Source organism: Rhamphochromis sp. 'chilingali' (assembly GCF_963969265.1).
Source record: "Rhamphochromis sp. 'chilingali' genome assembly, chromosome: 7".
Classification (NCBI taxonomy): domain Eukaryota; kingdom Metazoa; phylum Chordata; class Actinopteri; order Cichliformes; family Cichlidae; genus Rhamphochromis; species Rhamphochromis sp. 'chilingali'.
Genome location: NC_137934.1, coordinates 26,281,723 through 26,386,306, shown reverse-complemented (window position 1 = coordinate 26,386,306; position 104,584 = coordinate 26,281,723). Strand labels below are relative to the sequence as shown.

The following is a 104,584-nucleotide window of genomic DNA, read 5'->3' as shown; positions in this document are numbered from 1 at the left end:
GCTTCCATCCTGATAAACACGTCTACTACAAACCTATAATACTGCACAATTAATTAAATTAGCCTTGAAACAAACTTGATCTCTCACCTGAGCACTGGAAGATATTTTACTTATATTAATGTTATGCTGTTGTTAACTGCCTTTTATCGTTTTATTGTGAACAATCCGTTTTAAATATGAACATTTGAAAAATAGTATATTGATGTTTTCTTATTTTGCTTGTCCTTGATGCACCTGGAGTACTGCTGAAATATGACAATATATCAAATCAGAAAATAATATTACAGTCAAATTTTTTCTGTGGTTCATTAAAAATGCTGAGGATAATAAATGATTAAATCATTCTGCTGCATTTGATTTACTGGCTGATAAAAGTATTTATCAATTGTTTCCAAAACACAAAGTTTTCACACGAAAAGCTTTCAGGGAAAGTTTGTTTAATATATGTATTTACAGGCTTTTACTAATGAGACATATTCAGCCGGTGGACAGTTTACGGTCAATATGCTATAAACAGGCACTGTTAGGAATACATGCATGCATGGACACATGCATGCACGCACACACACATGCACACACGCACGCACGCACGCACACACACATACTCCTCTGCATGTCCCCTGATAAGAGGAAGTAAATGAATGAATGGATGGATTTACAGACCAGTCTCTATAGCAACTGCATCCAGTTGTATATCTGGTGAAATCTAAGGCAACGTGGATGTACTACAGAGGCACTTTAGGCTGATCCATAGTAGTATTTAGGTGGATATTTAAATTTTTAAAAAATCACAATAAGGAGAAATAATGTAAATATTGTATGTGTATGTTAAATTATCTGTTAAAGTGATTTCCAAACACCCTGAAACTTGAAAATACCAAATAAATACAGGGCCAGTATTTTAAGCTTATGTCGGGGAGATCAGTGTGATTTTTGCTTCCCATCTTGTTTTTTCTTTTTCTTGAGACCTGGAACGTACGTAAAGTACTTTGAGTCAACTTCTATTGTGTAAATGTGCTACAGGATATAAATAAAATATATGTGACAATCAACACAAAAAGATTCAGACATTTTTCATAGTGCATATTTTTCATTCCCCCCCCCAAAAAAAAAGAAAACAAATGAGTGGACTACATACTGAACACAATAGTATTTATCCTATCGTGCTAGTATTGACCTGATGCCAATACCAGCATTGGTTTAGATACTATCGACATTTGGAACGATCCACCCACCCCCAGTGCTCATACTTTGAGGAGCCGGTTACATCACTCTGATCTAAGGGGACCCTCACATACTTGCGGACACCTTAAATACAACTTTTCTAAGTGGAGCATCGTCCCTCAGAAACAACATCTGGCCAAGTCACACTTTCAGTAGACAGCAGGAAAATCTTCCCTGCAGTCACACTACTTCAGAAAAAACATGCTACATTTGGTGTTTATCTTTGGTATAAATGACAAGCTGCTAACTAAAGGTTTAACAAAAAAAGTAACACCATTAGCACTGAACCTGTATTCTGCAAAAGTATATTTGAATCAGTTGCACTCAAACACTTCATCCATTTTCTTCTTGGAAAGAAGAGCAGAAATGAGGAAATGTGTTCTTTATGGCCCTTATAATCAAACATAACACTCATATGAACCCCATCCCAAATGCATTGATCCTTCATATCAGATTAATTTACAGAAATTTCTTCACTTATAAAATTGTTCTAAATTCTTTTTTTTTAATAATTTAAGAGTTGTAGTGTTTAAAAAAAGCCCTGTCCAAGTCACTGAGTGGAGAAGACATTTTGGTTTAGCCACTTTTCAGCTGAAATCAAGACTAATTTATTCATATAAATAATCATGCTATCATGCATATTTATAGGAAGGAAGCTGAGGAGGCTTCCCATCTGTCACATGGTCGCGTTTAAATATAATGGATACAGACTGGTATCAGAAGTGGAAGCCGTTCTATATAGAAGTGACAACTACTGGAATATTTAATCTTCTTTGGAGATCCCGCTGGGGTAATGCTGCACAGGTTCCTCCACCTCAATCACCTCCACCACCAGGTCACGGATCTCCTTGACGCAGTCCAGAGGCCGTGCTTGGGCAGGACTGGAAGGTGTCTCCTCTTGAACGGGTTCACTAGACAGAGATGCTTTCATTTTCTCCACCTCCTCTGCTTCCACCTCTACAATGGCTCCAGTTCCAATGACAGTCCCACTCTTCACCTCTGTCTGGACTGGCACCTTGTCACTTGCTGTTATGTCCTCAGTAGCATCTCCTGAACCCACTGGTGACTTCCTGATGTTAGCTTCGCCCTCCAAAATGTCTGAGGATGTTGACACGTCATCTGTGGACTCAACATCTGAGGGATGAGACTCGCTTCCCACTGACACAGCCAGAGAGCTCGTCTCTGAGAAAGCAACTGGTTCTGCGTCCCCTATGTTCTCACTGAGGACTATTCCTCCTAGTGCTTCACCACTAGGTGGAGCCTCGACCATGATTTCTGGGTTCTCACACTGTGTCTTTGCTTCAGTATTGGCAGGCAAGGATTCAGTTCCTTCTGCTGAAAGGTTAGAAGCATTGAGAGATTCTGCCTGCTTTGGTGCTTCTGTTGTTGTTATACTTCCTACAGCAGTGGGAGGTTCTTGTGGAGCATCTGCGCTGTTCGTTTCAGGCTCAGCAGCTGTCTTAGTTTCTTCTGTTTTGACAGAAATCACATCTTCATGCATCACAATCGCTGGAACTGCTGCTGCTGTATCATTTGTGCAGCTCTCTGGCATGTTCTCTATTAAATCAGGGCTGTTGAGGTTACTATTGCTTCCTGCTTCTTCCGCAGCAGTTTGGATGACATCCTCTGCTTTAAGTGCTGGTAGGTCTGATTCCTGACTGCCAGAGGAACTAGTACCAACCCCTGTTTCAACCTTCCCCAGAGGTGTCTCACCCACTATCATGTCCTTTAAGGCCTCACTCTGAAGCTGGTCTTTCCCTTCCTCCTGCTGTTCTTGCTTCTGGGAGCTGGCGAAGACATCATTAGAAGCAAGTGGAGAAGGCTGCGGCTCTAAAGAAGGTTTATTGAGGGAAGCCAGTGTCATGGCTGGGCTGCCAGGAATAGATGCTGGCAAGGAAGAGAGGCTAGACTGACTGGTCAGGTCTCGCTTGTCTGTGAACAAGTTGTACTTCTTTAGGTTGGCTGCCTCCTTCACCACTGCAGAATGACAGAACAAACAGGAGGATCGATTAGACGTAACTCTACACCTGTGTCTGGGGAAAGGCTGTGTGTTGCTAAGTTGCCATTATTAGTCTTTTTGTACCTTTAGTGACTTCCTTGTCCAGAATTTGCAGAAGGATGTTTTCATAAACATTGTCAACATGAACGAAGCTTGAATGGTCACTATAGATGATCTGTTCAAGACCCTGAAGCTCCTGTATAGAGGGACAAAGACAAAAGTGTCAGGCTTTGTTGAGGGATATGTGTGTTACATAGTGTATACAAATATAAAATCCCATAGACCTGGCGTCCACATATGTGGACATCACATTTTGCTTTACAAGGGCCTGATATCCACTTTCCACTTACGAGGACATTATACTGCCTTTATTCTATCAAAATTTAAAGCGAATGTCATTTTTCTCAGAAACAAAAATCAGGTACAAAAAAAATAAAAAATATCACATAATTCTTTGTTTTTACATTCATCAGGTCCCAATCAGCCCAAATAGCAAACAGAAATTTAAAATGCATGCCATGGAAGAGTTCGGGTCTTTAAATTTTCATCAAATCAAAATACAAGAGAACGTGATAAATTTCCTTGAAAATTTTATTTGAAAGACACATAAACTATACAGGCTATTCCCTATAAATTGCTAATGCTGCTCAGTCATATGCTAACTGTTAAGCCAATGTATGTCCCACCTGCCAATGGGACACAAATGTCAATATAAGAGCAGTAAATTTAGGTCAGAGTTATGAGTAATATCACAAACTGACCACCTCCAAAATTGGCAGTTTGCTATACCTGTATGGACCAACAGCCATTATGGGGACAAATTCCCGTCCCCATGAGTTTGAAGGCATTTTTGAGACTCAAAATGTGGTTTTAGTGTCAGGGTTACAATTAAGTTATTGTTAGGTTTAGCCTAAGGATTAGAGTTAGGCATTAATTTTTGATGTTTAGGGTTAGGGTAAGCATTTTGTCAATTAGATGTCCCCGGGATTAGGGGTATGGTTAGGGTTCAAATAAGCTAGGGTTGATAAAGCAACTACTATTAATTGTAGAGTTATGGTAGGAACAGATGTGCTGGAATTTAATGTCCATAGAAAGACATTATGCTGTGTGTGTGTGAAAGACAGAGCCCTCACAGGTTTGCAGGTAGACACCAGGCTCTTCTTGATGAAGGGCAGAGTGATGGAAACCAGAGCTTCCTGGAAGATTCTCTTCCTCACCGTGCTGCTGTCATAGTCGTATTTCTGCAAGAAGATGGAATAAAACCAGTCAGTGCATCTGGAGGAGAGTTTATTAGTTTTAGATAAACAGGACCTATTCTGATTGTTATCTCTTACAAGCATTTGGCCTACAGTTCTGATGACATTTCTGTATACAAGTGAACATTTCATATTAGGGGGTAGATGTGAACCTCACCTGCACCTGGTTACAATTTTCTCATGTCTTAACTAGAAACTTGGGAAGTTTTGTTTTAGATGACAAACTGACCTTGAGCACTATGTGTTTGACCTTCTCAGTGGCAGAGCTGGCGTTGTCTGGGTTGTCCTGGATGGCTTTGTAGAGCAGCTGCTCGAAGGTAAAAGCTGCATTCTCAATCAGCTAAAATGAAGAAGCAGAGAATTAAATTGGACTTAACACTCCCAATATGTTATGATTTTTTTTTTTTGCTATCACTGTACACTATAAAAACTTAATCCAAATTTTCTGGAGCTAATCTAAGGAGCTTGGAAAGAAAAGTTGCTTGAAGACGTTTCACCTCTCATCCGAGGGGCCAGGTTTCACAATGAGCTCACCCGAAACTCCATTGTGACCCACACCCGTTTTCACACCTTGGCTCATGTGATTAGGTAGAGGATCATCAGGGGGTCCCTTTGTGTCCACCATTTGACCTTAGAACTGAAGAAGCTTCTCGGATGAGAGGTGAAACGTCTTCAAGCAACTTAAAGAAGTCCAGACGCTTTTCTTTCCAAGCTCCTTAGATTACGATGACCTGGATGACTGAGAACCTTCACAGACATATTTCTGGAGCTAGTTTTCTGGCATCTTCTGGTTTAATCAAGGGTAAGTAGCAAAGTTAAAGCAATTTAAGAAACAACCTTTCTGCTTTTTGTTTCTACTTTGTTTACTGCCACTCAACAGGAGTGAACTCACATTTAGCTAATTATCCAGTTGATTTGACAAAATTAACAGTTTTTTTTTTTAATAAGAAAAGTGAAGCTCATATTACGAATCACCAGCAATCATAAACTACACTAAGTAAATAAACTATCGCCAGTGTTTCATAAAATGCTGATTCACAAACGAGTTGTGAAATCCTTACACTCACTCCATCTCAGTAGAAATACCCTCTCAGAAGGAGGGAAAGGGAATTCAAATAAATTGCCATGTGAATGACAGCATGAAGCTGTACCTGCTGCAAATCGATCTGAGCACTGTGCATCACTCCTGTGGTGTCGGAGAATCCAAACCTCGCCTCCAAGTGCTGCAGTTTAACCTGCAGGGAGCCGATCTTCTCATAGCAGTTCAGCAGGTTCGGTTTTGCCATGGCGTCGAGAGACTGAGAGACAAAGAGAGAAGAAGACAGAGTAGAAATTAATGAGATTAATAGCCAAGGTTTGTCTGTTCACTTTCACAAGGTATGAAAGTGAATGCAAATGGACACTTTGTGTCAGCCGTGCAACAGACTGGTGACCTGTCCAGCATGTATCCAGCTTAATATCTAATAGGTCACCAACAACTTATGTAGAGGTAAATTTGGGCTTGAGGAAACATCTAGTTTCTGAAAAAATCCCCTGTATTAAAGAAAAACGCTACTCCTAACCTTAGTTAACTCTTTCCTGTGAATGTTATAAAGTTGAAGGTTTAAAATGAGATGAATCAGCCCAACCAAAAGTAATTCTCTGGAGGTTTGTTCCGTTATATCAGAAAAAAACCAAACAAGTGAAATTCCAACCAACCTGTTTCAGCTGTTCGTTACCACATCCCTGCTTGATGTCCTGATACACTTGGTCCATCGTGTTTTCACTTAGTCGCCGTCCTTCCTGGAACCCAGCGCTGATTGGCTCCATCAGCTCCTCCAGGACTGAGCCTAGGTACGGCTGGACAGAGTCGGAACACAGCTTCTCAGCTGGCTCTGACACTTTGGCTGGAGAAAAAAAAATTACATTTGAGAAAACAGCCCAATTCCGTCACCCTTATTCCCTATACGAAGCTGCACTTCATTAGATCATTACATGGAGAGGAATGCAACACATCATTCTGTTTCTGAATGTTCTAAGTAACAAGGCTATCAGATAGATGAGAATACCTCGGATTTTTTCCTCGAGTTGCCTTCTTGAGTTGAGGATCTGGTCCATGTCGGAGTGAATCAGCACCTCTTGCTGCCGAACAGACACCCGACATTCCTCCTTCAATGCTGATAGCCCCTCAAACATGTCCTCCTGGACCAGGATATATACTGCCTCCACCATCTGAAGGTAGCAAATTCATGAAAAAGATGGGGTTTTTTCTTGTTTTTCCTCTTTTTAAATGAATTTCAGCTCTTTTTTAAAAAATAAAAATGACTTCCAAGAGTGCAGAAAAGAGCCCGGAGACTTCATGAATAATGTATTAGTGCACGACTTTTTCAGATATAACCCTGAAAAACAGACTTCCATTCATTTTTCCTTTCAACAGCTGGGAAATGAAATCCTATATTTCTTAGAAACTGCATCAGTTGCAAACATAAATGACTCACAGCAAACCAAACTCTCTTCCTCTCAGTCTTTTTGGCTTTGAGGCCAGGCAGCATGTCTTTCTCCAGAGACGGCAGCAGCTGCTCCATCACCATGTTGGCCATCACCTAGAGTTAACAGACACAGAAAATATCTCAGGTTTGTCTCATCATCATCCAAACGAGGCCAGAATAAACTTTTATAAACTCTCAGGTTTTACTAGTAAGACAGGATTTCAATATTTTTTAAAAAACGAAAAAAACAAAACAAAAGCAAACAAAGCAACAAAAACACACCATTTATATAGCGATATATACACACATAAAAAGAGTGTTCTCTGGAATATTTCGCAAACCTATGTCAGGAAAAATGTCCAACAAACCCCGAGTTTAGAAATTAACTCTGAGCTGATTAACTCTGAGAATATTAGCTAGTTACTTCAATCAACTCTGAGTATATTCAAAGAGTTCAGCACGTACATGAGTAGAGAAAGGAAGCCATCGTGAATTGAGCTCCAGTAACACACGTTGCTCTGTGGCAACAGGTAAATAAAGAGCAAAGCCTCCATTATAATCTGAGGGATACTGATGCATGGGAGTGTGGACATTTTAATTAGCTTAAAATATTTATTTATTTTCCTTTGGTCATCATTTACCCCATTGGTACTTTAATTTCTTGAAGATAAACTGTATATAAACTGTATGAAGGCCTGATAGCCGATGTCTTTGTGTGCAGACCCACTCAGACTGATTTAGCTGATTTTCAGTGGAAAAAAATATAAATTTTCTGTGAATTTCAGACTCTGTGCCTTGTAAAATACTGTTTGACAACATTTAAATTTACACTGTTCTTGAATATACTCCAGTGGCTCCAGCAAGTGTTTGTGTTTTACGCATGTTTAGTTTGTTGTTATATCAGAGGACAAATTCCTTCTATAATGCTAAGAGGAAGGATTGGAGACTGTTACGAAAATGTCATGTGGGTAAAGGCATAGTTTATGTTCACTGCCCCAAATTATTATATCTCTTTCTAATAGTCTGTGCTAGTGGCTTATATAATGGGAAAAGTACGGGGACAAAGAATCAACATTGCCGGTAGCCTCTTTCAAGGTCCACATGGTGAGACAAATGATTTCACACCTCTGATTATACAGACATCAAAGCCAAAACAGTATCCCCAAAAAAACTGAATCAAAGCCCTTTTAAGTTTCAAGGCTTAAAACTATTAATTCTTCAGAGGAATTTTGCATCTGGTCAATGAGATTCCTAACATAAGCCAATGTGTGTGTTTTATAAGAAGCCTGTTTGATCTACATCTATAAGGTAGAATAGACAGAATGCCTTTTGTTGCCACTATACACATGTACATGTCCAGGGGTGCGTTACACAGCTAATAAGTCAACCTAGCTTTCCTGTACCATCCTTTATCCGTTTAATTTTCATTTTGTAAATGTATTTACATGTATTAATTATGTAGCCATTTCACTATTTATACTTAAGTAAATATTCATCCTCAGTATTACTATGTTGGGAGAAATAACTGTTGCTAAGAAAAATAAAGAAAAGAGACATACCCTTGCATCACTTCCTATCAGCATGTCCCAGGCTTCGTATTTGCCTTTGTCCTGTCTGTAGAGCTGAATAGCTTTAAGGAAGGCCTGAACTTCACAAGTCTTTTTCTTCAGGAAGTCTGACAGAGGGAAGAGAAAAAAGTCAGACATGCAGGGAGCTTTGAGAAAATGAATTCACTGTCAAAACATTGGGCCATTGCGCTCGCTTGTTTTATCTTTATCATTTATTCATCAGCTGATTTTAACAGTACTTCACTGATCGCACACAGCAGATATTTATCTTTCATCTTGATGCTCAGATGACAAAATCGTCACACGACAGTCTTTGTGGCACAACGGCCAGTCATAATCCTCTCAGTTTTTTGTAATCCGGCCACAGCTGGGTAGAAGACACGACTGTATGATCATGTTGGTTTTTACCACCATTTTAATGATCTTGCGTGGGTTCTCTCTGGGTACTTCGGCTTCCTTCCACAGTCCAAAGACATGCAGTTAGCTGGGATAGGTTAACTGGAAACTCTAAATTACCCATAGGTGTGAATGCAGCAGCTTCCTGCAGCTTAACTGCAGGTGTAAATACAAGCGACTGTGAGACGAGGTTGTGGGGCCGAGCGAAGCGACCATTGTGGCGGGTATACTGTGGCCACTCTGTCAGCACTCAATGCTCCATCCACAACCCATTCAGCCTGCCATTATTATTCATCTTTTCTCTGACTACAGTCCACAAACTGCTGGGTTAATGTTAACAGATGGCTCATGTGACTACCAGAGAACTGCTAGTTTAATGGATAATGTTAACATGTGTACTGGCCAAGTTAACATTTAAAATATGTAATTAACACTTCAGTCTTGTTGAAACAGGAACTTTATGAAGACTTTCAGAGAGATCAGTAAAGGGTTGTTCGGTGTTATGAACATTAATTACTCACACTATTAGTAAGAGGAGGAACTGTGTGCCTGAGGAGGTAAGAACATCCTTTTCTGTAGCATCTTACCTTGGTTCTGGTGTCTGATGCAGTCTGATAGGATGGAAATGAAGGTAGCCTGTGTGGCCTGTTGTTTGAAGCAGAAATAGGAGTCCCTTCTGTAGGGCAGACGCAGGTAGACTGGAAACTGTCCCGGCATCCCTGCCATAGGTGGAGCAAAGTCCTCTTTTGCACCTGAAACAGAAAAGAGTAGATGAAAGTCTACATGTGCTGCTAGTGAGCAGCTGTCAAATGGCCAGAACCATTTATTCTTTAACTTTGTAGTGCACTAAAAATTAGATGACAGTAGCAGGCTAGACAAGATTACTTTGATTATGATGTAGGAGAAGGTAATGGAAAATAGGTATTGACTTGGAGATGAATAACTTAGGCTTATTGCTGTAAACAGTATGATACTGCAGTATATTTCTAACTAAGCAGCTCTTTCCATTTCGCTTGACAATACTTTCCTTAACAAATACCATGCATTTTGGGATCAACTTGAAAGAAAGGCAGATATGAAATGTAAAAGTGAGATCAGAGGTCAAATGTGAACGATATTAGAAAGCAATCTTTAATGTGATTTTATCATATCTTAGATGTTGCCATTACAAAGGCAGTATCATTTTAAGCATAATTTTAAAGACAAACATTTTATGAGGGTTTGACCGTCTTAAACATTGAACCTTTGATCTCTTCTTAATATGATATTCATAATTTTCTTATCATTCCCTACATGCCTACAGACAATATTGCCAAAAGCATTTGCCTGTTTGCCTTCTCATACATATGAACTTGAGAATTGTTAATCCAGAGGGTTTAATGTGATGTCGACACACCCTTTGCAGCTATAACAGCTTCAACTCTTCTGGGAAGCGCCTTCCACAAAGTTTAGGAGTGCGTTTATTTAATTTTTGATGATTCTTCTAGAGGCACATTTGTGAGATCAGACACTGGTGTTGGACAAGAAGGTCTAGGTCTCCGTTTCTATTCATCCCACAAGTGTTAAAGTTCTTTATGAACCTTGTTTTGTACACTGGAAAATAGTTGTATTGGAACAGGAAAGGTCCGTCCCCCCTTCCACAAAGTTGGGCACCCTCCAAACCCAGATTCGTCCCATGGATTACCAGACAGAAATGCGTGACTCTAGAAATATGTTGTTGGTCATGAAGTAGTGTACAGGCAACATCCATTGAAAAATACAAATGAAACACATGCAAACAGAGAACATCACATTTACAGGGGGACAATGAAATGAACATAATATATAGGAAAATCAAAAATATTAGGATTTATAATGAATCCTTTTTGAAAAGCATATAGATTTTAATAATAACTGTGTGTGACACAATGTGTGTAGAAGGTTTAGTTCAGATTGGCCCACCCTCTGAGGAGCTACGGTACATACGAACATATATACGCTAAGATTATTGTTGATTATTATTATAAAATAATAATTGATAAAATAACCATTTCTTTTTGGACATTTAAATTCTCATGATTTCGTCTTTAGCTGTGCTTCTTAAGAGGCTTGATGCTTTATGTACCCTTTTCCCATCTCTAACTGTTACCAGTTTGAAAATTTGAGCTTTTCATACGTAATAGTACGGTGTTAGAGGCTGTTCTACTATTAAACCAAAAGCAACTGACTTTTTCCAGTTAAAGAAAGGTCTAAGATAAAGCCTATGATGTCATCACGAGCCAAAACTATGGTTTTATTACAGAAATGACGGCGAAAGGTAGATAAAAGCATTGGCTGTGAGTAGAGCAATGTGGAAAATGAACCCATCACACAGTTACACATTATTCTTACTAAAATATAAAGCGTAATATAAACTTTCATCATTCAGCTGGCTTTTTAAATATACTAACTAATTGCTATAACATTAATATTAGCAGTGGAAGAAAGGGTATTATCTAATATTCTACAATTGGTTTTTCCAAATTTGTCAAAGATTTTTAATAAAAATTCAGCTGACGTTACTAACACTGATATTACAGAATCTCCTAACAAGGTGGCTTTAAAGAGAGAGTAGCTAATACTAATGGAAGTTTAAGGTAAGCGTTATTTTGAACTGCCAGTTATCGGGAGTTAATTTAGAAGAAGAGATTTGAAGACAGGAGACAGACACGACCATAGTCCCCTTTATAGCACATATAAACGTATCGTGCAATGCCTACATATAGTTTAGACAATATTAAATTGAAAATGTTCTCTACTGGAATTCAATATCTTCTAAAATTACTGTCTGATGATTGCTTTGTTGTGTGATAGAGGAAATTTGCAAAGCTTTATTAAGAACCCAGTACCATAAGGCGATGTCATAAAAGTGTAAGTGAATCTAATGACTCTTAAACCATATGTTAATCCAGTGGTTCCCAATTTTTTTCTGCTAGGCCTCCCTTTGTTTTACAAACACATCCTCACACAACCATATTTTGTTTCCAAACTCTAACATTTCATAAACAATTAAACAAAAACAAGTAAACTGCAATAAATCACAGGCAGTAATAAAATACACTACTAATTCTTTTACGCTACATCCACACCTACACGGGTATTTTTGAAAACGCAGCTGTTTCTATGCATTTGGGCCTTTCGGTCACACGTAAACGGTGTTTCGAATCACCGACAATAGAGACCCCTTTTTTGCGCTTACGTGTGGACGAGGAATACAGAGTTCGTCACGCAACGTCAAAGGTATGTGCCCTTTTTCACGTCACGCTGTGCGCCACGTTATTGTGACAAAAAAAGAAAGAAAAATAGTTGTTTTAGGTGTTTTACTCACAGCTTTCATCAGGAAAACATTTATCCACTACAGCCATGTACGCCTCTTCTGCCGTCAGAACCTTGCCCCCTGTAGGCAGGAGCTTGTGGCATGGAGGAGCTCCTTTAACAAAGGTCTGAAGAAAGAAGACACAGAATGAATAAGAGGGGCCCCTTATGTAGATGCCTTTGATTTGCTGACATCACTTTCACAGACTCACCTCAACGCTTTCGTGACACTCCAGGCAGTAGTTGGCTCTCACCACCACATACCTCTCCCGCCACTTCCTGGTGTCATCAAAGTAAAAGACACTTTCCTCATATAGCACTTCACCCTCCTCTGGAGCCGCCTGGTGAACACGAACACGTGCATGAAAATTTGTGCCTGCTCGTCTTTGAGTTGACTATAAACTCAGTTTGCATATCAGAACATATCAGAGTTGAGCCTCCAAGCTATTGTGGACTGCATGATGAACTTTAACTGTTTCTGCTTTTAAAATAACTCATTAAAATGAGTTTCTTACTGCCAGCTGCCAGGTCAATTTTAAAATGCAGGACGTGATCAGGTCTTTCACAGTGAATGCTCTGTTTTTTATACCTTCCTTATTTTAGTATAGCTTTTCCAAAATGCAGCTATTCTACAATTATTAAATTGTTTAGAGGTTATCGTGTTGTATTCTCTATTTATTAGTAGATGGTCAAATATAGATTTACCTTGACAATCCTCTTGTCCAGTCTTATTGACAGAAGAGCTTAAAGCACTCACGTTTAGTGCTCTATATAAAGAGTGCTTTTACCTCTCACACATATTGCAGTGTTACTTCAGTCTCTATTGTGTGTTTAACATCTTCATTTTCCCCTCAGTATAGGGTTATCTTCTTTTGTAAAATCAGCTGCTCTGTTCCCAGCAGCCTACACTTCCCGGTATTTGTGTTTGTGATTGGCCAGATGCTGCAAGCACCACCCCTTTCATGGGGAAACCCCTGTGTGTTTATTATTGATTCAGCTCGGGTGAAAAGTTGCTAAGATAAGGTTTGTACGAAGCACATGCATCATGGATGTTACATTTCTCCAGTACATTTTAAAAGACATACCCTCTGTTTGAGCAGCTGTGTGATCTTCTGTTTGTGCTGTTCCACATCATCTTCTACCTGAGAGAACTGAGCCACAGAGAACTGTTTCCTGTAGTACGGGCTGAACTCTTCCAGCACAGCCTCGGCCTGGCCTGCAACAATACAGAAGAAAGGCCGCGTTTTTAATACATTGCTTTTGAAGCTTAGAAAAGCACATATTATTGTTGGGGATGGGTGGTGAAAACTGAACACTGAAGCTGTGAATGGATGGTGGTCAGATTACAGACAGACTAACAAAGAGACTGAAATGCAAACCAGCAAGTTTAGACCAAGGGGAAAGCTGTAGAGCTGCACTTAGTGTGAATTGAGTTATTTTGCAATACCAAAAATACAAAAATTAGTTTACAGCAGCGTGAAGACCAATTTTGAAGACCAAAGGAAATGAGATAAGAGAGCCACAATTTGTCAGTGTGAAACAAAATACTGTAAAACCCATATGGACCCATAACCCGGTGTTTTAAAGATCTTTAAAGTTAAAGATCACCTTTCCCTCTCCTGCATTTTATAAACTATAAAATATGTGTGTGTGTTCATAAACAGTTTTAAAGTTAATGTACATACAGAAAACAGGCTAATGTTATGACTTTATTTTATTAGACTAAAAAGATTTAAAATCATGACTTGGCCTTCTGGAGCAGGAAAAAATTAACAGCAACAGAAGTAGGTTAATATGTAAAACTACATTACTGGTAATAGATAACCTATAAATAATGAATACATCACTGCAATAGCTGTGAATATGAGGTTAGAATGTTTAGCTAAATTATCATGAATTTTCTATTATTCAAGGCCCACTTTAGTGTCTGCTGGTCTTGAAAAAACATTAAAACAAGTAAAGAGAATGATGACGGCTTACAAGAAGTCAAGGAAAAGGTTAAATTCTAACGCTAATGACACTTGATCGATAAACTGCAGACACATTTATCCCTGCTTCACTACTACAAGCCAAATTAAAAACATCTTAACTGGTGAAACAGTTCAACCACTTCAAAAAAAAAAAAAAAAAAAATTGTATAAAATGGGCCGTGCTTGACTAACAAAACAAACACATGAAGTCCGAGTTGAAATTGCCATATCTGATTCAAACTTTTCCAGATGCCTTTTAGGAAATATTGAAGAAAAATGGCTCTTCTTTCTGCTTATTTTCAGTGTCTTTCAGTGTCCTCTAACATAGTATTCCAGTCTTAATACATACCAGATGGTATCTCGCTGTACCTGATGTGACCCGTATAATTCTCCTATAATTAGGTGACTGAGGTTGTTGTTAGTAGCTCTCGAGACTATATGAGTCATCTCTATCCAGATTACAATTGGCACATCAGACTCCAAGACCTGTCACCAATAATCGTCAACCAGAACCCCTTTCTCTTTCTGCTTTTCTTAGTCCTTCCTGTTGTCAGCCGTACAGTTGCCAACACAGAGAGAAAAGAAAACCTCTCAGATTTCTCTCCATTCTTATTAAATCAGGTCAGACGCCTTGTGTGAAGGGATCCTGATTCCTGGGGGGGGGAATAAAATTGAGCTCACCAATTCTTTCCACTGTTGCTTGCCTTTGCAAACCAAATCACACCACCAGAGAGATGAGGAGGGGTAGGGATGCGTTAAATGTGTATTTATGCTCCCCCAAATGTTCAGTGTCCCCAATTCCCAGTGATACATCATTCACTTACTGGACGAGCAGCGACAAATATTTGGCTGCTGCTTGTTGTGTCTCCCAGTATAGGTATGCTAATGCTGGGGTTAATGCCTCTGCCATTATGCCTGCATTCTGCCTTCAGACTAGTATGGAACTGGAGCTCTGTTACACTGTATTAATGCACTGAAGAACAGAGCACTCACGGAGCAGAGTTGGGAAGTGAAGTATGTGTTTGTGTAGCATTGTCCAAGGCAAAAGCATTTACTAATGTAGCTATTAATTTATGCATTTTTCACAGACTCTTATTGGAATCATAATGGGAAATAATATAGTATAGCAGCCTTAATGGCCTTCATGTACTGGCTACAGCATATAAACTAATGGCTGTAATTTCATAATGGTTTATGGAACATTTCAATTCAACCCATGTCAAATTATCTACTTGATACTGACTCACAATCAGCTAAAACTGTGCTAGCATCCAAACTGAGGGTTAAAAACCTTTAAGGGGACAACAAGACCTAATTGTGGATTGAGGAAGGAAAAGAACAAAGAAAAAGTGGCGTAGTAGTAGTTTGTCATAGTCATAGTCAGAAGTACTCGGAAGCTAGGAGAAAGGGAAAGAGAAAGGTAGCAAAGGTGAAGGCTAGTGAGTTCTAAGGAAGCCTGAAGGAAGAGTGGGACAAAATTCCACCCAGTGTGCACTAGGAGTGACAGGTGGGTTGGGATAACATCAAGTATCAGGCTCTGAGCCCATTCTTGCTTGCAGTGGTGATGGACAGGTCTATATGGACGACTTGCAGTACACACTGTGATTTGTAGTGAGAGTATGGAGCACAATATATGTGTGCATGACAGGAAGGCAAGTGTAAGGTAAACGTGTGGTCAACCATTCAAAGCAACAGACAGTCCGCAAGAGACGTGCAGAAAAGAGTACAAGCAAGGTGAGGAGTGGGTGGAAATGAATGTCACGGTCATTTATGACAGAAGAATACATCGAGAATGAAGACTTCAGAGAAGTTCACGTATGTTGTGCATAAAATAAAGGATAATGGAGTGTGTTTTAATGGACTATTGTGTCACTAGGTACTGATAAGGAGGATGTAGTGGAGGAGGACATGGAAAACGGTTGGTGTGACAGAACAGGATGCTAGCAATATGGTGAGATTGAGGAAAATCATCCACTGTGGCAATGCCTAAAAGGAGCAGCCGAAAGATGAAGACAACAACTATGAAACATTTAAATACCCTTGATCTAAAGTTGAGTAAAATTCCTTTCTGTAAAACAGTTTACATGGCCAGACACTTTCCATCACGGCAAAGACAGACGATGATGTAATGATGTAAACTGCTGGCTGTTCTGCTTCAAGAGAACATAGAGGAAAAGGTGAGATGATTTGGACATGTGCATACAAGGGATAGTGGATATACTGGACAAAATGTTGAAGATGGAAAACAGGAAGACCTCAGAGAAGTTCATGTATGTAGTGAATAAAACAAAGGTGAATGGTGTTTTAATGGATTATTGTGTCACTAAGTACTAAAACATAAGCTGTGAATCATTTAGTAGCTGGTTTCACCTTATTGATGCAGATGTGTGTGGGCGGGGATCCTCTGCACTGCAGCTACAAACAAGGAAATACTAGGGGTGGTGGAAAAAATCAATACTGTGTAGTATCGCGATATTTTGTTTGCTAATGATGTATCGATACAGGGACAGCAGAAATCGATATTTTGTTACAAAAAGGTTTTTGTGCTCTGACTTCAGAGCATGTTGATCCTTTTTCTGAGCAAGAATCCTGACATTCCTTCACTGTCCAAATGGGTTTAACTTTTTTTATGGCAGCAATAAACATGACAGTTTACTTATTTTAATTTAAGACATGTTTTATTTTAATTAAGTTTAAAACTTTTTTATTTAACGCAAAATTATATTTTGTTTTAATTTACTTTCAAATTCTTCAGTTGCTGAAGGGGCTGCATAGTTTTCATAAATTGCATAGTTCAGAATAGCTATAATTGTACCAGATGGTTGCATTCAGTTAAGTTGGACTAGACTGTAATACAAACCGTTCAGTTTGTCAACAATAAAACTGACTGAAATGAGAGAAAGACTGAGTGCGAGACTTTGATATTAGATAAAATGAATATTGATAAAGTTTACCTTTATGTACAGAATCTGAATATCGCAAAATATTTTTTAAAATTGCAATAATATCGTATTGTGCATTAAGTATTGTGATAATATCGTATCGTGGGATGTATGGTGATTCCCACCTCCAGGAAATACCCCTACTAACTTATATATACACACTTACAGGCACACTTATTCTGGCTGCCAGCTCTCTAAGCTTTCTGTTAGAATACATTTAACAATAAAAAATAAAAAGTTATTTTCGTAGTCTCAGTGGAGCCTCTTCACAAGGTTATCTCAAATCGTCTCTGATGAGACTGAGCTAAGTGTCTGTGAACCTTCAGCTCAAATCTGCTGCTGTTTATGCAAAATGTCTGCAGCCACTATTTGGTTAATGTATCCTCTTTTTCAGGTTAAGTGATCATGCAAACACAGAAAGGTGCCTTTAGCACCTTTTCATAAATCACTGATTTAAATAAATAAATAAATACATGATAACAACTAAGGTCATGGCTTGCTGTATGATACATCCTTTCCAAGACAGGATGTATCTTTTTGTTTAGGAAAATTCTGATTCTGATTCAGACGTGTGTCCATGTGTTACGCCTGTACAATTTATGACTGCTGCTAGCAAGTTTGCTAGTGTTAGCATGTAGCTTAGCTGGGCTTCCTTTCAATCAACTTTCAACTTATTGCTCTAAAATACAAAACAAAAAAAAATATTGACACAGTGTGGTTAGCTGTCACAAAAATTCCCTTATGAAGTGAGACACACAGAGGAGCGAGTTCTAATGCATTTATTTTCACTCTCGGTGAACGTCTATGTGAGTGCTTGTCAGAGCAATCCTGTTGGGCCTTTTTATACATTTCTCCCAACGTTATCCTGGGAACAGATATGTGTGTGTCGCTCTTACAGAGAAACAATTCAGCCACATGGTGTGCTACATGATGCTAACGATGCTTTGGATAACAGATAGCAGAAGAGTCAGAGAGAGAGATACAAGGACTTTGAGAAAGACTGATTAGCGGGACAAGGAAACTGACTGACAGAGAGAGCGATTCCTTTAGCTTACTGAATGTCGTGTTTTAAGTTCATAGAGTCTGTTATTGTTAAGCTGTCCCTTACTGAAGGAAATGCACTTATCACATTGCCACGGTAATTAAGTGATTTAGAAAATGATTAGAAAATTGTTCTACTTTATTTCAGTCTACTGTTAAGCCTTTTACACTGCTGGAATTATAGCTACTAGAACAAAGAACACACACCAAGAATACTTGTTCAACCATTTAATTAATTTAACCACAATCTACCTACAGATCTGCTTTTTATTCACTATTTTATTATCATCTGATAATGTCTCTGTTTGGAGTACGTGGCACTCAGAGGAATCCATCTGCCTTAAAGAAGAGTCACGTGATCCACGAAATGCCCCTTTTAGATTGGCTAGATTCTGACGACACAATCCTTTTTATGTGAACATGTAAGGGAAAACCTGGGTTTACCTTAACAAGCTGATAACCATCTTTATGTGGACAATGTTAGGGTAAGTGAATCCTGACAACAACAACATACCATAGGCATGTATGCTGTACTTGCTTTGTAGCACAGAGCCAAAGATTTATAATAACTAATGATTCAATTACAGAATAAAGAAAGGGAGGAGCTAACAAGCCATGTGATAAATAGAAGAGACAATGATAGTGAGTGACAAACAGAGGTAACTGCATACCTGGAGATACTGGGGCTAAAAATGTTATAGCCATGGGCTGTCTACAGCTGACAGGGAAAATGTTGGACTTTTAATCCAGATGCAAGATAACATTACTAAAATGTACCCAGAGCTAAAATTAGCATTTTTGCATTGTATTATACGTGAGACCTATCGAGAGCTAACTTGAATAGGGGCTTCAAGAAGGCCAAACACTGGTATAAAGGGTATATGTTTTGATTAATATCATCTTATGTGTCGGATTAATTCTTGTTATGTTTCTGGAGAATTTCTAGTTCTTAGGCTTTGGTTCCCGTGCTTCCTCTGTTCTCCATGTCTGTGTCTGTCATGTGCTTGTTTTGTTTTGACATTCCCTGTTCTGCGTTCAGTCTCTGTCCTCATGTTTTCTCTGTGCCCGTCCTGGTTCCACGTTTCCTGTCTAGTCATCCCCGTCTTTATGTTCCCTCAGTATCGTGTCAGCTTGTGTCTCTGAGTCTGGGTCTGTAAGTTAAGTCGGTGTGTTTCCTGTTTTACTTTGAAGGTCCGTGTCTTAAGTCAATGCATTCAGTTTTGCTTCCCTTGTCTCGTCCTGCCTGATTAGTCCCAGCTGTGTTTCCCTTCCGTTTCCCGTTTCCTGATTACTCCGCCGTGTATTTTAGTCCTCTGTCATCCCATGCTTGTTGTCAGAATACATTCAGAATGCATTTCTTTTAATACCGGTCTTTTCTGTGTAGGGTTAACAGATCTAATTTATTAGTGTGAGCTCGTTTAACTTATGTTCACTACTAACTCCCATGACTAGTTTTTTTTTTTTTTCCTTTTACAGGCAATCAAATGTTAACAAAATTACTTTTGGGTATAGTGACCCTTTAGGATAGAGTACCTATATGTAGAGGAGGGGTCCAGGCCTCATCCAACACCCAGAAAACTCTCTGAAGTAGAAAAACAAACAAAAAAACTCCATCTACAGTATAAGAATTACTATAAAGAATCAAAATGAACAGTTTCTGCATCGGTGAGAAAAGGAAAATAGCAGCAGTTCCTCCTCTCAATGCCATCCTAATGCAATATAATACAAATGCATGTTCAAACAACATGTTCTCACTCCCACAGCGCAACATTTTACGCTAGGTGACAAATCGCCTGTATATTATGCTTCCGGGCACCCAACACGTCCCTATATACGAGATCGGAAGAATTAGGAAACATGAGAACCGTTTGGAATAAATCTACACATGTACGTTCGTTTTACTTAAATTGCTTTGGAAAACACTAACGTCATTAAAGTGCTGGTTAAGCTTAGGGATAAGCTTAGGGTTAAAGCTGAAATACATGTCCGGAAAGTGTATTACCCCAGGAGCGTCATTCTACTGGATTCCTTCCATAACATAAGATGGCGCATAGCATAAGAATGTGGAAGGTCACCTTTCGCGTTCCTCAGGATCCCCTCGGGACTTGACAAATCATCATTATATTACACCTCGGGAGTGAGAACAGGCTGTCGAATCACAATTAAAAACCAAATGCACCTACATTTGGTCACATAAGTCATAAGTCAAAACTCAAATCTACTGTATTATAGATTCAGCCTGTATCAGTATCTTTGTATTCAGTAGTAATCCATCCATCTCAGGAATTATTCCATGTCTGCAAGCCTATGCTGGTTTCAGGTACCCGTTACAGCTTTCTGTGAGATTTCTTGCAGACATTGAAATATACTTAAAAGGTTCATGACTCCAGCAAATCCAACCGTCTTCTTAATGAAGCCATTTCTTTTACTAATGACTCTTCTGTTTGCTGATGGAAAGACAAGCTCAGGCCATTTTTGATTTGTGTGTTTATTAAAGGTGACACACAAAAGCACAAATGTGTTTCTGTTGTCAGACTCGGTAGAAACTGATGACACTGCAATGAAATATGTGAACAGGTGCAGTGCAGTAGGTGTTGTGCGTTACACCACTTACACTTGTTGCATGTTAACAAGAATATGAAACCCAAAGGATCTCACCTAAGTCTATAATCTGGATTATCCTATAAGTAAAACAACCATTATGAACGGAATAATCTTTAATTGTGTGCAAAGGAATTCACTTACTAGCTCAAAAAAAACAACAACAAACAAACAAACATCAGGGAACACTACAACCCAAAAGGAATGTAGACAACAGTCACTGCAATGCAGTATAGGCAGGTGCCCAGTTTCTTACCTGAACAATATCTTGGTATGTGAACTATGAGTATGTGCAGGGGAGTGTTGCAGGATTTCAACTGCAAGTCCTAGTTTCACAGGAGAGACCTGCTCTTCCACTTCCACTTCATGTCACAGGATAATCATGGACTAGATTATTCATTCAGTTTCATGCAGATGCTTCCAAGTTAATGCAACTGTTCAGAAATGTCCTCTCTTGAAATTCTTTGAATATTTTCTGAGTCTGTTTCTGCAGCAACAAGTAAACTCAAAAGAAAAAGACTAAAAATGAGACATCCTGAGCCAGAGTAAAAACTTTTCCTGCAGTCTTTTATGGCAAAAGTCTGTTTTATAAGTGAGGCAACATGAAAATAGTTTTGTGGCTCGCCAAAATAAACTGAAGGGCCCCTGTATGGTACAAACTTCACATTACCAGACCAGAAAGCTGTCCATAGTCTGACTGCACAGAAGCAAGTGTTTGGTAGTGAGCAGTTTTATATAAATAAATAAAAAAGTATTTTACAAAATATATGTTTTAACAATCATGATGTATATATTTTTCAGTAATATTGCAAATACAGCATCAAAGAAAAAGTACTATTTTGATATACTTGTACACTTCCGTTCCTGTTGGGAATCCAAGTTTTCTCTATTTTCCTTCTTTAGGAATGCCTTTTTGAAAGCAACCCTTTGATTAAGATCATTTTTGATGACATTTCGGCAAACAGAAGATGTATCGACTGAAGGGCCAAATACATCTTTAAGGTCTTATGACTTTTCCTGTTACTTAAAGATGTGGGTTAAGATACTATTCAACTGCTATAGATATGTTTTAGGCCTTCCACTTGTTATTTTGTGAGGCATCGATAGGACGAGGCATAAAAACATTTATACAGTTTCTGTACCAGCGACTGAATACATGTAAATTCCAATGACAATGCAACACATGCTGTAACTTTACAGATGTGCTTTATTCTGTTTGGCACATAAAGCATTCCATCCTCAAAAGATTCAGTGAAAACTTGTCTTTTTTTTAAAAACATGGTATCTGATGAGCAATCAGGGAAATCTACTGGTCATCTCTAGATTTGTACTCAGTATACACTCACAGCCAGGATATCTGTATGGCGTCCTAAGTGGAAAAAAACTGAATGGTGCATCCCCTAGATGTATGATTTTTTACATGTTTTTAAAATGGTTTTTAGAACCTTGAACATGACCTCTGAGACGATTACTGGGATTGTTATTATGATGACATGACAGTGTATAAGAGGAGAATGCCAGAAAGAAGGTCTTTCAGAGGTAAAGTTGGAGAGAGGTTCATTTAGATACCAGGTTTACGGTTTACCGTCTAGTGGAAAAATCCCAAAGTTCTTCCAGGACAACAAATGTTGAAACATTAACATGTCGGCTCATGTCATGCATGCTTTTACATGCATTCATGTAAACATGTAAACCCACATGAGCAAATGGACAAGCATCAAGTTTGTAGTTACAGCACATGGCTTTTACCAAGTCAGACTTCAGTAAACAGGTTTAAGAAACAAGTATAGTTAATAGTAAATACTGGGAGCATTGTGCTAAGAGGAATAACACTAAATTGAAGTCCAGTGTCTGCACTGAAGGTTTGGCAAGTCAGGAAATACCTGAAACAGTAACTCGCTGAAAGGCAGAAAAAAAACAATGGCCCATAGAGACAAAGGCAGAGTGAGTGGAGAGGAAGACGGCACAAGCGCATGCGTGTGGGTGTCTTTGACAGAAATACAAGTATTGTGAGAACACACACAGAGAAATGAAAATACGCCACAGCAACACAGTGCAGTACGTCAACTTGTACTGTACATTTCACCGCTGCATGTAGAGCTGTCAGAAGTATCAGGCTATAATGGCTGAAATGTACAACTGTATGAATATAATTCATGAGCATAACTGGTTTGCTCATTGCCTGTTTTTGTAGAACAATGGAAAATATAAAAGTATTTGCATGTTTACAAAAGCTAATTAACTTAAATAAATTAATGACAGAAAATACTTCATTGGTCATTTGTAAGAAATAATAGTCTCCTTGGGAGCCACATTAATAATATTTTAATGTGCAGCAGAGAAGCTTTGGAATCCCTGTGGTTTAAGAATTATTTGAGAAACGTAGTCGTTCAGGTGCTGTCAAATAAAGTTACCAATAAAATTAAACATGGCAGCAACAGTTAGTGCCAACGTTACTCCATTCCACCCATAGCTGAAAGGTTTTGCTGCACTAAGAAATGCCACTCTCATTAGAGATGTTCTCTCTATCAGGCTTACATAACCTGAGAAATTGCTACAGATGGCTGACACTCATCATAAGCTCTTCTTGAACAACTGCATTTCAGCAAGTTTCATGGCTTGTAGAGCCAGTTTAACAGTTGCATGCCATCGTGACTTGATTACATAAGTAAAAAATAAAGGTCTTTTGTCCACAGTCCTTATGTTTACACTCACAACAGCCTTAAACAGACTTCCCTTGCAACTTCATCGACAAAATATTAACTTCTGTCTGTGCTTCAACTTCCCTGATTGAAAAGTAATATATAAATATACACTGTCGCTGTTTATTATTACTATTATTAAGTATCACACATAAACTTGTGGAAAGAATAAACAAGTAGTTTATGAATGAAGGTCATTTAACAAGCTTGTTGGTGTTATCAGATAACCATCAGCTAACAAGCTTGTGTTGACCTCCAGCTCCAAAACCACAGCATCTGCTAAAGTTGAGACGTCAGAATGTGGAGCTCAGAATCACCTGTGCCATCGCCATCTTTCATGTACAGGCCACAGTGCTCATTTGAGATTTAAATGAGCAGAAGCAGCACCAATGCAAACTCTATACACATCTTCATCAGTAGATGCAGGGTGGATTCATGTTGAGGATCCTCACTCATGACTAATGTTGAGTAAGTAACCAAGAGACAGTTTTTACAGTGAAAGACGTCCCACCCTCGAAATCTAAAGAGTACAACCCAAAGAAGGCTTCGACCTACACCCGTTTCCACGCCTTGGCTCGTGTGATTAAGTAGAGGATCAATAGGAGGACCATTGTCGCTCTTGGAGGGAAACTCCCACAGGGCTTAAATCTGGGACTCTCCACCATTTGACTCTAGAACTGAAGAAGCTTCTTGGATGAGACGTGAAACGTCTTCAAGGAACTTAAGGAAGCCCAGATGCTTTTTTCTTTCCAAGCTCCTTAGACTTTGTGCTTTTAGTTTTTATTCACTTGATGATCAGAGGCTGTGTATCAACCAGCATATAATGTCAAATCATATATAGTGTTCCAAGGTCATTTGGTGGAAACAATCCAAACTATGAAAACAGTAGTTAGTTGTTGGTCAGTTGTTCGGAGTAAACAACAGGTGGGTTTCCAGCTGAGAGCCTGAGCAGCAGCAGTTTCCTCTCTTTGTACAGAGCAGTGCATTCAGATCCAAAGGGTGGAAAAGTCCCACAGTTTCTCTCAGCTCTCTGAATATCTGAGGGATTGTGTAATGGCAGCTGGAGGCAGAGTGACACAGCATGAAGGATGGCAGGCTTACAGCAAAAACAGACTCTCCACAACACTACAGCAATGAAAGCCCCCTTAACTGCCACAATAAACTTTTATTACAGCTAATATAAAGTCCCGAATTATTTGTTACATATATGATTATTCGCCAACATTTGGCCAAATGACATATTTTGCTGATTAAGTAAATACCGACACTTCAGAAAACACAAATTAAAGCATATCTTAATAACCTCCTAAGTAAGTGTGGGGAACTGCTGAAAACTGCTTGACCATTACTTACAAGTGAATACAAAATGTTGCAGTTACCTTAGTCTGTAACCTTCACACCAGCAACACGTGTTCAAGCCAAAAGAAGTAGATTTAAGAGGATAAAGGGAAATCTTTGACATTTAGACCACATGCATATAATCACCAACTAAAAAGAGGGAGAGTGTGTAAATGAAATATCTAAAAACATCTTTTAAAGTTTACTTAGGAATTAAGAGGGGAGAGTTTGTTTTCTTTAACAATGGCTCATTTTCTCTCTCAGATTTATGAGTTCATTCAAACACACATACAGACATATCAGCTTTTGTGCTCTCAGACACAGCAACACAGCCTCTCCTCTGGTGTAGTTCATATACAGGCAGTTTGATCATCACTGAGGACTACGTTTTTCAAGTTTAGGTTTGTTGCTGAGGAAGGAACAACAACAACACACACACACATACACAGCTACAGTATATGGACAAAAATATTGGGCCACCTACACATTACACCTCCAGGAGCTGCTTGGCAATAAAAACCCACACCATGAACCTACCGGTGCATGTGCCTCAGCACTCGACAGTCCTGCTCTGTAACATTACGTGGTCAGCGACTTCGTGAAAGAGTTGCTGTGGTTCCTAATTGCTTCCATTAGGCAGTAATACCACTTACAGTGGCCCGTGAAATGTCTGGTTGGGTATTACAGTACCGTGCTCTAATTTAGTGAGCTCTTCAGAATGATCCACTCTTTCAGAAACGCTAGGCAGGCTGCATGTCTACGTGCTCGATTGTATACATTTGTGGCAATGGGTCTGAAAACACCTGAATTCAAAGATTAACAGGTGCAACCCACTACTTTTGTCCATATAGTTTATGTGTCAGAATGTGCAGAGAGCCTTGAAAATTAGCAGCTATTTCACTGAAATATATCTCATCTGTTAAAGTGCAAAGATTGATAAATTCAACTATATTTATAATCAGCATGAAAAACTGAAAAAGCTGATAACTGTCATAATGAAAAGACACAAAAGCAGCCTGATATCAGACAGAACTGTCAAGTAAATATCCCTGCATGTAGGGCTGGGCGATATGGCCTAAAATCCATATCGCGATATAATTTGAAGAACGTGCGGTAACGATATATATCACGATATATAAGCTCAGTTTTTGGCTTTCCCCATATTTCAAAAGTGCTTCATCTCTCTTGCTGTGACTGACGCCCGGCATAATTTGCAGATGATAATGGTTGTAGCCGCTGCAATGCTTTCGACCAAAACAGGCACAGCTTGATGACATCATCAACATGCGCTATCGCGATAGAGCGGTATAGTCAAAATCTCTATCGTTGGCCAAATTTATATCGTTTATATCGTTTATATCGCCCACCCCTACCTGCATGTCTCCTGACACAGCAGCAGTAATGTTAGATGTGAAAAGTTGAACATTTTTTGAAAGCAATGCCAGCAATCAGAATGCAGGAAGCAAAGTTTCTGATGCTCCAAGTTTCTTGCAGACCCTCTGCCCTAAGCTCAAGTGAAGCATATGGTAGCCTATGACAATGTTAACCCTGAAATCTTTTACTATAGAGAGAATTACAGGTAAATTTACATCTAAGCACTGTAATGCTTGGAAATATTAACACTTGCAGTGTATTATGAAGTCCACAAAACTACCCCTCAGACTCCTAGTAGATGCAGTTTTCAGTTTTTAGTAGGTCCCTAATTAAATAAAGGCTTAAGTTCAATGACTTTTCCCCAAAATGAGGTCTGGAGAGATTTTCTTCCATGCTGGTTACAATTACTATGCACAAATTTACGCACCAATGTGATTGCATCAGAGAGCTGCAGACTATGCTTGTACATGAACGTAAGTAGGCGAGCTATTTGATGTAATGGAATTTTCCTATACATTTGTATTCAGGATTTTTCAAGAGATTTGTCTCTGCCTTATAGTATAATGGCTCAAAGTATTGGATGAAGCCTAGCAGACTCCTGGGACAACTGTGAATCAATGCAGGGCCTAGATGACCTATAATTTTTGCCTCTGCATTTGCTTGTTTTTTCAGCTTTAGAGGTTGTATCTTGGTCAACTGTCAGAAAACACAAATTCAAAGAGAATCAATTTTGTAAACACAAGACTAGGAAAAGCAGCATATCGTTAAAAATAACAGGTTGCAAGAGTGTGGAACGTGGCACAACTTTTCTTCAAAACAGATTCATCTGCAGCTGATCAACTCATATTTTCAAGTCTGATTAACACTACAAAAAAAATAAATAACGAAAGATTGCTTCGCCCCCCCCCCAAAAATAAACATAAAACTGAATTCATTTCAATGCTAAACATTTGATATTTCTAAGGCCACTGTAATAATTTAAGCTTAATAACCTGGAGAATAATGACACCAAACCAAACTGGAACTGAATGACAACACACCATGAATCAAATATTCAAGCCCCCTTTATCCTGTGTGAATCTGGGGTATGTGGGATGTAAGGTCTGGGGTTTTTCTGAGGGGCGGGTGGGGGGTGGTATCCCATATTCCTTCTCTACTCCCCTTTTTATAACTCCAATGTGTTAACATGCAGCACCAAGCAACACAGCCCTCTGCTAACAGTTTAACAACAAGAAGACATTGCTTTGGAGAATGATATAGTCAGAGTTAGAAATATGTTCAGACACAGTCAGAAAAAGGTCAAATTACATCAGTCAGAAAAACTGCTAGTGAGTGTCAAGGGACGGAGCTCCATCAAAACTGGACCTTTGTCAGCTTATGAATCATACACTATGTACTGCAGTAGGATCACTTCATCTAACCCAACCTTGGAAACTACTCACCAAATTGCCACGCTCCACCCTGTACACACATTTCACAGCTACATAACGATAGACAAGAATGCTCTGGCCATGAGAAATAGATCTAGAGTGTCACTGATCTTGACTGTTTTAAGCCTCCCCTCAGTAGCAGCCAGGAAAATCTGACAAGGCAAACGTGAAAGCACACGCTTCACCCCGAGACTGAGTGTACAAACAGCTTGTACAGACCATAAGCATAAACTCCAGAAGATAGAAAGTTCCCAGGGGATGTCATTAAATGAAGGTCTGAACACTGGCTTCCTAACATACAGAGCATTTCCACTCTGATATTATTAAGAACGGCAACAAAAATAAACACAGACTGCCCCAGTTGAACCCATTTTACAGCTGAGTACTGCAAACTGGTATCAGGTCCAAAATCAGTCCAAATTTTGTCACAGCATGGTGTCTTCTGGTATGCCTGTTAATCAGGAAATAGAGTGGGGCTGATTTAATAGCCGACTCCCCACATTGCATGTTGAAGTGGGAAAGAAAAGTCCAACTTGCCCTGAGTGTATTCATTTAAGTGTGTGTGAGACAAGGCACTTACTCATGGAATAAAGGGCTGTATGAATGTGTGTGTGACTAAGCGAACAAAGCTATTCTAAAAAGCACTCTGAAACTGCTCAGTTGGCTTTGAAAAGCACTATAAGTACCAGTCCCTCTGAAATAAACCATATTTGTGGTTAAAAAAACTTGAATTATGAAGCTCAGATTCGCTTTAATAAAAAAATAAAAATAAAAATAAAAAACTCCCTACAGCAGCCTGTATGATGAAGAAAGCATGAGGGAAGATGCTGCATGAAGGATTGCCTTCAAATCAGATTTCACTATTTACGCAACACACATCACCACATGTGCACCTGTCTGCTGTGCACGCATACACACAATAAAAGACAGGTAACATTAGTCCACACCCCTGGACACGCCCAAAAGAAAGAGAGAAAAAAGAAAGAAAGTTCGATCTCTCTGATTTTCCTTTTTCCTAGCAGTACTGGAAATACTGGAGTGACCTCCATGAGCCCCCCAGACTAACCAGGCGGAAGTGATAAATGCATGAACTAATGTTTTTGCCATGAAAAATACATGTAAAGTGTCCCCCGCCCCCCCTCCAGAGAGCTTATTGGGAGAGGGACAAAATGCCTGGTTAAAGATAACCAGGCATAACCAGACGGACAGCTTTGCGAGTAGCCTGATACTCGGCTCTCTGGAAAATCGACGGGAACTGTTTCCCACTCTAACTCACATTTTCACGTAAAAAAAGCTCAAACTGGCATTACAATTCAAATTAAAATCGCGCTTCTTATATTTATGCGCAAACTAACAGCTTCAAGCGCCTCGACTCCAAAACACAGTGATGTGAAACGTCGCTCTAAACCCGACAGAAACAGCCCACTCTCTTCATCGGTGCTCAATGAAACGCGCTGAGGAGTGCGCTGCGCCCTCGTTGCGTCGCTCACCCAACGCATACCAAAATTTCAACCTCAAACTTTCTCGGTTATTTAATTTTTTTTTTTACCTTTAATGTACTTGGATTTGTTTTCATCCAACAGGCTGGACGCGGAACCCCCCATGATGCTTCTGACAGGAGACGATCCGCAGGTAGTGTTCTGCACTCAGGTACTTACACCGTCACATCAGCTAGCAGGGCGTGCTCTCCTCCTCCTCCTGCCAGTGTGTCATTCAGTGACGCTCCGCCACTTAGGCCAGCCCCAATAGCGCCTGTGGTCTCCCTAATCATCCACCGTGACTTGTTGAATCACAGCTGTAAAAAGCTCTATTCAGTTCGGTTCATCAAACGACTAATAATGAATAAACAAATAATATTAATGTAACTGACCCTTTGGATTCAGGAGTGCTCTATCTAGACAAGGAGACAAGAGGGTAGAATGTAAAATATTTACTTCAAACATCAAACTTAGAAAGGGACAATCTTGTGATAGATTTATAAAAATACTAGAATTTTACCAACCCAAACTGTGCTGTCCCGGAGCTTGCGCAAACAGAATTGTGATGTGAATGCAATGTGGTGCCGAACACGTATTGCTTTTGCAAGAACAGCTATATAACATCTTTTTGTTTTTTATTTATTTATGGATTTTCTATTTCAGTTATTACATGTGCTATTAATCTCAGGCTCTCTTCCACAGCGTGTCTTTTATCCTGTATTCCTTCTCTCATCCTAACCGATCGCAGCAGATGGCCGCCTTTCCCTGAGCCTGGTTCTGCTGGAGGTTTCTTCCTGTTAAAAGGGAGTTTTTCCCTCCCACTGTCGCCAAAGTGCTTGCTCATAGGGGGTCATATGATTGTTGGGTTTTTCCTCTGTATGTATTATTGTAGGGTCTACCTTATAATATAAAGTGCCTTGAGGCGACTGTTGTTGTGATTTGGCGCTGTACAAATAAAATTGAATTGAATAAGCTTCGGTGGAAGCACAACCATCTTGGTTGATCAAAGAAACAAATAAATCACTCACATAAGCAATGCTAGTCTCGAGTGATTGAAAAGCAGGCAATTGAACTTGACATTTGACTTCTCATCCAAGATGCTTTTCACACACAGTAGCTAGGAAGAAACTACCCACAGAGACCGAAACCCTTTTCTGTATGACACTGTAAACCGGATTTTAAATGTTGAAAAGGTTGACATTTTAACGCTGAAATCTGCAGCGACTTACGGTAGTTACTTTTGGAGCCATGCATGGGAGGAATTGCAGTTTCTTAGTACTTCCATGGCTCTCGAGTTTGCGGTTACCGTTTTGCTGGTGACTAACAGACAAGCCCAATATTAGCATGTCCAGTGGAAAGAGCCAACGCAAACAAACTTATCCACAGAGCAACAGATTTGGAAAACGAAGTCTTTTAATGTGTTTTTCTTTTCCCTGAATGCACTAAGGTTGTTTTCATCACTTTTTAGGCTGATAATATTTTCAGTGTCACTGTTCTATGGCTAAACGGGCTGGTTCTTATTCAGCGACTTTTTACTCTGAGCACTCAAAGCACTTTATACAACGTGCCTCATTCACACAAGCACTTTTTTCCTATGCTCTTTCTATGGAAGTGTTTTCTGTCTAACATTCACACACTACCTGGGTTAGTATATTGCCCAAGAATATTTGTCATGCAGACTTGAGCAGACGGGCATCAAACCACCAACCTTCTGATTAGTATGTGACCTGGTCTACCTTCTGAGCTACAGACCACACAAATATCTAATGTATATCTCATGCCTATTACAGGTTACATTTTAAATATAGTAGTTCTTAGGTGTCTCTCTGCATATGTCACTGCTTAGTATTGACTCTGACCCTTCATTGTACATTTTGGGTAACATGTGCGCCTGTTCCACACTGGACAAAAAAAACCCAGAACAGTTTAAAGAATGAAATTAGAGCCCAGTAAAGAATTACTAAGACAGCAAGAGACGAGATTTTTATGATGCTTTTATAAAACAAGGGAAACAAAAAGGTAATAAAGAGATTTTCAGCAGAAATAAATAGAGATAAAATGAGCCATCTGTAACACTTGAATTTGTGTACAAATAGAAAAATATCTTTCCTTGGTTTATGTTTGATTAAGGTTTATTCAGAAAAACCACATGTTTTGACTGAAACTGACTGAGAATTTAGTTCAGGCGTAAAGAAGCAAAGAAATAAAGTTTCACTTCAGGTGTGGAGTAGTGAAGCCTTTTATTTGCTCACACTGTTTTCTCCATGCTCACGCTGGTCTGAGTGGCGCTAGCGTTGGTGCATGTAGGAACGCTGTACTTGGCGAGGACAGATTTAAACTGCAGCAGCGTGGCGTCGGTTCGAACCCCCGTTGGATCAAAGTGAGTCCGACTCACTCTGAAGCCAGCTTCTGTCAGGTACTGAAGGAACTTGTTCAACCTGTGCACAGAACAAAGTATTTACAGCGAGGTGCACTCTGATCCTGACTAGTGTTTGGCCTGTTTTTGTACTTTGGTCATTAGTTTCCTATTTGTTGCAAAGTCACCAAAATGTGAAAATACCTGAATTCTTGAGAGAGTTTGGTAAAGGTCACTCACTTGGGCATATTCATGCCACGAATGCTGTGGCGATGGATGCTGTAGTAGAATGGTGGGTGATCCAGAGCGGCATCAGACTTGAGCTTTTTCACAAAGTTCCCAGATTCATCTGCAATCTTCCTCTTTCCTACGGGAAAATTCAAAATTATACCTCAACAGAAAACTGGAAATGAAGAAGTCAAAAATCATTTTTATGTAACGTCATATATGTTATACTGAATACTGAATATGTCTGAAATAATGCAGTAAAGGAAATTTTTAGGACAAAACTACAATAGTTTTTTTAATAGACGATGCCTGTAAAAAGTGTTAAAATTAAGACCAAGTAGTTAATTTATTCATCATGAATCTCTTTAATGCAGGAAAGGCTTGCACTGCCCTCTAGAGGACACATGCATGCTTAGAGTATGGCCGTCTGTGTACACAGTCTTTACTCCTTTCCCTTGTCTGCTGCAGGTTTTCACTCAGTTGTCCATGTGTGTGAAAATATTTCACACCAAGTAGGAGGCCTGAGTGAATAATGGAGGCTTAGAAAACTTTGACTCACCAGACTGATCAGCAGCACCCGACTCCTCTCCAGTGTTTAAGGTCTTAATGACAACGCCGCACTCCACTGCAGAAGAACAGAAGATCCTTTTAAGATTCAACCATGTCAACATCAGACCCATGTTACAGATGATAGATTGGTACCTTGGTTGGTGAGAGCAGACGGTCCGTGGACTAAAGACTTGAGGGTGTTGCACTCAGACTCATAGATCAGGGTTTTGACAAGCGGCTGGATATCATCCATGCTGTGCTTCACAGCTGCAGAAAGCATCCTTCTCAGAAAGCCTGTGTTAAATAGAGGACCAGACCTGCACATGCACACATACACAAACAGCTTGGTAAGTATTTGGACAATGACACTTTAACTCTTTGCTTGTGTACACAACTTCATAGGATTTTAAATGAAAGTCTTTAACAAAAGTATTAACTTTGTAGCACCATTTACATTTTGTATTACCATCTGTGTGTATTATTGTAGGATCTACCTTACAAATAAACACTTTGAGGGAGCTGTTGTTGTGATATCAGCGATTTTTCATAAACAGCCCCCCACTTTCAGAGGCTCAAACGTAATTGGACTGACTAACAGTCAGTTGCCCCCTCTGAAGAGGGCTTTCAGAGGGGGCAACAAAGAGGAGGTGAGGAAGGTCCAGGTGTTACTAAAGGACAAGATCAGAGAGGCTAAGGACAATTACAGGAGGAAGCTGGAGTGGAAACTCCAGCAGAACAGCATGAGAGAGGTGTGGAGGGGCATGAAGACCATCACTGGATTCAGGCCAACCAACAGCAGGGGAGCTGAGGGAGGTGAGAATAGAGCAGACGAGTTGAATCTGTTTTTCAATAGATTCGACACCACAGTGTCTGCTCCCACCCCCACAACCTCACCTGCAGTCAGCCTGGAATCCAGAGCCACACCACTGTGCCAGCCTCTCTCTTCACATGTTGCCTCCTGTGAGATTCCTGACACCCCTCCCCCACCCATCACCTTCACTCAATACCAGGTTGAGATGCAAATGAGGAGACTTCACTCAGGCAAGTCTGCTGGACCAGACGGAGTGAGTCCCCTTGTCCTCAAGACCTGTGCCCCCCAGCTGTGTGGAGTCTTTCATAAACTGTTTATGCTGAGTCTGAGTCTGCAGAGGGTCCCGGTGATGTGGAAGACATCATGCCTCGTCCCTGTACCAAAGACGCCTCGTCCCAGTGGCCCCCAGGATTACAGGCCCGTGGCACTGACCTCCCACATCATGAAGACCCTGGAAAGGCTCATCCTGGACCAGCTGCGACCCATAGTAAGACCACATCTGGATCCCCTTCAGTTCGCTTATCAGCCTCGTCTCGGAACAGAGGACGCCATCATCTACCTGCTCAATCGTGTCTACACCCATCTGGACCAGCCGGCGAGCACTGTGAGGGTCATGTTTTTTGACTTTTCCAGTGCTTTCAACACCATCAGGCCGACCCTCCTGGGTGATAAGTTAGCAGCGATGCAGGTGGATGCTTCTCTGGTGTCCTGGATTGTTGATTACCTGACAGGAAGACCACAATATGTACGTCTCCCACAGTGTGTGTCTGACAAGGTGATTAGCAACACAGGGGCACCACAGGGGACTGTCCTCTCCCCCTTCCTCTTCACCCTCTACACCACAGACTTCAGCCACTGCACAGAGACCTGCCATCTTCAGAAGTTTTCTGATGACTCTGCGGTGGTTGGATGCATCAGCAGGGATGATGAGACAGAGTACCGGGCTGTGGTCGACTCCTTTGTCACGTGGTGTGAGCAGAATCATCTGCAGCTCAACATGGCAAAGACCAAGGAACTGATCGTGGACTTCAGGAAGACCAGGAAACACTTGACCCCTGTTTCAATCCAGGGGGTCAGTGTTGACATTGTGGAGGACTATAAATACCTTGGAGTACACATTGACAATAAACTGGACTGGGCTAAAAACACCACAGCACTTTACAGGAAGGGCCAGAGTCGTCTCTATTTTTTGAGGCGACTGAGGTCCTTCAACATCTGCCAGAAAATGCTGAGGATTTTCTATGAGTCTGTTGTGGCCAGTGCGATCCTCTATGCTGTTGCATGCTGGGGGAGCAGGCTGAGGGTCGCAGATGCCAACAGACTTAATAAACTGATCCGTAAGGCCAGCAATGTTGTGGGGATGGAGCTGGACTCCCTCAAGGTGGTGTCGGAGAGGCGGATGCTGTCCAAGATAAAGACAATGTTGGATAACACCTCCCACCCACTCCATGACATGTTGGTCAGTCACAGGAGCTCGTTCAGTGAGAGACTGAGATTACCGAAAAGCACCACTGAACGACACAGGAAATCATTCCTGCCTGTGGCCATGTCCCTGTACAACGCATCCACTTAACACACTGTTTGCTGCTACAACTACACATGTTTCTTTTCCAAATATTTATTTATAAGTGACTTATGTATGTATGTATGTATATATATGTATATATTGTACTATTCTTAGTTAGCGTATTGTCTGTCTTGTCTTAATGTTGGTTTAAAATGGAGCACTGTAACAAAAAATAATTTCCCCCAGGGATCAATAAAGTATTCTGATTCTGATTCTGATTCTGATAACAAAGTTTTAAATATAAGGAATGTAAAATGTAAACAAAGCATCCTTCAAACTAAAGAAGAGAGGAAGACGGAATTGGCAGCTCGCACATCTGAAAAGACGTGCAAGCGCAGTTTGGAAAAACATACAGGTTTTCGAGCAGCACATTCTCCCATCCAGATGATATCTTTTTCAGGGAATACCTTGCATATTTAGACTTTAGATGGGTTATTTAGTCTAATTAAGGAAGGCATTAGAGGAATAGAGAACTAGGGCCAGGATGAGCCACACAGTTTTAAAATAGTTCTTGATTGTTGGTTCTTGTGGTGATATCATGCTTTTATCTCTTTCTGGACTCTTTACAAGCTTGTTTTTATCATTAAATTATGCACCCAGTTTTTGTGGGTGTTAGATGCATCCTTCAATAACAAAAATGGTTTAAAGTATCAGGATTTTGGTAAAGCATTTCTTTCACTGGCCATTAAATAATTTAATTGCCACAAAAATGTTTTAAATTAAATGTTAGCACAAGGATAAGTGGAGGAGAATGGATGTTAACACCAAACTATTACAGCTACATGAGAACGCAGCAGTCTGTGACTGGTGTTGCTATGTGCAGTTTACCATAGAGGTCCCAGCTGCACTGCTGTTTTTCCAGGCAGACTTCCATGACAGTTGCAGGGTAATGTGTCTGAAACAAACAGGCATTAGAACACGATGATGAGGTAACTTCAGCATCTTATTAAAATTAAAATTATTTGCTACAGCTCACCAAATATGTGACAGATTCTTAAATTGCTTTAATGCTTCAATGCTTTAATGCTTCATGACGAGGCTCCGGTCCATTCGCACCAGAACCTCTCGCCATAAGAACAGTTTCTTCCCCTCTGCTGTTGGACACATGAACAATAACCATATGACTGTACCCGCCACTAACACATGACCCTACGCTGTGTCACTGCATCATTCTATGTTTGGCACTGATCACCACCTGCACTCATGTATATATCTTTCAACGTAGCACTCTTAATTCTTATTCTCATGTATATATCTCATGTATATCTCATGCACATATCTTTCCACGTAGCACTTTTAATTCTTATCCCTACTTTTATTTTTTTCCATGTCTATTTAAGTGCTATTTATGACAGCATGTTTGCACTGAAGCACCGCAGCAATTTCCTAATGTTGTAAACCTGCTCAACATTTGGCAATAAACCCCATTCTGATTCTGATTCTGATTTAAAAGCTTGTAAATAATCCTCTACAGTATATGATTTTCAGCCACTCACCATCCACCATGTTTCCCTGTTTGAGGAACACTCTCTCCTCACACCACTGGCAGTGCATCAGTTTTCGTAACTTCTTGGCTGACTCATCAGCTTGCACAGGACCTCTGAGGACTCTCACGACCACCAGCACAAAATGCTCTAATGCCACCGCTAGCAGCACCTCAATGCCCTTGTTGCAGCGTGCTGCCGCTCTGCAGCAGATGGAAGTTAATCAGTATAAAAAGCTGATTTAATTCTGCATCACATCCCACATTAAAATAAAAACAGCCTACCGGGCGACAGTCGCCACGACCATTCGTGCTGCCAACTCCTTGTAGTATTCGGTACGTACAATGTGGCAGCCATAGTGACGCAGGGTGACGTTGGGTGACTTGGCATAAAGGGAGCTCGTGTCTGTGGATGTCACAGAGATGATGCCCAGGTTTCGGACGTTTCTGAAGGCAGCATCCAAGTAGTTCACTGCCGTACCGAATGGATCTAGGTGACTGAAACATTCATGAAATAGAAAGTAGAAATTTTTTAATGACATTCTGACAGAATTGGGACCTCCCATAAACCCATAACACAGACTGTATTTAGATTCATAACATGAAAACCCTACAAAGATGAAGCTATAGTCAAAGATTATATTGAAATAGGGTCATAACCACTTTGAAAGGGAACCTGTTGTTTTGAAACTGGACAAGATGAGAAATAAATGTTTCCAATTCAACTAAGAAACTAAGAGACACTTAAAACTTGTGTAGTTGTTCATCACAAGTTAGACTCAACCTGAACGATCGCATTTTGACTAACTGGATCAAAATAAATGTCATGTTAAATGAAACTTGAAACTAGGGATTGAGTCTATAAACACTTCAGTTACAGTAACTGAGTAACTGAGGTTAACTTTTATGACTCAGCGTTACTAACTTGCCATGTAAAAGATACCCTGCACACTTACATGTAGTCAAAAGGTCGCAGGTGCATGATGACATTAGCATCCATTTTGACGACCTCAACAGTAGCAATGGGCACTCCTTCGACCTCATCGCTGGGCCCGTCAGACCCCCGGGGAACTCGCATGCCTCCGTCCACTCGGATGTTGTTAAGCTTGCAGTTCTCTTTGATCATTTTGACACATGTCTCACTGATATCTGTTATAGTAACTCTCACAGCATTAAGAAGATGCTTCGCCCACTGGAGGCCCATGATGCCTGAAAGGTGGCAAAGAAGAAATGTTGTGGAATTTCATTGCTGATTAGCTAATACTGCTGAGACATGATGTAAATTTACTTTCTGTGTCACTGCAAAGAACAAACAGCCTTCCAGCCTCTTAATAACTGATTTGAACTAAACTAAGCTTAATGAATAGAATTTTTATAGGAAAAATAAACAAGATTATGCTAAAACTTCTGTTATTTTATTGTTTGTTTGTTTTTTAAGGTTTTGGTTTGAACTCCTGACTAAAATGAAACTCTTCCGTGGAGTTCTGTACATTTCATACTCACCTGTGGCTCCAAAAGCATCCAGACACTCAACAGGGTTTCTCTCCTCGGCCAAAACAGCCAGCGAACAAAACACCAGCTGCCTGAAACAAAACCCCACAAATTCCACTTTAATTTCTCAACATCAGAGACATACTGGACATATTTTAACAAGAGCTCATCTCCACCTGTTGGGCTTCATCTTGCGATTGAAGTAGGTGTCACTCTTCTGCGGAGTGGTGTGGTTTGGGAGGAGCTGAACATTTGTTCCGAGTTCTTTCATGATTTCGTAGGCTTGACCTGACGGACCTGTTTGCACAATAAAGCAGACGGAGAGATCAGTTCTTTATCACTAATACCTTGTGATTTTGCAGAACAAAAACAGGACCTTTAACAGCTGTGTTGCATTTAAAACCCTGAAATTAAGCTGCAGACAGCTAAAATAAATAACAGACAATTTACATTCAAAAACAATTTGGAAAATTGACTCAATAAATAACTTTATAAGCCATTGGTCCCTGTGATGGCCAAACCCATGGCCAAAGTCGGTAACTCTTGTGTATTTTCATTTCTTTATTTAAACACAATAACACGCGTTGGTTTCCAATAAGTTTGTTGATTGGTTTGGATACATTTGTTCTATTTGTAAGCGCACACATTTAGTTTACTTATGCATTCACACCAGTTCATTTTGATTTTTGACTAACCATTTGTTTCTTTACTTCTTACTTGCTATGATCCAAAACCTGAGTTCATTTGTGTTTCTTTGACATTTTTTATGAGCTCAACATTTATGACTTTTGTAAATATAATTTTTGGGGGTTAAATAAATGAAAACCCTATTTTTCTAATAATTCCTGTGACGACTCCTGCTTTTTTTCAACTCGGTCCATCACAGTCCCCACCACAGTTTGTCCAGTTTTGTAGCCAATCATAGGCCCAGCTGTCTTAAACAGTCTATTCAGTTGGCAGTTGTGATGCTGCTTCCCCAGCAGACCACAGCAAAGTACACGGTGCTCACCACAACTGATAGAAAATCTCCAGCAATGTTCAGAGTGTGGATACCTAGGAACTCATATTCCTCTACCACATCAACATTCTACGCCAAGACAGACAAAAGCTGTGTAGCAATCGCTGCTTCTCTGATCTTATTCACACTGCGAGTTGGACAAAGTCTGATGTGTTCAAAGAGTAATGCCCAAGTAGTCAGCAATCCATGAGACGGTGGACATGTTTACTGAGATTTTCTTTCTTGGAGTGGGAGCAGGATTGCACTGGAGAAATCAAAGATGAAACTTTTACTATCTAGACCGAAGTAAGCTCTCTGCAGCATCGAGATGATTGTGCCAATATAGAATTATATTTGTGTCACAAATCACAAACAATCATAATCTGAGACATTAGTTGTGTTTATTTTTGAATGGTACTCCTGGTCCATCTCTGATTGTTTCTAAAATGTTAAAATTGTGTCCATTTCACTCATGCTACAACGAACAGCCATTTTTTTTCCAACACCTCCCCCCAGATGTTTGATTGGATGGAGATCTTGGAAATCTCAAGGCCAAGACACAATCTTCATGTTGCTGAGATCTTTATTGAAGCATTTTTTGTGATATGGCAGGAGACATGGTTTTGCTGAGAGAGGCCACAGTCACCAGAGAACATGGTTATGATGCAGGGCCTGCCTCTGATAGATCACCGTCTTCCCAAAGTGCATTCTGCTTTGTTCTCTTATTTATTATTATTATACTCTTATTTAATTTATCTCTTTATTTTCAAATAGCTGTACAGCACTTTGTCTGAAAGCGCTTTATAAATAAAGTTATTATCATTATTATTATTATTATTACTACTACAAGTAAACATGACAGCTCATGGTCAACTTCTTCAAGTGGCCCTGGGTCCAGACCTGCCATAAAACACCTTTCATTTGGGAGATTTTCTGGAAGTCATAATATAAACTTCACTTCACCTCTGAGGGAACTTTTATGATTTTTATCAATACTGCAACTGTAAACGTCAGCTTAGCTCAGTGTTTCTTACTTGGCTCTTCAAACAGGACATCTGAGGTCCCGGAGTAGCTAGCCTCAGTCTCCCCTTTGTTTACGTGGCGTTTCAAGTGGCTAATCATGTCCGTCTTCCTGGCAATGGTAACAGAGCACACTACGCAGTGGTAGTGAGCGACGTGTCTCCCAGATGCCTACAGGGAAAGAATACAAACAACAAAGTGATAAAATATAAGCCCAGATCATTCTCTCACAAGAAAAAGGAATATGCAATATGCTGATAATATGAATTTAATGTTGCTGTAGTGTCCTGTATTGCCACATTCCGTATTTTCCGCACCATGAGGCGCACTTAACCCTTGTCCTCCTGATTTCCATACACCTGTGGTCCTCAGGGGTCAAAAACGACCCGATGTCATTTGAGTGTTTTTTCAAGTACAAGGAAAATTGTCAATCAATTCAGTGTTCACCTTAGTTTTACTTAAGATTAACATATTAACACAAAATTTACCTTTCATTTTGCAATTTAGGGCCACCAGACCTTGTTTACATAAAGTATTTGTATTTATTTATATTTGTATCTGTTTTTGAGCGAAAATAAAACGAAACAATAAAATATTTAAATGTTTAGATTATTTTGACTATCTGACTAACCACAGAGTGCTGTATGTTAAACTTTAGTGAGAATGTTTTTTTGAATCATTAAAATTTTTAAATGGCAGCACATAATCACACCTGTGGTCCTCAGGGGTCAAAAATGACCCCATATGGTTTGAAGTGGATTTTTCACCCACTCGCTAGCTTCCACCTAAACATGATATTGCATGTTCTGACTGAGAGATTTCTGAAAGTATTAAAAGGTACAGCTCTGCCATCACTTCCAACATAAATGAAGACAGAAAACTAAACAGCAGTGACGTTTGTAGGGTTACTGAAGTTGGACTAGCTGGTATATATTGATTTGCTACGTGATTGCTAGCGACACATCTATGTTAGCATAACATAAACAGTGAAGCTGGAGGATGATCGCTAACCTTTTTCCACTCAATAAAAGTTAACGTGAGGGTTCCTGATGGTTAGGGACAAATGCAATCGCATGGCAGGATGCTGTAAACGGACCAAAGTTCAGTCAGGAGAACAAATGAGATAATCCATCCACAATACGAGGTTAGTCATTAATATACTGCAACAACATGGGAATAGAGCAGCTGCGAGAGAATTCAGCATTAATGAATCAATGGTACAGAAGTGGAGGAAGCAAGAAGAATGAGTTTAATAAAGTTTGACTTATCTGACTGTTTTGTTTCGCTTAATGCGCCTTATGTATGAAAACAGACCCATTCATCAACAGTGTCGATGAATCAAAAACAGATACAAATATAAACCCGCCTTATGGTCTGAAAAATAGGGTACATAACCCAAAATTACTGTTTGTTATAGTATCATATCATCCCAACAGAGCAGTTTGCTCTCAGCTCCTAGTTTGGATTTGGAAGCCAGACATCCTCTCTACTTTTACGATTAGGCTTCAAACTTTCCTTTTTGATAAAGCATATAGTTAGGGCTGGATCAGGTGACCCCGAATCTTCCCTTAGCTGTGCTGCAACAGGCGAAGGCTGCTGGGGGATCCCCATGATGAGTATTTCTTCTTTCACTCACCTTTTTTGCTCACTGTGTGGTTATACACCACTCTGCATTTAATTATTATTCATCTCTGGCTCTCTTCCACAGAGTGTCTTTTGTCCTGTCCCCTCTCCCATTAGCGCCAACCGGTAGCAGCAGCTGGCCGCCCCTCCCTGAGTCTAGGTCTGCTGGAGGTTTCTTGCTGTTAAAACTTTTCCTTTTAAAAAAGTTTAAAAGTTTTTCCTTCTCACTATCACCAAGAGTTTGGTGGTCATTTGATTGTTGGGGTTTTCAACAACCACTGTATGAATAAAATTTCATTGAACTAAATACGTTAAGCATAAGGAAGGAGGGCGAGGACTAGTGAGCGTCAGAACCACTATTGAAGATGAAACAGCAAAAATCTGTAAGTACAACAAGAAGATGCCCACAATTGCTCATGTGCTTAATGAGGACCTCAGGCAGCAGAAAGAGCAGCAAGAACAGGAGTCCCCTGCATCGCATGCATCACCAGCAGATAGAAAATGTGTCTCATAGAACAAAAATCCTACCAACGCCTGGACAAAGCTTTGCTGACACACAGCACAGAGGCAGACGGCAATGTGCAATCTACTCTTACACACTGTAACGTTAAAGATCCATTTATTTTTTTCATTTCAGCACTTTAGCCCTGCACACTCAGGAAGTCTTAAAACTTGTTAATTGTTACCTGTATTTATGTTTATCTTATTAGCATTTTATTGTTTACAAAAACCTAAATGATGTGTGTATGTGTTTTGTGTCTCACATGATCTCCGCTGAGGCTGGGCTTAACATTTCTGCAGGGCAGGTGACAGATGCACATCCTGTAGCCTGTTCAAAGAAACAGTTTTCACATTTTGATACAGAAGAAGATCCCTGGAGTACAAACAGTGACCACACCCTTATCCAGGACAAATTTAAACACAAAATATGATCCAGCATCAGTCACACAGAAGAAACAACTCCTTGCTGCTGCAGATTTGAGTTGAAACCAGATGACTGCTGGTTATTGTTGTATGTGTGTCGATTTGTATTGTTCCTACCTTCAAACTCTGCATACACTTTCCAATGGAGGTTCTGCAGGTGTCGGCGGAGTTTGTGGCTGTAACAGGCCTTAAATTTCTCCTCAGGACACAGAGGACACGATTTCCGCCCAGCTTTTGAGCGAAAAAGGCAAAAATCAGCACAACACTAATCAACTGCTTTATTGATTAAAATAAATTGGTTGGTGTGTGACCTATTACATAACTGTATTTCAAATGTAAAAAATAAAATAAAATACAGGACTGAATCAATATTTGCTTTGTCCATAAATGTCTGAATGGTAAAAGCTGATACATCCTGATACAACGTCTGAAACTGTGAAAATTTTCAATCATGTAAAATCTGACACATCTGATCACATTTGACAGGACTCAAAAAATTACTGAAGTAATTATTAGAGTATCAATAATTACTGATTCATTGTCAACTAACCTCTTAAACACATACTAATTTCAACCTTGTGCATTTACTATCAGTGTGCTTTGATGTGTAATTTAACCTCAAACCAATACTATCGGCTGATATTAACTATTTGCAAGCCCTATTAGTATCAATATTTAATATGGCCAATAAATGAACATTTTAAAATTAAACACCCTTCAACCATGTGTTGCTGTTTTTCCCAGGAAATGGTATATTCCCAGTTGGCAACACACGATGAGCTAACACCAGCAGAATTGAGCAAAGTGTAAATGATTAAATAAATAGCTCCACATAACTAATGTTAGGGAAATCTGTTTGTATATCATGTGTCTGAAAGAAAAAGAAACACAGCTAACATATCACAATATTGGATTTTTGAAATGACCAAATATCAGTATAACTCTAAAAATCCTCTATCGGTCGGGATCTAGAAGTAATGGTATTTGTTACTTGCTGTTTTGTTTGTCTCTCCTGTAGTTTGTGTTTTGTCCCATCTTTACTGGTCTCCCTATATTCTTATTTTTTTCATTTTACCCTCTGACCAGGATGTGCCTGAGCCTGGTTCTGCGAGAGGTCTCTTCCTGTTATAAGAGAATGTTTCCTTCCCACTTTCCCCAGGTACTTGTTTACAAGGGATCATGAGATCATTGAGGTGCACTCTACAGAAGTGTTTTTGCCTTTTTAAACTTAACAAGAATTGTTGCACATTTGTACAGCTGTTTGTATTTTCAGTTCAATATCTGTCAATTTAAATGCCTATCGTTGTCCCTTAAAGTTCACTAAAATGTATCACCCTGCACTATAAAAACAAAGAGTGATTAACAAGTATGAAATGGATTCCTTAAGAAATGATTGTCAAATACACACTGAAGGTGAGGGATTGTTATTGTGTCATTTAGCTACTTTATTGGTATTAGCTAAATAATTACATAATCAATAAGCTAACATACAGATGAGGACAATGAAAAGCTGTTCTTTTTTAAAACGATAATATTTCATAATACTCCCACCACAGTGTTTCTATTTGACGACAGTATTCTCTGAGTGTCAGCATTCTCTATAACCAAAGAGTCTAGAGCTCTTTCATCTCATCTGACCAAAGGACATATCCGTATAATTTGTCTCTAGGTTATCCTTAACATACTTCAGGCTGGCTTGAAGGCATCTCTTCTGCAGAAGTAAAGTTTTTCCCGACCTGCAACATAATGGTCCCTTCCTGTGCATAGTTGTTGTGAGTCTCCTCACTATAGTTCCCGGCTTGGCTATTATTGGTTATTCACTAGTGTCTTGGTAGTTTTACTGGAGTCTTTATACACATCTGTCACTATTCATTTTTTTATTTTTCACTTGCCTGTTCTTTACTGTGTGCCTCTCTTTGAATTTCTTCATTACTTTTCCCTCCAGTTCTTGACACTTGGAATATCTGTGATAACTTTGTATATCCATCGTTTTTTATTATTGTTTTTTCTTAAAGTATTTACTGTGTACTATAATAATAATTAATTCTAAGGAAAACTTTCTAAGGAAGTTTTGTAAGGAAAACTACTATGTTTAGAAATGCTATGTTGAAAATCTCACGGGGGGAGGGGGGGGGGGTATCAATTTTGTTCTAATATGTAATTAGAATATATGAGGAGAGCGAGGAGGCTCTTAAGGATTGTTTTGAGTCGACTGTGTGGGAGGTGATTTGTGATGACCACGGAGAGGACATCGACAGCCTTACTACATGCATTACTGACTATATAAACTTCTGTGTGGATAACACCGTACCTACCAGGACTGTACGGTGTTTCTCCAACAACAAACCTTGGATTACCCCAGAAATTAAAACCGTCCTCAAGCAGAAGAGGAGGGCCTTCAAATCCAGAGACAAAGAGGAGTTGAAAAGGGTGCAGAGAGAGCTGAGGGGACTGATAAGGAATGGGAAGGACAGCTACAGGCAGAAGATGGAGAACCAGCTTCAACAAAACAACGTTGGTGAAGTCTGGAGAGGCCTCAGAACCATCTCGGGCCACAAACAGCAGAACTCTCTGCCTGGGAGGGATGTGAGATGGGCAAATGAACTGAATCATTTCTTCAACAGATTTGATTCAGCCATGAGGCAGTCTGCAACATCGGCTGCAGACTCACCCACCCCCACTGCTGCTGTTCCACCTCAGACACTTCACACCTCCTCTATTCACCCTGCTCACTCCCCCCCACCCCCAACTGCAGCATCCAATACACACTCAACACAAGGCTCCAGCCTGTCTCTCTCAACCACCCAGGTTAGGAGGGAACTGAGGAGGATTAATGGCAAGAAGGCAGCGGGTCCAGATGGCATCAGCTCGAGGGTCGTCAGGTCCTGCGCGGACCAACTGTGTGGGGTGATGGAGCACCTCATCAACCTGAGCCTGAGGTTGGGAAGAGTCCCACAGCTCTGGAAAACCTCCTGTGTTGTACCAGTGCCAAAGACTTCACGCCCCAAGGACCTCAACAGCTACAGGCCGGTGGCTCTGACATCCCACCTGATGAAGACCCTGGAGCGGTTGGTCCTGGCTCAGCTTCGGCGCCTAATAAGCTCATCACTGGACCCACTTCAGTTTGCCTACCAGCCTGGCATTGGAGCGGATGATGCCGTCATTCACCTCCTACATCGTTCCCTCGCTCACCTGGAGACCGCTGGAAGCACTGTGAGAATCATGTTCTTTGATTTCTCCAGTGCCTTCAACACTATTCTTCCCTCGGTTCTAAAGGACAAGCTGGTGAACTCTGGAGTGGACCATCACCTCACTACCTGGATCCTGGACTACCTCACCGACCGACCGCAGTATGTGAGGACTCAGGGCTGTGTGTCGGACAGGGTCGTCTGCAGTACGGGGGCCCCACAGGGAACGGTTCTGGCTCCGTTCCTCTTCACCATCTACACTGCAGACTTCTCCCACAATTCCACCCAGTGCTTCCTGCAGAAGTTCTCTGATGACTCTGCAATAGTCGGCCTCATCACTGATGGGGACGACAAGGAGTACAGAGGTCTGACCCAAGACTTTGTGGACTGGTGCCAGCTGAACTACCTCCAGATCAACGCCAGTAAAACCAAGGAGCTGGTGGTAGACTTCCGCAGGCACAAGCATTCTCCACTGCAACCACTGAACATCCAAGGTATGGACATTGAGGCTGTGGACAGCTACAGGTACCTTGGTGTTCATCTGAACAATAGACTGGACTGGACTCATAACTCAGACGCCCTCTACAGGAAAGGGCAGAGCAGGTTGTACCTGCTGCGGAGACTCAGGTCGTTTGGAGTGGAGGGCCCACTCCTGAAGACCTTCTATGACTCTGTTGTGGCTTCTGCTATCTTTTATGGTGTGGTCTGCTGGGGCGGCAGCATCTCTGCTGGGGACAGGAAGAGACTGAACAGGGTGATCCGAAGGGCCAGCTCTGTTCTAGGATGCCCTCTGGACCCAGTGGAGGTGGTGAGTGACAGGAGAACGGCGGCTAAGCTGTCATCCCTGATGGACAACATCTCCCACCCCATGCAGCAGACTGTGACAGCACTGAGCAGCTCCTTCAGTGGGAGACTGCGGCACCCACGGTGTGGGACGGAGAGATTTCGCAGGTCTTTCCTCCCCACTGCTGTCAGACTCCATAATAAAGACTTTAACTGATCAAGCACACACATCCATACATATGCAATAATACTAAGTGCAATAATCCTTTCTGTCATCGTTGTATTTTTACTCAGTTGTATATAGTATTTGTATTTGTATTCTATTTTTATCTTATTGTATATTTATTTTTATTTTATTCTACTGTATATAGTATTTGATTTTATTCTATTCTGTACAGTTGTGTACTGTATTTATTCTTATTGTATTCTAATTTTTGCCTCATAACTTTTGCACTGTCCACTTCCTGCTGTGACAAAACAAATTTCCCACGTGTGGGACTAATAAAGGTTATCTTATCTTATCTTATCTTATCTTAATTGTTCAATAACAAATCAACAAGTCTTTAAATCTGCCCGTCTGTCACTGACTGTCTAATAAAAACTAAAGAAATGAATTTACCACCACTGAGGTCAACCAGCATCTCAAGGCCCTCCAGTTTAGTTTGAATGGAGAGGTGTCTCTCTATTTGGAGAAAAACAGAACACTTGTTATATTATTACAAAGACCAGTTAAAGTTTAGTCATTATTGCTACCTGATTCAATTCTGATGAGCACAGGAATGCAGCTGTTATGCAAATCCTAACAAAAATCGAGTTGTATTTAATTACCAGCGGTTGTGATGGAGGGTTTGGCATCATCATCTGTGGCACTTTCACTCTTCAGTGTCTCCTCAGCAACAAATGGTCCATCGCCCCCATCCCCACCTTCAGAAATGAAGAGAGAGAAAAGAAAAATACTTCCTTAACTATTTTAAAGGAGTTCAATGGCTCAAAGTTTTAATTATTATTATTATTATTATTATTATTATTATTATTATTATTATTATTATTATCATCATCATTGGTAGTAGTAGTAGTATTATTATATTTACCTCTATGACCAACTTCTCCAAAACTAGACAACTAATACCAAATTAATCACTACAGGTCAGAGGAAAATGATGGAAATTCGATTTTATGATTTTATTTCAATAAAAATAAAAAATATTTGACATCGTTTCACAAAACCTGAGAACAATAAAGTTAAGGAGTTGCCACTGAAGTTTACTCCCCACTTAAATTTGAATGCACTTAAAGAAAAAAAAACAGCTCATTAAAAGAACATTTGGATTTTTCTCTACCACACACAACTGTTAAGTATGTCAGGCATAAGCATTTCAGATAAATGTCAGCAGAATACACTTTTTAAAAAAGTTACTAACAGACTTTGAAGAGAAAGAAAAGCTTAACTTAAAAACAACATTAACAAGAACAAGAATAACATCACATCATGTTTCCAGACAGAGTTTCTTTATGTTTTACCCATTTGTGCTTCATCTGGCTTTATCTGTGGTTCTGATGCACGTTTAAGGAACAAGTGATCAACACGAGGCCCTCGCTAATCCTCTCAGACACTTGGGTTAGGCCTTTGTGAACCTTGAGACCCTTCTCCAATGTTATCCTTTTTCCAGGTATAAATGTAGGTATACAGTTTGTCCTTCAAGTGTTGTTGTTCCATCCACTGCCAAGCTTATCATTTTAGTCATTTCCATTTTTGTTTCATGGTTTAATGCCATGTGGTCCACAATTAAGTCGTCTTGCACTTCTTGTAGCCATAAATGGGTGGATCCAAACCACTATGTAGAGACTTGTCAAGACCCAAATACAGAGAACTGCAATAATGCAATCTAGAGGTGATGACGGCATGAATACGTTTTTCAATGTGTTTTGGGGGACGACAGGATTTTGCTTTGGTAATTTCATGTAATGGCGAAAACTAGTCAACTGCTTGTATAATTTAAAATAAATATTTAGAAACATTAAAGATTTCTAACAGTAGAAGAACAATAAGAAGGAAGTGGGCAAAGTGAACTCATCCATAGGGGTATTATTCTGAAGCCTTGTTTTCATTAAGGGTAAGAACATTTTGTGTTTACTGATCTTTGGCATCTTATAGGCAGTTATATAGTAAAACTTAATTTGTTACAGAGTCAGCAAAAACAAGTCACTCACTATGTGCTCACAGCACAACAAAGACAGTGTTATTGTGGGGCTCAGTGTGAGGACTGAGCGAAATTTCAGGACAGAGCCGATGTTTTGGCACTGCAATAACAACTTGAGCCATCCACTTGAAGTGCAGATGACTCACTCGCCTGATAACGTAACTGGTTTAAATATTCTCCTCCTGAAAGTGAAACTCCATATTTCAGCCACAAAATTCCTCCTGTTCACAACTTTCAATCACAAAACTAACACTGGGACTCTTTAAAGCCATGAGCTTTTCAACTTCAAAAGGCAGCTTAGACATTTGTAAATATGGCCCTAAAAGTTCCTCTATCTTTAAAATTCCAACCTTTGGAACAAAGGGATATTTGTCCACAGGCTGACCTCATTTATATGACTTCCATAAATCACTGATATGAGAACACGTGTTGGCAAATGTGCATCTTGTAGTCCATCTTCTGCCCATTGTAGTTTTAATCCATCTGTCCTTAACAATGTGACACCCAGCATTACATTTTTAAGGACAATAGTGTAAGGTCATTATAATTAACAACACAAGGCTCTTGTCTTTACCCAAGTTCTTAGCAATTCTCCTAGCCACCTTTCCTTTCCTTGAAAAGAGTTACAGTCGAAATGTGGAGATTACTCTTGTTGTTTCAGGACAAACTGCCACAATTGCGATACCCTCTGAGGGTCGAGGGTAAAGCAGCTGTAATCTAATCATCTTTTTGATGTTTTCCAAAAAAAACAAAATTTTGACTTTTATCTCAAAATAGAATTACAAGTCTGAAAATAGTCTGAAATAATATTTTTTTCTTAATATGACCCTAACACTCCTTCGTAAAATGCTGCCCTGCTTTTTTTTTGTTAAATGTGAAACAGTGAATCTCAGGAAGCCAACATCTATCAGGTTAATATTTGACCAAATGACGAATGCTTACACTGGCAACATTAAAGCAAAGTTTTTCTGTCTTTAAGCATTTTTATCCAATAAAAGGTAGAAATAATGGAATTCTTTATCGTTACTGGAGTTATAGCAGAAACTGTTTTTATTGAAGGTTAAACTAAACTGTGGATGAATGCATCTGGACTCTTTGCTATCTGGGTCCATCAGTAAACTGTGTCTGATCAGTCTCTCTGCATTTCATCTTCACTTTCTCTCTCTTGCATTTTGACCTTTCAGGTTTCAGCTGAATCATTAGATCTAAAATCAAACGTAGAATTAGGATTCAAATTCATCTAATGAAAGTTCAAGCTGGCTAAATGATGAGTATGGATATTAAATTAAAATGATACATTTTGGATCTAACTCAGGATGAACTTACTCAGAGTTAGTTGACTGAACTTACTCTGATCAGCTGTTCTGGAGCAACCCGGAGTTGCCGATCATAAAGTTGACCAACTCATATTTTATTTTTAAGCTAAGGTTTGCTGGACATGCTTCCTAGAATAGGGCCCTGAATTTGGGTCCACAGATGAAATGTTCACAAACATCACCAATGAAAACCAAAACCAGTTAAGCTGGAACACCGGTTAAAATAAATGAACAGTTTAAGCGGTATGAAGTGAGCGGCTCTGCGGTCCTGTAGTGCAGCTCCGTGATGAGACCAGGTTAACTGAAAACGCAACTCAAACCACATTAAAATCAGCAGATGTTCAAAGCCAGCTGCGCTATCTCATGCAACAGGAAGCGATAGCGGAGTACTATTACCGCCTCCCTTTTTGTCGTTGATGTTGTTGACTATTAGGTCCTATGGCGGAGCTCCATGCTGAGGCCCTCGTTTAGTTCCGCAGTTATAAACTCAAACTCCCGTTAAATAGGCTGCGTAGCATTAATAATGCCTGTAGTATGATTTATGCTGCATTGTATGTTTGCAAATTTAGCGACCAAACATGCAGGCGCTACAGTTTACCCACGTTTGTTATCGACGTCCTCCTGGTGTAGCTGAGCAGCGTCCGCCTCTTTAAGCTCCGCCATTACGAACTACAGCAGCACACACAGGAAATGTTCTATTCTACGTTCTTTACGTAGGGCGCGTTGTTTTAAACGCAATTTGACATTTTACGGAAGCGCATCGCATTCACGACAGAAGCGTGATTAATACACATTTTATAATCTAAAATGAGTTACTGTTGCAAATAAAATAATACCACACTCAGAATACCTGACAACGTGCTGAGGATAACCAGATACCTTCAGTGTCAAATTATGCAAGTAGCCTATAGAAAGTGAAGAAGAACTCTTACTGGTTCATTTCAATGATGTTGACAAAAAGAATTACAAGATCAGAATATTTGTAATTATGACATACCTAATTATAAGATAATGTCTCCAAACAGGTTTTCCGTTTTTGTTGCAATATTTTGTCATGGAATTTTATTATTAAACTGACTGTTAAAAAATGAAATGATTAATGTAATGGCTAAAGGAATGAACCACCCATTCATATGGCAAACCAGTTTTGAGACAATTCCTAATTTTCCTAAGCAAACATGTGATAAGCATGTAATTACTCCACAAAGAATGTAAGCTTTTACACAATGACTGCAATGACTTATACATTGCTTTTGCATTAGGGTCACTACTGAGAACAGGAAGGCTGCGCAGAGCGTAATTAACACTACCCAAAAAATCACTGGCTGCGCTCTGCCACCCCTGCAGGCCATCGCCAGCTCCTCCTGTCTTGCATCCCACCACCTGTTTGACCCGCTACACACTGGCTGACTCCTCAGGTCAATCAGGTCCCACACTTCCACAAACAGCTTCTTCCCCTATTCAGACTGTTATTGTGGATTAAAGTTTTGGCCTGTCTTAGCAATGCAAAGACCCAAGCATATAAGTATATATAATATATAAGTAAGCATATCAGTATCAAGGAGAAGGCGGCACTCATACCGCTTAGTAATATCATCATCATCCTTCCGGCAGACAAGGGTAGGTGCACAGTTTTGCTAAACCAGGACAGACTATCATGAGAAAACTTTGTCACTGTCATTTACTGACAAAAATACATTGCATCTGGAAAGCATTTACAGCACTGCACTTGTTGCACATTTTCTCATGTTACAGCCTTATTGCAAAATAGAGTCATGTTGTTTTTCACCTCAAAGATTCTGTACACAATGCTCCATAATTGCAAAGTGGAAAAAAATTCGCTTTAAATTCTTGTAAATTTATTGAAAACAAAAATATAATATTTACAGTATTCACAGCCTTTAACATTACACTAAAAAACGAGCTTTGATACATCCTGTTTCCAGTAATCATCTATCAGATGTTTCTACAGTTTGGTTGGAGTCCATCTGTGGTAAATTCTCTTGACTGGACATGATTTGAAAAAGCACACACCTGTCTATTTAAAATCCCAAAGTTAACAGTGCAAGTCAGAGCACAAACCAAACTGAAGTCAAAGGAATTATCTGTAGATCTCCTTGACAAGACTGATCAGGGGAAGGGTCTTCCACGAGAAAGCGGCGTCTGGATTGGTACTTCGAGTTGGATTTCAATATCCTGTTCATTTCCGCAAATGCTGACTGATACCATGCATGGAAAAGTGTTGACTCATTTCAGGCCAGTGAGCCCTTCTAATGCTTGGTTTAGTGCCATTAGGTGCAGTGTTGTTAGGGATAAACGTTCAACAGCACGTTCCGAACATCCTGCATGCCCTGCTGTATGCAATAATGCAGAAAGAAATACAGGTTACACTTGGGGACAGCGAAGGACTTCTAAACATCTGCAGCATGCATGCTAGGCTGGCTGGACAATTACCTGATGGTAGTCGAAATGGTGATGTGGCCAGTGTTGGCATAGCAGGTGCACAAGCTACACAACAAGAAATATTAGTTTCAGAGGCAGTCTAAAACATCCAATTATCCGTTACAACTACTCCTGTGTAGGTGTGGGATTCGTTGTGTGTCACAGTGAGTTCGATGTAACCAGGTATTTTGCTCAGCTATTTTTACAGCAGTAGGTGTGGACAGCAGTGTCTGATATCATACCTCCTACCTGGGTTGTTGACCATGTTTTTCTTTTATGACCTTGACAAACACCCAGTGTCCAGGCTTCACCAGCTCTTCTCCTCTGTGCTCCGGTAGCTTCTACAGTCATTATTATAGTCAAGGCCGGACAGGCTGGACTCAAACGCAGGCCTCCGGGGGAATCGAGGGGAAGTCCAGGGGCACACTCCTCTTCACACAGTCAAAGTTTCCCCAACCCCTTACTACTAACCGCTTCTAGAAACTACAATTCATATTTACTTGTGTTTCAATATGTTACAAACATGCAAAGAAAATGTGGAAATCAGGGAGTGGTAAAACACTTTCAGTTCCCTCAGCCCTCATCTCATTTACAAATTTCAAACTTCCCTCATTTGCCTATCAGTTAATAATAATAATAATAATAATAATAACAACTATTACTACTACCACTAATTCTATTACAACAACAACAACAACCTTAAAACATCCGAAGAGTCACAATTTAGGGGCCTTTATTTTTGAAATGTCAGATCAAATCAGATTATGAAACACATTCTAAGCACAATGAACATGTTTACATGAAATATTTTATATATTTATACTCCCCCCCCCCATAAAAAAACAACAAGGGAAAAGAAAACAAATACACAGGAATTAGAAAGCAGATTTCTGAAAGTTTGGTATAAAAACAAAAAGAAAGAAAAAAATCACTCGTTTCCTCTTCGACTCTTCTTGTGACTCTTTTTTGAACTCCTGTAACGTGAAACAAAACAAAACCAAGTTAAATAAACAATGAATATTCTAATACCACTACACTGGAGTTGGTGAATACAAATATGCACACAGAGGGAAACTCTTTCTTCTCCCTCTCTGTCTTGTTATTTTTAACCTGGAGCTTAAAAATACACATTTCTCTTTCTTCCTCCTTCTTTTCTGTCTTTAGCCCATATCAAATTACGGCACAGTATAGTGTGCTTGTGCTATTTCTTGTTAGTTACTTAATTTAGTTACTTGTTTATAGACAATTAAAATCATGAAAGTATAATGGAGAAACTGCTCTCACAGCTAGAGACTGGCAAGGAACAACACAAATGCAACACAAGGGGGAGCCAAGACGACAAGTCAGGGGTAGATACCCAAGTTTGGGTGAGAATGAAGCCCCGGGTATCAAGAAAGTATCGTTAAGTGAGAGAGGAATTGACCTGAAAGACAGGATCCTGGACCCTCTGTAGCCGGTTACCAAGATTACATAAATTACCCTCTGAAGGTCTTCTAGATGATGTGAATGCAGCACTACGGACAATACGTACTGCAAACATTACCGAGACTAACCAGCTGATCTATGGCAGCAGTGATCATGAGATGTTTGGCTACAAGATGAACAGCCCCAAGGAGCAGTACGCAAGGAGTCAACTGAATGGTAAGAACAAGATCTGGGCTATCAACACCTATGCCTGTGATCAGGTACCCTGCTGGGATAATAAGCTGGTCACAGGAGGAGATCGAAGTCACTGACATCAAGACCAGGAAGCACAGCGCCCACTAATCAAATAACGTTACCCAGATATACATTAATAATAATAATACTCACCTCTCTGGGGACTTGGAATGGCTGCGATGTCTGTGGCTTCTGTGGTGACCTGGATCACAACAATGACACCAAGTCATTTTTAGTTATAGACAAAAGTTTTCCAAACTTATGTAACTATGGAAATAACTTGAACATTTCCAGTGCTAAAAACTTAAAACACAGTTGCCAAAAGGATGGCAGAAGAACAACATGAATTTCTATGATTGCTGGCTTCATTTCAGTGGTTTAAAACCCACTGATATTGTGGCACAAATCTTTGCAAAAAATAAACAGATGAAAACAAATTTGAATCCAAGTCATCCTGTGGACCACTGGCCCTGATCCTGAGTGTCCCACAAAAATGTCTGGCTCAGGTGTTTTATGGTTTGCATGCATTTTTTTAAAAACCCTGTTGGAGGTAAGAATGTCCGATATATATTCAACCATATATTATTTTTATTTTAGGATTTCACCTATTGTGGGTTATTATTAGAATGTAACTACCACGATAAACGAGTCACCACTGTACATATATATACATATAACAAAAATAACAGTAACAAGCCAATCGATTAATTTTGGTTGATTAACTGTAAACAAAGTGCTTTGTTCATTAGTAAGTGAGCAGTTAAAGATATAATGGCTAAAATGCTTTGGAACTCCAAGTTGATGGAGAACATACATGTTCTAAATCATATGAATGATATATTTGGTTGCTTCTTTAACTTAAATGTCTGCAGACTCTTTAATAACCCATATTTTCCCCCATTCTCAGCTGTCTGTTATTGTGGTTACACCATATGGCCACAGAACACTGATCTCCCCTTTAATTACCTGGTGATTTGGAGCGGTGGCGTCTCTCTCTGGACCTGCTGCGGTGGCGCCGGGGGCTCTTGCTGCGATGGCGATCTCTCCGTGGTGAGGGGCTGTTTATGTACAATAAAAAACACAGATATTCCTGTAAGACACACATACTAGCAGTGCAGTTTTAACAAGATTAAAGTGAATGCAAAACGCAGTCATACCTTCTCCTCTTTGGAGACCTGCTCCTCCTGAAGAAGAAATAATGGAGCTTACCATAATGAAAGCAACTGTATAAACTCAATGTGGGAAAAGGTTGCTCTGCAAGTCTACTTGTCTTATTCACAAACATATGAAGACTCAAGAAAATGTAAGGATGAGCACAATGAGTACCGTCTGGGAGAACGGCTGCGTCTGTAACGTGGTGATGGGGAGCGGCGAGGTCTGTCATTGTCACGGTAACCACGTCTATGTGGCTCAGGAGTCTGAATTCTCTCCATCTGCAACCAAATTCATTCATGTTTTTATTTTTCAGTTAATCCACTAACAGACAACATTTTCAGTGGACATAGAAGCTATTTTATGCAGACGCCTCTATATAACTGAGCTGAGCAACCTAAACCAGTCATTGTATTGCAAAGGAACTAATTTACACTATGTAATACTATCTGTATTACTTGTGTTTGCAGTTTTTACATATTCGGTGCCAGATCGCGGATACAAGCGGCAGAAATGAGCTTCCTCCGAAGGGTGGCTGGCCTCTCCCTTAGAGATAGGGTGAGAAGTTCGGCAATCCAGGAGGGGCTCAGAGTAGAGCAGCTGCTGCTCCACATCGAAAGGAGCCAGCTGAGGTGGTTCGGGCATCTGACAAGGATGCCCCCTGGGCGCCTCCTGGGTGAGGTGTTCCAGGCATGTCCCACCGGGAGGAGGCCCCGGGGCAGACCCAGGACACGCTGGAGAGATTATATCTCTCGGCTGGCCTGGGAACGCCTTGGTGTTCCCCCGGATAAGCTGGAGGAGGTGGCTGGGGAGAGGGAGGTCTGGGCCTCTTTGCTTAGGCTGCTGCCCCCGCGACCCGGCCTCGGATAAAGCAGATGAAGATGGATGGATGGTGCCATCTTGTGGCAGTACAGAACGTTACTGCTATTACAGATGGATTTTCATGTTTCAGTGAAGCTGAACATATGCTAACTGTGCAGTTAAACAAAAGCTGATAGTTGAACATATTGTGTTTTGTTATAGTGAGGGCTCTTTAAACATTAGAAATATATTTGGAAAATGAACATGTCAATCAGAAACCACCAATTTATTGCATCAGTTTTATATGGTAGATTTTTACTGATAATTTTATTTTTAACCTTATCTTCTTCCTCATCTTCTTCTTCACTGCTTTCTACTTCATCCAAGTCCTCCTCCAAAGCGCTAATCCTTGGGTCCAGCATCTCAGCCTCCTCCAGCACTTGCCTCTTCTGTAATACACGCATAAAAAAAAGAAAAGTCAATGACATTGGCACGTCAAACAGGTCAGATATACAAAAATGACACTAACACACCTGAAGCCGAGGAAGGATGACGTCACACATTCTCTCTGCGTGAAGAAGCCCGTCGATGAACTCGTCCACATGCATCACCTCAAACTCTGTAATAATTTACAAATAAAATAAAAAAAATTACGCATTTGTCCTGGTTCGAACACATCCACTTTGAAGACAAAATGTTTACTTGCTACCTCACGTATCCCACCCACTAACAAGTGTCACAATGACGAAAAAAATCAGTGTCTCATTGAATGATTGGTGCCTGATTGGTGTACATATACATGCACAACGCCTACAAATATAAACAACCACCCAATGTAAGGTTTTTGCCAACGTTGTCCTAAATTGCAAAGTTTAATCCACTAGTATGTGCAAGTGCTTTGTATGGAAGAGGATTAGGGCCACTGGGAAAAAAAAGTGGGCATGTCCTTTTTTTTTCTTCTTCTTTTCCAGAATTTTGAGAAAAAAGTCAGAATTTTGACTTTTTTCTCAGAATTTTGACTTTTTTCTCAGAATTTTGACTTTTTTCTCAGAATTCTGAGAAAAAAGTCAAAATTCTTTATTTGCAATCGTAAAACAGAATCAATACTGTCAATGAATTTAAAAAAAATACTGTTTTAACAAAAAGAAGAGAAGAACAATAGTCAAGTAAAACAGATATTTTTTTATTAAGATGTCAAATTACATTTTACTGTAATTTATTTATTTATATTCTTTAGTGGGTGAAAGTTATGCTTGATGAATTCCTCACTTCTCTGGACTGTGCTGTCTCAAGTTTCGGTATAAAATAACATAAATTGAATAAATGTATAAAACATATAAAAATTGACTTAGAAAAACATAATTCAGGTTTATTATATTACAATTCTGTACAAGCTCTTGACAAGTTACAAGGTTAAATTACTTTAATTATTGTTAATCTAAAATGTTAACCAGTAGTTTCATACTTAAACACCTATGCCACTTTTGTGCTCACCTTTGCCTCATGCTGTCAGTACTGCTACACTGTAATGCTCCTAGTGCTGGGGCCTTGTTTCAATAAGATTCACACTTCAAATTAGGAAGTTTATTAGTGACATTAGCTCATGTGAAAAGATGGAGAATGCATTTCATGCACTTACATTGTACATTGCAAGTACTGCTGATTGCAAGCAGCGAGCAAATAATAAAATGTTTAGTATTTTTCTTTTATATGTCAGAAATATCATTATTGCAAATTTTCTTGAAATATTGCGATATCATTCACCTCCCTCCAACACCAGTTAGAGTCCAGTCATTTATAGATTAACTTGTCAAACTCACCTCCATTTCTGTTCTGGCTCTTAATCTTTCTGTAGTCATTGTACAAAGGCTCCAAGTATTTGTAGCAATCCACTGCAGTTCCAGTTAACCTCATGTACATCGCTCCAAGTAAACGCACATATCTAAAAGAAAAGGGAAAAAAATGAGCACGAACATGTCATACCTCATCTATGTGTTACACACATAAAAATATATTCTTAATCAATCCAGCACGAAATGTGCTACACACGCTGCTGACTGCCGACAACAGTTTACCAAACTGCTGTGCAACATTATAATCAGCAAGATCACATTCAGGCACAAAGACATTTAAAAACACATAAAACTATAAAACAGTACTTAAACAATTTACAGAGCTTTTTATTAATAACAATTTTACAAAATAGCAGAAACATATTTTCCTTACCTAATCATTATCAATAAAGTATTCAACAAATACACAGCCATGTGACAGCAGCAAAGTAAACCGAGGAAAATAGGTTTCACTCATACAAATTAACTGAAGAAATGTACAAATATCTCAGCCCCGCTATCATATAGCCCGACGGGTGGGGCTGAGATAGATTTTGGTCGCCCGACCGGAGATATCGCTAGCCCCGGGACGTCGGGCTAGCGATTTTGAGAGCCCTGGTGATTCATCACATTTGTGTTTGAGTTCATCATTCGATTTGTAAACACAAAAGCTTAAAAAGTTTTGAAGAAATTCAGATAAAACTCAAGGGTCATAATAATCTATTACAATTTGGCTTACATCCACCAAGATCAACTGAACAAAAAGTTAAGTTATGATTCTTACAAGTGTGTATTTTGAACATTAAAAAAGTACCATATAAAGGTTAAAAATCTTGTCACATTTGACCTCTGACCTCTCCTTCAAGGTCAATAGACTGATCTGAAGTTTCGAGTGATAATACTGCTATAAAGAGCAATTTAAAATGCCATTCTCAATGCCACTGTTTGCACTGATAACATACAGCCATATAAGAAATCATATATGGGTATTCTAAATATCATGCAACTTTTTCTTAAGGTCAAATGTTCATAAAGGTCTGTTATCTTTACAACTATGCTACAACCTTAGCTAAGCAAAATAGTGGGAATGTGCCTAAAAGTGTCACGAGTTTGAGTGAATTCTATACACTATGAACTTGGTTGAGAAAATTAACACAACATAAGTGTTTACTCCTTTTCTCTCTGCAGAAAACTCACTTGAAATCCTCGTTTTTTATGAATTCGACAATGATGTCTTTTTCAGGTTGAATCTGCAACATCTTCAGCGTGAGACAAAGGAAAGGAGTGGGTTTGATATTTCCACCAAAAACTCCACCAACATACTTAAGTTCCATGGCTTTGTCGACAACCAGCTCAGCTGAGGATGAAACAACATACAAAAGCATTGTTAACAAAAAACTATAAATACAAATTGCATTGTATACAATTGTTGCCTGCAAATGCACCTGCATACATGTTTCCAATTAGACAATGAACAGAGGTATACAGACTTGTACAGATTAGAAGTTTACAGTTCTACTACTATTTTACTACCAGTACCATTTCAGAACTGGGGAGTGATGTCCCTCACATATTAGCATATTAGCACTCTGAGTCAATTACTGTGGTATCCAACTATCAGAGAAGGAGATGAAGAAAGATGAAGAAAGGAATGCCTAAGTAGTACAACAAGCTGTGTCCTGGATTGTTGATTGCCTGACAGAAAGACCACAATATGTGCGTTTTAACATTGTGTGTTTGACAAGATCATCAGCACAACTGAGGCACCAGAAGGGACCGTCCTCATGTGATGCAAGCAGAAACATCTGCAGCTCAACGGGACAAAGACCAAGGAATTGACTGTGGACTTTAGGAGGACCTGGAAACCAATGACTCCCACTGACTTGGTAAAAAACACTGTACAGGAAGGGCCAGAACAGTCTCTAATTTCTGAGGTAGATGAGGTCTTTTAACATTTATTCCTTTTGCTGGAATGCACCAAATTGGGAGTGACATCACTTTTTCAATATTAATGCAATTTCATAAACACAAAATTTTACACCATTTCAATTGCAATCTGAAAAATGTTACGAAAGCCTTTAAATAAATATGGCCAAGAACAGTCCATGTCTCCCTTTAGACCCCCGTTTGCTGCAGGTAAGGCTGTAAAGGCTGCCATCAGCCTTTAGCAAGCTGTGTAATATAAACATGGTATGAAACCAAGTTAACAGCATGTTTTAATACTACTCTTGGAGGCTTACTGCAGATTTTTCTCTGTGTAAAACAAATTTTGGTGTTTGTTGATCAGGCGCTTTGATGAAGGGCTCCTGCCACCTTTTTCCCAGTATAGGTTTTATTGGTGGTTACAGGAACAACTGCTGTTTTTGGGCTCTAGAAACACGTTTTCTTTCCTCAGCTTCTCTGTAACAGCTAAGCCTATTTGCTCTTCCCGGTGCATGTGTAAGTGTAAACAGAGTTCAGCTCCATGTTAAACTATGCCAGTGTTATCATCACTGCTGCTATTGTGTTATCAGTGCTTCTGTATAAAACTGGGAGCCACGTGGACTTAATGTTGTCAAACTAAATATGTTTGCAGGTCTGTTTTTAGTCACAAATGTGGGTGAAACACAACGGCATGTTACAGAACCATGTGTTAAATTTGTTTATTTTTTCTATAGCCTTTCTTCAGTAACAAACTGTTTCAACTTCTGCAATCAGGCAGGTTTCGCACTATCAGGACAAAAACAGAGATACTCAAGAGGAGCTTCTATCCTCAGACCATCCAAGGCTTAAATCAGAACATGCCCCCACTCCCCTCATAGCATCACCATAAGGGTCTAGAACAGGACCTTATTTTATATTCTTGTCATATTTCATATCGTATCTGATTTATTATTACGGCACACGCTGCTACACTGATCATGCTGCTTACCTACTGCTTATATTACTCTGGTCACTGTTGTACTCCAGTCACTGTTTACATTACACTAAATAACTATAGTCACTCAGTTCAATTACTGTGTTTACGTTACTTAATTTTGTTTATTCTACTTCCATTGCACGGTCAGACATTGCTGTGCTAATATGGTACAAACACTTTAATATTCCATTTGCAAAATGTACATATTCAGTTTTTTAATTTAAAATTTCCGATTTCTAATTTAAAGTTACTTATTGTTTATAATATTTTGCACAGTCAAGGAGCAGTTCAGGACACATCTTAATGTGTGTTGTACTTGTATGACTGTGTCTTGAATTTTTAGCCTAAAATAAAATAATTTCTGTTGCCTAAAAATATCTCTCTATCTATCTCCCCAAGAATATAACTGAGCCCGCTTAATGTCGATAGTAACCCGCTTGCTAAAATGAGCCCTCATGAAGCTAACGTTAGCTCACTGGTGACACTACTAACCGGTGAGACCGAAGCATTCCTCCTTCCAGTACTTAGACTCGTAGATTCGTGTGCGGATGATTTTCTCCACCAGATACTGCGGGTTAGTCCCGTGTATACTGTTAGCGTCTTTAACGGTTCTGTTTGCCATGATACTACTATTCTGGCATGGAGAAAATGAACAAAAAAAAGAAAACCTTAGACGCCAAACCGGAAAGAGTAAATATTATTTCCGGTTCGACTTCTTCTTCTTCTTCTTCCTTCCGCTTCTTCTTGTTGGCAAACAGCGAAACGGTGCATTACCGCCGCCAGCTGGTATGGCGTGTGGACAAAAATGACACACACACAAAGAAAAAACGACACTCAATTTCATCCATCCATTCGCTTCCGCTTGTCCTTTTCAGGGTCGCGGGGGGTGCTAGCAACACTGTTGAGGATTTATTCAAAACTGAAAAGACACTGAACCAGAGCTAACGCAGCATCCTGCAGCGACATGCCATCCCATCCGGTTTGCGTTTAGTTGGACCATTATTTATTTTTCAACAGGACAATGACCCCAAACACACCTCCACGCTGTGTAAGGGCTATTAGACCAAGAATTAAAGTGATGGAGTGCTGCGCCAGATGGCCTGACCTCCTCAGTCACCTGACCTAAACCCAATCGAGATGTTTTGGGATGAGATGGCAGAGTGAAGGGAAAGGGGCCAACAAGTGCTCAGCATCTCTGTGAACTCCTCCAAGACTGTTGGAAAAAAATTTCAGGTGACTACCTCATGAAGCTCATCCAGACAATTCCAAGAGTGTGTAAAGCAGTAATCAAAGCAAAGGGTAGCTATTTTGAAGAATCTAAATATAACAAATATAAAATATAAAACATGTTTTGAGTTATTTCACACTTTTTGTTTACTACATAATTCGATACGTATTCATTCACGGTTTTAATACCTTCAGTGAGAATCTACAATGTAAAGACTCACACATTTACTATTATGTCTATGTTATAGCACATAGAGTGAAGCGTCTGTCTCAAAATATTAACTAAACGTTTCTAACTTTTGTTGAAAATGTGATTTATGTAATGCTGACCAGGTTATTTCAAGTATGCGGCTTGTTTTGTGACACTGTTGACCTAATGTGATTAAATTATAAATATGTCGGGTTAAACAGCTGAGAGCACCTTGAGCACAGCATAGAAAAAGTTGTGCATTGAAGATGATTCTGAACCATGAAGTGTTCATCAGAACAAGCACTTCTAATTGTACTTTGGTCCTCATTGTCTTTGAAAAGCTAGAGCTGACAAAACAAACCCAGTAAACACATTTTTATCTGTAGGTTTGGTATAGTAATCTGTCTTAATTACATTTTTATTTTTATGTTTTATTTATTCATTATATGGGGGGAAGTCCTGTCAGCCTTGTGCTCAGAGGACTGCAGTCACCCATCTGTCCTGTTCTAATAAACACCTTCTTTAGATCTGTTCAGTTTTATTCATATGGCACTACTTAGCAGTCAACAAATCTTGTCTTAAGTCACTTTATACTGTAAAGTGTTCATTTAGGACAAAGTATACTGCAAATCTACACAATTGTCCGTTTTGCCATTTAGTGAACTTCCGTAAAAAAACAAAACAAAAAAACCCAGAAAATGTTCAGGCATGAATTTACCAGGACATTTGAAGAGCAAATGAAGAGCAAAGCAGAAAGTTACAGAAAGTTCATGCCTGGTGTCCTGACGCAACCCCGAAGGGCTGGAGTAATCAGCAGGGGGCAGCATGACGCCAGTGTTGGATCCTCAAGACACGAAAAAGAAAACCGGAAACTACGCATTTTTCGCGCGAAATCTCGTTGCTGTCCTGTATTGTATTTTCAGTAGATTAAATCAGAGAATCGGGCAGATCGGCTTCGCGGTGGGGAGAAGGTTACTTTGTTTTTTGTTGTTGTGATTTTGTCCTCTGTGTGAGCTGAAAGAGACGAAACAGGATGAAATATTTCACTCGAATGAAAATCAGACGAGTATATGAGTGGAGTGGAAGGGCACGAAGCTTCAACAGGAGGCTAAAAACCCACGACTATGAGTGAGTAATTATTTTTCCACCTTAAAAAATGGCTTTTTATGCTCCGTCTTTTCAGTGTGATGGTTAAAAATGTTTATGTTGGAATAATTAAGGGAGATAAGAGTCCTGCGGATGAATTAAGTAGAATGACAAACTATCAAGCAACAACTATGTGATAATCATTTAAGGCAGTGGTGGGCCGCGTGATTGTGCTCTTTTGTTGTCCCTAGCCCTTGTCTGTTTATTTTAAAGAAGGGAAAGTCTAGCGCTCCTTGATCTTATTCTTCACTTTATGTTGTCGGCCTTTGCCTTTGATGTGGTTACAAAAATGTCAAAGTTACCAAAGTCGACACTCATACAAAGTTAACATATAATTTACTGCCATAGTTTGTTTTATTGACTTGTTGCTAGCAGTTTGTCCACAGCATTGAACTCTCCCAGGTACAAAGATGGTAACTGTGTTGTGGACATCACAGCTCTAATCTGGGCTCATGGGTGGAGTCAGTTTTAATGCAGTCTACCATGTTACTGTTTGCCTGGAGGGGGGCACAGTTTTAGTGATGGGTTGATGACGCCTCGTGGAATGTGTGCCACATTGGCTTTACGGTACTGTGTGTTTTTTTTACTGTTTGTGGACTTTAAATCCACACCGGTGTCGTGACCAGATGGAAGTACTCTACCCTTCTTTCCATAGAAATCTAGAAGAACTGTTAAAGTGTATTTTCAGAAGTTTGTTAGTTATGTTTTGGTGCTTTGAAATGACCCTCCAAAAGTTGATTCTGTTCATCTGGACGTAGCGTTTTGTTGGAGAAACGTTTCGTCACTCATCCAAGTGACTTCTTCCGTCTCAGCTGACTGCAGGTTTCCCCAATCTTATAAACAGTACATTTGCATAATGACTGAAACCAGCCCATTGAAGGAACAATGGATTGGGAGGTCAGTTCCTTAATCATAATTATGCAAATTCTCATTACCATTGATCAACAACCACTGACCAAAACCCACTGGTCAAAGACCACTGATCAATGGCCATGAGTACCATTCACAGAGAGTTGGGGAATGGCTGCGATCACAGCATTGTAAGATGGTGAAAGATGTAACCTTAGGCCCCCTCCTCGATTCAGAGATGGTCTTTCCCTTTTCACGTAAATGGCCTCCTTGACTCCCTGCTCACACCAGTGTTCCTCCATGTCCAGGATGTGTACATCCTCATCATTGAAAGAGTGTCCACTAGCCTGTAGGTGTAAATAGACTGCAGAGTCCTGGCAAGACGAGGTAGCTCTTCTGTGTTGTGCCATCCACTTCGCCAGAGGTTGTTTGGTTTCCCTGATGTATAAATCCTGGCAATCCTCCTGGCACTTAACAGCGTACACTATGTTACTCTGTTTGTGTCGGGGACCTGATCCTTGGGGTGGACCAATTTTTGGCGCAATCTTTATAAGATTGGGGAAACCTGCAGTCAGCTGAGACGGAAGAAGTCACTTGGATGAGTGACGAAACGTTTCTCCAACAAAACGCTACGTCCAGATGAACAGAATCAACTTTTGGAGATTTACTTTCCTGGATGACTGAGAATGCATCAAGACGTTTGAAATGACCCGTTTTGAAATTTTAACCCTAAACCAGAAATCAAATATCTGCTAGATGACAAAGGCGTTTTGACACCATTGATCAATCTGGCTGTATTTTGAGATTCCAGTTCTTGCTCCCATAATCGGTAGTTTTTGATTGTTTCTTTTCTCCCGTTTGTTTCAGCTCTTTTGCGATCAGTGTGGAGGGTCTCTCAAAAATCATCATCAACACAGGCCAACACATCCTCATAGAGGGGTATGATGAAGACAACCCATATGTGGCCAAAGTTACCAGGCTGTATGGTGATGGTGAGTCGTATTCACACAAGCTTGGAGCTGGCTCAGCTAACCAAGGACCTGACGTGTACTTTTCTCAACTGATGACAAATAACTTAGGCTCTGATTTGGGACTTAACTCAAGACAGATTTGGTTCTGACCCTCAAGCTGACATGGACGTGTCTCAAGTTTGACAAACAGCTTTTTAAAATTAATTAATTGTTTTTATGAATTGACATCGACTTTGGCAACTTGAGTCCTGAGCTGGACTTGCCTTAAACGATGATACATTATTTTAGACTTGAATAACCCAAGGAGCAATCAACTCCAACACTATCAATCATTGAATGTCTCTTGGCTATCTTAAGTCTGAGATCATATTAGTGGACACTTGAAATGGTCTTGTTTCAAATAGTAATGGATTTAGAATAATTTAGAACGCGACTTGACTTTCTTGGACTTCAGTTGGACTAAAACAACTCGAGACTAATCTCAAATGGCCTAACTTGATACTTACTCTGTTCCACTTTGAGACACTGACTTTCTTTGTCTTGTGCCTGTCTCTTCCAGAGAATGGGCAACAGATGAAGGCAGTAGTTCAGTGGTTCATGCGTGTGTCTGAATTGCCTGTCAACAAACTGAAATTGCTTGGCAGAGAGCCTCATCCGCAGGAGATCTTCTACTATGAATGTCGTAATTGTGATAATGAGGTCAACGTCGAGTCCATCCTCAGGCCTGTGAAGGTGAGCTTCATTTAAATCACAAATGCTTTAAAGTCAAATGCGAAAATGTTTAATTTCCTTCCTTTATCTCTAAGGTGAAGCACCTCGACAGCAATGACCCGTTCCCTGACTCCTCTGACAAAGATACCCTGTACGTGAAGTTGTCCTGGGACTCCAAGGTCTTCGGGGTGGTGAACTCGACCGTGATGGAGTCTCCCGCTGAGCCAGCACCTGCTTCTTCACCTCCTTCCTGTCTTAAACCCTCCCTCCCGATATCACCTTCTTGCTCCCAGTCTGCAGCCACCCCCAGAGGACCCTCTCGGCGTGTCCTACCCACACCGGACCACGCCATAATGCAGAAGGCGTCATTAGGGGAAGTTGGCTGCAGCAGTGTAGGTACACCTGCCAATGTCGAGGCTGAGTCACTTCACTCGGCCACTAAACTGTCAGCGTCAAAATGCCTCAGTGCCAAGAGGAGGAATGCCACGGCCAGGACGCCTGGTGTCCGAAAGAGACTGGAGCTTAGCAGTGAGTGTTCGCACAAGGATTTTAAAATGCAACCACTTTGTCGTACCAGAGAACAACAGGGCTTTTTATATATCTCTAATACCAAAAGTCGTGAAGTTTGATTAAAACCAGAATGCAAGAATTTGCAAGTCTGCATAAATCCATTTGTTATTCACAATCGAGCATAGAATACCTGAGAAAATGTACGATTTTAAGAACAAAAAAAGTCAAATTAAGAAGAAAGGTTATTTCTGGATGGCACCAGCACCTGGACCATATTTGTCACTGTGTAGCATACCACCTTCTTCTTCTTTTCTTCTTTTCTTTTTCCAGAAAGGAATTTTCTCGCTTCTTATCTTATATAGGATTCTAGCTCCTCAGCAGAACTGGATCATTGTCATATTTATAGTTTCATGATCCAGTAAATGTTTTCAATTGGCCAAAGACCTGGACCAGGCCAGTTCAGCCCCTGGACCCTTCTACAAAACCAATATGTGTTTGACAGGAGCAAGTTTCTCTAAACCCCGTAGATGCCTTTCAGCATTTTCGGTGCCTTTCCAGGTGTGCAAGTCAGTTCCATAAATACTAATGTACCTCCATATTATCAGAGATTTAGACTCACTGATGGCCCCTCTTCCTTTTTGTCCCGACGATGCAGCATTCTTGTCTCCCAAATTTCTAGTTTCAATTTATTTGACCAAGCAACAGTTTTCAACTTTGTCTCAGTCCATTTTAAATCACCTACGACCCAAAGAAGACGAAGTGTTTCTGGATCATGTTCACGAAGAAGCTTTCTAGAAGCTTCCTAGCCCACGCAATGATTTCCATGACAGATCTGAGTCCTGTGAAGTTTGAAAGCCCACAGATTACAGGAATCCAAGACTGATTTTCGGCCGTGTCCTTGATGATAAGATATTCAAAGTCTTGGCTTTTATGTTGAGAAACGTTTTTCTGAATTTCTTCCACAATTTGTAGACGTATTTGCAGATTTAGTGACAATGCCCATCTTTACGTCTCTGAGCTTTTTAATCCAATCCTGCTGCAGTCGATGTTCATTTTAGATGTATTTAAAAGCACTTTTTTAGCCCTTTGATTTGTTCAATTGTGAATAAAATATGGGTTAGAGATTTGCAATTCATTGCATTTTCTTATTTATTGACATTGTAAACAGAATCCCAAGTTTTGGGGCCAATACCTTACAATATGAAGCGGCTGTTGTGATTTGGCACTATATAAATAAAACTGCATTAAGTGAATAAAACTCTGTTGTCCATCTTTGTCCTGTCAGGTCCAGACAAGTCAGTGACAGGTGAAGAAGTCCTGAGTCAGCTGCTAAATGAAGAGTTGGAATCAAAGGTGACACTGACTCGCAGGCTTCCTCCCTCTGCCGCTCATCCTCTGCCCGTCACCCACAGCCTCACACCCCTGAGGAAGGCCCACAGACCCACCGGTGCTCGGTGTGGTGTCCCCTCATCTGTCTTCCTCAACAAACTCTCTGATTCGGATAGCCCTCTGTCACCAGCCAAGGATGACTCCACAAGGTCAGCGCCGTCTCGCACACAACACACTGAAAGCCAGTCATTTAATTATGTAAATTCAACCGTCACACAGTTTACAATATGCAGTAGAAACTCTAAGTTAGGTTTAGGGATTTTCAAGTTAAGATTGAAAAATTAAGAGATTTTCATTGACACTCACAGCTTCCTACTTTCAGCTTAAGGTCCGTTTAGATTTTGCTTGTTTTAAACTTTTCAAACGCAAAGATAAACCGGCTGAAACAAGAAAGCTTCTATATTTAGTTTTTTTAAATGACTTAAACTCGATGTAAACATACACACTTGTAGTGGAAGGGGTTGTTGTAGCTCAGGAGGTGGAGCCTGATTTTTATACAGGTCAAAACAGGTACAACAGTTCAAAGGAATGTGAGCATAATTAGGTTATTGGTTTAAAACCTGAGATAACTGGTATAAAACCAAGCACACTGGTGCCACTTTCAGTCCTTGGGAGGTGATGAAATGGTGACTGGTTCAACAAAGATCTTGGTTAGGACACAGAGGATAAGCGATGCCACTCCAAGGAGAGTATACAGTGGTGTGAAAAAGCGTTTGCCCCCTTACTGATAGGGATGGGTACCGGTGTCCGTTCTGACATAAACGGTAGTAACCAGACCGAAAAGCAGCGCACATTTCGGTGCTTTATTTCGGTGCTTTTTTTTCCTGAGCTGTGATACACTTCTAGCCAATCATTTTATGTTTCCGAGGATAGTAGGCGGGGCCAGGTACGTACGTTCTGTTAGAGCAGAGCTACAGATTAAAAATGTCCAAGGCGAAGCGGTCAAAAGTCTGGCTGTACTTCACAGCAAAATATGCAAACTCAGCAGCAACAAGTGCTTTAAGCTGATACTGTGATACTGTCAAAGGAGGTAACACCAAGAATCCGATGAAACACCTGGCGACGCATAGCGTTTTTTTTAAAAGCCCAGAAATGCGCCGTATTTGATGGCAGCAGCAGCCGTTCTTCTCTGCGTGAGTAGCTTAATGTTGTTTGTGTGTAATTTACGTTGAGTAGGCTAACCACGTTATTACATTAATGCATGTAAGGTGAACTAGCAAACATCATCATAGCTACATGCGGCTGTCTTCTTGTTTGATGGCAGATACTCCCTTCACCCTGGCCAAAAAGGCTAAAATGACCAAAGAAAAAGAGGGAAACAGTTAAACATGAGAGGTTTAGGACAAAGTTTGTGTTTTTTCCATTGTTTAAGCACTGCTTCCAGCTAAGAGTGATGCCATATATGCCCCATAGCTGCAGAAAAGGCTAACATTGTTATCTTTTTACAAAAAACCAGCTGAATATGAGAGGTTTTTGGACCAATTTTGTGTTCTCCATTCTTTAAGCACCGGTTCGAGCACCGTTTGAGCACCGGCACCGTTTCAAAAGTACCGATTTGGCACCGGTATCAGATAAAACCTAAACGATACCCATCCCTACTTACTGATATCCTCTTTTTTATGTTTGTCACACTTTAGTATTTGTTGTTGTTTGATGCTCTGAAACATTTGACAAAGACAACAAACATGCACTTACTAAATAAAGGTGTTTATTATTAAAAGGGGGGGATCCAAACCTACATAGCCCTGTGTGGGGAAAAGTGACCCCCTCCCCTTCTTATGGTGACTCTACCATAAGAAAGAGACTAGGCAAGAAATGGCCGGCATGGCAAGAATATCCTAAAAGTTGGTGCGAAATATTGTGTGGATGAAGAGACAAAAGTTGAACTTTTTGGAAGGTGTGTTTCACATTACATCTCATGATAGTAACAGCATTTCAGAAAAGGAAGATCATACTAACAGCTGGATGTGATGGTGGTAGTGTGATGGTCTGGGGCAGGTCAGGACCTGGAAGACTTGCTGTGGTAAATGAACCATGAATGCTGCTGTCTGCCAAAACACCCTGAAGGACAAAGTCCAGCCATCTGTTTGTGACCTCAAGCTGAAGCACACCTCAGGTCTGCAGCAGGACAATGATCCAAAGTCCACCTTTGAATGGCATGACCTTAAAAGGGTGTTTCATGCTGGAAAACCCTCCAATGTGGCTGAATTATAACAATTTTGCAAAGATGAGTGGGTCAGAATCCTCCACAGTGCTTCACTACCAGTTATCACAAATGCTTAATTGCAGTTGTTGCTGCTAAGGGGGGCCCAACCAGTTATTAGCCATGTAGGTTTGGATAGCTATATTAAAGTGATTAGCCTTTCAGTGTCTAGAGAGATTTTCAAATGTTGTAACAAGTCCTGTGTGTTTTCAAACAGAGCTACAACTGTGTCACAAAAGAAAGAGCTGAAAACCATTAAAGAGCCAGTCCTCAGTGTTCTGTGAGTACACTCATCCATACATTTACCCTTCATAATCTTTCACTCTGCACACAGACAGCACCGCGTGATGCTAACGTGACCTGTTTATCCTTGTTGTTTCAACATGTTTGGTTTGCTACAGTTTGTATCCAGTTCTACTTTCCTCTGAGAAGTATCAACCAGGTTCACCTGACTAACATTCATATTCACATACAAGTCACACACACTGTGCATTTGATATATGCGTTGAATTTAAGATGTGGTTTTCCTTGTGTAGACTAAACCAAAAACTACAGGCTGTTCCTCTTATACCCGTCCATGTGTTGTGTGTGTAGAGCGGAGGTGGAGAATGAAAAGTCTCCAATGGTCACTGAAACACCGAGGAGCTCTAAGAGGAAGTCGGCCATGGTGGTGTCATCACGCATCAAGAAACAGCTGTGAGTGCAAAAGTGGATCCATGGGATCTCTCTTATTTTTACATACAGTGGTGTGAAAGAGTGCATGCATGTGCCTGTTTGTATGTGCAGTTATGCAAAACGACCCTGCAGGCAGTCTTGAAACTTGGATCGTGGCTCAAGAGTTGGCAGTTCGTCTTGTAATCGGAAGGTTGCCGGTTCGAGCCCCGGCTCGGACAGTCTCGGTCGTTGTGTCCTTGGGCAAGACACTTCACCTACCGCCTACTGGTGGTGGCCAGAGGGGCCGATGGCGCGATATGGCAGCCTCGCTTCTGTCAGTCTGCCCCAGGGCAGCTGTGGCTACAACTGTAGCTGCCTCCACCAGTGTGTGAATGTGAGAGTGAATGAATAGTGGAATTGTAAAGTGCTTTGAGGGTCTCGAAAAGCGCTATATAAATGCAATCCATTATTATTATTATTATTATTATTATTATTATTATTATTATTATTGTCCTCTGCCAGAGGCCTAAGAGCTTGAGATCCTGTGCAGTACCTTTGCTATTCCTAGGATCACGCTCTTCTGGACAAAGATCTTGGATGTCATTCCTGGAATCTGCTGGAGCCACTTGGCTGGTTTGGGGGAAGCTTCACTGTCCCAAGTGCACCACTTACCATGGGGACCATAGTTGCTTTCTTCCATATCTTCTTTAGCTCCCCTGTTAGCTCTAGGTATTTCTCCAGCTTCTCCTGTTCCTTCTTTCTGATGTTGCTTGGCACAGTTGGATCTATCACCACAGCCTTCTTCCTCTACTTATTCAGCACTAGTATGATCGGTTGGTTAGCCATCACCAGTTTGTCCATCTGTGTCTACAAGACCCACAGGATCTTAGCTCGGTCATTCTCAGCCACCCTAGGGGCATATATTCCAGGCCACACTCGGCACGGCACAGATGTTTCTGTACGCTATGCCGGCGACTTGTTATGGCGTTCCATGTATGCCTTGCCTGCTAGCATCTTGCACCCTGCTGTTATGTGCTGGATTGTCTCTGGGGCATCTTTACACAGCCTGCACCTGGGGTCTTGCCTGGTGTGATAGACCCCAGCCTCTATGGATCTTGTGCTCAGAGCTTGTTCTTGTGCTGCCATGATTAGTGCCTCTGTGCTGTCTTTCAGTCCAGCTTTGTCCAGCCACTGGTAGGATTTCTGGATGTCAGCCACCTCCTCTATCTGCCGGTGGTACATACCGTGCAGGGTCCTGTTCTTTCTCAAGTTTCTGCTGCCTGAGGTATTCATAATGCACACATCATCTTCTTGATGATCACGGATGTTTGTTTCATCCTGGTTGTTGGTTCTGACACCCACTAGTACTCACCCTCGTTCCTTTCACTTAGCACACATTCTCAGGATGCTGGAGTTTGGGTGAAACCCTCCATGGATGACAAGGAGCTTTCTTGTCTTGTTGTCAGTGGCTTCTGTCTCCTTCTTTTGCCAGCTTATTATCTCAGCAGGATATCTTGTGACTGGCAGGGCATAGATGTTAATTGCCCGGATCTTGTTCTTGGTTGCAGCTTTCCTAGCGGCCCTTTCGTGCTTCCCATTTGCCTGTGGTATTCCAAGGTACTTTTAGCTGTCTGCAATGTTGCCTTCTGGTAGTTCTGACTGCCTTCCCTATCCTTGTTACCATGTGACTACACTCCAGTGTTGTTGGTGTAGTATCCACTGGTGTGGGTCGGTTAACTGATGTGTCATTCACTCTTGACATACAGCTCGGTGTCATCCATGTGGCGGAGGTGCTGACGATTGCTCCATTTCGTAGTCGGTATCCTTAGCTAGTCTTGATTCGGCTGAGGCGGTTCAGGTCTTTGCGAAACGGCAGCAATGACAGAGCATCTCACTGGTAAATCCCACACTTAATGGCAACTTGTGCAACTGGCTTATAGTTTGCAGGTTTCTGATGGCGAATTTGTTTGTGTCCGTGTGCGTGCAGCGTGATGGTTAGCACTGTTTCTCCTCACATGCAAGGCCTTGAATAGTCAGGCCCCATCTTATCTTAATGACCTTAAAGTACCATATCAGCCCATTAGAGCACTTCTCTCTTGGACTTCAGGCTTACTTGGGGTTCCTAGGATATTTAAAGGTAGAAGAGCATTAGGCTGTATAAATAAGGATGATCTGATATCGTCGTGTGGGTGTTGTTCCTGGAACAACATTGCAAGTGACCAATCACATTGTTGTGGCGTTATTCTTCGGCGCGCCAAGCCATTCGTGCATTTATGAAATTCCAATGTTCCAAGGACAATATCAATTCTGCTTAGCGTTTATTAAAGGGTCAGGGTCAGGATCCGTTGATCGGCGGACAGAGGCGGTTTCTCGCAGTACAGTTTTTTGTTTTACGGCGGTTTTTCCCGAAGTCGCAAAAGTATGACGTCACAACGTTCTGATTGGTCACTTGCTATGTTGATCTGGGAACAACACCAACACGACGATATCAGATCATGCGTATAAATAAACCTGAATTGAATGGAAAGTTGAACGTTCTGAGTTTGACTCAACCAACTAGTCGAGGCCTTTCTGTGTGGAGTTTGCATGTTCTCTCCAGGTACACCGGCTTCCTCTGAAGTTAATTACATCTAAATTATGCATAAGTGTGAATGTGAAAGTGAAGGATTGTCTTTGTGCATCAGGCTGCCGACCTGTGCAGGGTGTACCCCACCTCTTGTCCAGTGATTGCTACATCATAAAGTCACGCATGAATATGTGGAGCAAAATTAAGTATAATTAGTGAGCGTTGTTTGAAACCACACAGTGTGCATAATTTATTTATAAGGGCCAGTAAGCTTCCAGGCCTTAAAACATTTCAAGCAATAAGAAATACCTGGATTAAAGGTGTGAGGGCACCATTACTGCTGCTTGAAGCTTGAATTAACACGATTTGTTTCAAATGATCATTTTATCGTTCACACCCTTTCTGTTGTTTTATTTTTTTAACTTGTGTCAGTCTTATGTAGTCTGTGTTTTGGCTTCGTAGCACCACCAGAATCAAACATTAACAAAGTGAAAAAGGACTCGTAAATCTTAAGGGTGTCTGTTATGTGTTCCATCAGGAATCTTCTGGAAAACGATCAGGACCTAAACTCATCCGGAGAGGAAGAGGATGAGTTTGTTCCATCTAAGAATGACTTGCTGAGCAGCAGCGAAGAGGAGGGTCAAGATGAGGATGGGCCGAATATTGATGATCAAGTGTCAGCGAAGAAGTTCCGATATGTTGCAACGGGTTCTGGCAATTCTCGTTCAAAAAGGAAATCTTACTCCTCAGCGAGAACACAACGAAGAACTCCCGCAAAGAAGGTGATGAAGACCAGACGCACACTGATATTCAGACATGAGATCACCACTTTCTCACCGTCTCTCTCCTATTTCTACAGATCTCGCCGGGAACGCCCAAAACCCCCCGTCACGCCACGCCCAGCATCCCCATCAGGTCCCTGCAGACCCAACAGCCGGCTAACATCCTGGAGGAAGCCAGAGCCAGGTGAGCTCACGGTAGACACAAGTGAAAGGACTCAGAAAACTAAACTTTCTTTGTTGCGGTGCAGACACATCGGATGGTGAGCATGACGCTTCATGCGTATCTATGTTGTATGATAAAGATACAGCCGTGGACCTTTTTTCTTTTCTTCTTTTCTTTGAACCGCAACCACAGTGCAGCAACAATGCATGCACCCGTCAGGTGGACTTTGAGTGTCCTTGAAAGTCAAACAGGAACAACTGTGTTATTGTGTCTGCAGCTGACCTTTTAGTCGCATATGTGTGAAAGAGGGCTGTAGTAAAGCACGTTGCAGTCACGAAGTAGAAGATGGAGAGTTGGTGCAGTAAACGTTTCCTTGCGGATTGACTGAAATTGAAACTGTTGTATTATAATGAGTTCTTCCTCTTTTATCAGGCTGCATGTGTCATCGGTGCCAGAGTCTCTGCCCTGCAGGGAGCAGGAGTTTCAGGACATCTACAGCTTTGTGGAAAGCAAGATCATTGACAACACAGGAGGGTGAGAGAAAGCTTTTAGCAGTCTTACTGGAGTCGCATCTGCACACTTCAGGGTCTACGTGTCTCGAGGCTGTTGTTTTTTTTTTGTTTGTTTGTTTTGTCTTTTTTTGAAAAACTGTGGGATTTTGTTTTATTACAGGTGCATGTACATCTCTGGTGTGCCAGGAACTGGAAAGACAGCGACAGTTCATGAGGTGATTCGCTGTCTGCAGCACGCAGCTGACATGGACGAAATCCCTTCATTCCACTTCATCGAGATCAATGGGATGAAAATGACAGACCCACACCAGGCCTACGTCCAAATCCTACAGGTGGGAATGAAGCTTTTTCACAGCCGCTGCAGGCTTTAGTCAAGTAATAATCATTTTGCTTTATCACTTCACCAACTTACTCTTCAGAGCTTGTGTGTGTGTGTGTGTGTGTGTGTGTGTGTGTGTGTGTGTGTGTGTGTGTGTGTGTGTGTACAGTGCTATCTATCCCTATGTGCTTTTATCCAACATTCACAGACTTGTGATTAATGCATGGGGGCAGCTCGGGGTTCATTGTGCTGGCCAATGACACATGGGCTATCTGCTGACCTGCCGTAGTAACGTCTCATTTATTTATCTCATCCCTGCAGAAACTGACTGGTCAGAAAGCCACACCTGACCACGCAGCAGTTCTGCTGGAAAAGAGATTCAGCAACCTAGCGCCCAGGAAGGAGACTATTGTGATGCTCGTGGATGAAGTAAGAACAATTTTTTTTTTTTTTTTTTTTTTTTTTTTTTCTTTTAAAGAGGAAATTTTTTCCGCTTATCCTTATCATAGTCATGGGGGCCCGGAGCTTATCCCAGCTACAATAGAGCAAAAGGCAGGGGACACCCTCAGTATATCAACAGTGTGCCACAGTGCTAACACAGAGATAACTATGTGCACGTACATTGACAAATATGGGCAATTTAGAGTCACCAATTAACCCAACCCTAGTAACCGCATGTCTGTGGACTGTGGAGGAAGCCGGAGTACCCGGAGAGAACCCACAGAGACACATGAGGAACATGCAAACTCCACACAGAAAGTCGACTCAGGACCTTCTCCCTGTGAGGTGCTAACAGTGCTAACCACCATGCCACCGTGCGGCGTGAGAACAAGTTCAGCATTCTTAAATTATATTCTGTGAGCAAAGCCCCTGACTTCACATTCCCTTGTTCACCATTTATCACAAGGTAACTGGTATTCTGCCTAATAGTCCAAGAAATGTAGGTTGCTCTCAGGAGCTATGAATTTCATACTGTGATACGATGCCATCTGCACATCAAGTACAGTCGTGAAGTTTCCTTAATATTAAATATTCCACAATCAGCTGTTTGTGGTGTTATGACAACTCAGGCACAAAGTGGAAAGCCACATAAAATCACTAAGTAGGGTCAGCGAAGGCTGAGTTGCGTGGTGTCCAGAGGTCAGCAACGCTCTGTAGAGTCAGTCGCTATAGACCTCTAAACTCAGATTAGCTCGAGAACTGTGTGTAGACAGCTTTCCATTGAAACCCATGCAGCTGCATACAATCGTTAAATCATGAAGCACACTGCAAAGCAATGAACGCAGAGGTGTAAAGCATGTCAGCACTGGACTGTAGAGCAGAGAAGACGTGTTTCCTGGAGGAACAAATCATGCATGTTTGTAGTTCCAGAGAAAGGAACTCTTAATGCTTCAGCAGAACGAGACATTTTGATCGATTTCATGCTCCCAACTACGTTGGAACAGTTTGGGGGTGGCTCCTTCCTGCACACCACTGCACAAAGCAAGATCTATAAAGACCTGCATGAGCAGGTTTGGTGCGGTAGAACTGGACTGGCCTACACAGAGTCTCCACTCAGCTATATAGAACATCTTTGGGATAAAACAGACCCGAGTCTATAAACCGGACTTTGTCGTCCAACCACAATGTCTGACCCATATTTGGAAATATAGTCTATTTAGTTTTAACAAGTTCATGTCTGGTTGGGATATGTTCATCACAGAGGCCGATATTACTCTAATTAGTAATATAAATCATACTGGATAACCGTTTGTTCTGTCTCTGTGTTAGCCCTGTGTTAGGTTGGTGACCTATCCAGGGTGTTCCCCGTAGGGCTGGGCCATATTATACCGTTCACGGTAATACCGGTATAATGTTAGGCAACGATAGGAAAATGAAATATCGCGATAGAATGGGAGTAAAACGCGCATGCGCGGTGCCTTTGTTTTCATACGCACATGGCCGATTGTTGAGTGAAACAGATGATCCAGAATTGGTTTGTAAAAATGGTGCAACTTCCGTGATGTGGAACTGGTTTGGTGTTTGTCCGTCAGATACACAACAAAGCACATTTTTTTGCAGAACATGCAAGCGGCCGTTGTTATTGTCGTATTTGTCGGACTAAGATGCTCTTAAATCTGGGAGTAATCTGGGTCCTAAACTCCGTATGCTTCAGGTCAAACAACACTGCAGCATCACTTAGAGTTAAAAACTGTCTAAATTCTTTCGTCTTTAATAAAACGATCAGCATTGCTGCTTTACCAGGTGTAACTATAAAGTTTAACTTCCAGGCATCCATGAAAACAAAAGTTATTACATTTAACGGAGTTAGAAGTTAGCAGGAAGCTAGCGGAAGTTAGCTCGCTAGTTTCGCTAGTTACCTAAGCATGATATTGCATGTTCTGACTGAGAGATTTCTGAAAAAAATCAAACGTACAGCTCTGCTATCACTTCCAACATAAATGAAGACAGGAAACTAAACAGCAGTGACGTTTGTAGGGTTACTGAAGTTGGGCTAGCTGGTATATAATGATGTGCTACGTGATCGCTAGCGACACAGCTATGTTAGCATAACATAAACAGTGAAGCTGGAGGACGAACACTAACACTTTTCCACTTATAAAAGTTAACGTGAAGGTTCTTCATGGTTAGAGACAAATGCAATCGCATGGCAGGATGCTGTGGATATTATACATGGTTATGCTCAGGATATGTCAGCCCATTTCTACTGGAAATGCCTTTTGGTTAAACTTTCAGCAAGGAATTTGCATTTGCACTGTTAAATTTTTATAAAGCTTTAATGTACATAAAAACCAGCTTCTTGTTTATGTGAAAATAAATGGAAGGTTGTCTTTTTGCACTAGTAATGTTGTGGAGTTGTATTTTGTCTCGCATCAATTATATCGTCGGTTATATCGTTATCGCAAATTTTCAAATATATATCGTGATAAATATTTTTGGCCATATCGCCCTGCTCTAGTTCCCCGCCTCTCACCCTATGATAGCTGGGATAGGCTTCAGCCCCCTCCCACCCGTAACCCTTTCCCCTGTAAGGATGAGCGGGAAGAGGATGGATGGATAATTTTTGCTAAACATGTTGCAGAACCCCAGGTTTCTCAGGAAATGGTGCCTGCTCACACCATGTATAGAGCCTGTGTGCTTGTCTGTCACTTTTAACTAAGAATTGTGATAGCAGAATAACCATCCTGTACTATATTTTTTGTTTCGGCCCGCTTTAGTTAGACCTGCTGTGGACGAGGAAGCAGAACGTGATGTACAACCTGTTCGATTGGCCCACACGGCGTCATGCTCGCCTGGTGGTGCTGACCATCGCCAACACAATGGATCTGCCCGAGAGAATCATGATCAACAGAGTGGCCAGTAGACTGGTGAGACTGATTAAACACTGCTATTCTTTACATTCCCTGACAGCAATACTATGAATGATGGTTTAAAGGTCACTGCTGTGTGGTAAAAAGATTTGAGCATGAAGCCAAAGCCGCAATTTACCGGCTGATTTATGTTCCTGCCCTCACATGGACACAAGCTGAAGCTGTGACAAAGTAGTAGCAACAGAAATGCACTTGTGTAATTCTCATTCAAGACTGTGTTAAACAATTTGACATCACTTTACTTCCTGTCTTTTCGAGATCATTTCTTCTCCTACTTATTTTGCTTTTCAGCCCTTTGAATATCTGAATATTAATACAACAACTAAATATCTCATTCAGATGACTTGTAAGAAAAAAACATAAACTAAAAGCCACTGATCATTTGCATTGCTGCTTCCAGGGTTTGACCAGGATGTCATTCCAGCCGTACAGCTTCAAGCAGTTGCAGGAGATCATCATGTCCAGGCTGAACAAGTTGAAGGCCTTTGAGGAGGACGCTCTGCAGTTGGTGTCCAGGAAGGTTGGCAACCAGATTGTCTTTAATGCAGTCTCACCCGCTCTGTTGTGTACTCACCTGCCCACCGTCAAGTCACGTCCGTGTCCCTCATATCTGGCAGGTGGCCGCTCTGTCCGGTGATGCTCGCCGATGTTTGGACATCTGTCGGCGGGCAACGGAGATCTGTGAGCACTCAGCTGCTGACCCTTCCTCCACAGGATTGGTGGGAATGAGTCACGTGATGGAAGCACTGAATGAGATGTTTTCCTCTGCCTACATCACTGCCATCAGGTGAGACCAAACCTTTGGTCACTTTAGTAATGCACGCTGTAGAGATGTGCATTGGCAGCTGTGAGGAGAAGTGACTGATGTGGTTTGTTTTTTTTCAGGTGTGCGTCAACACAGGAGCAGCTCTTCCTCAGAGCTGCTATTGCAGAGTTTAGGCGGCTGGGATTGGAAGAGGCGACTTTCCAACAGGTGAGAAATATAAAACAACTAAAGTTACTAAAACAAAACCAACAAGCCTCTATAGACTGTATATGAAACGAATCCATAAGTTGATTTACTTTTTTAAAGGCTTCAATAAATACACATTTAAAGAATAAAACACAGACCTTAAATCTAACATGAATACAGATATTCATTCATAATCTAGAAATCATGTTTGGCTGGATATTCTGTGAGGAATTAGATGAGCTCAGAAACACAGGCCTACATCTTTATTTAGATTACAGTCTGTACTGTCTATCTCTGTGCAGTCTATCACAGTACATCACACATGTACAAAACTCATCTGTTATGATGATAAATCACTGGGCTTTCAGCTTACCCAGCTCCAGTCGTCGTTAACTGGAGGTGAATGAGAGAGATCTCTGCAGTGTCCTAAAGAATGAAATGCGTGTCGATTTCAGTGACAATGGCAGTGATGCTTGCATAATATCCAGAGGATGTTGCATTGGAATAACTTCCTTCATCATCCAGGAACTTCCTGAATATTCTCTCTAAATAAGCCTTGGTACTGCCTCATTTTAGAGTCTGACAATGGGTCCAATGATTTCATCCCAAATCCTAGTGGCCCTCAGGGCTGTTGCCTATCCTGTAGCGGTCTGTGCATCCCTCCATGCCTGTGTTTTACCAGACCATCACTGGTCCACCTCAGCATGACCCATCAGTCATGCTGAACGATGTAACAGGCAGCATAATTTTCTGTACAGATTCTCCAGTCTTTTTATGTTTGTCACATGTGTTTAGAATGAGCCTGCTGTATTCTGTAAAAAGCATCAATGTACCTGCCAGTTCTGGTTCTCTATGGCAAAGGCCAGTCTTGCTCCATGGCAGTGAGCATAGGGACCACTAGAGGGTGTCATGCAACCAGTAGTACGCTGGTCAGAAAAGATGAGGAGGGAAAAATTTCAGTTTCCGCTTCCTGCAAAACCATCCCTGTGTTGGGGTTTCTCATTGTTACCCTTCTAGTGCACTTGTTAATTTAATTTAAACCTGCTGAAATGAATTAATCCTCTCAGCTACTTAACTAACCTGATATCCTCTTAATTAGGGTTATATTAGCACAGAAATCGTTAAAAGTAGGACCTTTTTTAAAATGGGGATTTAAAACTTGTAATAGGCAGCTTTAGCTCTCTTTGCCTGTTTGCCAATTCCATGAATGTTTCAACTTATAAACCTTTTTTCCCTCAAACAAAATGTGTGATGATTGACAGATAACACAACAAACATCAATAGTTAACTCGGTTACTACAATAATTGCAGCCCAAATTTTCTACAGTTATAAGCTTAAAAGGCTACACATAAAGATAACAATTGTAGCTGATTGTGTCATCTTAACACAGTCCACTTTCACATTGCACTGTGGAATTGGAGTGCTGTGTCTCAACTTGAAATGCAACATCAGGTCCCCTTGTGTTTTGTATGCCAGGTGTTCGTGCAGCACCAAGCTCTCTGTCGGATTGAAGGTCTTCGGCCCATCGGTGTCTCGGAGGGTCTGGCTGTTTGTCAGCGTCTGGGAGCCTGCAGGCTGCTGCTGCTGGAACCGAGTCACCTGGGAGTCCTGCAGCACATCCGACTCAACGTCAGCCAGGATGACATCTTTTATGCCTTGAAAGCTGACTGAAGGGGGGAGTCTTTCACACAAACTGAACAATGACAGAAAAGTGAACCCTCGTCCACGGATTTTAGTTATGAGCTTAAATCTTTGTCCCCAATTTTACTGGAAGATTTTCTTCTGTCTCTGGATTTTATTTTTTATGTTTGTCTTAAATGTACAATAAAATTCTACTAATCCCTCAGTTGCTTTCTTGGAGTAATATTAAAACCTCTTTGATTATAGTTTCTTTAGAGTTTTAGCTGCACTTTAGGGATCAGGAACACTCAAGCTGTAAAGAAACTTAAAGACGCTTCTCTGCTAGCAGAGTTTGATGAGAGTTTAATATGGAAAACGCATCACCATCATGACTGTGGACCATGTTGCCGATTCACTGAAGCACAACTCTTTTCTCTATGAACCAAGGAATACTTTTTTTGGTAATCATTATGTAGCATATCCACATTTTGTACATTACACAAGTTGTTCATTAACACAAACCCATGTTTGTTTAATGGCAATAATCTGCAGCTACAAACAAATGAATTTAAGTGTTGTGCTTCTGCTGTAGGTTTTGTGACCTACATGTTTATTTTTTGTTTTTGACCTATGTGGTATATGTGATTTAAGATATTATGTGGTTTTCGAGAAGAAATAAATCTCATTTGACGAAGGATATTTGGCATGCAGACCGCAATAGTCAGGGATCAAGTCATCAACCTTCCAGTTAGTAGATGAACTGCTCTACCCTGAACCAGCAGTATGTACAGACACCATAAAGTGTTTGTACATACTGCCTGATTTCTTCCTGTTAAAGGGGACTTTTTCCTTCCCATTGCAGACAGGGGGTCATATGATTGTTGTGTTTTTTTTCTGTGTTATTGTAGGGTCTTTACCTTACATGGTCTGCATTGGTGCATCATATCTTTATTCTCTTCCCCCTCCTGCCCCCCCCCCCTTTCTTAAATAGATAACTATCATATCTGATATCATATCTCACAGTACAATAATATTGAATGGGTTGCATTGTTGTATTTTGTCATGTTTCTCAGGTCTTTGTCTGAATTTCTACGAACATTATTGCTAAGGATTGTCTTATTGCATTGGAGTCACACTGGGTTAAATATGTACACTTGGGTTTTAAGGGGTATTTATTATTTTCTTCTTTTTTTTGGGTTGTATGGAAGCCCCAAACGCAATTTCATTGTTCTTGACAATGACAATAAATAAATAAATACTAAATACTAAAATACAAGATAAAGAGCTTTGAGGCAACTGTTGTTGTGATTTGATGTTATATTAATAAATTTTAATTTAATTAATGGTTGTTTGAGGAAGCTTATGAGCAGTTTGAGGAAAAAGTGGTACAGGAAGAGGCAGGAAACTAAAAATGTTTATTTATTTTTGTTCATTTAGGTATGGATAGTGTAAATTTGAAAAAAGACAAATGGTTTGCCCCCAAAAGTTTCTGTTCATCTGGACGAAACGCTTCATCACTCACCGAAGTGACGTCTTCAGTCTTAGCTTAATGCAGGTTTCCCCAACATAACAAATAGTACATTTGCATAATGACTGAAACTAGCACTGCTGGCCACTCGCAGTGTTTGTGCTCTTGGAATACAAGGGTCAGTAATACAGGCATAATCATAGGTGTACCGTGGCTTAAAAGTTCCTTTTTTCTAAATTAAAGAAATATTTTATGCACTTTCTTCTTAGATCTAACAAATGCACCTCTCGCTTTATTCTCATATTTTGTCCTGATCCAACTGTGAGTATTCCTCAGATTCTTGGTCCGCCAAATTACATTTTGGAGATCATCTCATTATTTTGGCTATTATTTTTGATTTCTCTTTAGAGCAACCCTTTTCCATATTCATATGGCCAAATCTATGATGTCTGGGGCCTGGATCTCTTCCATGCCTGCTTCATGCCCTGGAGGACGGGGCTATGGTTCCCACACCCTCTAGCAGATCGTTACATGGAGAACACACACAGGTGTGCACACTATATTTTTTTTGGCTCCAACCTCAAAGCACATTGTGTGCTGCAGAATGACATTCAATATTTAGTATTTACTGTTACTTATAATTATCTAAGTTATTGCTGCAGTGATGTGTTTCTTGTGTTGCTCTCCTTTTGCTTGTTTTCTCTATTTTTTCTTCTAACAGGTCATCCAGCTGATTTGTGTGTCTTCTCTCACTGTGCCTCTCTACCTCTGGTTTTCTTTCCCTACCTTTCATTCTCCCTTCCTGGCCCCCAGTTAAGGCAAAAATAAATTATTTATTCTCAATGATCCCAACTAAACCGCCACAAGATTGGTTCAGATCTCTAGATTCATGTATGTCCAAATTCCTTTGGAAAAATAAACCCCCACGTATAAGCTTAAAAACACTACAAAAGACCAAGGATAAAGGAGGACTAGAACTGCCTAACTTTCAGCACTACTTCTTAGCCAACAGGCTTCAGTTTATCTCAGGATGGCTAAAACACACCCTCTTAGATGAACCTTGGCTAGATGTAGAACAAGCACTCTGCAATAATCTAGAGATCTCAGACCTACCATTTATCAACTCAAACATCCAACGACATGAATGCTTTAAAAGCATCAACATCAGCTCTTCTCTGACAGCATGGTGGGAGTTTCTAAAATTGACGGCGTCTTCATTAATCCCATGCAAACGTACACCTATCTGGAACAACCCTGACATATTACAAAACAATAATATGATAAACTTTTCAGATTGGAGTGATAAAGGAATCAAATATTTAGAACATATACTAGAAGGAACAGAATTTATTTCATTTGACGGACTAGTTACACAATATGGGATCAACAAGAAAAGATTTTTAGAATATCAACAAATTAAATCCATAGTAAAAAAGAAATTTAAACCGGGTCAAGTTGAACTACAAACACCACCAAGTGTGGTTCAATTTCTTACTCTTAAAACCCCCAAATTACTATCCAAAATATACAGAATGCTTTCTAAAACAGATGAATCAATATCACTTCCTATTGCAAAATGGGAAGCGGATTTATCAGTTAACTTAGACCTAAACTTCTGGTCTCAGATTTGCTTAAAAACCTTTCATCTAATTAGAAATCCCAGTCTTCAATTAATTCAATACAAAATATTACATAGAGTGCACTATACAGGTCATCGGATGTTCAAGATGGGCTTTACGTCTACCAACAACTGCTCACACTGCCAAACCAATTCACCGGACAATTATATCCACGCTCTTTGGTTCTGTCCACCAGTTCAGAAGTTTTGGCGCGAGATATGTGAAGACTTATCGAAGTGTCTGAAATGTAACATTCCAACTTCCCCCTTAGTGTGTTTGTTGGGCAGCTTAGATAATGTCACTTCAGAAAAGAATATAGCCCATATGGTTTTCACTGCCCTATGCATAGCCAAGAAAACAGTCCTCATGAACTGGAAAAATAAAAATAATCTTAATTCTAACCAATATAGAAATTATCTATTAGATTACATTAGTCTTGATACAGCCTCTGCCACCACATCAGATCAATTGCTCTGGGCTCCTTTGATCAGCTCCATCACCTAGTGGGGGTGGGGGGTCATAGTTTGGTCCCGCCTTCACTGTTGTGATTGGTGTGGGGGTAGGGACAGGCTTAGGGCGTCGGGGGGTTCCCCGGAGGCATCTTCCTTGGGGGGCTCAACCCGGGGTAGCGGTCATGTCCGGTTAGGGGCTCTGTTGGCTCTCAGGTGACTGTTTCCTCGCGGCTGCGTGCAGCGGGGCTAGGGGAGGGTCTGTGCTGACGGACGTGGGTTACTGACCTGGTAGCCTGGCTGCCCCTGGGTGGGTCCGGGATGGGCGTGAGGTTCTGGGGGCGCTCCGTCTCTGGGCTGGGACCCGGACCGGGCCTCGGGGGCTTGGGTCCTGGTTGGTGTGTTGCCGGGGTTGTGGGCGGGTGGGTGCATGGGGGCCCAGCCCTGGAGCAGCGTGCCGCCGGTGCGTCGAGCCACCTGGGGGGCTCTTCAACTGGTGGGGGAGATTGTCACATCTTGCAGGAGCTTTCCTCTCCTCAGGAGCTCCCTCTGCAGGAGGGGGAGATACAGGAGAGGTGGAGGAAGATCTCAGCCTGGGTGTTTATTGTCTTATGTAGTCTGGAAGATGAGTGGATGGTGGGGTGGGTGCAGTTTTCTCTGTGGTGGGGTTGGGTGGACTGTCCTGGGCTCTGTGGGGCCGGGCGGCGCTGCTGCACTGGGCCCCGGTCTGGATGGGCCTGGGCCCCCTTTCCCTGGCGGGTCGCGGAGTATGGGGGTGCCTACTGGGGTCAGCGGGGGAGAGGTCACTTGCCCCTCCCTTCCTTCCCTCCCCATCTCCAGCTGCCTCCCTCTTCCCGCTCCACCACAACCACCCACACATGCAGGGCCTTGGAGTAGGGGTATGTCACCAGGGTGCAGAGGAGGCTACCCCCCCTGTCCCCTTCTGGCTGCCTCTGCCTCAATTTTATCCCACAACTTAGTAGAGATGGACCGATCCGTATCGGTCCGATACTGACCTAAATTACTGGATCGGATATCGGAGAAAAATAAAAAATGTAATCCGATCCATTAAATATCACGAAAGCACCTCACAAAACTTGCAACACGCTGTAACTCACCTCAGAACGTTAGCACGTTGGAGCAGTATGCATCACGTGATAGAGCAGCTGTGGCATGCAGGACCTGTCGGTGGTCTGGATAGCATTTGGAGCTTCGCTAGCAACCCGGCATTTCATCTCCGACAAAGTTATCCCCGAGAGAAGTAAAGCAAGTGTGTAAGTCCATCTCTGAATGTTTGTAAAGCATTCCTGCGTTAAGCTTAACAAACGATATATGGAGCGACTGCTTCTTCTGGCTGCTACTTCAATCATGAAACTGCTTAACGATCAGCTGATCGGCTTTTCTGTCGCGAGTCCGTGTCTCTGGTTTGTTTTTGGCCCACTTTGCACCAGAAAGAGGAAACCAGCGGCTGAACAACAGCAGCACGTTTAAGCTTGATCAGCTGTTGTTAGAATTTATTTATTATTACTTTCTACTCGAGGATCTTTTTCTACGTAGCTGACGGCTGGTAACTGTGCAGGGGCGGATCTAGCAAAGTTTAGCCAGGGGGGCCGATAGGGCATTAACAGGGAAAAGGGGGCACAAAGACATACTTTTCTTTCTTATTCTCATTTAAAATGTGTAGCTTTTAATAAATAATTATCCGAATCTTACACCCAAAGTTTTAATTTGATGCAAAATGAATAGAAGTCCATTACTGTATATAGTAACTATTAAGTCTAATATATATACCCTAGTAAGCTATAGTACTTTTTCCTTTGGGAAGGTACCATCTGTGCAGTCTGCAATTTTGTTGAAGAAAGATGTTGAATCTATTTAATATTTCTTGAAAAATAATTGATTTCTGTGTATTTTTTTTCACACTGCATCAAATTAAGGTTGATTACGTTGATTAAGCATCATGAGGTGGAGTGTGAGGGGTGGTTCCCTATTTTTTATTTTTTTATTTTTGTTGTTGCTGGGAGTTGGAACCCTATTAGTTAGGTTGCTTAATATTTATGCTAAGTACTCTTTAAAATACCAGAATAGGGAGGATGGTGTAGGTTTAAGTTTATTAGATTGATCAGTATTGCTGAACTATGAAATATTTTTTTTTTGCATATAGGTATAACAGAATAGCTTTAGTGTAGTTGTTGTTTTAAACTTGAGTATGAACTTATACAAAATGCAGCAAGATATTTAAAAAAACTGTTTTGTTGATTAAAAAACACTATATCGGATTCATATCGGTATCGGCAGATATCCAAATTTATGATATCGGTATCGGTATCGGACATAAAAAAGTGGTATCGTGCCATCTCTACAACTTAGACATTCACATTACTCACACTCTCATTACACATACATATAGGATCTTGGGGGTGGGCACGATACATGGAGTCCAAAGTACCATCAGGGTGTACACCCCACCCCTGGCATCGTTACCCACCTCTCAATTTTAAATACACGTAGACATTGAGGGCTAGCAGGAGGGACCATGCGCTTACCTGCTGCTCTCTGGCAGGTAGCTCCAAGCCCTCCTGGGTTTTAAATGCACCTTAGAACACACATGCATCAACACTACAATGAGCGGGTGGAGGGAGGTTTGGAGTCTTCTCTCACCCCCATTCTCTGCGACCTGCTGGAGCAGGGGGGCTAGGACTAGGAGGAGGAGTTGGCCGTCCGACTGCGGTCTGGAGTGTGGAGCCTTCCTGCTGCTGCGGAGTCGGGGCGGTCTGCCTCCCCCCACCGCAGGGAAAAGGGAAACACCACCTGGGTCTGGGTGCAGTTCCCCCCTCCAGGGGCGGGGGCACCTAGACCCGGTTTGTAGAGTACGCTTGGGGAGTGTGATCGTGTGTACAACGTCTCTTTATGTCTGTCTCCACGTTGGTTGAGTGTGGAGTAAGTGCATATGAGAGCATGAGGGTGGGAATGGATGTTTGTATCTGTGTGTGCCTGTATGTCTGTGTCTATATGTCAGGTTGGGTATCAGACGCCACCTCTCCGGGGACATCTCAGGCCCTCCAAGGTTTGGAGGCCTATCTCCCCCTACCACCACTTCCCCTGCCAGTGGCGGACTCCCTCAGACATCGGTGCGTTGGTGGTTCTTTGTGTCCGGGGATGGGCGTCCAGGTACACACCGGCTCACTCCTTGGCGGCCGCTTATCGGGGCCTGGAGCCTGGGGCTCGCTTGGGCCACTTCGGAGGTGGAGTGCCCCCGGCCTCTCGGCCTGGGGCTCGGTCACTCAGGCGCAGCTGGCTGCCGGCGGAGCTCACGGGCGCGTCACTGCAACTCCCCCTGGCTTCTGCTCCGCGGCTGCTGAGTGAGCCCTCATCTGGGACTCTCCTCAGCTCTTTCCGGGACAGTGGCGCAGCTGCCCCTCTGTTGGTCTTCCTTGGTCTCTTGTGTTCTGGGGGCCTCTGGATGTCTGGAGTTTTGATCTCCTCCACACCTGCTTCATGCCCTGGAGGACGGGGCTGTGGCCCCCCCACACCCTCTAGCAGATTATTACATGAAGGAACCTTTTAAAAAACAAAAAACAAGCGCGTCCATGCTCACAGGTGTACACACGGGTGATCACACCCACAAACTACACCCTTTTTGGCTCCTACCTCAAAGTACACTGTGTTCTGTTGATCTTATGTGCTGCACAATAATGTTTAACATTTAGTATTTACTGTCATATTCCCATATATCATTGTGATGTTGTTTATTCTATTACTCTTGTTCTCTTTTGCTTGCTTTCTTTTTTCTTTCTCAGCAGGTGATCCAGGTGATTGATATATGCATTTTTTTTCTCTGCCCGTTCTGTTGGTTTTTGTCTTTTGCCCTTCTCCCCCGTCCCTCTTCTCAGCTGTTTCTCTTTCCCTCTTTCTTTCTCCCCTTCTTTCCCCCAGTCAAGTCTGTCCCGTATTCAGTAAGTGAAAATAAAATAAACAATAAAAGGTGAATCAAATGGACCATTACGGCAAGGCTGGGATGGTCAGTTTGGTAAAGTAAATCCGTTGGGCATCTTTCTTTGCCTTTAGACAACAATTCTGATGGCAAAAGAGCCAAACGGGACAGGCAAAAAAAAAAAAAAAAAAAAAAAAAAGACAGGGCAAAAGTAAGACAGGGCAAAAGTAAGACATCCCCGGACCGTCAGCTGACATGAGGATGTGCTTGCTGGGTCCTCCAGGGCCCCCCAGCAGACGTGGCGTGAGGCTGGACGGACTCGAGCCCCCCAGCTGAGATAGACGGCTGAATGGGTCCCTCTGATCCTCCAGCAGAGGACAGGGGCAGAGGGGCGAACTCACTGGAGCTCTCAGCAGGGGATGACGGCTGAGACTGCTCAGTAAAGTTCTCTAGTGAAGCTGCTGGTGCTGGCATCTTGACCTCTAGGGCTCCAGAGTTGGCTGGTGACTGACACCCAGCCTCTGGGGAGGCCCTAGAGGGAGCAACTGTCTCTGAGATGGCCAGCTTAAGTGAACCAGCTAAAGTTTGTATGAAGTGTGTTCCCTGCTTGTAATGAGACTGTGAGGATGATGACTGAATGAATGAGTGGGTAGGCTGCTGAGCTATAGGTAGCAGAGACGATTGTAGTGGATGCGTAATAGGTGGTGAAGTGGCTGACTGAACTGGGGGCAGCGTGGCTGCTGACTGAATGGGGGCAGTGTTACAGGCCTTCCTCCGTGGAGACGGCTCCGACGGGCCAGGTAACTCCTCATCCGGCGGTACGGATGGCACGTCCTCCGTTGAAGCGAGCAGGCGAGCAGTAGCGGGGGGGGGTAAGGTGTAGCTCGTGGAGAATGAAGTTTTGTATGAGCTGGTGCACTGAGTCCAATAGCAAGGGATAATCGGAAATAAGCTGTTGTAGCCTGACTTCCAGAACGTCGAGAAACGCTTCTCCCCCATGCTCGAGCCACAGGTTGATTAATTTTGACGCTGAGTCCGTTATGAGCTTTCGAAGCTCCGTGGGTGGGGTGAATGCCGCTGAATCCATATCTGGCTGGTCCATACTGTCACGGCAAGTCAGAAGAGCCGTGTGGAAAAGGAAAAGGAGGATCCAAACGCAGGCAGTCGTGAAGGTGTGAAGGTGATTTACTGAACACGAAAAATAGAGAGGCAAACGGCAAAACGGAGAACTAAACTATACTGGGACAACTAGACTACTGAGCATGAACAAGAACATAAAGGAAGGAAGACGATGGTACATGATGATGACGGCAGGGAACACACGGACGAACCAGCAACTACAAACACAGAAGACACGACTTAAATACACTCAGAAACACAGGGAGATTACACACAGGTGGGGGACACAGCTGGGAGTCATTAACGAGACGAGACAAGAGGTAAAACTGAACACACACATGAGACGCAGACCTTCACAATAAAACAGGAACAAGATACCATCACACTAAGACGCAGACTCGACACTGAGAGACAGACAGAAAATGACACATGGAACTAGACCTATACTAAGCAGACACAACCGAAGAACAAATCCTAAACACAAATAAACAGAAACATGAAACTCTAATAATAAACAACTTTGCCAGTTACTGTCCGAGAACACTACACTAGAACCAACGTCTGTTACATTATGAAATTAAGTAAATTAAATATTTTCAGCTTATCAAAGGAATAATAGAGAATTCACGGTATAGTATCTTATCATCATATTTTGATCTCGTTCCCATTGATATAAGCTGCGTTCCCCACGTAATAGACCTTGTCTCCTCTATTCCTTGCCTCCTTCACAGCCAGCCACAGCTTGCTACGGGTTTCTCTATCATCAACTGCCAGATCCTCTTTCTAAAGTTGAGCTGGACGTTCTTCGAGTAACTGCACTTGTTTGATCCCCTCCATAGGAATCCATGCTGTTCTGGACAGGAATCTAATGATTACTCTGTATGCAATTTGGTCGTACCCAACAACTATGCCAGCCTCCATGTCTGTTAACGCTCTCCTCCTGTTCTCCCACCAAAAACTCATTCCTTACAGACTGTTTCTGCTCCCCAAGTACATAAATTAATAATTGATCAGCAAATTCATGTATGCTGCCTTACAGAAACCTGGTTACAGTAAAATGATTTTGTTAGTCTAAATGAATCAAAACCCTTGAGATATACTAATTTGTCAGAAGCCCCAAATATGGCATTTAATGTATTTTTGGACTCAACTGACTTCTTTCAAATGTAAAAGCACCCAGTCACTGCTCTAATCACACTCTAGATCTGACATATGGCATAGAAACCGGACATTTAACTGTGTTTTCTGAAAACCCTCATTTGTCTGATCACTTCCTAATAACACTTTCTCAAAAGAAAGGCTTTTCTCCAGATTATTTCCAGAAAGAGAAACTGAGCACAGCGTCAAAAATGTTATCTTCATTAAAATGAATCTTTATTAAAATAACAAATAGTTTTTAAAAAACCAGAAGTAACCCTGAAACATAGAATCAAACATGCAAACTTGACACAAATTCAGAAATGTTATGGCCCGTCTAGGCGCGGCCAGACCACAACATAAAGGGTGATCCATCCCCGTCCAACCCCAAGCAGCACGTCACACACTTAATATTTTGTGACAGTGATTTATTTACAATAAGTGCAGTTAAACAAAGGAAGGGAGCATATCATAACTTCAAGGTGAACCCAAGGCCAAAACAACAAACAAAAAGTAACCTATCTTAGGAATAAACACAACTTACCTACTCAAAAGAACTAAACCAAACGACAATCACTTTCCTCCCTGCCTAACAAAAACAGGAGAAAACTGATCAACCAAAAAGGCGGTCCACCCCTACATGCTCTTACATTAACATAATATTTTGACACAGTGAACGGTCTGCCGGTTGGGTTGGGCCATGGATGAATGAATTGGCAGTCCCTGGCGGTCTCTTCTTATCCGCTGCCTCCCAGTCCTCAGCCAATCGGTGTGAGCCATCCACCCTGGATGCACCAATCCCGGAGGAGCACCTGGACACTCAAATTCACACATGATTACGATCACAGTCGTAACACCCTTTCCCAAGAATTAACATTACCCCCAAAATGTTTAATTCAAGGAGAAAGTGCTCTAGACAGGGTATCAGCCAACACGTTATCTTTCCCTTTCTTGTAACTGATCTCCAAGTTAAAATCTTGCAATAACAAGGACCAGCGCATAAGTCTTTGATTGGAGTTGCGCATTTGGGAAAGAAACACCAGTGGGTTGTGATCGGTAAACACCTGCATAGGGAGCACACTTGACCCAACATAGACCTCAAAATGCTGTAACGCAAGGAGTAAGGCAAGAGCCTCTTTTTCCAATGGTGCTATAATGGGTCTGGTGCCTGTTAAACTTTTTTGAAAAGTAGCAGACGGGATAATCTACGCCGTGACCATCTTCCTGTAACAGAACAGCGCCTGCGCCACACGAGCTGGCATCAACTTCTAGTTTAAAAGGGCGCTCAAAATTCGGCGCAGCTAGCACTGGTGCACTACACAACAATGCTTTGGCAGATTCGAATACCACCTGACATGCTGGAGACCAATTAAAAGGCTTTAAGGGGCTAACAAGATCAGTTAGGGGACTAACCACATCAGAAAAATTTCTGCAAAACCCTCGATAAAAACCGGCCATTCCTAAAAAACGACGCAGAGCTCTTTTTGTCTGCGGGACAGGAAAATCAACAATGGCCTGTAGGGGAGATCGGGGATAGTTGTAACATTTTTGACATTTGTCTGTAAATTGGAGCTCTTTTAAGGTAGTGGATTCAAAATGTAATGCAAAGTATTTACATGTCTCGGCTATTAAATAGTGCAGCTATTTTCTCTGCAGCACAATTACCCATTGCATGGTATGGCCTCAAACACAAAGAGTGAAATGTTACCACTATACTGTGATACGTTTTTACGCACTGCTCTTGGTGACCTTTTTCGTTCAGATAGATTTTCCTGAAACGAATTCTGTGCACAGAACACCTTTTGTTCGTTTAAATAAGTCACGATGGGTTCCGGCAAACACTTTTTAAACTCCTCCAGCAAAATAAGAGTTTAACTCTTCCACGGTTTTAACTTTACATGAACAACACCATTTCTCAAACAACACATTCTTTTCTCGCGCCAACTCAACAAAAGTCTGGTTAGCAGTTTTATTAAGAATCCTAAATTTCTGCCGATATGCTTCAGGGACAAGTTCATACGCCTGCAGCACAGTTTTCTTAAGAGTTTCATAATCTAAACTCTGCTCAATAGACAGGCTTGAACACACTTCTTGGGCTTTTCCCACAAGCTTACGTTGGAGTAAGAGGGACCAAAACTCTTTCGGCCACTTCAAAGCAGCGGCTATGCGCTCAAATGCACTAAAATAGGAGTCTACCTCAGACTCGCGAAACGGGGGAACCAACTTGATGTGCTTACTTATGTCAAAACCAGCAGAAGAAGAAGCACTTGTGCTTGATGACGTTGGGGAAACACCAGCTGAGCCCTTTTCAAGCATCTGCGCCTTTCACTAGCTTGCTTTCCGCATCATCTCCCCGTCGTAGAAGCACACCTTTGTCCACTAGCTTTTCAGCCAGGGTTTCCTTCAACTCTGCCTTGCGAGCACTGTAAGACACTTCCACATCGTAAGAGTTAGCCACAATGAGCAGGTCCGCTTTCTTACATTTGTCAATTTTTTCCCATGAAGGTGCCTCCACAAAATCTTCAAGTGAAAAATCCATTCTCACACACACACACCCCCACACACAAAAACATAAAACCGCTAACCAGAACAAGACACGCCAACCCTACTCACCAACAAGCGAGAAAAGAGACGGAACGAGCCCCCAATTATGTTATGGCCCGTCTAGGCGCGGCCAGACCACAACATAAAGGGTGATCCATCCCCGTCCAACCCCAAGCAGCACGTCACACACTTAATATTTTGTGACAGTGATTTATTTACAATAAGTGCAGTTAAACAAAGGAAGGGAGCATATCATAACTTCAGGGTGAACCCAAGGCCAAAACAACAAACAAAAAGTAACCTATCTTAGGAATAAACACAACTTACCTACTCAAAAGAACTAAACCAAACGACAATCACTTTCCTCCCTGCCTAACAAAAACAGGAGAAAACTGATCAACCAAAAAGGCGGTCCACCCCTACATGCTCTTACATTAACATAATATTTTTGACACAGTGAACGATCTGCCGGTTGGGTTGGGCCATGGATGAATGAATTGGCAGTCCCTGGTGGTCTCTTCTTATCCGCTGCCTCCCAGTCCTCAGCCAATCGGTGTGAGCCATCCACCTTGGATGCACCAATCCCGGAGGAGCACCTGGACACTCAAATTTACACATGATTACGATCACAGTCGTAACAGAAAGGTAAACAAGACAGAGTTGACACACGAGGACAAAACACTGAGATGAAACTAGGATGGAAAGACACGAAAGGTGAGTGAGATCGTCTGAAAAAGAAGTAAGAACTAGAAGCAAAGGAAACAAAACTCAAAAGCAGTGGGAAATAAAATAAACTAAAGACCAAAACCAAACGGGAACTAGAATGTAATAGCACTTGAAGTCCAAAAGAAACCAAAAAGACAGAAAACTCAAAACTCTGGATTAAAGACCAAGGACCATGACTGTCAATATATTTAAGGTCAATAGTTTTACACATTATGAAGCAGAAACTTATCTCCATATTACACAATATAGTTCAATTAAAAGCATTTCATAAAGTTTAAAGAGTTGGCAACAGAACATAACATCACTGCGAAGGTTTCTTTTTTTTTTTCTTTTTTTTTATTGTTTATTTTATTTTCACTTACTGAATACGGGACAGACTTGACTGGGGTAAAGAAGGGGAGAAAGAAAGAGGGAAAGAGAAACAGCTGAGAAGAGGGACGGGGGGGAAGGGCAAAAAACAAACACCAACAGAATGAGCAAAAAAAAAAAAGAAAAAAAAAAAGAAAAAAAATGCATATATCAATCACCTGGATCACCTGCTGAAAGAAAAACGAAAACAAGCAGAAGAGAACAAGAGTAATAGAATAAACAACATCACAATGATATATGGGAATATGACAGTAAATACTAAATGTTAAACATTATTGTGCAGCACATAAGATCAACAGAACACAGTGTGCTTTGAGGTAGGAGCCAAAAAGGGTGTAGTTTGTGGGTGTGATCACCCGTGTGTACACCTGTGAGCATGGACGCGCTTGTTTTTTGTTTTTTAAAAGGTTCCTTCATGTAATGATCTGCTAGAGGGTGTTGGGGGGCACAGCCCCGTCCTCCAGGGCATGAAGCAGGTATGGAGGAGATCAAAACTCCAGACATCCAGAGGCCCCCAGAACACAAGAGACCAAGGAAGACCAACAGAGGGGACGCCGCGCCACTGTCCCAGAAAGAGCTGAGGAGAGTCCCAGATGAGGGCTCACTCAGCAGCCGCGGAGCAGAAGCCAGGGGGAGTTGCAGTGACGCGCCCGTGAGCTCCGCCGGCAGCCAGCTGTGCCTGAGTGACCGAGCCCCAGGCCGAGAGGCCGGGGGCACCCCACCTCCGAAGTGGCCCAAGCGAGCCCCAGGCTCCAGGCCCCGATAAGCGGCCGCCAAGGAGTGAGCCGGTGTGTACCTGGACGCCCATCCCCGGACACAAAGAACCACCAACGCACCGATGTCTGAGGGAGTCCGCCACTGGCAGGGGAAGTGGTGGTAGGGGGAGATAGGCCTCCAAACCTTGGAGGGCCTAAGATGTCCCCAGAGAGGTGGCGCCTGACACCCAACCTGACATATAGACACAGACATACAGGCACACACATATACAAACATCCATTCCCACCCTCATGCTCTCATATGCACTTACGCCAGGACCGCCTCCTACAACGCGGGTCTCGCCACTGGCAATATGAGCGCCTACAAAGCGGCCTCATACGGCGTGCAGCGCGCGGTGAGAGATGCCAAACGCCGGTACCGGGAACGTGTGGAGTCCCACTTCCACCAGGGCGACACACGGAGTTTGTGGCACGGACTACGCACCATTACGGACTACAAAGCCAGGGACACTGCGCTGATCAACGCTGACTCTGCATTCACCAACGAGCTGAATCAGTTCTACGCCCGTTTCGAGGTTAGCCAGGCGGCTAATGCTATCTACCGCCTGACTACCGAGGACAGTGACGTCATCAGCGAGAGACCGGTGACCAGCATCGCGGAGCACGACGTCCGAGCGGCACTGAGGAGAGTGAACACAAGGAAAGCGGCGGGGCCAGACGGCATCACCGGCCGTCTGCTGCGCTGCTGTGCTGACCAGCTAGCAGGTGTGTTCACTTACATCTTCAACGAGTCCCTGGCGAAGTCTGTGGTCCCCACATGCTTCAAAAGATCCACCATCATCCCTGTGCCCAAGAACAGCAAACCCTCATCCCTGAACGATTAACGGCCAGTTGCACTGACCTCGGTAGTAATGAAGGTGTTTGAGAGGCTGCTGAAGAACATCATCTCCTCCTCCATCCCAGACACCACAGATCCGCTGCAGTTCGCCTACAGATCCAACAGATCCACAGAGGATGCCATCGCCCACGTCCTACACACCACTCTCAGCCATGTGGACAAGAAACAGGGTAACTATGTGCGAATGCTGTTTGTTGATTACAGTTCAGCGTTTAACACAATAGTGCCCTGCAGACTGTTCACAAAGCTGAGGGATCTGGGACTTAACAGCCATCTGTGTGCATGGGTGTTGGACTTCCTCACTGGCAGAACTCAGGTGGTGAGGGTGGGCAGGTGCTTCTCCAACAGCATCACCATCAACACAGGAGCACCTCAGGGATGTGTCCTCTCGCCACTGCTCTACTCCCTCTACACTTCAGACTGTGTGGCCACCCATGGCTCCAACACCATTGTGAAGTTTGCTGACGACACAGTGGTGTTGGGTGCCATCTCCAACAACGATGAGGCGGCCTACATGGACGAAGTGAAGAATCTGGCATCGTGGTGCCAGGACAATCACCTCCAGCTGAACGTCAGCAAGACCAAGGAGCTGGTGGTGGACTTCAGAAGGAGTCAGCACAGAGACTACAAGCCCATTATCATCAATGGAGCTCCAGTGGAGAGGGTGCAGTCCTTCAAGTATCTTGGTGTCCACATCTCCTCAGACCTGACATGGGCTGCCCACATTCAGGTCCAGACCAAAAAGGCTAGGCAGCGCCTGTATCACCTACGACAACTGAGGAAGTTCAGGGTCTCTCCAAAGATCCTCAGGATTTTCTATACAGGCGCTGTGGAGAGCATCCTCACACAGAACATGACATCGTGGTTTGGGAACAGCCGTGTGAAGGACCAAAAAGCTCTCCAGAGAGTGATCCGTACAGCAGAACGCTGCTGCAGGATTGCTCTCCCCCCGCTTCAGGACACCTACACCAGGAGATGCCGGACTAGAGCAGCGCAGATACTGAAGGACCCGTCCCATCCTGGCAACAAACTGTTCCAACTTCTGCAATCTGGTAGAAGGTTCCGCATCTTCCGGGCAAGGACAGAGAGACTCAAGAGGAGCTTCTATCCCCAAGCCATCCGTGCCCTAAACACACACACCCGCCCTCTCACATCATCTATAATTGACTGAGACAGGACTCTCTTCCAGACACTAAACCAAGGCACAATGTACATTTCAATTCCTTTAATTTTAAATATGTTTATATTGTCTATCCTGTAAAATAGTCAGATGTCTATTCATATTAATGTACAAAATTCACCTGCTTGCTGCTACTACTGCACATTCACCCAATGTATATACTATATATATATATAGTATATAGTATGTGCAACGATACACAAAATTCACGGTTCGGTTCGGTTCGATACTTTGGTGTCACGGTTCGATATTTTTTCGATACAAAAAAAATGTTCATGCCTTTTTAATTTGTCATTTATTAAAATTATAAATATATATTTTAACTCAAAAGTACAGTTTTTAAATTTAACCCTAACCCTTGTGCGTGTTTTTTATTTTGACAGCGAATGCGCACCTGCGGACCACTTATGTGCAGCCCTGGTTATTTAGCTCGTCATATTGCAGCCACAGAAATTATTTTGTCCATGAAACCATAAAGCTGCACTTTCTTTTTGCCTTATAGTCTGATTTGTCATAACTTCTCCGTTTTGTGGTAAGCTTTTCTTTGGCTGTCACTTCTTCACCCTGACCTGTCTTATTTGGCTCAGCAGAACTGAAATATATATCCTGCTGCTTTTACACACGCACTCACATAAGCTCAGCGATTCTCTGCGCGATCAACCTCTCACATGTTTAAGCTTGCTGCGGGAGATTTCACTTGTCATGTTTGCATAGTAAGCTAACGATTAATAAGACGATGTCAGAGGAATTGGTGCACAAATTATCATCACTCACAGATCAGTGCTGTCGCTCTCTATACACAGTTCGCGCGATTGCAAAGTGAAAGCAAAAAACAAGCGCAAATTCAAACGCGATTTCAATATGTCACATTAGAGCTGGGCGATATATCGAGTTTTTAAAACATATCAATATATTTTTATACGAGATATAAGATGTGACAATATCCTTTATATCGATATAGTCTATGTTACGTTATAATTATAGTTGTGGAGCCGCAAGTTTGCCTCTCTTTCGTCCACTTTTGTCTCTACACAACGTTACTCCGCCTCGCCTTCACTGAAGACAACTCCCCCTCCTCCCCCATCGCTTCACGTGCAGGCAGCGACAAGACGGACACGGCAAATCTCCGTTAACGAGTTACTGCGCATCGCCCCATGCGTGGGGCTGGACGGCGTCAACGTGTTAACGAGCTAAACATGCTAACGAGCTAACCGCGCTAACGAGCTAACCGCGCTAACCCTAAAATCCTTTCATTCTCTCAAAAGTTGACAGCGCGCCTTATGTATGAATTCTGGTTGTGCTTGATGGCCGCGAACCGATTTTATGTGGTACACGGCACTCAGCAATCTGTCAAAAATGTTTGAGTACGACTTTGGGAAGCTACGGAGCTGCACCGCTTGATAGATTGTCGGCGCATTACGGCTACCGAGGAGCTTCGCGGAGTGATACGTACTGTGCATCAACGTAATATTACCATATTGTGTGTGTATAAGGACCATAAATGGCACCTGTAAGAGACGTGGTTATGAAGCGGATTTCAAACTCCAGGCTGTCAGTCACGCAGTAAAACTTGGAAATAGAGCTGCTGTGAAATCTGTCTGTCTTTGTTATTACGCTCAGCGTCTTTTAGTTTACATTTTGACTGCACAATTGTGAGCTCTTTGTTTAGCACAAAAACAACCTTGTTTTCTTTTATTTATGGAGCATTATTATTTAATGAATGCTCATAATTTAATTTTGAGTAATTTTTCATGTACATCTGTGCTGTATGTTAATAAAAGTGCCTGTGTGACATCTGGGACACAGCTTTGACTAAGAACTCTCTTTTTGTTCTTACTTTATGGCTTAAAAAAAAATATCGAGATATATATCTTATATCGCCATCCAGCTAAAAAATATCGAGATATGAATTTTGGGTCATATCGCCCAGCCCTATGTCACATATTGACAGTGGCTCACCGATGCCAATGACATAACTACCCAGCTACATTTCTGAAAGAATGCAAAAGCATTGACATATATTTTTCCTTCCTACAATAGCCCGACGGGCAGGGAAGAGATAGATTTTGGTAGCCCGACTGAAAAAATCGCTAGCCCCGGGACGTCGGGCTAGCGATATTGCAAGCCCTGTATCTGATTGAGGAATCACTCATCTTTGGAAAAGAGAGTTTATTACAGAGAAATGGCTCTTTCCAAAATAAAAGCTATACTATACGCTTCTTCTGGGCTATATTCTCAGCAGCATATTAAACATATCAGGACCCCATAAGGAGAATCATGTGCTAACAGCTGTCTAAATGACTCTGCTAAAGTTAGTAGCATGCTTGCTTGTTTTTTTTCTGTTTCCACTTGTCTTTGCACTAAGATGATGTCGGCGTAAATGTGCAGTCATATTCGTTGTGTTCCCACTAGTGCTTTCAGGTTAATCTCGTTGAAATGACCTTAAAGCCACAACACGGCAAATCTCCGTTAACGAGCTACCGCCGATCGCCCCGTGCATGGGGCTAGACGGCCAACACGTTAACGAGCTAACTGCGCTAACACACTAGTTCCCACCCATGTAATTGAGCATTGCATGGCACATCCAACATACTGTTTTACTTTAGTCCACGACTCGCTTACCTTCAGGGTCATACGTCACATGAAAACCAAAATAATTCCAAACGCCAGATCTGAATGAGGGTGGGGGAGGTCCATGTTGCAAGGAGAGCTTAACTTCTGTCTCGCTAGCTTGCCCTGCGCTCTTCCTTCTGACGATGCTGTCTGTGTTGAGCGCTCAGTGAATCTGCATTCGACTACTCCGCCTAGGCTGCACTGTCGAGCCTAGGCGGAGTAGTCGAGTGCAGATTCACTGAGCGCTCAACACAGACAGCATCGTCAGAAGGAAAGTTGATAAAATAAATTACAAATTTTGTATTGTTCGATACATATGCGTACCGAACCGAAAGCACTGTATCGAACGGTTCAATATCGATACGAATATCGTTGCACCCCTAATATATACCGTAATTGTCGGGCTATAAGCCGCTACTTTTTGCACAAGCTTTGAACCCTGCGGCTTTTAGTCAGGTGCAGCTTTTCTATGGATTGTCCGTGATTTTTGTCATATCGTAAGACGATTTGTTTTGTTTGTTCCGCTGTTGTACGGCACTACGTTGCCTGGCGGAAGGGCATGTGATCAGACACACAGTATCTGGGTTCAAGAGTGGTATGTTGGTCACGTATCCATCCGCCAGGCAACATAGTGCCGTACAAGTAGCGCGAAAAACAAACTTCAAATTAACGCTACGCGTTCAGCGGGAGTCGTGGATGACGAGCGGCGATAAACTTGCGAAAAGCAAGTTATGCTCAACTCCACCGGTGGAATCTGACAGCGTGGAAAAGTGTGAAAACATCCACGATCACCAACGGATTTCGAAGGGCTGGACTGCTGCATGATGGAGAGGAGGACACCGCCACGGCCCTTCTGAGGGTGTTTGACTCTGACACTGACAATGACAATGAGGATTTCTTTGGTTTTGTAAGTGACAACGAAGGAGAGAAGCGGAGAGTGGATGACGAAGCCATCCTGAGCCTGTTCGTATCCGACACTGGAGAAGAGGACTTTGGTGGTTTTTAGCGTGCAGGAAGAAGAGGAAGATGGTGGTGAATGACTGACTTTTCTTCTTGTTAAAGCCGTGTCACTGCACCTGAGCCTAAAAGGTAGTCCGAATCTATTTTTCTGGTGTGCTGTAGGTTATTGTTATGTACTACATTTGTTACTCATTTATGAAGCACAGTACATGTTTCGTACTTGTAATTACCGCTACTTGTACATATACCTAAAAAGTTATGCAAATATGTACCCATAACTTGTTTTTCAAAATATTAATAAAAGGGGTGTGTCTCCAAACAGCCATCTCTTTCCTGACAATTCCCTTTGTGCATATTCTCTTACATATGATGAGTCAACATTGAAACACCTGCGGCTTTTGGTCAGGTGCGGCTAATGTATGTACAAAACAGGATTTTCCCCTGATTTTAGCTTGTGCGGCTACTATTCAGGTGCGCTTTGTAGTCCGGGAAATACGGTATATATATATATATATATATATATATATATATATATATATATATATATGTTCTTCCTCTACACCCCCCCCCCCCAATTTTTTTGCACATGTCGAGGAGCGTGTCAGGCTACATTTCACTGTGTGTTATACTTGTATAACTATGCATGTGACAAATAAAGAACCTTGAACCTTGAACCTACTCCACACTCAACCAACGTGGAGACAGACATAAAGACACGCTGTACACACGATCACACTCCCCAAGCGTACTCTACGAACCGGGTCTAGGTACCCTTGCCCCTGGAGGGGAGAACTGCACCCAGACCCAGGTGGTGTTACCCTTTTCCCTGCGGTGGGGGGAGGCAGACCGCCCCGACTCCGCAGCAGCAGGGAGGCCCCACACTCCAGACCGCAGTCGGACGGCCAACTCCTCCTCCTAGCCCCCCCGCTCCAGCAGGCCGCAGAGAATGGGGGTGAGAGAAGACTCCAAACCTCCCCCCACCCGCTCATTGTAGTGTTGATGCATGTGTGTTCTAAGGTGCATTTAAAACCCAGGAGGGCATGGAGCTACCTGCCAGAGAGCAGCAGGTAAGCGCATGGTCCCTCCTGTTAGCCCTCAATGTCTACGTGTATTTAAAATAGAGAGGTGGGCAACGACGCCAGAGGTGAGGTACATAACATCACTGCGAAGGTTTCTTTAAAGTTGGAGAATGGCCTAAGGGCTGAACTCTTACCTTGGATGCAAGCCAGTTTCACTATTTTGACAGAGAAACATGTCTATAGCTCTTTATATGAAAATATAAGAACTGGTGGTTGCCTGCTAGACCCTGAGCAGCTGGCTCCTTAGAGCAATGACCCAGCTCCCTCTGAACTCCTAATCCATCCAAATAAGCTGTGTCTGTGAGGTAGAAATAAAGTCTGCATGTGAAGTATGACCTCACATTGAGGAATTCAAACTTCATTAATAAGGAACCTGATCTGTTTTGCCCAAAGGCAAACTGTGTACATTGCAGTGTCACACTAACGCCTTCATTTGCATAGTTCCAGTAAAAACACATGGATATCAACATCAGTCAATGTCTGTCAATCTGTTCTTCTCACTTTACTTTATTATTTTGTTATAGTTGATTGATTTCCATTTATATGCTTATTTCTGCTGTGTTATTGTTAATAGTAAAATTCCATACATCCATCTCCTCCTGCTTATCCTTTTAAGTGTGTGTGTGTGTGTGTGTGTGTGTGTGTGTGTGTGTGTGTGTGTGTGTGTGTGTGTGTGTGTGTGTGTGTGTGTGAACAGTTGTTACGCTACCTATCTTGACCTCTCAAACTGGTTGAAAGATATACCACCGAAAGTATGTGAGAGCGTTCTTGTCTGTACCTGCATGTAAAAATAAGAGTCTTAAACCAGCAGTATGCTGATTTTATCTTTTTGCCTGAGGCTAAAACATTAATGAGAAGGACTAGCATTTTCATTTAACACACTACGCATTGACGATAGCGTCCCTGGAGTCATTTGACTTGATTTATTTATTTTGCTTTATTTTGGAGAACGCCTTAAAGTGCCCAAAGGCAAACTGTGTGCATTGCATTGTCACGCTAACACCGCCATTTGCATCATTTCAGTAAAACTTTATGGATATCAACATCAGTCTAAATGTTGATCCATGATTGAAATGGAGTATTTCACAGTATGTGTGTAGGCACCAGTCATTTGATCAAAATACAAGGTTCCAACAATGATATAAGTTCATATGAATTAATTTTCAGATGACTTGCAGATTTACAGATGACTGTCCAACAACAAACTACAGAGATTACAAGACTACAGTATGAAATGGTGACATCATAGGCGCCATGGTCGATGGACTCAAAACTAGAGCAGGGCGATATGGCCAAAAATATTTATCACGATATATATTTGAAAATTTGCGATAACGATATAACCGACGATATAATTGATGCGAGACAAAATACAACTCCACAACATTACTAGCGCAAAAAGACAACCTTCCATTTATTTTCACTTAAACAAGAAGCTGGTTTTTATGTACATTAAAGCTTTATAAAAATGTAACAGTGCAAATGCAAATTCCTTGCTGAAAGTTTAACCAAAAGGCATTTCCAGTAGAAATGGGCTGACATATCCTGAGCATAACCATGTATAATATCCACTGAAGTTAAAAAGAGGTGCTTTGCAACATTAAACTGCAGTGTGCAGTACGTATTTTTCGGACCATAAGGTGCACGGGATTATAAGGCACATTAAGCGAAACAAAGCAGTCAGATAAATCAAACTTTATTAAACTCATTCTTCTTGCTTCCTCCACTTCTGTAACATTGATTCATTAATGTTGAATTCTCTGGCAGCTGCTCTATTCCCATGTTGTTGCAGTATATTAATGACTAACCTCGTATTGTGGATGGATTATCTCAGTTGTTCTCCTGACTGAAGTTTGGTCCGTTTACAGTATCCTGCCATGCGATTGCATTTGTCTCTAACCATGAGGAACCTTCACGTTAACTTTTATAAGTGGAAAAGTGTTAGTGTTCGTCCTCCAGCTTCACTGTTTATGTTATGCTAACATAGCTGTGTCGCTAGCGATCACGTAGCACATCATTATATACCAGCTAGCCCAACTTCAGTAACCCTACAAACGTCACTGCTGTTTAGTTTCCTGTCTTCATTTATGTTGGAAGTGATAGCAGAGCTGTACGTTTGATTTTTTTCAGAAATCTCTCCGTCAGAACATGCTATATCATGCTTAGGTAACTAGCGAAACTAGCGAGCTAACTTCCGCTAGCTTCCTGCTAACTTCTAACTCCGTTAAATGTAATAACTTTTGTTTTCATGGATGCCTGGAAGTTAAACTTTATAGTTACACCTGGTAAAGCAGCAATGCTGATCGTTTTATTAAAGATGAAAGAATTTAGACAGTTTTTAACTCTCAGTGATGCTGCAGTGTTGTTTGACCTGAAGCATACGGAGTTTAGGACCCAGATTACTCCCAGATTTAAGAGCATCTTAGTCCGACAAATACGACAATAACAACGGCCGCTTGCATGTTCTGCAAAAAAATGTGCTTTGTTGTGTATCTGACGGACAAACACCAAACCAGTTCCACATCACTGAAGTTGCACCATTTTTACAAACCAATTCTGGTTCATCTGTTTCACTCAACAATCGGCCATGTGCGTATGAAAACAAAGGCACTGCGCATGCGCATTTTACTCCCATTCTATCGCGATATTTCATTTTCCTGTCGTTGCCTAACATTATACCGGTATTACCGTGAACGGTATAATATGGCCCAGCCCTACTCAAAACCCCTATACATGAAACAGTCCCTCATCTGATATTGCAGTTTTCTTTTATGAATGTTCTAGATTGATGATTTGGCCACTCACAAAGTCTAAAGTCTCTCTCTCTGATAGTTTTCAGCCCAGTTGATCCTTTACTTGAATGTTAAATGGTAACAAGTATTTAGTGGAAGGCCAACATCTGGAATCAATCTGGCGGAATAAATTTTCCATAAACTGCACAAAGACAGTCAGGAAAACTCAAAATTCATTTTGCCAGACTCTCTTCCCAAAATCAAAGAACTTATTTAAATTTTACCATGGAAAACACTGAAAAAAGCTAAACTAGTTATTCATTTATCTTTTTGAAAAGTAGCCTCTTCTCACGGAATGCCTTTGAAGTGTGCTTTAGGTGTGGATTACCTTTAAAATTATTGTGCTGATAAGACACACCTTTAACTCTCAAAAGTACATGCTGTACATGCTTGTGTTAAATAA

General features: G+C 41.4%; 4 protein-coding genes across 5 annotated transcripts; 1 reads left to right on the top strand and 3 right to left on the bottom strand.

Annotated features, from left to right (window-relative positions):
* Nucleotides 1-417: 417 nt before the first annotated feature.
* niban1a (niban apoptosis regulator 1a) lies at nucleotides 418-29,346 on the bottom strand. The gene is made up of 14 exons (XM_080886359.1): nucleotides 29,192-29,346; nucleotides 13,330-13,460; nucleotides 12,457-12,585; nucleotides 12,258-12,372; nucleotides 9,499-9,663; nucleotides 8,507-8,622; nucleotides 6,957-7,061; nucleotides 6,528-6,690; nucleotides 6,178-6,365; nucleotides 5,631-5,777; nucleotides 4,709-4,819; nucleotides 4,357-4,464; nucleotides 3,308-3,419; nucleotides 418-3,201 (listed from the first exon to the last, which is right to left on the bottom strand). Exons 1-14 carry the CDS (start codon nucleotides 29,244-29,246, stop codon nucleotides 1,988-1,990), a joined length of 2,859 nt encoding a protein of 952 aa, XP_080742485.1. The 5' UTR covers nucleotides 29,247-29,346; the 3' UTR covers nucleotides 418-1,987.
* A 703-nt stretch (nucleotides 29,347-30,049) lies between these two features.
* On the bottom strand, nucleotides 30,050-50,338 carry trmt1l (tRNA methyltransferase 1-like). The gene is made up of 16 exons (XM_080886361.1): nucleotides 50,260-50,338; nucleotides 46,969-47,064; nucleotides 46,760-46,822; nucleotides 42,287-42,400; nucleotides 42,010-42,074; nucleotides 39,637-39,793; nucleotides 37,782-37,902; nucleotides 37,618-37,697; nucleotides 37,071-37,323; nucleotides 36,400-36,612; nucleotides 36,128-36,318; nucleotides 35,460-35,526; nucleotides 32,407-32,570; nucleotides 32,264-32,329; nucleotides 31,717-31,843; nucleotides 30,050-31,558 (listed from the first exon to the last, which is right to left on the bottom strand). Exons 1-16 carry the CDS (start codon nucleotides 50,318-50,320, stop codon nucleotides 31,369-31,371), a joined length of 2,028 nt encoding a protein of 675 aa, XP_080742487.1. The 5' UTR covers nucleotides 50,321-50,338; the 3' UTR covers nucleotides 30,050-31,368.
* Nucleotides 50,339-52,815: 2,477 nt separating this feature from the next.
* Nucleotides 52,816-61,147, bottom strand: prpf38a (pre-mRNA processing factor 38A). 2 transcript variants are annotated; one of them, XM_080886362.1, is made up of 10 exons: nucleotides 60,935-61,147; nucleotides 58,741-58,900; nucleotides 57,532-57,653; nucleotides 56,245-56,330; nucleotides 56,050-56,160; nucleotides 55,085-55,191; nucleotides 54,916-54,942; nucleotides 54,725-54,816; nucleotides 53,912-53,960; nucleotides 52,816-53,073 (listed from the first exon to the last, which is right to left on the bottom strand). In XM_080886362.1, the coding sequence occupies exons 1-10, from the start codon at nucleotides 61,062-61,064 to the stop codon at nucleotides 53,028-53,030; spliced, it is 930 nt and encodes a 309-aa protein (XP_080742488.1). In that variant the 5' UTR covers nucleotides 61,065-61,147; the 3' UTR covers nucleotides 52,816-53,027. The 2 variants fall into 2 exon arrangements, with proteins under 2 accessions (XP_080742488.1, XP_080742489.1); XM_080886363.1 differs by lacking the exon at nucleotides 54,916-54,942.
* Nucleotides 61,148-62,722: 1,575 nt separating this feature from the next.
* On the top strand, nucleotides 62,723-80,804 carry orc1 (origin recognition complex, subunit 1). Its single transcript, XM_080886787.1, has 17 exons — nucleotides 62,723-62,987; nucleotides 64,722-64,846; nucleotides 65,385-65,557; nucleotides 65,632-66,064; nucleotides 67,332-67,584; nucleotides 69,856-69,918; nucleotides 70,233-70,334; nucleotides 73,397-73,640; nucleotides 73,718-73,824; nucleotides 74,236-74,337; nucleotides 74,476-74,647; nucleotides 74,956-75,063; nucleotides 77,853-78,002; nucleotides 78,406-78,525; nucleotides 78,623-78,792; nucleotides 78,891-78,978; nucleotides 80,435-80,804. The coding sequence occupies exons 1-17, from the start codon at nucleotides 62,893-62,895 to the stop codon at nucleotides 80,627-80,629; spliced, it is 2,700 nt and encodes an 899-aa protein (XP_080742913.1). The 5' UTR covers nucleotides 62,723-62,892; the 3' UTR covers nucleotides 80,630-80,804.
* The last annotated feature ends 23,780 nt before the right edge of the window (nucleotides 80,805-104,584 follow it).

Coding starts and splice junctions, on each gene's coding strand:
- niban1a (XM_080886359.1), bottom strand. CDS start 29,246: ATGGGGGGTTCCGCGTCCAGCCTGTTGGATGAAAACAAATCCAAGTAC. Junction 7,062..8,506: donor TGATAGGAAGTGATGCAAGG/GTATGTCTCTTT, acceptor TGTTAACTCTAG/GTGATGGCCAACATGGTGAT. Junction 4,820..5,630: donor CTCAGATCGATTTGCAGCAG/GTACAGCTTCAT, acceptor TCTTCATTTTAG/CTGATTGAGAATGCAGCTTT.
- trmt1l (XM_080886361.1), bottom strand. CDS start 50,320: ATGGCGGAGCTTAAAGAGGCGGACGCTGCTCAGCTACACCAGGAGGAC. Junction 47,065..50,259: donor GGAGGACGTCGATAACAAAC/GTGGGTAAACTG, acceptor TCATTTCTGAAG/GTGGGGATGGGGGCGATGGA. Junction 31,844..32,263: donor GGGTGCTGCTGATCAGTCTG/GTGAGTCAAAGT, acceptor ATTTTCCCGTAG/GAAAGAGGAAGATTGCAGAT.
- prpf38a (XM_080886362.1), bottom strand. CDS start 61,064: ATGGCAAACAGAACCGTTAAAGACGCTAACAGTATACACGGGACTAAC. Junction 58,901..60,934: donor GGAATGCTTCGGTCTCACCG/GTTAGTAGTGTC, acceptor TTTCATCCTCAG/CTGAGCTGGTTGTCGACAAA. Junction 55,192..56,049: donor AAGATGAGGAAGAAGATAAG/GTTAAAAATAAA, acceptor ATTTGGTTGCAG/ATGGAGAGAATTCAGACTCC.
- orc1 (XM_080886787.1), top strand. CDS start 62,893: ATGAAATATTTCACTCGAATGAAAATCAGACGAGTATATGAGTGGAGT. Junction 67,585..69,855: donor GCCAAGGATGACTCCACAAG/GTCAGCGCCGTC, acceptor GTTTTCAAACAG/AGCTACAACTGTGTCACAAA. Junction 74,338..74,475: donor ATCATTGACAACACAGGAGG/GTGAGAGAAAGC, acceptor GTTTTATTACAG/GTGCATGTACATCTCTGGTG.